This window comes from Parasteatoda tepidariorum, chromosome 6, assembly GCF_982258835.1.
Source record: "Parasteatoda tepidariorum strain Cologne lab strain chromosome 6, Ptep-v5.0, whole genome shotgun sequence".
NCBI classification, from domain to species: Eukaryota; Metazoa; Arthropoda; class Arachnida; order Araneae; family Theridiidae; genus Parasteatoda; species Parasteatoda tepidariorum.
In genome coordinates, this window is record NC_141760.1 from 31,784,768 (window position 1) to 31,928,946 (window position 144,179).

Sequence of the window (144,179 nt, forward strand, 5' to 3'; positions counted from 1 at the left end):
TAGCAGTTCTGGCATTTCTGTGGCCAATGGGACAATCCCCAAGTGCCGGCCATTAAAAAAAAATAGGTAACATGATTAAAAATTAGGGCAAGGTATAAAACTGAAGAGTATAAAAGTCGTCAATAATAATAAGAATGATAAGTTTAATAATATTATATATAAATTGAGCAGTATGATTAATTAAACTATTAATTGGATTCATAAAATAAATAATAGGACTAAGAAACAAAAAAATTTAAATATTAAAAATGTAAAAGCATTAGAAGAAACAAATTTAGTTGATAAAGTTTTGTTGGATTAGGTTCAAAATAACAAGGCTACGGAGTTGAACATTAGTAGTCGTAAACCCGAAATTGGGTCGGGTTTTCAACGACGGTTATACAACAAAATATAGATGTAAATAAAAAATACGTCATTTGGCGGCTACAATCTAGTGTTTGGCTGGTTAGCGTGGCGCTAAGCTGGCGGCGAATATTGCTATATTTTTTTATGTAATTTATTCGTTATGACTCACATAACGATGGATAAGAAAAGTCTTGTAAAAATGAGTCAGAAAAAAAAATCGGGGAAAGAAATTATTTTAAATTGTTATTCATTTTTAGCATAATTCTGTTAAAATAAAAAATGCAGTGAAAATTCCCAAATGTGGCAAAACTTATCAAGATTCTGCTAACCCATTTGTTTACATTCGGTCTATGTTTTCCTTGCACGCACTATGGCATCAAATAATTTCAATAATGTTTTAAATGCTTAAAATATTTGTTTTCTCACTCCCTGAACTAGCACGATAATCTGCACGAAAAATAATTGTCACGCTCTGCTTTATCTACGTTAATCAAACTGTTTTTTTCTTTGTAAAGAAACTTAAATTAAAATAACGTCAAAAACGTTTATGTACCTATTAAGGAACAAATGAATAGAAAAAGTTAATATTGATTATATGTATTATCTAATGTAATGAATCAATCAATTAATGCAGAAAATACATTTCAGTTACGCTGATATTCCCATCTGTCACTTCCCAAATGTTATTGTGCTAATTAAATAGGTTATTGATTTAAAACGGTCTCAGGCAGTCAAAGAAGGTGCAGTTGTATGAAGATTTTTATTGCTGCATGAGAATATGAAGATTATAGTATGAAGATTTTATTGCTGTGTAAAAGTATGAAGATTATAGTATGAAAGTTTTTATAACGTGTACAGTAGCCTATAATGTTTAGCTTTCAAATTTCATATATACTTGAAGCCATGCAGCGTTTCAATGTCAAAGAAAATTTAGTTTTTACTTCCACAAACAACCACGTTAATCGTTCTTGGTCATTGGAAAAGAAAAATATTATGATTACTGTTTTGCCATTAATTGGTTTCGATTGGAACTTTGCCCATAGACGGTCGAATGTTTCAAGTGTTTGGAATTATTTCAAAGAGTTGTTTACGTTTAACAGTATGTGCATACACGTAATATATATCTACACAATGATTTCTCAAATGCCAAATGGTGTAAATACTTTGTCTAGGAAAGTAAATATAGTTGGGCTATTCTGTGCTACGTTATCTATAACAGCTTGGCACTATATGCGAATCACATCCAGGCATTTTTATAAATTCTTAATAAAACTGTCAGAAATAAAACGAATCTTTAAGATAAAGGATAGCTTTATAATCAATATTTTGGTTGTTTTTATTACATTGACACCAGTTTGGTTTACTTTACCTATGAATATCGAAATGGCTCTAACGCCCTCAAAACAAAGAGATTACATTGCCTTCTGGTTTTTGGGGAGGAAAGATATTTTTTTAAATAAATATTTGGAACGTGCTTTAGTATTTATATTCATGACAATGTATTTTACCGGGAGGTATTTCATTCCTGCAATATGCCAGCTGATATTTTCTCTCATTACCTACGATCTAAGCCTGGCATTGAAATATCAAGGTAAAATCATACAAGAATGTCACCTTCATGGTAGCATGTATGAGAACATTCGAAAATACCAATCGATAATTAATTGTTGTGAAGCTTTGAACAACTGCATCAAAATCCCTATCTTCCTGATAATGTTAAATTTTTTTACTGGTCTGTTCACAGCTTTAGTGGTAGTTTTAGACGAAACTAAATTCTTACCTGGAAAAGTGGCAATTATCGAGACTGTTCTTACAGTTTCTATCAATGGAACATTATTAGTTTCTTTAATTGCTTGTGCATCAAGAGTACCCGAGGAAATGAATCACATAAAAGCGAAATTTCATATATATTATCGTGATATTTTGTTAAAAACTGGAACGAATTTGCCTCTGGATTTGCCACGTTGTTCTCTGTTGAAAGCTATGAGTGAAATGGAACCTGTTTGTTTTAGTGCTTGCGGCATGTTACAAATTAAAAGAAGTTTGATTCTCAGCTGTTTTGGGTGCACATTAACTTATTGCATACTTCTTCTGCAATTAACGTAAAAAAATTGGTTTCTTTAACAACTTGAGAATCGGCATATCCTGAAGAAATATCATTCTTATAAAACTTGCGATTTATCGTTGAAAAGATGCGTTAAAATTGAAAAAAAAAAACCTTGATTTTTTATAAAGTCTAATAAAGGCTATGAGGTAAATGTTTATGTTAGTGCTTGCGGCATGTTACAAATTAGAAGAACTTTAATTCTTAGCTGTTTTTAGTGCACATTAACTTATTGCATACTTCTCCTGCAATAAAATTGGAAAAAATTGCTTTCCTTTACAGCTTAAGAATAAAGAAAATCCGAAGAAATAAAGATATTTAAGAAACAAAATTTCAGATTTATTGCCGAAACAATGCGTTAAAAAACGGAAACAAATTTGCCTCTGGATTTATCGTGAGATGCGTTGAAGTCTATGAGAGAAAAAGAACCTATTTATTTTAGTGACGGTGGAAAATTACAGGTTAGAATAAATTTGATTCTTAGCTAGTTTAGCGCACTTTAACTTATTGAATAGTTGTGAAATTTTATCAAAGTTGAAAAAACCAAAGTAATACTTTCTTTAAAAACTTGTACATCGGGAGCATTAGATACAAAACGTAAGAATCAAAAGTTTAAAAACAAAACTATTTTTGAAACGCCTTGCTAAAAATAGAAACAAATTTGCCTCTAGAATTATTATGACTTCTACGCTGAAAGCTGAATGAAACAGAACCTTTTACTTTAGAATCTGTGACATTTTACATATTTAATTAAGTTTGATTCTTAGAGTCTTAAGTTTGATTATGTTTTGGGTGTATTTCAACATATTGAATTTACCGATTTACCTTCTTCAATTACAAAGAAAAAAAATAAAAATGCTTTTTTTAAAAAATAAATTACGCATTTTGAGTACCCTATAGACAGCCTCATACCAAACGAAACGGCGATGCGAAATGCGATTTGGCTTCTTTGTTAAGAATCCTTCATACCGACTTCAAAAGCATCAAATCGCATGTTGCAATGACTTAACGCATGCGCACTTCTTTCTTCCTGCCACTGTTGCAACAACCAGCGATCGCCATCACACTGGTTTGAAGAATTGGTTGGGGTTCAATTTTCGTCGCTGTTGCAGACTCAGAGATTTAATCCGACTCGTATATATTTCTGATCTCAAAGGTAAAATATGATGAAATCACGTATCATTTTAATGTTAACATCATTCAAAGTCATTTTTATTAAAAAAATGTATTTTAAATGTTTTCATTTAAATAAATCTTAGTTGAAATTTTTTAGATACATAATATAAATTTTAAAAAACATTGATTGAAAATTTTTAAAAATATTTATTGATAGTTCTTAATTTAGAGACAGTGTTTCTAACTTCATAAATTTCTTAAGATAAATATTTAAAATTCTATAGTGGGATTAATACCACTTAGGTTTAAGTTATTTTAGTACGTTTCGTTAATTATGAAAAATGCATTGAATAGATACTTTTCTTTATTTAATTCTCTAAAATTATTTTGAATTAATTGCGAAGAAGTAATAGCATTAATCTTTAGTTTATTTTGCACATTTTTAATTGTTCATGCACAAGTGAACAGAATATGTATTTAAATGCGTATCTGTTTACCTATTTTTTTTTTATTTTTTTTTTTTTTTTGCTTTTCATTGCAGACATTCTCAAGTGGTAGTAAAATAACTATTAATAGTCAATTAAACATAGAATCATATATGAATTTTGCTAGAACATAACTTGACATTGAAATAAGTATCAAGCGGTTAAAAATTATTTTTTTTTTGTGCTAGTTAAGATAAATTTAAATTGATTTTATTAAACCATGAATAAAAACTTAAAGCGTTACTCTTGAAATCATTAAAAAATTAAAATACAATGTTCAGAGAAATAAGCAAAGGGTGGCGGCTATTGAACGTTGCTAAAAGATGAGAAAACAGTATTTTTTAATTAATTTTTTGATTAATTAAAGTATTTTTTAATTATTATTTTTTTTGTTTAATTATTTTTAATTATGTATTTTTTCTTGAAAAACAAATTTTATTTTTTATTTGCTATTAAAAAGTAGTTATTATTAAAAATTAGAGCATTTGTTTTATTAGAAAAGATTTTCGTAAAATTATGTTTCATAAAGAAATGTAAAGCTAACGATGAAAAGGAAAAGGCAAATTTTTTCAATTTATTGAGACTGTAGTTATAACAAAAATTATTTTAAATTCTGTACTACTCTTGGCCAATGAAGGAACTATTAATGGTGAATTATTACAAAAATTAAACTTTTGTATTAAAAGTTTTGCGAAATTTCGTATGATATTTTGATCATAGAAAATTTTATAAATACGGCAATGTTGCACAAAACCGGGTCCTTAAATTTTCTTTTCACAATCAACTTCATAAACAGAATTGCTTAAATTTTTATTTGCATGAAATCAGATCGATCTTTAGCTTAAAAAATAAAACATTTTTAAAGAACTTAAAAAGAGCTGTTTTTTTTAAAAGTGTAAATTGGTTATTCTATGGAAGTATGCAAAAACTCGGCATTGCTCATCATGATCGGATGAAATTGGGTGTCTAGAGAAATGATGAAAAAAAAAAACCTTTTTTTTTCTATTTAAATATTTTCATAGAAATAAAAATAATAATTTGATTTCATTGCTCTGAGAAACTTTCGAGAGTTAAAAAAAATCAAGGAAGATTTGGAACATATTTGGAATTTTCCACCAATTAAGTGAATGAACCAGATTCAAGAACGGAAATTACTAATAAAATTTTTATTTTATTTCTCTGTTATGCTATAGGCTTCATGTGTCTATAGTAGAGTTTCCGTAACCAATCTTCCAGAAATTTTTATTTGGAGTGTTATAAAATACAGCTACCAGTGGTTATGTCAGACTGATAGTACCATTCAGCAAGAAAAAGAGGTCTAGCATATTTGAAACGTGATGTAAGAAGTAATCCTTTTTTTTTTTTCAATTTTTTTTTTTTAATAATTTTTGGAAAATGTAATTTTATGCAAAAGTAAAGCATAAATGAAAAAAGAAAAATACCCACATATTCATGTACTTCTCATAAAATAGTATCTCATATGGTCATATTGCAAAGGGTAACTAGAGTGAAATATTAATCTCATAAATTCCTATCAACTTGCGAATGTAAGGAAAAACTACACTGGTTATCATAAATTAAGGAAAAATCACAAAAATAGCGATAACTCTTTCAAAAGTAAGCCAAACCGTGCAAAATTTGCATATGTTGTCCACTAAGAGTAGCTGAGTAAAATTGCAATATGCAAATTAGTGGCGCTGCACTCGGCTTACGTCATCTGCCTGGAGCATAAAAGTCCAAGTTTGAGAGAAAGCACACAAATTTTACTGTGATTGCGACATTGAAAATCTGAGATAGCCAATTCGTAATAATGACCTCTAGGCATCATTTGCCTGAAGAACTACGATGGAGAGCCATCGGGAGACTAGAGGCAGGGCAGAGTCAATCAGAAGTGGCCAGATGGCTAAATGTGAGTCCATCTGTGGTTCATAGACTTTGGAGGCAATTTCAAACCACAGATTCGGCATCTAGGAGGTTCAGTCAAGGACGGCCAACTGTTACGACCAGTGCCGATGACCGATATTTGACATTAAGTGCACGCAGGAATAGAACCGCTACTCCGACACATCTTAGATCCTCTCTTGCTGCAGCCACCGGAAGGTTGGTGTCAACGTCAACTGTGCGCAGAAGGCTCCACGAAGGTGGTCTGTATGCGAGACGACCAGCCATTTGCGTGCCGCTCACATCACGCCATAGGAGAGACCGTTTGCAGTGGGCCCGACAACATGTCCACTGGACGTCAGATCAATGGAGGCCTGTTCTCTTTACGGATGAGTCCAGGTTTAGTCTAGAAAGTGACAGTAGACGTTATTTGATATGGAGAGAACCTGGGACCCGTTATCATCCATCAAACATCCGTGAAAGAGATGCATACGGAAGAGGCAGTGTCTGTGTTTGGGGAGGCATATCCTTAGGAGGGCGCACATACCTCCATGTCTTTCCAAGGGGAACCGTGAATGCTCAGGTTTATCGAGACAACATCCTTGATGCTTATGTGCGCCCATATGCCGGGGCAATTGGTGATTGCTTCCTGTTACAGGACGATAATGCAAGACCACACAGAGCTCGCATTGTTGATGATTATCTTCAACAGGAAACAATTACTCGCATGGAGTGGCCAGCTCGATCCCCGGACTTGAATCCTATCGAGCACGTTTGGGATGCTCTAGGGAGGCGTGTATCTGCCATCAATCCGCCCCCTCAGACCCTTGCCACGCTTGCAACTGCTTTACAAGAGCAATGGCTCTCACTTCCTATTGAACTGATAGACCGCATAATTGAAAGCATCACACATCGCTGTTTGTGCTGTATTGCTTCTAGAGGCAATCATATTCCATATTAAAGGTACTTTTTCTATTGCAAACCGATACTTCCAATTTGTTTATTTTATACATGTGCTAATTTCTATACTACTATTAATGTCTGATAATTTCTTTTTATGTTGTTTAATACCTTACTATGTGTTGTATATTGTGGGTAAGTTTCATAAAATTCCATGTGTAATTTCTTGAGTTATCGCGATTTTTGTGAATTTTCCTTAATTTATGATAACCAGTGTATATTGAGGCATTTATGTATGGAAATGAAATCCTTCTTATTCTAAGTAAAATGTTAAGTTGCAAACTTGATATATTTGTAACATTTAAAATATTGTTCACAACAATGTTTTGAAAAAAATATTTTTCCTAACAGGACTTTTGATAATAAAATAATTTCTGTTTTTCATTTTTCCAAACTTTTTTTTATTGGCATTATTTAATATTCCATTAATTTATTTTTACTTTATTCTTAATATTCCATTAATTTATTTTTACTTTATTCTTAATATTCCATTAATTTAGTTTATTTAACGAAATAAAAATACCTGTTATAACCGGAAACAATTATACAGAAAAAATGCATTTTCTTTCCATAAAAAGATTAGTTAAGACTTAGAAATTAGTGGGCAAAATTATAAGACAAAAGTTTAAAAAATAAATAAATAATTTTGTATAAATTATTGATAAAATATTCGTAAGTATGTGACGCAAAGTTTTTTTTCGGAAATTTATGAGGAATCTTGTATTGAAATCATAAAGTAATATAAAAATAAAAAATAATATAAATGTGAGAAATAAAATAAGAATAAAAATTATATAAATAAAAATAATAATATAAATACAAAAAAATAACGATAAAATGAGCTATGAAACAAAAACAAGATACTGAAAAGTTCGCATATGCTAGCCAGGAAACAGGTTTGTTGTCGCATGGGGTGTGAGGGTACTTCCAATCACTTGCAACAGTTGTTGTTGTTGTTGTAGTTAATTTTCGTCGCACTAGAGCTGCACAATGGGCTATTGGCGAAGGTCTGGGAAACATCCCTGAGGATGATCCGAAAACAAGCCATCACAATTTTGATCCTCTGCGCAGGGGATGGCTCCCCTGCTTCGGTAGCCCAACGACCTGCACTCGAAGTCGAGCACTCTACGGTAGAACAGTTTAACGAGGACCAATACCACACACCCTCGGTTCGGTCCCTACGCAGACTGATCCAAGTGGTTACCCACCCGCACACTGACCGCAGCCAGTGATGCTTGACTTCGGTGATCTGCTGGGAACCGGGTCTTAACGATCAGTCCACTGCGGGACCACTTGCAACAGACATACTGCAACAAAGAAGCGAAATCGTGTTTCGCATCGCTCTTGCGTTCGGTGTGAAGCCACCTTTGGTGGCTTCAGTGAGCACCTTAAGTGGCACCTTCAGTGAAGCCACCTTAAATGGTGGCTTCAGGGCAACAATGAGCCTGTTGCAAGTGATTGAAAGTACCTTCACACTGAAATTGGAAAGAAACATGTTTCTTTTTAGCACGTGTGCCAGAACCGCATCTTGAGATCAGGCGCATTTGAATCCCGCTGGCCGAAGAATCTCCGTGTAGTAAATGATGACCGATCCCATAGCAAATCAATCCGTCTGGGAGTACTGAATTGAAGATTAATCGCTCTCTGGTTCAGGTCAAAATTACGATCTTTGGCTGAATGACTGAATTATGAAAGGGTTCTACATGTATAACGGACTAAGACTAGTGTGGCTGAAGTCTTATTTTCGGCCATAGATGGCGCCACTAAAAACAATAAATGCACCTTCTGCCTTAAATTCGCTTGGGTTAATCAAGCAGACTTGCTGGTAATTGACAAGTGGCATTAGAATCAAAAACAAATTTAATTATTCGAAACTTAAAAAAAAAAAAAATTCATCCATACCTTACATCCATTTGTTAGATAATATAAGATGTAATTAAAGCTGTATAGTATGTATAATATCATATTAATATTTATATCACTGAAAAATGAGAAACCCACCCTTTGCCCTAATACCACTTGAATTCCCACGGCAGGCTTGCTAACAATGGCAAGTGACATTAGTAACAACAACAATAAAATAAGTGTATCTTAACACCAAAAATGGTGTAACTACTTTGAACCTAAGTGGTGTAGAACCGCATAGTTCCTGGCCTAGTGAAACAACAAAAATGTACCTGGCACTATTCTGTGTTAAGTAGCTAGCACTTTTTCTGGTATTCAATAACACAAATCTTTATAATTGTTATAAAAAAAGGTACACATATGAATGAGTGAAGTTATTTAATCTTTATAATTAAATCTTTAATTACAATGATATGAGATACACATAAGGATGCGTAAAGTTATTAAATATTTATAATTAAATCTTTATAGTTACAATAGGACACGACACACATAGGAATGAGTAAAGTTATTAAATCTTTGTAATTACAATAAGATAAGATACACATAAGAATGAGTCAAAAGTAATTTTTACGAGATAATATAAAGTAAGAATCCTTAATTCAGAATGCATATTATACACTAATTCTTGAAATAAAATTAGTTTGGAAATCAAACATACGCTCAGTACACTGAAAATATAGACTAATCCAAACTGTGCTAGAACCAAAGTGAATAGAAATTATATGTTATAAAATTATTTAAAGCAGTTTAAAGAGACTTGGAACTAAAATATAAATATATCCTTATTACTCAACTAGAAAGATGCATGCATATTTTAAAGCAGAGCTTTTCAGTAAATACATGGCAGAGCTGAATATAACAGCAAACCTTAGCCAACTTGTATTCAAATGCAAACAGTCTATAAACGATAACATTAGTTCACCAACTTTGATGTTTTTAGAAGTGAAAATATTTAACAAATATGTGTTAAAAGGCTTGATCATAGTGTAAACCTTTCCCATTTTAAGAGTTTTGTATTAATTTACAAAGGTGTAATCACACAAAAAATGAATAAAGATAGATAATGAAATTTGAATCACTGAATAAATATAATAATAAAAAAATAACTAGAGCCTTGCGAAGTACACAAAAACTGAAAACCGATTGGTCAAATACTTTAGCTTATCCTCTGATTTTAGATTTTTTCCAATCCGTTTATCTATCTTTTTGTTACGCATAAAAAGCAGAATATATTTTGCACATATGGTACGTATAAACAAAAAATCATTTTATAGCGATGTTCTAACGCCGTGACGATCTTAGTTCGAGAAAAATCTATAGAACGACGCATTTTGCTGTAAATGAATTCTCGCGAAATTGTTCTCGCTCTAAGTTTTGGTAGTCCCGCAGTGGACTAATCGTTAAGACACGGCTCCCAGCAGATCACCGAAGTCAAGCATCACTGGCTGCTGTCAGTGTGCGGGTGGGTGACCACTTGAATCAGAGGGCGTAGGGACCGAGGGTGTGCGGTATTGGTCCTCGTTAAACTGTTCTACCGTAAAGTGCTCGACTTCGCGTGCAGGTCGTTGGGCTACCGAAGCAGGGGTGCCATCCCCTCTGCAGAGAATCAAAATTGCGATGGCTTGTCTTCGGATCATCCTCAGGGATGTTTCCCAGACCGTCGCCAATAGCCCATTGTGCAACTCTAGTGCGACGTAAAGTAACTACAACAAAGTTTTGGTAGCAGTGTTATTGTTGTTGTAGTTCATTTACGTTGCACTAGAGCTGCACAATGGGCTATTGGCGACAGTCCGGGAAACATCCCTGAGGATGATCCGAAGACATGCCAATTTCTATCTTCAGCAGAGGGGGTGGCACCCTCGCTTTGGTAGCCCGACGACCTGCACGCGAATTCGAGCACTTTACGGTAGAACAGTTTAAAGAGGATCAATACCGCACACCCTCGGTCCCTACGCAGACAGATTCAAGTTTTCACCCACCCGCACACTGACCGCAGCCAGTGATGCTTGACTTCGGTGATCTGCTGGGAACCGTGCCTTAACGATCAGTCAATTTAGTTCATTTTAATGTTTATTTCTTAATTATTATATTTATCTTTTAATTTATTATTTTCCTTGATTTATTTTTCATACACATATTGGATTGCGTGCTCCCAAGACCGGCTTATAATCCCATGTCAAGTTACCGAAGAACATTATTAAGTTACACTCAGTTCTACCCGCTAATCCTTGTGATATTCTTCGAGCCCATTACTTCTACGCTACATGGCATTTGGCGGAACAGTACTTCATCCCAGTTACGGTAATCCGGCCAGGGTGGACCCACTGTTTAGCATATTTTCACTGATTTTCAATAGTTGATTTCTGTGAAACTCATTATTCTCCAATTACAACTAAATACTTAAGGCACTGTATTGATACAAAGAGGGTCGTATATTCGAGTCCCAATGTCACTAATGAACCTCATATTAGCATTTTAAAGCAAATAACAAATTGGTTATAATTTGAATTTCTTTTTTAGTCCTAGATTGCGACGAACTTCTTGATCTCTTAACTTGTATACTGTGTCAACGAAAAGGCATTCCGCTTTGACAGTATTTAATTGCAAAATTAATCTTTTATTTAATTGTTACAAACACATATACAGGTCTGTGTACTCATTGCAAAGCTCGACTTGTAAGGCCGTGTCAAGTTGAAGAGTAGATAGCATAGGCAAGAGAAAAGCACGACAAAGTACGGCAATATTTGAACCCGCTACCTCTACATTATAGAGCTCAAGTTAGAACAACAAGATCGCACGACCAGGAAGATCCCTTTTTTGACATTTACAAGTCAGATCTTTGATCGAACAAAAGTTTGAATCCATTATTTCCCAATCTCAACTATTTGTGCTACTTAAAAATTTATTAATGCAAAACTTTATTTAATTAATAACTGGTAAGTAGTTTATTTACGTCTCACTAAAGCTGCACAATTAGCTACTGGAAACGGTCTGGGAAACATCCCTGAGGATGATTCGAGGACATGTCATCACAATTTTGATTCTCTGCAGAGGGGATCTCATTTGTGTGGCCATTTCCTTAATTTCGACATAGATTTGGAGGGGAAGGAAATTTTCTCCAGATCCCTGTACCCACGGTACTGCTAAATGACCGATCACCGGAATTTCGATGCCATAGATTTTTATGAGCACGTATATCACATGTACTCGGTGGGTTTCAGCGGAGTCGAGGATCGAACTCTGGACCCTCCGGATCGGAGTCCGATTCACTGAGCTTTTACGGCCCAACTAATAACTAGAGTAGACAAAGGAATAAGATAGAGAACTTTTTTAAAAAAAAATTTTTAACGGCAGGTATTGAACTTTCGTTCTTGACCTAGAAAGATGCCGGAAGTATTACTTATTTAACCCTTTCGTGAAGGGAAGCACAAACGCGCGTATCGTTGAGGCCCGCAGTCTCGCTCGCGAGTGTCTGTCCTGGGCCGGAGGGTTTTTTGCTGTTAAGCCTAAATCCATGAAACTACCGAAATATCAACGCGTTGTTTAATAATATTCTGTAGAGTATTTATATGGCATATGCTTTAAATATATTTCTATAGATACTTTATTTACTTAAGTTATTTCTTGCTTAAATGTATATTTTACACATTTTATTTTCATTGTGTACTTACCATTTAATAACTTTTAACATTATATATCTGAAAACTAAATATGACTTAAAATTCTTTTTTCGTATGAACAATTTGAAAACACTAATATTGCACTAAAAACTGGACCGCAAATCGAAATACCCAATGCTGTAGCGAAAAAAAAACAACCTCCCCTGCTTACTGCAAACAAATACCTCGTGCGAATTTAAAGGGCCGTCATAAAACATTTTTTTTTCTGCTCCATTCCTTCCGCCTAAAAACCACGTGTATGTGAGTCATACTACTCTCATTTTAAGTAGAAGGTCAAATCTGCACGTATCTGAAACCATATGGACATACAATGCCATCTTCTGGCAGAAATTGTATTTTTTAAAACGTTCCAAGACACTGGCACAAATTAGTGACGGCCGGGGATGAACGAGAAAATGCTCTGGCACACCGGTGTGTCTGCCGGGAAGTGAGTGCGTTTTTTGCTCGCACGTTTATGTGACAGTCGGTGCGAAAGGGTTAACGTTACCCAGTGGGCACTTGTGAACCTAAGTCACGGAGGCGAGCAACATTATCCACGCCACAAATACCCGTTTTATAGGGTGGGCCACAATTACACATCACACAATAGAGAACAACACACACAGGGAAACATCCATGCCTAGAGCGGAATTCGAACCCGCAGGCATTGACTTCGTAATCAGGCACGCTAACCACTCGGCCACCTGGCCGGCAAGATAGAGAACTATGGAGAAGAAATCATATTTTTACCCCGATAATCCTGAAAAATCTCAGCATTTACAAGCAAGCCATAAAAACACAAAATTGTCAGAAGACACGCCTAAATATATAAACCCATTAATATTTGAAATCGTGGTCTCTAAAAATTATTCAAAAATAGACAGGGGAAGTAATTTTTTCTTCTCTTTTTTTTTTGAGTCATCCTAAATCGACAACACATTTTTTTTAATATATCATTAAGGTAAAGATAAGCCGTTGAATCACAAGTAGAAAAGATAAGCTCGTTGTGATATGACGACAATTGTTTTCATTCTCCTGTTACACATCGTTCCATTTTGTATAATTTCTTGCGAATCATGAGTACAGGGGAGTGGGAAGAATTTCCAACGTATTTGGAACTATTCACAGCTGTGCAAGAATATCTGAAGAAACGCTTCCAGGAAAATGTCGGCTTTAATTCCAAACCTGTTGCGCAACCTGTTTACAATTTCACTCCAGCGGATATTCTTTTCGTTATTGTTTCTGCTATAGGATGGACTTTTTTGAGGAAGGTAATTACAGAAAGGATTTCGAAGGTATGTAATAGCTTTATATTAATGTTTTTGTTTCTAAAATAACTAAAGGCTAGTTTTGTTGTTTTAAAAATGTTAGTCATGTGATCATTGCATCGTTTATGGAATGAATTGATCACCTCAAATGAATAACAGAAAAAAAAGTTGTCGCCCCGATTATTTATTGTTGGCGGGCTCACTAATTCTAGTGTAAATTAATGATTGCATTTGGCCATGGAATTATGTATTACTAGTATTGTCCTTTTCTTTCATTCAGTTTAAATTATTAAATATTATTTGTTAAAAACCATGTATTCATTTATTCTTATTTGATTATTAAAGAATTTTTTTAAGCATTAAAAATTTATGTTTTGCAAATTAATTATTGCTTTCGAATAAAGCTGATAGGTTAAGTATACATGAGTGGAAAAATTTTACGTCCAATTAAAAAGGTTCTTTCTTTTTTCTTAGAAAAGATAATCACAATAAATACTAATTGTATAAGACAATGTCTCACAAATTACGTAAATTTTAACTTACGCATTCATTTCGGATAGAATAGATTTTTGAACTTGACAATGAAAGAACAATCTATGCTTCACAAATTTTATTTCCTTTGTTAATGTTTTTTATTTGATACGTAATTAATGACATTGATGTGCTTAACGCATCAATTTAAGTTATTAAATATTTGTTATTCATTTATTCTTATTTGATTATGAATTTCTTAAAGTATTATAAAATCCTGTTTTGCAAAAAAATCATCGATGAATAGAGATTATAGATTTTTAAGTCTAAGCGAGTAGAAAAATTTTACGCCTTAAAGGTTCTTCTCACTGTTAAGTTTCCTTTTGTTTAGTCAAAATATTAAGAATATATTACAATAAGTTGTTAATTTTTAAAACCATGCGTTTTTAAATCAAGTTAATAGTTAGCTTACATATTTATTTTAGATCGAAGATTGTTTCTTAAGCTCAAAAGTGAGGGAAAAATCTATGTTTCCAAAATATTATTTCAACAGTCAATTTTTTTTTTTTTTTTTTTTTTTTTTTGGATCTAGACAACTATATGCTACTACTGTCTTTGATGTACTTAGCACATTTTCTATATAGATATAGTATTGACTTAGTTCATTCAATCTTTTACTGTCCTTCCGTTGAAATTAATTCAAATTATTGAAAATTGTTATTCAAAATTCCACTCTGACATAAAAATGACTTAAAACATAATTTTATTTATTTAAAATTATGTATTGAGTTTGAATTTAATTCAATTTCCTCAGTCAGCAAAAGGTTTGAGTCCTTCCTGTGTTAATTTTCTTTTTCATTTAGTCAAGACAATATTAACAGAGCACTATTATTTTGGATTATCAAATTTTCTAATTTGAATTATTGCATTTTGGAACTATTAAATTTACTAATTGAATGAATAAACTCTGAACCAACGATTCAGTTTTTTTTTAAATATTAGGCCTATGAACATTTAAAAAATTACCTTCCATAATGAGTGATTAAATCTTTTAATCATGTTTTTTAAATCACGAATTGAATTTGTATTGGGTTGAATATTTTATAATTCCACTTGAACAGAAAATGCTCTTTCCTCTAGAATGTCCTATGGTTAGTTTTCTTCGTTTTTTTAAAAAAAAAGACATTTTGATACACTATATGTTTATTTTCTTAAATCTAATTGAATATCTGAGACAATAAATAATTGACTTTAATCATTGACTAAATATTTATACTTTGGTTACATTTCAAATTATTTAGCATAATATACAGGGTGTACCGTAAAGATCGTTCTTAATGTGTATTTTCTTGAAACAATATCAAAACTAAAAAGAATTATTAAAAATTCATTGTTCCTTTTCGGTGCTCCTAATAAATTTTGTGTGTGTAAATAAATAATTGAGTTTGATCCACAGTTAAAGAATGCGCTATTTAGATCAATTCATAAAATTATTTAATCACCATTTTAAATTTTCTAATGGATTTCGCTCTTAAAAACTTTTAAATTCAAGCTTTTAAATGGTGAATTAAAATTAGAGTTCTGAGTTTTATGAATCTGTTCAAGTGGAAAAATTCCATGTATATGTTACGCCATTTCCAAACTGTGGGATGAAAAATAAAACAAATCTTTAACAAATTAAAGAATACAATTGTGTGTTTTTATGAAACATTTTCACTAAGGATATATTAATACCGGTTTCCTTCGAAAAAATTGCCCGCCATTTTATTGGAAACTAGCCAATTTTAGATTTCCAATTGTCCTTTTGTTAGAACTGGTAATAATATTGAATCTTTGTACACGATGAATATAATAATAGGAGTTATATTTAAATTTCTAACACCTGTTTTTGTTTCAATTCGTTAGTTAGCAAATTATTTTAATAACATCAATTTGCTCGTTATGAAAAGAATAAAAATGTTTTAATTTGCTAATCTTACTTATGTTTCATTATTTTAACAAGACACAAATCAACTTTTCTAAGAGAAAGAAAATATTTTTTTGTAAATAGTACTTTTTCGTTAATACACATTTAAAAAATAATTAAAGTGCACAAGAATTAAAAATAAGGGTATTTATTTATATCACTTTGTTTTATAAAGTCTATGAATGTTGTTCTATTTCTTTAATTTATAGAATATTTTGATGCAATTATTTTAAATTAGTTGACACTAAAAATATCCCTAAAAAACCTATCCTAAATTTTGATTAATAATACAACCCAAAAGTTTAATTTAAAAAAAGAGAGCGAAATAGAGAAAACGCTCAGAATAACTTTCAATGCAATGATCGGATTCTCACGTGCTTGTATTCAGTTTTAACCGCACGAGTTCATAACTTAATGCTGAGCAATTAAAGCAAATTATAATTTCAGTTACAAAAAGAAAAAAGCAGCCGACTCAATTTTGGGTTTACGACTACTAATGTTCGACTTCACAGCTTTGTAATTTTGAACCCAATCCAGAAGACAAAGGAACTCCTTGATCAAGTATTGGGAGAGATTTGCCTTCGTGCAGGACTTTTTAAGATGGAACTAACCCGTATTTGCGTTACATGGAGAGGTATATCACGAAAACCTCCCACGGTTTGTCTGAAGGCAAGGAGATTCTAACCCATGATTCGTTTACCATTGTGGTCGATGCGAGCCAGGTGCGGAATTTGTATCAACCAAAAATCGCTGGAATTCCAACCCGGTTCACTTTATTTGAAGGCGAACGCTCTATTTCCTGCACCACCAAGGCTCAGGTAGCTGCAATTTTATTTTATAACCGTTGTTCAACAGCCGACCGAACTTTCGGGTTTACGACTACTAATCAAAGCTGAACCCCGTCCCGCCCCCGTTAGGGGGCATCCGGAGAATACTCTAGACTCTAAGTGCACACACGTGACCTCTCTAAAAAAAAAAGAGGATTCAAAAAGGTAGGCTTGGGGGCGATTCATGGCAACACCAGAAGGCCTCAAAAAATTTTGTGAAATCTTAAAATTAACAATAGTAGTTACTCAGAAAATAGAATTTAGGAGTGTTCAAACATAATAGACGTTTACGACTACTAATGTTAAACTCCATAGCCTTGTAGTTTTGAACCCAATCTGGAAGACAAGGAAACTCCTGGATTAAGTATTGAGGGACATTTGCCTTCGTAGAAGCTTAAGTATGACAGCGATTGATAGATTGGACCTCCTTAATGAAATTTTCTATTTTTGCGTATTTCGGCACTTCAAAGAGGTGGTATTTTTAAATTTTTACCTCTCGAGTATTAATCGCCCCATTCATATTTTTTATTTATTTTTTTATTTAAAACTGCGTCGATTAAAATTATGTAATAGTTTGTCCAAATTAAAACTAAATTTTCTTAGTTTAATAATACTATAAAAATAAACGAGCAGTAAATGAGAATCGTAGTTAAAGAATTTTTTATAGAAGCAGACAAAAATATTTAATTTCGTCTCATTAGTTCCTCAAAATAGTGAAATTACGGTCACCATGGAACATCTAAATCCATGGAACAAGTACACTTTATCTATAAAGGACACACACACACATTCATAGATTGTGTAATCAGTATGAATTTATTTCATATTAATTTAAAAAGCCGTTTACAGACATGCTACATTGATTTAAAATATAAAAAAACTCCTGTTCGCTCCCCCCACCACCCCCGTGGTTGCTACTCATTCATCATTGGTTTTTTTCCTTATAAAATGATAAAAAGTTAATTTTATGTAAGCATATTTTGCCAATATGTAAAACGTGATGAAATAAAGAATACCTGGATTTGAAAAGTAAATAGCTGCAATTGAAAAACAACAACTTAGAAATACAGAATGTTCGACTCAATAAGAAGAGTAATAACTTAGAAATTATTTTATTTTGCTTGTTAACCATGTAAACGATAACCTTATATTATATAACAGTTCACATTGGAAATAGCTTTTATCTCTTTTCAGTCTTTATATTTTTAAAAATTTCGTTGTAAACATTTAGATTTACATCGGCGACATCTAATCGATCTATCTCTTTTTTTTTATTCCTTTTTTGTTGTTACTTTTGACATCAGGTCATACACGAGTTCATGAAATGAATATCACGAGAGAGAGGAATTTTTTCTACAACAGGTTATGCACGAATTTATAAAATGAAAATCATAAAAGAGAGAAACTGTTTCTACAACAACGCATGACTAATTATTTGTAGAGAAAAAATGCGAGGAAAAAAAGCATTTAAATTGACTTCTGAAATTTATTAAGACTTCTGAATTTAATTGAACTTCCAATTGATTCTAAATAACGTCTAATTAATTTAATTCGAATTTAATTGAACCTTTCATTGGTTTTCTGAAGAAAAAAAAACTCTCATTGATTTTGTAATTCAAAATTATCCTATTAACTAGTCAAATTGCAACTCTTTAATTGGGTATTTGCACTTCAGAAAGAAGAAGATCACGAATATCCACACATTTGATCTATGACGTCAACTCCAACTGATCGTTTTTTTTCTTCTCTTTAATAACAGTCGTTGAACAGCCGACCCAATTTTTGGGTTTACAACTACTAATGTTCAACTCCGTATCCTTGTAATTTTGAACCCAATCCAGAAGACTCCTGGATCAAGTATTGGGAGAAATTTGATTTTGTGGTGGACTTTTTGATGGAACTAACCCGCATTTGCGCTACATGGAGAGGAAGACCACGAGAACCTACGACGGTTAGCCTGATGGCAAGGGGACTCTAACTCATGATCCGTATACCACTGAGGATATTTCACATCAGCACTGTAGTCGTTGCGATCGGGGTGCGGAATTCATATCGACCTGCCATCGTTGGGATTCGAATCCGTTTCACCTTAATGGAAGGTGGACATTCTATCCCCTTAGCTACCACGGCTCGCCATTTATAATAATTAGAAAACAAAGGAGAGCAATGCCTACAACCGAAATAGATAATCGTATACATTTAGTCTAGGCAACACAGAATTTTTTTACCCGCAACATATTATAATTGTATCATCATTGATTTTAGCGACACATGTGCTATTATATGGAGTGACAAGGATAAAATTAAAAAAAAAAACCGCCCAACTGATCGCTTATAAACAAAATGGCGTGTTAAAGTTGAGCTACGCTTGTCCATATAAATTAGAGTGTTAAATAACTGAAGTTAATTAAATACAGCTCTATATCGGACATCGAATTTATTGAAATATAATTATTTCTCGTCTACGTCTTTTACTTAAATTAGATTTATTATTTGTTAATGTGTTTTAATTTTGTTAGGTACCGTGATATATATATTTGTTTTGTGTACCGTGGCAACTTCGATATATAATTAGCTTGTTCATGCTCTACATGGCTTCATGCCTGTCTTTGTGTTATGTAAGAAATATATAATTCAAGAATTGAAATCTTTGTGAAAGAATCTTTGTGTAAGAATATAGAATGTGTCACTTAAGAGAATTGTAACTTGACGCGCTTGCCTTACTCGCAATAGAATGGAAAGAGCAGCTGCCAACATAAACAAATGCCGCGTATCAACAACCAATCAGGATCGAGATACCCACACTACGCCACTTACAGGTATAGCATTTCAACGCAGGCAGTATGTCGACCAGCTTGGTATTTTTTTTTTACAACAACTTTAATAATTAATAATTCTCGAACTAATAATTGAAACAATTTTCATTACACCAAACATTTTGTCCATTTTTCTACGTGCTGTGGTAAATTCAAGTTTTTAAGGGCTAGTGTTTGTGTGCAAAATAAAATTTAACGTAACGCGAAACAAAAAATTTCAGAAAAAATTCGCTAAAAAGAATTTAAAGTAGCAATACTTTTCAAGAATTTAAAATTTGGAATAAAATTCTGTGTTAAATTCTTATACAAAAAATGCCTTTTCAGCATGCCATATTTTAACTCTGTAATTGCATTTCTACATTTCTTCTGTAGAGCGGTCCGCGTAGTACTCTTTTCCAACAAGTTTAACAGTTAATAATTATCTAACTATTGATTTAATGTTTAAATTTTTTATTTAATCGTAACTCCTGTGTATTTTTCTACACACCTTAGTATTTTCAAGTTTCTAAGTTAATAGATTTTGCGCAGAAGCCCATTTGTTAAAGTTCAATTGTACAACCAAAACAGCGGCAGTGGCCCTTACGATTTTTAATATAAAAAGAATATAGTTTAGATACTATTAGTTTTTTTATTAATTATTACGAATACATTTCATACTATTATTTCGAAAGCCGTGTAGTATTCATGTTACTCTAAAATAAAATAATAGTTTTCGATACTATTAATTTAATAATTATTATGAATACATTTCATAACATAATTTTGAAAGGCGTGTTATTACATTCATGTTACTTCGATTTAAAATAAAATGATAACTCAGTTGATCTTTTTTTTTATTTCAAACATTTATTTTTTAGTAATTGTTTCCCTTTTAAATGAAAAAAAGTATTTCATAGTTAAATATTTACACAGATCTGTAAATGAAAGTTTTTGATTTTAAGAAGAAATGAAAGAAGATTCATTAAAATAGCGGAAAGCAAACAATTCAAAAATAGACATTTAGTACTGAATTCTAGATTTCTGCATAATAATTTATAACTATGTTTTATCGAAGTTTTTGTTCAAATCTATGTTTTATTGAAGTTTTGTTTAAATTCTTTTATTTTAGCCGCTTGGACGACATTATGTTCTTACTCCGTCCAATCAATCAAAAATGCCAGAAAGTGTCTGGAAATTTCTTTATTACTTGACAGCTTGGAGTGTCAACTGCTACATTCTTATATTAAGCGGTGATCATGAATTTTTCCAAAAACCAAGTTCAGTCTGGACTGGTAAGATAAAGCATTTTTTTACAAATTTTATTGAATTTCTACACTATAGTCATAAACTTACTTGAATGCATTTTTAAATATTTAAGTTTTGGACTTATAATTATTATATTTTAAAAAATTTACTTCCCTTTATAGATAGAAATTAAATGCCGTTTATACTAATACTGCCTAAACTGCATTGCTCTCTCCTTTCCTTTCTCTTTTTTTCACACTGCGATCTGAATAATAAAAAAAAAAAAACGCTGGAAAAATTTAAATTAAAGGTTATTAAAGAGAATTTTTCTTGAGTTTAACTGCTCTTTGATGTCCATGACATAATATAACCAGAAAAGAAAAATTGCTTTGATTTCTTTCTACGTTAACACTTTGACGCATAATTTTTATTAAACATATTTTTTTATATTTTTATGTGTATTAATTTAGATCGAAATAAGTAAAAAGCAGTATTTTAATAATTTATGGTTATGAAATTCTATGTTAAAGGTTAAATCTTTCAGACACGGCTTACTTAACAATATTTTTTTCAAATTTACACTCACTTGCAGTTGTTTAAATCTTAAGGAAACCGTTATTCCTCCTTGAAAGTTTTCTAATTTGCAAAAATTTTTAACGTAATAATTTTAAAAAAAATTCAAATTACTTTTTTTGGATTTTATAGTGTCAGGTGGGGTAAAATGGGCATATGTTAAAAAACATCTATTTTCTCGTTTTAAGTTGAGATAAATTATTCAATACATTTTGAGACATTTACTAAGGTTGGGGCAAAAATTTTTATTTTAGTTTTATAAACTGATAAAAAATTTATTTTTTATAAACTATCTGTTTATTATCAACTGATAAATTATATTAGTTTAAGCTGTTAATGAACTTTCTTCTAATATTATTAAGAACTATTAAAAAAACTATTAATTTTAGTTCAAACTGGTAAAGGAACTTCTAAAGAACATATTTTTCTATTGAGATCTGTTCTACAAATTTAAGTACAAATGTCAAAATTCTATTTATTATGAATTGTTTTCTGAGGTGGGTTAAAGTTGATATATGGTTAGGCTTAGCTAAGTGTTGTATGACAGGGATTTCTTTTTTACTTCTGTGTTAGCTTTAATAAGTATCTAATGCTCTATATTTTATAATGAAATAGCTAAAAAATAATTTACTTGTTTGATTACAGTAATTTTAACGCTGAAAAAACAAAATTTATTTAAAATTTTATCTTTTCAAGAGAAGAATGATAGATCGAACAACAATGCTACAGACATATTATACAATGTAAAAAATTACCAAAATAGCATAATGGTACAATTTAGTGAGCATATTTGAAGATATAGATGGCCCAAGTTTTTGCCTTCACTCAAGTTTTTGTCTAAATATGGCAGTTTGATCATAGAAAACAAAACGATTTCCTTAAACTAGTTAAATTTAATAAAATTTCTACTGGTAAGTAGTAAAAACACTCAAATTACTACGATAGATATTACTTTTTACACTCTCATTTATAGTTCAATTAAACCTAAACCTAATACACTTTTCTTGCTTTTTTAATGAAATTGAGTAGGGTTTTGCAATTTACTGCATCTGAAGTGAAAACTAATTATTTTTTAACATTTAGTCAATGAAATATAATCAAGATACAGTTACTTAAAATATTTTTTATTTCTAAAAATATATTTAACATAGGTGATTTTGAAACTATATCCACTTTACTCCACAGTTGGGTAAAGTGAATATATCAAAACAAGTTCTTCTGAATGGCTTACTGTAAATAAACAATTAAACAAAATTGAGAAGTAATGCCTCTTATTTTATCTATATGAATCCAGTGTACATGAAATGCATCAAAATTATCGCTAAAATAAATTTAATGGTATGGTTTTAGAACCTTCTTTGAAAAAAGCTTGATTTATTTATACCCACTTTACCACACCTGACCCTATTTTAGTACAAATATAATTACGATAATCTGACTGATTTTTTTAGCAACAATTAGACGATTATTTTACAATTAAAAAATATTAAAATATATTTTTACTTGCAATTAGAGTGTCAGAAAGAAATATATTTATATAAAGGACCGCTATCCCATCAGCATCAAAGGGTTAAAAACAGACTGATCTTAAACTTTTTTTTACCATCGCAAACTAAGAAGAAAAACAACAACAAAACTAATCTTGTTAAAATATTGTTTTTAGCAAATGTAAATAAATAGGTATAATAAATTGTATTTTTCTTGCACATGTTGACTTTAAGACTATGCATTTCAATTTCTGTTTTTTTAGAAACATTGTGGAATTTAAAAATGTTTGTTATTTATGACTGTTTTAAAGCTGCATTGCAGTTTTAAAATGCTGCTACTACGACCAAATTTCCCAGATTGCGAGAACAGCCAATATCTTTAGAGTTCGGAAATCATAATTAGCCGGAAAAAAAGACCGCCGTTTTTAAGTCTGATTTCATTACTTTAAATATCGTCTACGCTACCTAATCAATATATTTGAAGTCACCTTCTAGAACAGGGGTTTCCAACTGGCGGCCCGGGGGTCCGCATCCGGCCCGCGAAGCCTTTTTTTGTGGCCCGCGAACTAAAATATATTAGTTGTCATTTTTTTGCGGACAATTTTCGTAAAAACTCTATATGGGTTTAAAATACTTTTCTCGTTAATAGAAACCTAATTTCTTCCTTTCTGTTAAATTTAACATACCAATGGTGCAAAAAAAATTTATTTCTCGGATTTTGCATCTAAGAAAATATTTATTCAAATACAAAAATAATCGTGTATGTTGCTCTTTTTTATTTCATTTTTTTGTATTTTGTGAATATAATTCAGCTTGTGTGTATCAGAAATTTTCTCGAAGAAATTCTCCGATTTAACTTTTTGAAACCACTCATTTTGGACGAAAATATTTACACACACATTTGTAAATTTTAAATGCAAATATCTATTCTCTGGTGGTTGCAGCAGACAAACCACAATTTTCTCATTGAACATTTTGTGTGGTACTATGTAAGTTTTAATACCAACCTTTTTAAAGTTTTATATCTTAACAATTAGATATCTGTTGCACATTAATTGCTGAATATGTAGGTGCACATTAAGTTATTGTAGCCCGAATTTTTATTATTTATTTAATATTTTTTAGAAACATTAGCGGTAACAATTAAGTATTTTTAAAAATCCTCTTCTTATTTCAATTTGCGATTCAATACTTTTGTTTTGCCCAACTTGGCAAAAATTTGACAGTAATATTTAATGTTCCTTCAAACATAAAAGAGTCCTACATAAAATTTTGATAAAGTTGCGGCCCGCCATTTGATTTGTGCTGTTAATTGTGGCCCCCGGCCTCATGTAAGTTGATAACCCCTGTTCTAGAACCATTAACATTGAGTCCTAGGACGTGAAAATCCGATCATTACTTCAAAGGTTATTCAGGGTGTTTATATTTTTTTTGCACTCTATATATCTTATGCTGATCGAATGTTTCAATTTATAACTTAATTAAAAAACTATTTCCAGATCAAAAAATTCGAAAGTTTTTAAATCTGCAATCAGAATACTTCTAAACAATCGAAATAATTTTGATTCTCGTTCTATAGTATCCAGCAAAAATCATATTGTGATAGAAATCAGTTTCGGAAAATCATACTTTTTTTCAAGATATTACAGAAATCGGGTCTCCATAGTCAAAGTTACTTAACATTTTTTCCGAAGCTCTTTCGTTAAATAAAACAACAAAAAAAAGTCACTATACCTTACACTTAGAGCCAAATAATGGTTTTAAACTATCTATTTCATCTTGCTGTGAAGAACTATCAGGGCCTTTAACAGTCGTATAACTTAAATATTTTAAAAGTTATAAATCTTTTTTTCTGAATCGCCAATTTGGCAACATTTTTCCCTTTAAAAGAAAATTATTAAAATCACAGCATTATTCTCCTTTTTTGCAAATTTTTATGATCCCAGATAATGCAGCATTAGGGAAAGCTTGTAAATATTAAAAATAATAGGCCACAAACTATTTTTTTTCCGCACGAAAGTGTGGCTTTTCTACACATAGACGTTTGGCGCCATTTTAAGAATAAGCATTGACATCGCTAGTGTTAGATAGGCTAAACTTGTCCCAACAGTCATGACTCATGAATAACTAACTGCAAGTTACTCGCAAAAAAGCATTATTTCATATGACGTCGAAGCCTTCGAAAAACAACCTTGACGGAGAAGAAAGAGAAAGAAAATCAATTTTTAACGAAACGAAAGTACCATTACTTGGTTGTTAGGCATATAATACGCGATAAGTAAATGTTTTTCTGCACGCTATTTTGAAATACATACAGTATTTTCTCTAAAATAATATTTAATTTCTATTCCCAATTGTTTTCACAATTCAAACTTAAGAATGTTAAATTTATTTCAGTAGAAACTCGTTTTTCAATAGCAATAAAAACCCGAAATGAAAACTGAAATTACTTAGATCAGGGGTTGCCAAACTTTTTTGATCATCGACCCCTACATAATTTTTCGAAATCTCCATCGACCCCCTTAAAAGTAATTTTCTGCTAATTAAAATAAAACTCTATTAGATACCGTGTTTGTACATTTATTTTATGATTTTGAACATTTATTAAAGTAATAGTACATAGTGTAACAATAGTTTTATGAAAAATATATTAATGTTGAAATATAAATGCCTTAATATTTATGAAATAATAAATAATTATAAGTAAGTAGAAATAATAAGTAAAGTAACTACGGATTTATTGCTTCTTAATCAATGCCTGGTATTTTTTTTTATTTTTTTATTATTATTTTTTTTTTCTTCTTTTTTGCAAGGTTCGTTATATTGGGTTCAAAATTGATCAATTTTAATTTTAAATCCCCTCGAAACTCCACATTTAATTTATTTCTGTTCTTAGTTAAGATTGGATTTACGTGACTGAAACCGGCTTCAACCATATAGGAACTTGGAAATGCTATCATAAATGGCTGAGCTATTTCGTAAAGTTTTACATATTTTTGCATTATATTTATATTTGTCCAAAATTTGCTTATAGTAAAATTTTTAGAAAGCGTCTTTGCTTCAAATCCCCAAAATAATTCAGCAAGCTCATTTTGCAGGTTGATGTCCACGTTTTCAATTTGAGCAGAAAATGGCACAATAATCCAATCAGGGATGTCAATGTTTTCCAAATCAACAAAACGCAGTTTAAAAACGTCGCTCAATTTTTGAAGATTTCCTGTCTATATTTCCAAGTCTCCTTCTTTTATTTCTAATTGTCACATATCTGAAAAATACTGATAAACCTTCGACCAATTGACCCTTCCGGTTCGGATCGACCCCCTGGCTCAGATCGACCCCCGCTTATGTCAAATAGACCCCTGGGGGTCTATGTAGACCACTTTGGCGACCTCTGACTTAGATACTCATTTATAAATGTATTACGTCCCACAGTGGACTGATCGTTAAGACACGGTTCCCAGTAGAACACCGAAGTCAAGCATCACTGGCTGCTGTCACTGAGCGGGTGGGTGACCTCTTTGATCAGCCTGCGTAGGGACCGAGGGTGCGCGGTATCGGTCCTCGTTAAATTTTTTGACCGTAAAGTGCTCGACTTCGCGCGCAGGTCGTCAGGCTACCGAAGCAGGGGAGCCCTCCCCTCTGCAGAGGATCAGAATTGCGATGGCATGTCTTCGGATCATCCTCAGGGATGTTTTACTGACCGTCGCCAATAGCCCATTATGCAGGTCTAATGTGACGTAAATGGATGGTGTTTTCAGTAGAAATGTAAACAATAACAATCTCGAGCTGTATGTCTGCTCTAGTTCCGGTTAGAAAGTTTGCAGCTGCTTACTACATGTTATTCTGCGAGGCGATATTTGCAAACGGATAATTTTGTTTTCAATAAAAGAAATAAATTAGATAATTTCTGAGCTCAAATCTGCCGTATTTCATAAGATATTAACGTTATTATGTAATTCTGATGAGTTTGAAGTGAAAATTTGTTTTAGTTATTTAGAGATATATTGTTAAAAAAGGTGACATGGTTGCTAGATTTTGAATAACTCGTTTTTTTTTTGGCAGTCTTGATATGGCCTCTTTCCATAAGTTTATTACTGTTTGTTCTTGTTGCAAGTTGTGCATCATGTTACGTTAGTGTAATCAGTTTAGTATTGTAAACACAATTATTGTTAGTATTGTAAACACAAGTAATAAGAAATCAAATACATTGTTTGCAAGAATCTCAAAACACAATGATGTCAAATGGCTTTAAAATACAACGGAAACAGTAACCCGGAAATTTAGGCGGTACCGAGCTTGCAGCGTTCCCTAATGTAGAAAACACCAACCATAAAGTACTTACCTACCATTAATGTATTATAATAAAAGTTTTTAAGACAACATCAATATAATCTTTTTTCGCGGACACATTGGATTAAACCATAATGAATTTTGCAAATCTGACTTCATATTCCGTACTAGAGACCCTCCACAACTCTAAGGCAGGCTACACACTGAAAAGGCACGTGGTAAAAATGAAGCATACAGAGAGGGAATCCTTATACTTTTGCTTTAGGATGCGCAGAGGTGATGTGCGCATGCTTGTGCTAAAGTATGGGAATCTGCCCATCGCATGTCTCTGTACTTATCACTTGCAGTTCTTCTGTGTATGGCCAACCGAAATATGCAGTTCTTGAAAACACTTGGACTTTAAACCAGCTTTTTGTCGACTGAAACTACTATGCGTAGGTATCTGTCTCTGGATCAAAATTTTTTTCTTTCGGCATAGACTATTTTAAAAATCAAATCAGTTTGCACATTAACGAACTTTTATAAAAATAAAATAAAGCAAACCAGTTCCTGTGACAACCACCAAGAGGTGACGGGTACTCACATGTGTAAGTAAAGAATGATGTTTCTTTAAGACTTATAAATATTTAAATTAATTATAATTTAATTTAAAATTAAATATTTCAAGTAACCCTTACGGATATGTCGAATGAAATGAATACATTTTATATGCTAAATTAATTTGTTATATTTATTTTAATTCAATTCTGTTCAATTTCTGATTTATTTATAGTTGGTTGACTTGTTTTTAGGTTGGAGTTTAACTGAATCTCTACCTCCTAAAATGTACCTGTTTTACATGGCTCAGGGTGGATTTTATCTACATTCCATATATGCAACAATTTTTATGGATACGTGGAGAAAAGACTCCATTATAATGATAATCCATCATGCATCTACTCTAATACTTATAGTATTTTCATTTGCACTGAGGCAAGTATTTCTAGTATAACTTAGTAGAAAATGTACTGTAAGCCAAAAAAAGCGGACCACCCTTAATAACGTTTGATCTAATATTCGGATGTTCACATTCTGGAACTGAATCTTAATGGCTTGAGGGGGTGACCTCAAATACGCTTATTAATAAGTGCAGACGATATTTTAAGTTACGAAGTCAGACACAAAACGTTCTTTCTCTGAATAAACATAACTTTTTTTTTCGACGGATTGGAATTTCTGACGTCCAAGGGGGTAGCCGCAATCTGGGAAATATCGTCTCAACCGTTTGGTCAGGTGCGCGCTCCAAAGTTTGGACCCCTTAATGTTAATTTTGTTTTTTGCATAAATCAAAAAATTTTGAGAAAAATCGGACGAATTGTCCTTGTGAAATCGAAGTTTAAACATGACTTTTTTTGAAATTCAATTTCTCAGTAACTATTCATATTTTACCATGTAAAATTATATTCTTTAAAATGATGCAAGAAATTGCATACCTTGCAATTCAATATTTTTTTCGACCATTATTAAATAAAATAATAAAAAATAATATAAATTTATTAAAAGTTATTTTTTGCATGAAATTATCCTTGGATAAACGAACTTTATGAAAAATTTTAATACGCTTAAAAAGTTCTCGAGACATGGCGAATTACGCAAAAAGTAATATTAACATTAAACTGCCCAAACTTTGGAGCCCGATCCAGACCGAACTATTGGGACCATATTTCCCAGACTGCCGCTACCCTCGATATTTTGGGGGTCAGAAATTCGAAGTAGTCGAAAAAAAGATATGTTTATTCTGAGAAAGTATGTTTTTGTGTCTGATTTCGTAACTTCAAATATCGTCTGCACTTTATTAATTAGCATATTTGAGATTATCCCCTTGAGCCATTAAGATTAAGCCCCAGAACGTAAAGAGCCGATCATTAGATCAAAAGTTATTCTGGGTGGTCGTTTATTTCTCCTGTTACTCACTTTACAAAGACAAAATCAATATTTTCGAATCAATTTAAAAACCAACATGCTTTTTTTAATATACGGAACATAGTAAAAACATTCACATAGTAAAACATTTAATTCTTAGTTTTTAATTTAGAACTGCCTTTTCGTTTTCATAAATTTCGTAGTTGTTCCGGGTTGTGAAGAAGACAATATGTATTCGTTGAATGCTTATCCAAGCAAGTAGAAAAGAAGGGAGGGGGGTTACCAGCAAGGAAAAAGCTATCGAATTCCGACAAATCGTAGAACAGGATTTAATTAACATCAAAACAGGTTTAATTGGAAGCTGAAACTTGAAGATATTTCTTTCAACTACTTTCCGTTTCCTCCCGCGAGCAATCCTGTCTTGTTGCTCATTATATACTCCTTCCTACACTGAAAAAAAACAGTATGATCAAAACTGCCAGAATAAGGTAAATTTTACCATGTTTCTGGATTTAAGAGAACATGAAAGAGCTTGATAGTTTTACCGAAGCGCTTTAGTAATTATTTTGATAAAATTAATAATTAAATATGGTTTTGGAAAATGTAATGAACATTTTGGTAAATATGGTAAAAATTGGTAATTTTTATCATGATAACTTAAAGCGTGGCATAAAAAGCATTTATTCGGTGAAATTTACTTTTCAGTTTTGTATATTTTACTAAATGTATGATAATAAGATCTATAATTTCAAAAACGAAATTTTCCGGTAAGCCGTTACGATATGTGCGGAAAAATTAGCAAATGAATGTTTTAAATAGCGTATATTTTGGTTTTATTAACCATTATTAGTTTTTTTCTACCAAAAATGTAAAAACCGTAAAATAAAGTAATTTTGCTAGAGTTTTTTTTATCCGTGTCTGCTGTGATTTATCAGATTTACAGTTTTCGTTCTTTCTTGTTTCAACAGTAATTTTTTAACCCGAATATATATGCTTTTTTCGCTTGCATGTTTCATAAGGATTCTAAAAATACATATTAAGGGTGGTCTTCACCAAACACCCTGTATGTTTAATAATATAACACAATTTACCTAAGGAGAAAACTTTTGATTTATTTGCAAAACAAAATTCTACTTCAAGGATAATAGAAAGTTATTTATTTTCCAATCGTAGAAAAATTTGTTTCGTGTCTTTTATAAAGATGCGATCCCCGTCATTTAACTTAATAAAATTTGAATCCAACTATATTGCCATGTTAAACAATGAATTAACGTATTTTTATAATGAAATTTTAGCAACCGAATAATAATTAAATTCAAGAAAATACTATGAAAAATGTCATCGGTCTGTCTATTGGTGCTATATCGTATGGGTAACTGTATAAAATTAAGTACAGGTGGCACTAGCAGTTAAAATTTGAAACAAGATTTACGGGCTACTACTTTCGGTTTACTTTTATGTCAAAGATTTGAAACGCGCCATACTATAATGATAATCAACTAGGACTGTTTGCAATATAAATAATTTACCATTCAATTTATACATTTATTTAGCTTTAGTTGAAAACATAGCGAAAATGAAGAAAACACTCGAAATTGGCAAACATTACACTTTATTTCTGTCGTGATAATTATTTCCTTAAATCAATTAGTGGCTCACGACATTTTGTATTCATAAAATGTTTAAAAAAATCTGATGTATAGTAAAATTACGTGTAAATTTAAATGCAATTTGAATAATAATATACTTTATAGAACAGGGGTTTCCAACTGGCGGCCCGGGGCCCGCATCCCGCCCGCGAAGCCTTTTTTTTGTGGCCCGCGAACAAAATTATATTAGTTGTCATTTTTTGGCGGTTAATTTTCGTAAAACTATATGGTAAAAACTCCACTTTTCTCGTTAATAAAAACATAACTTCTTCGTTTCTGTGAAATTTAACATACCAACGGTGCAAAAAATTTATTTCTCAGGTTTTGCATCAAAGAAAATATTTATTCAAATACAAAAATAATCGTGTATGTTGCTCGTTTTTATTTTATTTTTTTGTATTTTGTGAATATAATTTAGCATGTGCGTATCAGAAATTTTCTCGAAGAAATTTTCCGATTTAACTTTTTGAAACCACTCATTTTGGACGAAAATATTTACACAAATTTTTAAATTTTTAATTTAAAATGTAAATATCTATTCTCTGGTAGTTGCAGCAGACAAACCTCAATTTTCTCATTGAATATTTTGTGTGCTACTATGTAAATTTTATTACCAACCTTTCTAAAGTTTTATATCTTAACAATTAGATATCTGTTGCACATTACATACATAGGTGCACATTAAAATTATTGTAGCCCGAAATTTTATAATTTATTTAATATTTTTAAAAATATTATTAATAACAATTAAATATTTTTTTTAAAAATCTACATCTTATTTTAATTTGCAATTCAATACTTTTGTTTTGTTCAGCTTGGTAAAAATCTGCCATTAATATTTAATGTTTCTTCAAACATAGAAGAGTCCTACATAAAATTTTGATAAAGTTGCGGCCCGCCATTTGATTTGTGTTTTTAATTGTGGCCCCCGGCCTCATGTAAGTTGGAAACCCCTGTTATAGAATAACCAGAATGTTATAGAATAACCAGTAAACTTAACATAAATCAGAGCGATGCACCGAAATTTTTAATGAATTTTGTTTATTTGAATTGTTGATCATATTTAAGCTAAGTGTATGTTTTTAATACAACTTTCAATCAATTAAAAAAAAATCCCTATTTAGTCGAGAATTTTTAAGATCACGAAATAATATTTCTATTCAACTTGGTCATTCCGATCAACCCAACTATGTATTTATACTGTTTTATAATATTTGTAATTAATATATTTTGCAATCAAATTTACCTTTTTTAAATGTTCTATTTAAATAATTTGAATCTCGCAAACCTTATAATTTTTGTCAATTAATGTTTTTTTCTAATTATTTAATACCCGTTAATTACAAATCAATTTTTAGTTCTTCCTTTTTAAAGTACGTACATTTTCTTCGTGTATTTTCATGAAATCCATTATAGTTTTTGATAATCCATCATGTTTCGAATATAAGCCATGAACTAAACTATATTTTTTTTTGCATCGTCGAAAATTTGTTGATTGATTTTAACTTTAAAAGAAACTAAACTAAAATATTTCTTAGGTCAAAATTGTTTTGAAGAGTTATTTTTATCTTTTTTTTAAAGTATATATATTTAAAGTATATATTTTTAAAGTATATTTCTTTCAAAAAAATATTATCACTTATCAGTTTTTTTCTCGTTTTTTCAGGTGTCATAACATTGGTTGCTTTGTTCTTTTTCTTCATGATATTTGTGATATTTTTCTTGAATTTTCCAAATTGAATGTATATTTCAAAAGTCAAGGTGACAAAATTGTCAAGATGCATGAATGGCTCGCCAATATCGCATTTCTGAGTTTCACTGTAGTATGGTAATGTATTATGTATTCACTGTGATATCTTTACCTTTAATGTTAAATGCAAGAATTGTTAAATTTTGTTCTTTTCAAATTTATTTAAATTAAAAGCCTAGTTTATTTTCAGGTTCAAAAAGAATTAACTCGAATAATTAATAATGCTTACGCATTTTAATTTTTATCTTTTAGTTATTGTGCCAAAGAGGAGGAAGTTGTAGAAATTTTTATTTTAATTAACTGTTTTCAATTTTATTTTTTTAAACATCTAAAAACTGCCATCTTGAAGTGAATTACCTCATAGAAAAAAGAAGAAAAAATACTAATTTAATTTATAAGAGAACAAAAATCAATTTCTTTTAATGATTGTCTGAAAATAATCGTCGTTTTGTAAAAAAAGCAATTGAAATTTTTTTTAAGGAGATAGAAATGTATGATTTACTGCATTCTGTTTGAAAAAGTAGGGATTTATTCGCATCAGGTTTCAAATTTAGTAACAAAGTTCATCAACAGATGACGCTGCAAACTGATATAAACTATCTATAAGTAATTTTTCAAAATGAAAATTTATTGCAACAACGTAGAGCAGTCTGAAAAAAATATTATACATGCCTGTGCAAATATTTTAGTCATAATAATTAATTTCATGAATCGTTGAGAATACATTCTCTTCTTTCCCAAGCAGAACGCAAGAAACCATACATTTCTATCACACTCATGTTTTTTTTAAAGTAGTTATTCAAATCATTAGACATTTTCGGGAAGACCGGTGTTTTTCTGCACTGTTTAAAAATTTAGTAAAGAGCAAAAGATAAGTATAAAGTTTAAAACAGGCATTAACGTTGACCATTTATAAACAGAATTTGATTATTTACATTGAAACAATGTTTTAATTGATTTAAAAATACTTAAAATTAACATAACATATCTGTATATTGCAGGTACATTTCTCGGTTATATTGGTATCCACTCAGAGTTCTTTATACCGGGATATCCGATATTAACGGATTGCAATCAGTATTACCTTGTTCATTGCTTATGAATGGCTTATTGTGGATTTTGCAAATTTTAAATGTTTATTGGTTTTATGTAAGTAGAATTTCAATTACTTATATCTATTAGAAACAAACTGTCTAATTTATTATGATAATTCCTTTTTAAAATAAATCTTTCATTGAGAATTTGTCTATTACAAAAACTGTGTAACAGTTAGCTAATAAAGATACTATAACAAAATGAGCATGAGCGTTCAAAATAAAAGCTCACAAAAAAGATACCTAGTACTCAGGGCTAAAGAGAATAGAAGGGCTAGTTCACTCCGCTCTTACAGCTGAAGCTACGATTTCACTCCTCATGACGTCGCTGTGTCTACAGATCTCGGAGATCGCAAGCAAAGATATGATAACTTTGCATCCTTCTCTTTGTAAAAATAAGTTAGACTTTTTCTGGTTATTAGCCTTCAAACTTTACGTAATTAACACATTATTTCCGTTCATAAACATAGTTCAAAAAAAAACTTTCTTGGTTATTATATTAAAAAAAATACCATTTTAAACTTATTAAAATGTTTTGCTAGTTGGTGAAAATGACACGATAAATACTTTATTTTAAAAAGTTCAGTTTTAACTTTAACTATTAAGAAAAATGAAGGCATATATCGACACTTTTTTTATCTACATATTCTTTTATTACGATAAGTTAAATTTAGAATCCCCGATTTTAAAATATGTCGTTAATAGCAATTGGTTAATAGCAATTGGTTCATACTTAATCATTAGGAAACATCAACCTTAAACGCTAATTACTGAAACAAAATAATAATTTAGGTTCATAATGACATTAGAAATTTTACAATTGCTTATAAACATTTAAATTTACGATGATATAATTTATAGATATTTAAATTGAAGAAAATATAATTTTTTAAAAAAATCATAAATATTTAGAATAACTACATTAAAAAATATGTTATGAAATTAGGAGAATTTCAACTATATACTATATATTTTATTTGTGCTTTTTATTTGCATTTTAATTTTTTCTTTGACTTTATCCATTTTTTTAATTCTTTTCATCTGCCTTTCTTTATGAAGTAACGAGGCGGTTTCTATTTAGATAATGAATTTTTATAAAAGTTCTTTACGACAGAATAAACGTATTGCTGTTTTATATTAACAGTGTCATTTCGGAATCCATTATTAGCATAGTTGTTCATTTACTTTAGGGAACACGCGAAAAATTATACTTTTTCCTTTTGTTTTTGTATCAGAATTTTTGCAAGTTGCAATCGCGCAAACTGGCATTTCGATAATAGTTTTAAATTCTTGTAAATTCACTGCAAAAACTGAGGAAAGTCATTATAGAAAATACCAAATGTCTTAGAATATCTCGCAAAAAGAAATGATCCAATATAAGTTAGAGCTAGTAAGGCCAAACGCTCCGTTCTTGAAGTAAAAGTGCGAGCTTTGCGCCAAAGTGACGTCAGTAGAGTGACGTCGGAGGATCGGCGCGGCGAGAGATAGTTCAAAGGAGTGAACCAGCCCTTCTATTCTCTTTAGCCCTGCCTAGTACTAGTGTTAATTTACATGACTTTAATTTAGCTTATTTTTATTTCTTAAACATTTAAGTTGAAATTTTAATACATATGTTTATTGATTTTTTTAAAAGAGAAGAAAAAAAATTTTTTTTTTTAAATTTATGATTTGTATTTTATTTTAAATTTTGTTTTTAACAAGGCATTTCAAATATGAGGAAGTTGAGATTTTTAAACAAATGTTTTTATCAACTGTTTTCAATTTGAATAATGTAGAATTTAAGTATATTTCATAGTTTGTTTTATTACTTTATTAAAAAATTTTGTTCGAAATTCTACATGTTTTTTATATGCTCAGTAATAAAGAAAATCAATACTTACAGCTTTTACTTCGAATAAAAAAAATCTTAATGTGTCTTCATAAATCTGAACGTACTGTCAAATTAAAATGTGGGTAATTATTTTTAAGCAATTAAGTTAGGTAATTATTTTAAAATTATAATAAGCTCTAATCAATATTTTAAGTATTGATGGAACACAATTTCATTCAACTGGATGCTCCGGATAGTTTGAAAGTAACCCATAATGTGTACTTTCAAGTTAATTTAGTGCAATGAAAATCTAATTTTTCCAAACATTTTTGATGGTTTCTGGATTTCTTTTGAGAATAATTACAACAATATTGAACTTTATAATTTGCATTGTTTGTGGATTACTCGTATTATATTGAGTTTTAATGGAACCTCACAAGAATGTGTAAATGTGTCAAATAATATCAACATCCATTAAAAAAATTGATCATACAATTATTGAATTTAGTTCGAAAACACTCGTTTGGTTGATGGCTGCTGTGATGTTTTAATATGTCTTTCTAATTCTGAGTTAATTTTCAAATGATAAGGTGGATTATTTCAAAAAAATATTTTAAAATAATCTTAAATCAATAGTTTAAGTATTGATGGAACACAACTTCATTCAAATGGTTGTTCTGGTTAACTTGAAAGTTGCCCATAATAGGTACTGTCAAGTTAATTCAGTGCAATGTAAATCTAATTTTTTCGTACGTTTTTGATGGTTTCTAGATTACATTTGTGTATAACTGCAGCAATATTGGGCTTAATGGCATGCAAAATTTGTGGATTACTCGCATCCTATCGATGTTTCATGGAATCTCATAGGAAAAAGCCTAAAGTCGTCAAATCGCATAAAATGTTTCGTTCACCAACCCTTATGATTGCATTGCAACCTAATCAATTTTGTTCTTAGGGTTAAGCCGATTGTCACATCAAAATTATAAAGTATTCAATTGAAGTATCTTAAGATGTTTTATTGTACGTAGAATCTAAGATTCAGTTTCACATATTCAGTTCCCTGATTCTAATGGGATAAAATGTAAACCTAATTATTTTATTCGGTTACCATTGCAACTTAATCTACCGTTCTATTTCTTTGAATTTCTGCTTAATTTTTTTAGTAACAAAAAAAAAAACATTTTTTTTTATCAGTGATTATTTAGTAGCTGTGCATAACTTTAATTAGTAATATTATTTTACAATTTCATGTTCTTCATTTTAGTAGCATCTGTTGATTGGACATTTAAATTTGCTTACATTAGGTATCATTTTAAATATGCATATTAAGGTAATATCTAAGGATTTATCTTATAAATAAACCAGTTTTTTAAGCTTTTAATTTCGAATAATAGTCAAAATGTAAAACGCGATATTATTTAAATCACAATAGAATATCGCTAAGAAAGATAAGTGAATATTGTAAGTAAACAATAATAAACTAGCCGCCCTTGCTAACGAGTGTGTTTATCTTACAAAATCATCTTGTTTGACATATAAACTTTAATGATAACCTAGACGAATGCACACCACCAATATATTTTAATATTCTAATTACTCAAATAATACCCTAATCCCTCCTCCATTCCTTACACCTTAATTAGTTTTAAACTATATATTAACCAAATTTTTTCATTGTCTAGCAGTTTCTTGACAAGGAAGTACTTTGATTTCAATTTTACATATTTTCAAGAGATGTCCGCGATGTTGTCTGGCGTAAAAATTTCCTCAGTGGTAGACGGATCATGGTTTAGTCCCTTTACCGGTAGACTAACCGTGGGAGGTTTTCGTGTTTTTCCTCGCCATGTAACGAATTTACGGGATATTTCAATCAAAAAGCCCTCCACGACGTCAAATCTCACTCAATACTTAATCCAGTAATTCCTTTGTCTTCTAGAAACAAAATTACAGGACTACGGAGTTTAGCCTAAGTAGTCGTAAACTCAAAATTTGGATCGGCTGCTTAGCGACGGTCATAAAATAAAATTAAATATGCATACATTACTTAAATTAACTAAGCATAAAAGGCGTCAATGACGAGTTTTTACGTTTCTCCTCTGTGAATTAATACCACTTTCGAATTAATTTTGCCTTTGAATACCTAACTAATTTTTTTTTCCATTTCAATTACTATTAATTTTAAATAAATTTTTTTGAAACAAGGTTTTAAAAGAATAAATATTAAAAAAACGGGTATCAGATAACTTTAAAAATATAAATTTGTTGACGTTGTCAATGCGTGCTACAACACTCTTTCTCAAATAAAGCTATAAGCTACGAATATCACTGATGTTATCTTTAAAATAAGTGATTTATTGAATCGTCTACATATAAATTTAAAACAATGGCTACGCTTAACCAATCAGAAAATTCCAATTTATTTCTTGTTCATCCCGCTCTAACCGCTTGTCATAGAATGTTTTAATACCGACGGTGACCTTTCTCATGCTTTAAACTATCTGCATTGCCAAATTTCATTTCTTTCAGTTAGATGGTTTAGGAGTCTATAAAAGACACACATACAGATATTCCTTTTTATACACATAGATAAGGCATAAAGAAATGTTTTACATGGTAAAAAATACCTTTATTACTTTAATTAATTTTATGATGAGAACAACCAAAACAGTTTGATCTTCTGTGTTAAGTAAGGAACCATACCGTATGAATTTTTAGCTAAAAAATAGAAACTAGTATAAACCATTATGTTTAGATATTTGCTAAACGTAAAAAAAAGATATGCAATACATATAGATGTATATTAATACAAAAGAAACTGATTGTGCCGAAACAATTACCAATTTACAAAACACCAACGTCAACCACAAAACGTCAGTGTGTGTCATCGTATACTCAGATTATCTTAAAATATATCTTTCCAGTGATAAGCACTTAGCAGCTTAATTTCTCTCTTATCTGTAGTCTTAGTTGTGTTTTACACGATCTTATTTTGCTTTTAAATGATATTGTTTCAATACAATTATTTATTGTGTCAGTGCAGATGCACTTGGTCGTAAATGTTCACGCAAAGATTTAAAATAAATTTATTGATTTTTCTAATCTCATGGTAACGGAAGAGATGCGATTATAGCAAGTGTTTTATATATTATGTAACCAGTAAATTTATTTTCTATAACCACTAATAGTTAACAAAAGATAAAATGTGAAAACACATTTTTGTAAATTGTAAAATTATATTTGTAATTTTACGCAAACATTTGTGCATTTGAAACCCGAATCATTAGAAATCAAACAGTATCTGAATACAATATATACTTTAATACAAAATGCATCATAATATTCTATTGAAAATGTATCTACATTTTTCTAGAAAAATATTTTTTTTAATACAAACATAATCAATATTAGTCCAATTGTATGCAAAAAAAAATAAAACATTTTATTTAAATTTGAAATATTATAAAACGATTACAAAATTGCTTAGTTTATGGAAGTTTTCACATAAATTTTTTTTATTTTTCTCCCTTTTTAATAAAATAAATAGGCCAGGATAGCCTGGTCGGTAGGGTGCTGGGCCTATGTTCGAGAAATCGTGGGATCGAACCCCACCGTCCGAAGACTCCTCGTGTAGTAAATGGTGACTGATGCACGCTAAATCTGCCGAGTCGCAAAGTTCTCTATGCTCCCAAAACAAATTAGTACCTCTGGGGGTACTGGATTGGAGATCGATCGTTCTCTGATTCAGGCCAAAATTAATTACGATCTGTGGATGAATGAATGGATGTATAGCGGGTGTGACGTATGGATGTGGCAGAAGACGAATTCTTGGCCAAAGATGGCGCCACTGGAAAACAAGAACAATCGCATCCCTCTGCCTAAACAGGCATACGGGTCAACAAAAATAAAATAAATCATATCAGGACTGATAAAAATTATGCAAAATTTAAAATTTTTAACATTAATAGTAAAGAAAGTGTAAGAATATAGTATATCTATTTTAAAAACAGATGAAATATTTTAAAAAGTAGCATCTATTTTAAAAACAAATACTTTCTTCAAATAAATAATGTAAATTAAATTTATTAAAATATTGTTCGATGTTTGGACAAGGGGGGTTTAACATATTTTTTTTTTTTTTTTTGACACAGTAAGCTTCTGGGAATTAAGTGATATTGGACTGAAGCAATTTTTTTAAACCAACACGTTCATTCACGGAAACAAATTATTTTTCAAATGTGAATGTTTTCGAAAATATTTGAACAGATAACAATTTTGAATATAACCATTGTGACCATTTGCGACTCTATTGGGATTCACATATTTAATTGTAAGAGATTAGTCTCATAAAAGTAAGTGCTTATAAGACTTGTAAATAATGTAAATGACTGTTCTGTATAGAATGGTATCATAACTTTAGTGAGACGCGTCGCATAAACACGTCACTTTAAAATGAAACAAATTCAATAAAAAATAAATATGAAAACGATATGAGATAAGTCGCAAAAAATACTCCTGGAACTTTAGTAAGATAAGTCATGAAATAGTAAGATAAGTCCATGTGACTTTCAAGGCATCAAAGTGGAAACATAATTCCTAAGTGATTTTAGAAACTTTAACGTGATATCTAAAGACAGAGTAACATCGAAGTCTCATTATGAGTTACTCCTTGAGATAATTCAAAACAGTAACATCTGTGACTGCTATGACCGTATTTTACTTTACTATGACGTCACTGTGTCAATTTGTGTTATCTGGGTAAAGACCCACTAATTGAAAACATAAAACATTAGAGTGCTAAAGGAAACATACCAATCTGGATCAAAGCACATATTGAACATGAAGACTACGAAGAAGCGAATTTTGCACCCAAACATGGGACGTGGATCGACCTTGTAGACTTTATCATTCCTTTCAGCAAAACTCAAATTAAGTCACTATGAATATTTGGAAGGTGAAATGGAGGGTCAATAGAACGATATACAACCGCAGATATTTTTCAAGGGTCCTAATCTTAAGCTCCTGAAGGCCAATTTTTACCTCAACCAATTCCTTACAGGCAATGGAACATACCAACTGAAATTTTTCAGAAAATCTGCTGCTTGAGCTATGCAGAATGTTGGACATGTTCTGAAACATTATATTAAGTTTCAGACACTCCGTGTAATAAAGATGACCAACATCAATGGTTTTGTTCTTTAGCCTTTAAGTGAATTATCATCGAATTTATCACCTTAGATTTCATGAGACCAGACGATTCGGCTCTAGTGATTACTGATAGACTTTTAATCATCAATGTTACTTAAATTTTTTCCATTTTAACCCTCAATTTTTACCTTGAACTCTCAACTCTTACAAGGGAAACTAGGGAAGTGTGACTCGCCAATTTTGAAATAAACTAGTGGGATGTATGCCTTATGAGGAATTATTTTAGGGGGCAACATTCGTTTCGGCCCATAGAGGGTCCTGTGAGAGATCAAAAATAATTCCATATATAGAAAAATCGTTCTTTTATTACTTCAATGCAGACTATTAGTTAATGTAATTATCTCATACTCCAATTAATTTTATGGTACTTCCACTTACTATATAATGCATATTTATTGTCAAAATTATTTCGAAAATTTTATATAGCTGTAGTTTTTCAGAAAAACCTGTAAGGTTAATTTTAAAAAAAAATTTGACATCAAATTTTTTAATTTTTTTTTTCCAAAACATCTTCCAAATTAATTGGAGAACGTAATTGCAAATCAATTAATTAATTAATAATTAATTAATTTGCTAGTTAATTTATTAATTTTCTAATTAATTAATTAACCAATTAATTACAAATTAATTGGAGTATGAGATAATTACAATAACTAGTAGTCTGCATGGAAGTAATAAAATACCGATTTTTCTATATATGGAATTATTTTTTATCTCTCACAGGATGTTCTATGGGCCGAAACGAATGCTGCCCCCTAAAATTATTCCTCATAAGGCATACATCCCACTAGTTTATTTCAAAATAGGCGAGTCACACTTCCCTAGTTTCCCTTGTTAGACTTTTTGAAGCTTTTATCTACGATCTAGATTTGCCTTTTAATTACCTTTGTTATTTTAGTTTTTACTATTGCTTTTGATGCTAATTTTGCATTATTAACTTTTAATTGTTTACATGTTGTCATATTGTATTTAATTAGTTTTACTGCCTCTTTGTGATGCCTCTTGAAATTTTAATTTGCTGTATGATCTTTACACTTGTACTTACATGTAACCATTACTATTCTACTGTTCTGTATTGATATCTGTCTCCATATACCCTATATTAAGGGGGAGATTCAGAGTGTAAAACGTTTATTATTTTAGATGTATTGGGAGGTGAGAAACCCGATGACTGGATATCTGCAAGTGACGTCATCGTAGGTAAATCGTGGCATTTGTCGATTCAGAAACCAATAAGGTTCGACATACATACGTAACGTCGCTTTCAGGTATCCAATGAAATCTAAGTAAAATCAAATATTTTGTCATAAGTACTTCACTTCTTCTCGAGTTGCAAGTATCCAATTCACTTAAAGCTTGGCGACTTCTCTCGTACAAAACCCGTACGTGGAGGAACATTTTGATTTTGATATATAAATCAGGCATCTTTGGTTTACACAGATTTACTCAGTTTCATCTAAAGGATGGAAAACTCGTCCAATTCGTTGTACAGTGTTAACTTCCACTTTTGAAGAGTTATGCTATTAGAAAGATTGGTCTGCTTTAGCCCATATTATCGTTTAAGTAAACTTAATACCGAACTATATTATCCTGTTAAATAACTCTCCTTGAAAATTATTGCACAATAGTATGATTTAACCTGAACTGAAACATATTTTATTCTTAGTAAGATTGAATCTAGCTTGTATCATCATGAGTTTCATCGGAAGTTTCGATTAATTTAGTACTCAATTTGGGCAGTTGCTTTTGATTCTGTTTGCCACACTAATACTTCGCCAAATTTCAAGTCTGTTTTTATTTTTTCCTCAGTTAAATTTTTAATTTGCAACACCTAATATCGATACTCTTTTGACTTTAGTTTTGATACGGTTTCTATAAATGGTCATTAATTACAGTCATAGAACCGTAATTAATAAGCACCTAGCCTTATAGATTCTCCTCTTTTAATTTCTCTTCATTTTATACCGCAAGCTTATACTTATTACGGTTCAATTTATTAGCTGACGTAATTCTTAAGTGTCTTTGTTAATCTTTTGACAAAGAATTTTCATTAAACGATTTTTCGTACTTTTTTTATTATTTAGCTTCCGTTTTGATCAAAAAAGTGAAAAATACAGTAGTTAGAATTTTAATAATTTATGGTTATGAAATAAGGATAGATTGGAGCAGATATGGACAAATATGTCACTTTGCAAATATAGGCTGGCGGCTTACTTCTTAACGTAATTTTTCAAATTTGCACTTATTTTCAGTTATTTGTAACTAAAAAAAAAACATTAATTCCTCTTGAAATTTCTTTAATTTACGAAATCAAATATTTATATATTTTTGAATATGACTGGAAAAAAAGTCAAACTACTTTTTTGTATTTTATATTTTAGTATGCAAATATAATTCCGTTAATCTAAGATTTTTTGATAGTTATTAGACTTTTTATTATTAAAAATTGCCAAAATAAATTTCTATTTGTAATTAGAGAGTTCGAAAAAATATTTAAAAGCAAATACCCGTGTCTCATCTGAGCCAAAAGTTAGATGATTATATGTAAAAACAGCAATTAAAGAAACTCTTGGACATTATTTTTTTATAAACGATGTTTAAGTATTTTTTATTATTTTTTAGATATTGTTTCATTTAAGCTTGCTATTATACTATATATTTTTCTCATCTTTTTCAGCTTATTCTTCAAACACTCTACAGAGTGGTCACTGGTCAATTAGCTGAAGACGCAAGAGAATATGATGTAATGGAAAAGCTAAACCAAAAAGAGGATAAAAAGCTCTCTTAGTTTTTTGAAGTTAATTAGTTAATAAGGTAAGTTAATAAGAAGTTAAATAGCTAAGGGTAGAATAAATTTGAAATATGATAAAAATGAAATTTCATAATAATTTAGTGTTATAATTTTGTCTATTCTAGAATTAATTATTATTAATAAATTTTTTTTAAAGAAATCTTCAACTAATCTTTTTAAATGATGTTCCTTTTCTGTAAATCTTTTTCTTAATTTATTATTCCAATTGAAACGCTCTTTCTCACTCTTTAATATTCAAATGAGATTGAACGAAACGAAACAATAACGAAATTAAAAAATGCCTACTTGAAACAAATATTAATTTCATACAATTTATTACGTTAAAACCTAAATTAATTTGATGCTAAGTTAAAATTTTGAAGCAAATCTGATGCCTTCTTTTGTAGTTATCTTGTCTAATGCATTTAAATGCTTCTAAAAGGAAAATATACGAACATATTGTATCATTTCACGTAACATTACCAATTGATTCCAAAAAAAAAATGAAATTGTGAAATGGTCTCCAAGGCGTGTGAGTGTGTGTGTGTATATATATATATATATATATATATATATATATATATATATATATATATATATATATATATATATATATATATATATATATATATATATATATATATATATATATATATATATATATATATATATATATATATATATATATATATATAACGTCGTTGCCGAGTGGAAGGATTAAAACAGGTCTTAAGTCGGGAAGGAGGGTACAAAATTTATTTATTAATTATTAGACAAGAGCAGTCATGAGAGTGAGTGATAGTGCACATGAAAAGTTGCGCTCCTTGGTTATATGTTAGGGAAAATCTTGCAAAGTAAAATCCGTAAAATGTCTTAATTTAGGGAAAGAGGGAACTCTTAGTAGTTGCTATTGGTTTATGAAATAGATCGAACGTTTCCCACACAGAGCAAAGGGAAAAATGTCCTGCTCTTAATTAAATGCATACTTGAGCCAAAAATAGATTTAAGAACAGGATGTGGCTTTTAAAAGTGTGAGAAAGTATTTCGATTAGAATAATTAGGATGAAGTTTTATAGCAAAGAAACTAACATAAAAAGATTAATTGAAGCTTCTTATGTTACATATATATATATATATATATATATATATATATATATATATATATATATATATATATATATATATATATATATATATATATATATATATATATATATATATATATATATATATATATATATATATATATATATATATATATATATATATATATATATGTCAAATATTTACCATGAAATCAAACTTCAAATTTGCTAACTACCAAATACATTTGGACGAAGGAAGCAACGACAATCCCCGCTATGAGATCCTCCGATTTGTCCACAGATACTATTCCTTTAAGCTGACCCTGAATGAGAAAGTCACACGGATAGAGGTATGAAAAGTTACCGGTGAAAGTAGAGATCATGCCTTGGGTATTCTTTGGCCAAGGATCATGCAATGGGACACTTCAATCCAATCCCTCTCCTTGGGAGCATATCGAGGGCAGGGGCCTTTATTATGCAAGGACCACACGCAGTATGGCATTTTACATTCCAACAGTTGGGAGTAAGAGGTTTCAGCACGGTCGATTCAGTAACAAATGATCCTACAGTCAAAGGGGGGCTAAGAAACTAAGGTATCGCAGAAGTCACAAGGTCAAGCCTCGAAAAAAGTAAAGATCTTCTGCGATTCAAAGGCATCTAAGTATTTTAGTTATATAGTATGCTAACGATCAATTTTGGAAAGATAAAAACCTCAACTGACATCTGACTTTAATTTTCTCAAGATCGGGAGCCTATATATACGTTTTTTGACCTTGTCAACAGGCATTTTGGAATGTTTTCTATTTTTTCTGCATTTTACTTAAAAATTGAAATTACAACGTCATCAATTAAAATTTTAGCTTCTCTTTTCATAATTTTTTTTTCTCCAATTCAAACTATTAAAACAGTAATATATAATAGTAAAATAAATAAAAAAATTAAATATTATCAGAATATTTAAAAAAAATTACTCTTGATAGCATTTTTACCGAAAAATAAAGATTTTGTTTTATTATTTTAGGTATGCTCAGTAAAAGAAAATTATAAAAATTTGGGTAACTGCAACCGCTAGTTCGGGTTCATTCCAGTAATGGCGATGGATGTTTTGTCATATTTTACAGCTTCTTTCTCATAGGCTGTGTTTGTAACTTGATTTTAACAAATGTTTAATGTATGTTTTAAATCCGAACATGCTGTGTAAGTATTGTATAAAACATTTTGTAATTTCTTAAGAAAATTAAATTAAGTTTAATGTGTAATTATTACATTTTTACAATTTGAAATTGTGATTTTCACTTTTTCCCTTTGTGGAGAGTATTTCAAATATTACTGCCTTCTTACATTTAAATGTTTGGGGAACATGATCAAATTTCTTTATATTGAAATACTTTATTTTGTAATTTACCTCTAACTCTGAAGTATTATAAATGTATCTAAATCAAATTTATTATAGAACATTAGTTAAAATCTAGATTCTAAAATTTTGTGTAAGATTTTCAAGTTTAAATGTTCAGAATATCAAATAACTATGGTGGGGATTTTCCTCAATTACGCAATCATTATTATTGTTTTTTTTTGCATCCTTTAAAAAAATTTATCTTTTATTTTTTTTCCACTCTAAAGTAAGCAATAAAACGAAACTATTTAAAGATACTTTAATGCTTAGTTTTGTTGATAAGGAATTACTGTATGTTAAAGAGTAATTTACTGATTATCTTATTTTGATTATAAGTTTCTATTTCAAATGGTTGCTGGATTATATATCAACTGGGAAAACATTTACACATTTTGTGTGTAATTGTTTCATAAATTTTATTAGTTAATTCCGCCATGCATTCTTTTGTTAATTACCTAATTCTATTCAAGCTAAAGTTTCATTTTGAATATAACATTGTTAGTTAAATATTGCTAACTTTTTTCTAACAAAATTTCGCGTTTCAGAATGTGAGAAAGCTTATAAAAACTGCCAATAATAATAGGATTGATAAGTTTAATAATATTATTGATAAATTTCATAGAATATTATTGATTAAACAAACAATTGGATTCATAAAACAAACAATAGGATTAATAAACAAAAAAATAATTATATTAAAAATATAAGAGCATAAGAAGAAACTAAATTTTGTTGATAAACTAAATGAGATTGATGCGTTAAGATTATAATATCTGTTTTTGAAGAATTGAACAAGAATTTCCAAATATCTTTCTATTTTATTATATAGTTTCAACATGCAAGAAAAATATTTTTGCCTCATCAAGTTTTTTTATTCTAATAAATAATTACTGTTATTCCATTTTGTCGCTTGATTTAACTGTTACAGATTACAATAGTAGGTTTTCTACAACAATGCGGGACTCTAACTTTATTTTGTCATACTGGATAATTATTATAGATAAAAAAGGTAAAGTTATTTGAAATTATGTTCCTATTTTCTTTTCTGAAGTCATTCATGTTTTATAATTTGCAGTTACATATGTATATTCTGTTTCATTTTATAACCCTTCGCTGAATAATTGCACAACAATAACCGTAAAAATTATGAGAAAAAAAAATGATTTCAAATTGATAAAGTTCATTTTTTTACCGGTTCTAAATATTTTACTTATTTTAAAGAAAAAGATTTCTTTGCAGCAAATTAAAGTATCAAATTAAATTTGATACGCACGCCTAGAAAATAAATTAAATAGAATTCTGGACTAGTTCGTCTTATGATAGGAACCAGCATAGCCAAGTCAGTATTATAAGAGAGATGCAATATGCTGATTTCAAGAACGTAGACAGTAGTTTAAATAAATTAATAATTGTAATTAAATTCAGTTTCACAACTCATTTCTAAATAGGCTAATATCAACAAAAGAAGTATGAAGTTTTTTTTCTTCTTTGTGAAACATAATTCTAATTTGTGGAATATATTTAAGGGTAGTCAATTAACATTCGTTTTTTGCATATTGAGTTAAAGCAAACTTGATAAATATTTTTTTTACGAAAAATAATACCTAAATAATATTTCTTCAAAATAGTTCATGAAAAATCAGCAGTACAATGTTTTCCTATTTATATAGAGACAAAAATTTAAACAAGAATTATTCTTCACAAACATGCCCTAAAGAAGTTATGAACTGCGTGTTAATATTGTATGGTTTTTACCATGAAATGTATAAATTTATAAAATGCATGTAATGTGAATTTTAGAAGTATTTTTGATATGTTTGTTTACATAAACCCTTGTCTTTAATTTATGCTAATATTTTATGCAAATAACTTGTAAAATAAATAAAGTATGATCATTTGCATAATAAAATATTTATCTGTGATATTTTAATTGATGTCTCATTCCATGTTATTTGATAAAATTTTATAAATAAAATCTGGTTATGTTTTTTTAGAAAATAAATTTTCTTAAATTTTGCACTTCTCTTTAAATACAGATGAACAGAAACATCTCTTTAATCTGAGAAAATTAAAAGATCCTTGATGTCTAATTCTCTTTATTCTTGTGTCTCATGTTAATCTATGGTAATGCATGTGGATTTCTACTAAATTTATTAATTTAGTAGTTATTATTTTGCTTAATCAGCATTTTCTGAATTATAGGATGAAACTACATTTCGAAACCTCTTCCGTTCCACGTAAAAACGCTTTTTTTAATGTTTAATATGTTAATTTCATAATTGTTGCGAGTCTGTCAAATTTATTCATGATGGTAAGGTTCAGTTCTGACTCTCTTTGATCAGCGCCAGCAATGTTGATAATGAAATCGAAGCAAATTGTTAATATTTTTCTTTTTTCCAATGGCGGGAAAAAAGAACAAGGAACAATAAAAAAGAAAACAGTTTTCATTAACGGCTGTCCGTTTAGCGGAAAGATTGATTAAAAAGAAATGCGCCACCAGGCGGCGTCAATCCCATGTTTGGCTTGGCGCTACGCAGGCGGCGAATATTTGTTAGAATTTTTATTGTGATTTGTTCGTTCTGCTGACTCGTACAACGATGGAGAACGAAACAGTCCTGTGAAATTGAGTCAGAAATCACGTTTTAAGAAAGCAGAGAAAGGAATGATTTTAAATTGTTATCCATTTTTAGTATAATTTTAGGGCCGGCATACAGGCCCGGTGCCGGGAGGGATCGTCGGGACAAATCCCCCCCCCCGAAATTCTGGGATTCAAACTTTTTAGTCTTTCTTTGAGCCTCTCAGTAAAAAGAAAAACAAAAACTGTGGAATCAAACTTTTTCCCAGTACACCACCTTCGCTAGTGCATCAACTTCACTTGACCTTGTGCCTCATCTTTCCTTCGGTTAGACTTCTCTCCCGAAATCAATTGTTTTTCAGCATATTAATTTATGCAATTTCTGAATCTACGTAGATTTCATTGACATCGAAAACCTCATGGGAGAAATGGAAGTATGGGCATCAAAGTGGAACCTGCGTGAGCCCCTTAGTAGACCAGATACGGGAACGGCACTTTCAGAAATGGACGAATGTGACAGTATCTTTTTCCCAAACATTTATTACTTGTTATCAATATTGGCTACGTTGCCAATCACCACAGCAACTGCAGAAAGAACTTTTTCTACTCTTAAACGCGTAAAAACAGCAACAAGAAATGCTACTAAAGAAGAAAGGCTAGCAGGGCTAACTTTATTAAGCATATTTCGGGATATTCCGATTTGTCCTAAAAAAGTAATCGAAAAATTTTCTTCAATTCCCCGTCGCATGTCTTTGTAAACTTTGTTTACAAATTGATTATAATTATTATGCAATATTAATTGAAAAATAATTATTATGTAATATTTTTTAACTACTTGTTTAACTTTTTTCAAACAACAGAATAAACAATATTTGTTACAATGTTTTTCTCCTACTTTACATGTCTGAAACTGTCCTTGCTTCTTATCATATCCCCCCCCCCGAAAAAATATCCTGGTTACGGCCTTGCCTGATCGGTAGGGAGCTGGGCCCATGTCCTAGAGTTCGTGGGTTCGAACCCCGCCGACTGAAGACATGCCGTAAACTTTGTGACTGATGCACGTTAAAATTCTGTCGAATCGCAAAGTCCTCCATGTTCCCATAACAAAATGTCCTTTCCTCTGTGTGAATGTGACCCGCCCTATAAAGGGGTTGGTGGTTGTGTGACGTGGGCGACGCTGCTCCACCGTCGTGGCATCGCCACAGGTAACTGGGTAACGAGAAGAGAGTAGCAGTTCTGGCATTTCTGTGGCCAATGGGACAAACCCCAAGTGCCCGCCATTTAAAAAAGATTCTGGAAACCTATTTGTTTACTTTCGGTCTGTGTTTTCCTTGCACGCACTATAGTAGCAAATAATTTTAATATCGTTTTAAATACTTAAAATATTTGTCCGTTTTCTCACTCGCTAAACTAGCAAGATAATCTACATGAAAAATACTCTTAAAGCTCTACGTTTAATTACGGTACTCAAACTGTTTTTTTTCCTACTTGCAAAACCTAAATTAAAAAAAAGCAAGCTCAAAAAAGTTAATGTACCAATTGAAAAACGAAAAAATTTAAGAAAAGAAGTTAATATCGATTATGCGTATTAACTAATGTAATGAATCAATCAAGTAATGCAGGAAATACATTTCAGTTACGCTGATATTCCCATCTGTCACTTCCCAAATGTTATTGTGCTAATTAAATAGGTTATTGATTTAAGACAGTCTCAACTAGCGGACAAAAAATGTGCAATAGTAGGAAGATTTTTATTGCTGTATAAAAATATGAAGATTATAGTATGAAGATTTTTTAAAATGTAAATAGTAGCCTATAGTGGATAGTTTTCAAATTTCATTTATATTTGAAGTCATGCAGCGTTTTAATATCAAAGAAAATTTAATTTTTACTTCCACAAACAACTCAGTGAATAGTGCTTGGTCATTGAAAAAGAAAAATATTATGATTACTGTTTTGCCATTAATTGGATTCAATTGGAACTTTGCCTATAAGCGGTCGAATGTTTTAAGTGCACGGGACTATTTCAAAGAATTGTTTACGTTTAACAGTATGTGCATACACGTAATATATATCTACACAATGATTTCTCAATTGCCAAATGATGCAAGTACTTTGTCTAGGAAAATAAATGTAGTCGGGCTATCCTGTGCTACTTTGTCTATAGCAGCTTGGCATCATATGCGAATCAGATCCAGACATTTTTATAAATTCTTACTAAAACTGTCCGAAATAAAACGAATCCTTAAGATAAAGGATAGCTTCATAATCAATATTTTAGTTGTTTTTATTATATTGACACCAGTTTGGTTTACTTTACCTATGAATATCGAAATGGCTTTGGCGCACTCAAAACGTAGAGATTTCATTGCCTTCTGGTTCTTGGGGAGAAAAGATATTTTTTTAAATAAATATTTGGAGCGTTTTTTAGTGTTTATATTCATGACAGTGTATTTTACCGGGAGGTATTTTATTCCTTCAATATGCCAACTGATATTTTCTCTCATTACCTACGATCTGAGCCGGGCATTGAAATATCAAGGCAAAATCATACAAGAATGTCATCTTCATGGTAGCATGTATGAGAGCATTCGAAAATACCAATCGATAATTGATTGCTGCGAAGCTTTGGACAACTGCATCAAAATCCCTATCTTCCTAATAATGTTAAATTTTTTTACTGGTCTGTTCACAGTTTTAGTGGTAGTTTTAGACGAAACTGAATTCTTACCTGGAAAAGTGGCAATTATCGAAGCTGTTCTAACAGTTTCTATCAATGGAACGTTATTAGTTTCTTTAATAGCTTGTGCATCAAGAGTACCCGAAGAAATGAATCACATAAAAGCAAAATTTCATATTTATTATCTTGATATTTTGTAAAGAAATGGAACGAATTTGCAACGTATTTCTCTGTTGAAAGCTATGAGTGAAATGGAACCTGTTTGTTTTAGTGCTTGCGGCATGTTACAAATTAAAAGAAGTTTGATTCTTAGCTGTTTTGGGTGTACATTAACTTATTGCATACTTCTTCTGCAATTAAAGTAGAGGGAAATAAAATTTCCTTAACGGCTTAGAATTGATATATCCTGAAGAAATAAACTTAAAAAACAAAACTTAGAGGATTTATCGTTGTTATATTTTGTCGAGTTTAAAAAAAAGAATACTTGACCCTTGATTTGCTATAAACTCGATTAAAAGCTATGAGGTAAATGAAACATGTTTATTTCGGTGCTTGCGGAGTGATACAAATTAGAAGAACTTTGATTCTTAGCTGTTTTTAGTGCATATTAACTTATTGCATAATTTTTCTGTAATTAAAGAAGAAAAAAAAATTTTTTTTTTTAACGACTTGAGAATTGAGAGATCCGGAAGAAACAAAACTTAAGATCTATCGTTGCAAAAATGTGTTAAAAATGAAAAAGAAAATCCCTCTTGATTTGTCATAAAGTCTATGAGGTAAATTCAAGTTTAGTTTAGTGCTTGCGGAGTGTTGCAAGAAGAATTTGGTTGTTCTTAGTGCACATTAACTTATTGCATACTTGTCCTGCAATTAAATAGGAAAAAAGGAAATGTTTATTTTTAAAGTTTGAGAATAAAGAGAACCCGAAGAAATGAAGATTCTCAAGAAACAAAATTTCAAATTTATAGCCAAAGCAATGCGTTAAAAAACGAAACAAATTTGTCTCTGGATTTATCGTGAAGTCTGTTGAAGACTATGAGGGAAATAGAACCTATTTATTTTAGTGCCTGACGCAAAATTTCAGGTTCGGATAAATTTGATTCTTAGCTATTTTAGTGCACTTTAACCTACTGAAAAGTTTTGAAATTGCATCAAAGGAGAAAAAACAAAACACATTTTTTAAAGCTCGTACATCGAGAACATTTGATAGAAACTATAAGAATGAAATTTTTAAAAACAAACCTTCGGAACTCTTATTGAAATGCCTTGCTAAAAATGAAAACAAATTTGCCTCTAGAATTATTATGAATGAAGCAGAACCTTTTACTTCAGAATCTGTGACATGTTACATATTTAATAAAGTTTGATTCTTAGCTGATGTTTAGGGTGTATTTTGACTTATTGAATTTACCTATTTCCTTTCTTCAATTACAAAGAATGAAAAGAAAAAAAAATTTTTTTTTGTTAATGCATTTTGAGTACCCCATAGACAGTTTCAAACCGAACGAAACGGTGATGCGACCCAAGACAATATCTTTGTTACACTGTGCCTGTTGCAAGTGATTGAAAGTACCTTCAGACCCGCTTAATGGCAACAAACATATTTCCTTTTAAGCGCGGGGGGCCAAAACAGCATCATTAGATCAGGCGCACTCGAATCCCGCCGGCGAAAGGATCCCTGCCTATTAAATGGTGACTGGTCATATAGCAAATCAATACCTCTGGGGATACTGAATTGAAGATTGATTGTTCTCTGGTTCAGGTCTAAATTACGATCTGTGGATGAATGAATGAGTCCTACGCGTAAAAAGGGCTATGACGAGTGTTGCTAAAGTTGTATTCTCGGCCATAGATAACGCCACTGAAAAACGAGAAACAACCTCTGCCTTAAGACAGCTTGGATTCCCATATCAGGCTTGCGAGCATTGGCAAGTGGCTTTTGTAACAACAAAATAAGTGTATCTTAGCACCAGAAATGGTGGCAACTACTTTGCATCTAAGTGGTGTAGAACCTTGGATAGTTCCTGGCCTAGTGAAACAACAGAAATGTACCTAGCACTATTCTGTGTAAAGTAGCTGATACTATTTTACCACGTTTATATAAACTTGCCTTCGTGTATGTCTGTCCGGGTGGAATTTTGCAATCGATTTTAAACTAACTTCCCGACTAGCCACAAACTTCAAATTTGGCGCATAGTTCAGAATTGGATGACAATGCATGAAAATGAAGAGAAAAAAGACATACAAAGTAAAATAAAATTAAAATTTAAAAAAAAAATCATTTTCGAGATTGTCTTTTGTTGTCGATTCCATTATTTCGAATTAGTATTACATGTCAGGTGAAAAGATTTTTACTGTCGGAGTATTTTTATTGGCTTAAAAATCACGTGGTAGGATCCAGTTTTTCCTCATTCATTTCCAGATCTTTTTGGTTGTCATCAGCATAAAACTAATGAAAGTCGTAAAGGTATTGTTTTTCTATAAAGATTTTCGTATCCCTAATTTAAAATGAAAGTTCTATTATTTTAGTAGTGGTCTTGTAGTAGTCTTGACTACTCTTGACTAAGAAAAATAATCTAAATAAAAATATATATTTTTAAAAACCACGTTTTTTGTAGTGAATAATAATAATTAAAAAGTAATAATTTTTAAAAAATTATATTTTAAAATAAAAAAATTCAAAATAAAAAACAATATTTTTAAAAATCACGTTTTTGTAGTGGAGAATAATAATTAAATAAAAAATTGAAAAACGAAAAACGTGGGGCGAATGAAATACATAACAGAACATATACCCATATATATACACATTTTCTATACACATGCACAGCTACATACATATGCATATACACAAACATATTCCACATCTACATTCAGATACAATTACAATTACAGATATACATACACATATTCTCAAGAGCACACATACACACACTAATATAACATTACTGTTATGTATGCGCCCCACGTTTTTTATTCATGCGCCCCACGTTTTTCGTTTTTAAAATTTTTTTTTAATTATTATTCTCTACTACAAAAACGTGGTTTTTAAAAATATTGTTTTTTATTTTGAATTTTTTATTTGGTATTCAATAACACAAATCTTTATAAATAAAATAAAATACACATAAGAATGAGTAAAGTTAATAAATCTTTATAATTACAGTAAGATACATGTAAGAATGAGTGGAGATATTAAATCTTTATAATTAAAATAAGATAAGATACACATAAGAATGAGTAAAGTTATTTTTAAGAGACTATATAAAGTAAGAATCATTAATTTAGGATACATATATGTACACTAATTCTTGAAATAAAATTAGTTTGTAAATCAAACATATGTGCAGTACACTGAAAATATAGACCAATCCACACTAGGCTAATTAGAACCGAAGCGGATAGAAATTATACGTTATAAAATTATTTAAAACTGTTTAAAGGGACTTAAAACTAAAATATAAATATATCCTTCTTATAACCCAACTAAAAGTATGCATGCATATTTTTTAAGCAGAACTTTTGTTTCAGTAAATGCATAGCAGTGTTGAACAAAACAGCAAACCCTCGCCAACTTGTATTTAAAGGCGAATAATCTTTAAACGATAACATAAGTTCATCAACGCTGGTGTTTTGGGAAAAGAAAATATTTAACGAATGGTGTGAAAAGGCGTGATCATGATGTGCAAATTTTTCATGGTTGTAAAAATTGCCCATAAAGAACACACAAACAGACATTCATCATCATAATTGGCCAGACAGCACAATGTGAGCCAAAGCCTTCCTCTGAAGATTTTTCCATGACGACTTCCGATTTATCTTTGATCTCCAATTCTTTTCATCAATTGCGAGAAAATCAGACTCCACTGAGTCAGCCCATCTCAATTCTTCTAAGGATTTCGTAACAAGAAGTTTTTACAGGGTAGAGGTGTCAACACCATGCCCAACCCCTAACCTGGAGGACCAGTCCCCTGATATAATCCCCAGAGGCAGGGTGCCCGGTTATACCCCCAGACACCGGGTATCCATTTTAGTCGCCTTTTTCGACATGCATAAGCTGCATTGGGTCTATTCCTTCGCACCCGGTCACTACACAGGGGCAAACAGACATTAATTTTTAAATATATATATATAGATTTTGTATTAAATTGTTTTTATTTTGCGTTATATTTTTGACCTCACGTTTTTATTACTTAATTAGCTTATCTTTTTATAGAAAATAAGTTTTGATTTTTAAAAGGATCGCATTTTCCTTATGAGAATAGATATATTGATACAACTTTTGATATCACTTTAGTATGTATCATGTTAATTTGAGTTAAAAATTTATTACACATATTAACGTTAAATTAAGAATTTAATGATTTAAAATATTCTTGATTACATATTGATACCATAACAATAAGTAATACAAAAGGGGGAAAGAAGCTAGGATTACTCACCAGGGCGTCATATCTAAATGTAGTCACCTTCCAACGGCTAGGCAAAACTTCTACTGATTCCTAATTGGGTGCAACCCTTACAGCAAGAGGGAACTTCGCCAAACTCACCCTTTGGCTCACTTTATCGATGTTTTTGGCGCACTTACTATTTTGGGACTACTTGCTCTGCATCAATATAAATGAATCGGATCGACTTTCTGGGTCTGGAATATCGACGAAAATTTAACCACATCCAATTCTTGAAACCAGTGCGACGACAATCGCCGGTTGTTGCTAAAGCTCTGGATTACCTAGTTACGCTACGTATCCAGGGCCTTAATTGTTGAAACATAGTACGAAGGAAAGAAACACCCATGCGTTAAACATCAGCAAGAGACGATTTGTTACAATTGCAGTCGGTATGAAGCAATACATCCTAGAAGAGAGAAGGCCTCAGCACGGAATACCATAAACAAGAAATTTGATCCTTTAGTAGTCCAAACGTAATGACATCTTCCTTATTAACCACCACTGCGCATCTTAGTAGTCCGAACGTAGTGACATCTTTCTTATTTTTCATCCACTGCGCAGTTTATATTCGTTACGTCGGACTACTAAATTAATTCGTGCTGAGGCCTTCTTTCTTCTAGGAGGTGTATAAACGATAGAGATAATATTTGAAGTTAATCGAATTGCTTTGTTGAAAAAGGAATGCAAATGCTCTTTTGGATTTACCAAGAATCTTTCTGTTGATGGTTGTGAGCGAAACAAAGCCTTTTTATTTTCTGCATCGTATTTGGCATAATATGATGCCGTGGTGAAAACTTTTCACGACGGCAAATTCACGTTTTTGGAAAACGTGTTAAAATGCTCTAAAGATATTTTTATTCTTTCCTATGACCAAGGTTTGATGCTGAAATGAGTGGAAATAAATTTCAAACGACGTCTACAGTAATATTGCTTTGCTGTACCTCATTTTTCAATGCCCTTGGTAAAAGAAAACGGTGACGTATTAAAATAAGTAAATGACAAAGTTTACTTTCTAATTATTTTACATAAAATATATTAATGGAATCTTAAACAATTTTAAAATTACAATCTAATCAACTATTTAAGAATTTTGTGAATAAAAACATTAAATAATACCCATTATCTAAAGAAAAGGTTGCCGTTAAAAACACAATAAGGTTTATTTATTTCATAGCACTAATTGAAAAAGATGTAAATTATAATTTTTTAAAATATACTTTTGCTTATTTCTTAATTTATCATGCACACGCAAGAATTGTCTCCGATTAAGTTTCTCGATAACGCATTTTAGTTACATTCTCATGAAAAATACTGTAACAATCAATATTTTATTGAAAGCATGCATTATAATAGTAAACATATTTTATTTATTTAATTTTATAAAGAAGCTCTTATTATCAAAGACAGTTTTGAAAAATTTATTTTAAATTCTTACAACGCTTCTATTATATATTATCGTCATTTTTTGACACTTAGTAGCTTCTTATGTTTTGCATAGTTTGTACATGTCATTCAGCAATTACATATGAAAACCATTTTTTTATTTTATAATCGTTGTTGAACAGCCGAACCAATTTCGGGTTTATGACTACTAATGTTCAACTTCGCAGCCTCGTAATTTTAAACCCAATCGAGAAGACAAGGGAACTGTCTGATCAAGTATTGGGAGAAATTTGCCTTCGTGGAAGACTTTTGGTGGAACTAACCAGCGTATGCGTTGCATGGAGAGAAAAACCACGAAAACCTCCCACGGTTAGACTGCCAGCAAGGGGACTCTAACCCATGATCCGTTTACCATTTGGGATATTTTACGTCAGCATTGCGGTCAATGCTAGCCGGGTGCTGAATTCGTATCGACCTGCCAGTGCTGGGCTTCGAACCCGGTTCATCTCATTGGGAGGTGAAAGCTTTATCCCTTGAGCCACCTCGGCTCTGGGAACCATATTTATTACATGTGGTCCACATAGTTTATCCTGAAAAGCAATCTAAAGTTTGGATTGCTTTTCAATTTTAATGTTTCTTCCTAATGTTAATTTTACTTTTTGCGTAATTCGCCATATCTCGAGAACTTTTTAATCGAATTGAAATTTTTTTTTACCGAAAATATAAAATTTGTTATCTAAAAATAATCCCATGCAAAAAAATTTTAGTAAATATTTATTATTTTTTACTTAATTTCAGCCTAATTTTTTTAATTGTAAGCTATACAATTTTTAAATCATTTTAAAGAATGTAATATTTTACATGCACACTACAAAATTTGAGCGCAATCGGTTAAATTGTTCACGTAAAGCCGAACTTTAAATATACATTATTTTAAAATTTGGTTTTTCAGGAACTATTCGACAGATTTTGCTCGAATTTCGTATTTTTCGTGTAAAATTACATTCTTTAGAATTATGTAAAAAATTTACACATTGTAAAAAGTTCTCAAGACACAGCAAAATTCACAAAAGGTAAAATTAACATTAAGGGGACCAAACTTTGGACCGTTCTCTTGACCAAACTATTGGGACCACATTTCCCAGATACCGAATATTTTTGGGGTCAGAAATCAAAATCCGTCAAAAAGAAGATACGGTTATTAAGAGAAAGTAAAATTTCGCGTAAGATTTTACAACTTAAAACATCTTCTGAAGTGATTAATTAGTATATTTGAGGTCACTCCCTCGAACAGTCGAGATTGAGTTCTTAGAACGTGAAGATCAGATCATTAGATCAAAAGTTACTCAGGGTGTTTCTCTTTTTTTTTGAACACGGTACCTTGTGGGTTTTTTTTTTTAATTTTTTTTTTTTAGTGATTTGCTAAAGAATTTAAGTGATTCTAAGACGATTTTAATGAATGAACCGACAAGCTTTCGTAGCTTATACTTATATTGCTTATTACTGACTCTGTTAGAGTAACGTCGTTTAGAAGAGAGAAAGTGTTATTTGTTTTGTTTCAGATAGTTTGTTTTATTTCGGCAATTTTATAATTAAAAAAGTGTTATTGTAAGTGGTTCTTGAATTGTTGTCTTTTCAGCTGTTCGAATGTTTCTTTGAAATACATTTAGTTAAAAACTAAAAATACGCAAGACAATAGCAAGGAGGGATGGAAAATTTTATTGTTACTTTAATTGATTTATAAAACTAATATTTCAATATTCAAGGTCATATTTATGTTTCGTATGGATGTTAAAATCTTTTAAGATACTGCTCTGAGACTTATCGTATTGTTTGAGTAGAAATAAAATGGAAAAAAAGCACTTTCACAAAAAATGCAAAATTTCTTACTGTTTGAAATTTTGTTAATTACTAAATTAAATTAATTTTTGCTAAATTAAATTTATTTTTACTAAATTAATCAATATTCTAGTTAAGAAGAGTTGTGTAAAAAAATTACGCCAATAGATATTTTGGCAACAAAAAAAAAATGTTTTATAGATGGAACAAAAGTTTCATTATTTATTTCGCCGCTATGGAAACCAAATAATAGCATTTTTTGCACATAAGCCATTATTCTTTATGTGTACATTTAAGAAAAAAGCAAATAGATACATTATAAAAAGAAAATTGTTTAATTTTCAATTTTGTTATTCGTAATTCAACTCTATCAAACAAACGAGAAAATCTTTTTTACGAACATTTACAATGCAATTGATTTCTAAGAAGTGCCTTAAAATTTCAAATAAGTACCATCGATTCATTTACAAGAAATAGTTTGATTTGAATAAAAAATGAATAAGCATAATTATCTTAAATTTTATCATTTTTCCTTTCGAAAATAAACACTCTTTGAAAATTAGTTGTAGAACTATTGTTGTTGAATAAGAGCATTTAATAAGATAAAATAAAATTGCATTGAAATTTGAATATACATAACCTAATACCAGTTTTACGAGAAAACACTTTTGTCTCAACAGAGTTAATTGAAACTCAATTCCATCTTGAAGAAGTTTATTGGCTATTCTCATATCCTGCTGTTATTAATACAATGCAATGAAAACTGTTGTCGATAATAATTACTTTTTTGGGAGCCAAATTAAAGCGCTATAATTTTTTTTCCAAAGTGGCAGTTAACAGATAACATATGGCAAGAATATATACAAGAAAAAATATTCATTCGATAATCTATCTACTTGGAAATGGCAGTCCAATAATGATTGAGGAAAAAAACATGAAATATAGAGCAAGACAGGAGGCAACGTAAAGCATGTCCAGTTCCTTCTGGTTGATACACTTTCAAACCACGAGAGTTATTGGTTGACAGTTTAACTTTTTGAGAGATGTTTATGGACAAAATCGCGGTCAGAGAAAAGCCGTTGCATTGTCACCATTTTATCTCTAGGGCACTCAGGAATCGTATGGCCACACCAGGGCTTATAGCCGCTTCTAATGGCAACACAAGGAAATAAGGAGCATGTTAGAATCCTTTTAATTATCATCTGAATAGAATAACATGCCAACTACTGGTTAAAACAGTAGCTTCTTTTTTGGCAGAAAGTCAGCCATTTCGTCCCTAGCTTACTAGTATTTACGTTACAAATGACTTAAAATGGAACACAAAAGGAAATGTCTTCATAAACCTAAAATTGTTATGCATTCAAGCACAAGAAGATTTGAATCGTCGATGGAGAAACGGTTTGTACAATCTGCCTTGCGTATGATCGGTTACTATCAAAGTCGTCGCAGAAAATCAATGAATTATCTCAGAGTTTTAGATTATACTAAAAGATTTTTTACTCTCAGCAGCATCTTCATTCACATGGCCAGTTTTTATACAATTATAATTCTCATTTTAAATGACAGGAAGCACGGTTTGGCGAAGCTTAACGTTATTGCAATGATTTGTTCAACTCTGTCACTCGTTATCTGGCACTACATGAGTTTTCAATCAGACAAAATTGGAAAATTCTTAAGCAAATTTTCAGTTATAGAAAAAGTTTATAAGATGGAAAATAAAATTTCAACAAAGTTGTTGTTGATTTTCGCTTTTTCTATACCACTTTTATTTTCTGTCCCAATGAGCATCACATTTGCCCATAACAGAAACAAGAATTATAAAGAATTTTGGTTTTTTACGAGCAACAAAATCCAGGTAAACGCATTTGAAGAAGAAATACTGATTTTTATTTGCATGACACTGTACTTCTCGGCGAGATATTTAGTTCCTTCTTTATGCATGGCTGTATTTACTGCTATTAGTCTCAATCTTAGCAAGGCGCTTTATTATCAAGGAAATGCAATAAAAGTCAGTTTTATGACGCCAAACTTCATCGAAGAAATTCGAAAATATAATTCAATAGTTCGCTGTTGTGAAATGTTCGAAGCTTGGGTTAAATTTCCTATGCTTTTAACTTTCTCTGCTTTCTTTGCGGGATTTTATACTGGAGTAGCAACCTATTTTAATCTTAATAGATTCAACATTTCAAGATTTTTGGCTATTATTGAATGTTCCTTATCAATTTTTACAAGCGGATGGTTTTTAATTGTATTGATTGCAGCTGCATCTCAAATACCAAAACAAATGAAAAAATCCAGATCAAAGTTTCAGTTGCTTTATCAAGATTCACTCATGGTTTACAAAGCGGATTTAGTTATGCATTCACATCAATTGATTCTCTTAAAAACGCTGAGTGAAATGGAGCCTTTATACTTAACAATTTATGAAATGCTGCACATCGATAAAAATCTAATCCTGTGTTCGATTGGATGTGCCTTAACCTACTGCATGATTTTAATGCAATTACAGTTGCGCAGCAAAACGGAATAAGCTTAATGCTATGCAATAATATCAATGTATCGTCTCTCAAAACTTTTACTTTGGATCCAGTAGAGCTCAAGAAAACCTCAACAAAAATTCTACAAGAACATGCATAGAGTGACCAGGGTTGACGTACCGTAAGTTTGTCCCAATGGATCATAGAACTTAGGACAACTATTTATCTTTAATCTTGTGACCTAGTGAAGATAACAGCTAGTCGAACTAATATTCAAAACGTAAATATTTAACTTTGTTTTGTTTCATATCTAAAAAAATAGCTGTTTTGAAACGTACTTGAACCCAGGGCTCGAAAAACCACCCGTCCTCCCGTCCTCGGCGGTCAAAAATTCCCTGCGGACAACAAATATCTCGAATCCGACGTCCGCGCGGACAGCCATTTTCCCGTTAATATTCGTGATACATTTTCATTTTTTGTTATCTTACAAGAGTCTAGCGCCTCACTCCCTCTAATCTAGAAATACAGCAACATACTGCGCTTGGTGGAATTGATGTTTTCTCTGTCTGGGAGTACTGCAGAGGTTGAAAAAGACTTTTCAGCAATGAGCTTACAAAAAAACACATTACGTACTGGTTTTAACGAGAAGCGTTAAACACAATTATGAACATCCACCTAAATGGAAAACCCCTTTCAGATTTCTGTGCAGAAACCTCTGTAAATCATTGGCTTGATTGTGGAACTGGCAAACGTCATATTTGTTTCATTTAAAAAACGAAGTACCCTCGGATAAATTTACATTCCAGATAACTCGACCTTTGTCATTTAAATTATTTCATAAAAGAAATACTAGGTTTTACTATTAGTAACCTAGTATTTGTTATCCTAGTAACTACTAATTCATTGTGCAATTTATATAAATGTTTGTAGTAAATAAGAGAAAATTATATTTTTATTTATTTAGAAGCTACGGGTGAGTTTCAAAGGTGGACGGGTACATTGTTGGACAAGCCGTCCTCGGGGACGGGTAAAACTTCTGACTTTCTTCGAGCCCTGCTTGAACCTCCAACATAAATAAACACGAAAAGATCGTTACGTAACAGAAACTGTTGAACCTCTTTTTCTTTTTAATTCGAAGATCAACGAGAATCAAAGCTAATATTTACAAAGAAAATGAAACAGAGGCTCCCTCCATCATACTTCGTCCTGCATACAATCAATTGTGGCAGGAAAAGTATACAGGATAAGTAATACAGGAATTAGTAATACAGGAGCAATATTCGTCATAGAATGTATAATCGGAGCACAAGCAGTGAGAAATTGAAAGGTAGTTTCCCACTGCCACATTTAATGAATTAACACACGAATACTTCAGAAAATATTTAATCCACGGCAATATGATTGATGTACATAGAAATTGCTTAAAAGAAAAAATGCAACTGATGTGCTACAAAGAATTGCTCGAGGAGATGCTTAAAGAAACTTCTCAAATTATCTTCCCAGCAGCTGCAATGCAGGCCTTACAACTGCGGTGTAAGGAGTGACGTATGTTTGTGAAAACAGGAATCAATTTATTTGGACATCTCTTTGACCAATTCTTTATACATTAATAATATTTTTTCCTTTTGAGAAATTTCGTTGTATCCATGAAAAAAAAAAGTTTTTTGAAGCATCTTTTCCCATTCTTGTGTTAATTCTTTAAATATGGCAAATGAAAACTACCTAACTTCTCACTGTTTGTGTTCTGGTCATACATTCTATGAAGAATATTACTCGTGTAGATGCGTTCTATTACCCAGTAAAGTTTTGCCGTCTTGTTCAGAATCACGATGTATTTTGTCATCTAAAAATATTTGACATTCATAAAATATTTATATAATGTTAAAAGAGCTTGCATAGGGCTCAATATGGACTTACTAAGGCCTATAAAATATCGGGTGGAACAGACAATTCTATATAGGGCCTTTCAAGGCAAATTATTTTGTTTTATTTTATAACCATCGTTGAGCAGCCGACAGAATTTTGAGTTTACGACTACTAATGTTCAACTCCATGCATAGCCTTTGAATTTTGAACTAATCCAGAGGACAAGGAAACTCCTGTATCAGTACCCCCAGAGATATGATTTGTTATGGAAACATGGTGGACTTTGTGACTCAACAGATTTCTTCGGCCGACGGGGATCTAACCTACGCCCTCTCGGACTTGAGCCCAGTGCCCTACCAACCAGGCTCTCCCGGCCCTAAGGCAAACTATTGGTTGATACCAGCCTCTAAAGATCCTATTCGACAGAGATTCATGAATATAGACTTTATGACTGCTACATTTCGAGAACTTGCCTTTTGATTTTCAAAAGTCATCTACCGGCTTACCAAAAATGAGAACTCAGACATTTTTTGTGCAATCAATGAGTGTTCTACCTCGTAATATAGAGTGAAATAACATAGGCCCAATTAGAATATACATTAAGAAAATATTGTGTTTTTTGTTTATAAAAAAAAAGTAGAATAGATTGTATCTCTACCAGTAATTTAAGTAATCGAATCAACAAAGAAAATGGAACAGTTTAGAGGCTACACCCATCACACATCGACCAGTACATATCAGAAAAAATAGAGGAAAAGTAATCCAATTCTTTTTATTATGGTTGGTTAATGCATAGGTTCTAACCAAGTTCAACTGAAAATTAAATTAATTATAATAATAAAAAATTGTCTGCTATATGTCCCAAAGCGCATTTTAAGCTAACGGTATTTTAGAATAACTGAAATCTCATAATTTTAACCAAAAGTCATTTCTAAATTTCAAAAATACGCTTTCTGAACGTGAGAAACTCATTTAATAACTAATTTTCCCTCATTTGTATTTTTTTTTTTTTTTATCAATTAAAATCAATGGGAAAGCCTAGAAAAAATACTAAACTTATTATGCAAATACATTTTTTCCATCATGAATGACACAAGTTATGAGAAATAGCCTAGATTCTCTTAAATATTAACAAAAATTTAAATATTAAAAATAAAATTATTGCACAAAACAATACTAAGAGTTTTTAAGAATAATTGCTCTGTTTAAAATGATTTTGTAAATACGGTGCAAACTATATTATAATTGAAAAAAATTCCGTTTGCCACACAAATCAGAAATTGCGCTTTAAGTGAACGGCATTTTAAAAAAACTGAAGTCTCATAATTTTAATCAGTTAATTTTATTATGTAATTTTAAAATTTTAATAAACTGTAATTAAGCTTATAATTTTTTAAAAGTCATCCCTACATTTTAAAATGAGCAATCGGAAAGTAAGAAACTTACTTTTCACCATTTTTAATTGTTATTTTTTTATCAATTAAAATCAATTATTAAGGTAAGAAAAAATAAAAACTCATCACAAACATATTTTTTTCCAAACAAAAATCAATGAACTCATGAGAAATGATCTAGAATCTACATATCAACAAAAAATTTAACATTAAAAGTAAAATTATTGCATAAAACAATCTTAACAATTTTTAAAAAATTATTGATTTGCGTAAAATGATTTTGTAAAAGATGAAGTTTTGAAAATTTCAAGCTTATCACAAATGTAATTTTCCTTTACACGCAAGCAAACACAAGAACTGTCATTTTCTAATGTTTGAAAGAAAATCCAGTTGAATGTTTTTTTTTTCAAAAATTACTTTTTTATTGATTTTTCGGAACATCAAATGGGGTTTGCCAGATTTCTTAAACAATTCATTTTTTTCATAACTTTGTCAAAACTGCTGCTTGTTTATTCTAAACTCATAAACTCAAATAGAATTAGACAGCACTTTAAAGTGTTGTCCTGGTTGAAATTTAACTGAAATGGTCTTTTTATTTAAGGCATTTTTGGTGTTTGAATATCGCTAATTATGTCATATTACAGTTTTAGTAACAAGATATGCTGAACATATTGATGAAAAAATACATTATGTAGACGGTATTTTGACGTAGAATTCAAGGCGATGTCCTTAAAGAATTAAGTCAAATGTACAATGCAACTCTATTATCTCTTGAAAACTCTAACGTAATAAAGAAAGGCTTGGAGCAAGTAGTTTCCATAGAATCTTGTACTTCGATTATTTAAATTCGTGAAAGATAAAAACAATGTAAAATGGATGGTTATTTTTACATGGAATGGTGTCAAGAAATCATTTAAATTGTCATGTCATGCAAGGGTAATGTGAAATACCATCCAACTATTATTGCTTAAAATCACCAGAGTAATAAATGCTAGGATTGTTTCAAGTAGTTTCCGTAATTATGGCTTATTCAAACTAATATAGTATAAATTCGTACTTGGCTTATTCGTACTTGGCATGAATGATAAAAACAATGTAAAGTAGATGGTTATTTTTACGTAGAATGGTGTCAACAAATCATACAAATTGTCATATCATACAAGTATAATGTAAAACATGCCAATTAACTTTATTATATCTTAAAAACACAAGAGCTGTTATTAAAAATTTGGCATAAGAAGATTTCACACATTCTTGTACTCAGCTTATTTACTAATTCCAGAAAAATAAAAGAATATAAAACTGGTGGCGTGGCTATTTCAGAAAAGGGCAATTCTTATAGATTCTTTATGAAGCTAATTCTATTGTACTTGTTGCGGCAAACACTAACTCCAATTAGTTGGCGCCACCAAAAGTATTCAGAATATGTAGGTTACTCTGAGTATGGCAAGAGAAAAAAGAGAGAACTGAAAATATCGTTGAATTGGCTTTTTGAAATATCTTTGGAACGCTGTGTTTTGTTTTGTTTTTTGTTGTTTTTTATTTAAAATAAATGTTTTGTTTTGCCTGTTTTTAAACGTTATCAATCAATAGACAAGATGCCTCTCACAAACACAGTCAATCCGGTTAGGAACGACATTTCTGGCGCCCCCGGGTGGGCGGCCTTGTCTTAAGAATTGTTAAGAAAGGTAGGCGAAGATTTATTAATTTCCATTTTGAAGATTAAATATTTGACAATTTGAATACTTTTGAAGATTTGAAATATATATATATTTATTTGAATATTTGATACCAGAACGGTAATTTATATGTGCTTAGAATCGATAGTTTTAGAAACTAAGAATTTGATATTAAGATAGTAAAAATGGAAATAATAAAAAGAAATAAAACCGCTCAAAGAGCTTCATTTACTAAGGCCTACAAGAAACTAGAAAATTTATTAATTGGCGATAGTGTGACGTATGACGAAATTGAAACGGATCTTTGTTTATTTAAACAAAAGGTAGACATTTTGGAAATAACACATAATAGTTATTTAGATAGTTTGCAAGATGAAAAAGAATTCGAAACTGAATATAATTCCGTTGAAGAATACAGAGAAAAAGCTTTGAGAATTCAATTAAAAGCTAAACGTTCCTTAGATAATTTGAAAAAGAACTCGTGTGAAAACGAAATTGTTACTTCCGAAAACAACGGCGAATTACCGAACACTAAATCTCCGAAAGCTTTATGTCAACGGCTCCCCGAAGTTGAATTATATAAATTCGGCGGAGATTTGAAAGATTGGTTAACGTTTTGGAACCAATTTAAAAATATTCATGAAAATGTTAATTTAACGAAAGCTGATAAATTTCATTATTTAATTCAGTCGACGAAGCTGAAATCGGAAGCTAGGGAAATTGTGGAATCTTTTCCTGTAACAGATGAAAATTATCCTTTAGCTGTTGAAAGTTTAACCGAAAGGTATGGCCGAAAAGATCTATTGATAGATTTTTATGTTAGAGAACTCCTGAAACTCGTATTAAATAATGCGAATAAGAATAAGAATGATTCTTTAAGCTGTTTATACAATAAACTGTCAACTCAATTGAGAGCATTAAACTCACTAGGAGTTACATCTGAGATGTGTGGTGTAATTTTGTATCCCCTTGTTGAAAGTTCATTACCATTAAATGTGTTACGCTCATTTGAACGCCAAAGAAAAAATTTAGAAAGCGAACAAAAACTATCCAGTCTTGATGCGATAATTTATTTTTTGAAAAACGAAGTACAAGCGGAAGAAAAAATAAAATTGAGTAGAACTGAAATATTTCATTCCCCCTTCGAACGAAGGAACTTGACACCACCGGCGAATCTGAATTTGAGAGATCGGAAATCGTCTGCGGCTGAATTAATTAGTTATAATTCAAACGATGATATCCTTTGTTTATTTTGTTTTAAAAACCACGAGACTCGTTTTTGCAAGAAAGCGTTTTATATGCCTTTAGAAGAAAAACAGTCTGTTATTAGAAGGAAGGGTTTATGTAAAATTTGTTTATTGAAGGGGCACCTGGCTTTTTCTTGTAAATCAAACATTAAATGTTCTATTTGCACAAGAAAACATTTAAAATTTATGTGTCCTGACTTAGAATGTAATCGATCGGATGAAAGAAAACAAGATAATAATGAAAGCGAAGAAAAAGAGACTGGCACCTTACATTCGCGCGTGCATGCAACTAAAGAAGTATTTTTACAGACTCTTGTAGTAATTATTAAGGGAAATAAAGCGCAGCGTAAAGCTAGAATTATTTTAGATACGGGTTCTCAAAAGTCTTATATTATGAAATCTACTGCAGAAGAGTTAGGTTTTGATTTTGAAAGGGAAGAAGAATTTTCGACCTCATTATTTGGGGGAAAGAAAACAGAAATTCAACGGCACAAATGTTATAAAATATATCTCGATAGCCTTGATGGTAAATATAGTTGTAATTTAGATGCATTGGATCAGGAAATAATTTGTAATAATGTTTCTAGCATTAGACAAGGGCCGTGGATTCGAGAATTGAGACAAAAAAGGATATTTATAACTGATTGTAGGAATTCAGGACCTATTGAAGTTCTTTTAGGGGCTGATGTTGTTGGTAAACTATTTACGGGTAAACAAGAACAATTAAAATCTGGATTAGTCGCCATCGACACTAAATTAGGATGGACATTAATAGGGAAGGTTCCTCAGTTTGAAAACCATGATAATTTAAATATGACGGTTGTAAATATGCTTTCTCAAGAATTACCTGTTTCATTTTTATGGGATTTAGAATTACTTGGTATTAGAGACCCTGTGGAACAAAACACTAGAGAAGATACACAGAGGGCAGTTATGATTCATTTTCGAGACACAGTTTATCAAAATTCAGATGGAAGATACGAAGTAAGCTTACCATGGAAAAAGGATCATGCTTTATTACCGAATAATTATGGGTTGTCTCTTAAAAGATTAAAATCTACTAACAAGAAATTAGAAAAAACGGGATATGAAAAGAAATACCAGCAAGTTTTTGATGAATGGATAGAAGAAGAAGTGATTGAGAAAGTTCCACAAGAAGAATTGTCAATTAAAGGTACACATTACCTCCCACATCGCCCAATTATTAAGGAAAAGTCAACGACAACTTCTTTGAAAATCAGACCCGTCTTTGACGCTTCAGCCAAGAATCCGAACTTCCCATCACTAAATGATTGTTTAGAGACTGGAATAAATTTTATTGAGACAATACCATCCATTTTGGCTCGATTTCGATTGTATGAAATTGGTGTTATTTCTGACATTAGAAGAGCATTTCTGCAAATCTCTCTAAATGAAAGAGATAGGAATTATTTACGATTTCTTTTGATTGATGAACAAAATGAACTGAAGACTTATAGACATCGCCGAGTTGTTTTCGGTCTAACCAGTAGTCCTTTCTTATTGATGGCTGTCATTCATCATCATCTGTCCAAACAGACATTCAAGATACAATATTCTGAAGAACAGTTGGAAAAACTCCGCAACAGTTTTTATGTAGACAATTGCGTAACGAGTGTACAAGATTTAACTGAATTAGAAACTTTTATAAAGTCAGCTACAGAAATTATGAAAGAAGGTCAATTTGACCTAAGAAGTTGGGAAAGCAACCAATTATTAGATTGCCCGTCTGCAGCTACTGAAGCGCGAGTCTTAGGCTACGTATGGGATAAAAACTTAGACTCGTTAAAAATTGATTCTGACTCACTGAAGCTGGAAGAATTCGAAAAATTAACTAAGAGAAAAATTTTGTCCCTGATAAGCCGAATCTTTGATCCGATTGGATTTCTTGCTCCAGCTTTAATAAGACCTAAGCTTTTACTTCAAGCAACCTGGAAGACTAAAGATCATTGGGATTCGGAAGTTAATGAAGAAATAAAGAAAAAATTCAATTCATGGTTCAAAGACTTACATTACTTAAATGATATTAAGATCCCAAGATGGTTGGGAGTTACTGCCTTATCTAAACTCAGCTTCCATACATTTGTTGATGCAAGCAAAACAGCTTATTCAGCTTGTATATTCCTAAGAAGTGAATCCCCTGATGGCTCTGTAAATGTCCAGCTACTCCAAGCTAAGTCAAGAATAACTCCACTGAAAAAAATAACGATCCCTCGTCTTGAATTGATGGGAGCAACTATTGGAGCTAGACTGTTCAATTCTATGGACTCTGCTTTAAAACTCGAAAAAGGAAACATTGACACCTACTTTTGGACAGATTCGTCGACTGTGTTAACTTGGATTAAGAGGAAAGAACAGTGGTCAGTGTTCGTGAACAATCGAATATCTGAAATAAATAGACTGACATCACCTGAGAATTGGTATCATGTACCAGGAAGCCAGAACCCGGCCGATCTTCTCTCGAGAGGATGTGGAGCTAAACAACTTCTGAAGTCCAAGTGGTGGCTAGGGCTTGCCTGGCTGAAGAATTCTAAGGATGATTGGCCGATGACAGTAGCTAATGTTAATGAAGAGGAAGTTGAAAAGGAAAAACGAAAGACTGTTGTTTCGGCTATCAATGTAGACTCGGAATCCATTGCAACTACTTTAGCATCCAGAATTTCGAAGTTTTCTAAGATAATCAGAGTTGTAGCATGGTTGTTACGCTTCCAACCAAAAGCTAAAGATTTAAGAAATAATGTTGATTTAACGCAAGAAGAAATAAGAAATGCACAAAAGACTCTTCTGCGGTCCGTACAAAAAGAGTGCTTCAATGACGAAGAAGGTAAAAAATCTTTGAAAAACTTTCAAGTGTTTTCAGATCATGAGGAGATACTTCGATTAAAGTCTAGACTTTTGAATGAAGATGAGACTCCTGAATTCATTGCGCCTTTGATTCTTCCGTCAAAGCATCTTGTTGTCACCCGACTTATTGAACAAGAACACCTGTTGAATAAACATGCAGGAACGTCCATTCTTCTAACAATCCTGAGAGAGAGATTTTGGATTATAAAAGGTAGAAGAACTGTTCGCTCCGTTATTGGAGGATGTGTCACCTGCAAGAGACAAATGGTTAAAAATCTTGAAGTACCATTTCCACCTCTGCCTCCTGATCGAACTAGATTATCGGCTGTATTCGAAGTGTCCGGTGTCGATCTGGCCGGACCTTTGATGACCAAGACTAATGAGAAGGTTTGGATCGTCCTTTTCTCCTGTGCTGTATATAGAACTGTTCACTTAGAGCTGATACCTTCTCTTAGCACAAACGCTTTTGTTCAAGCATTACGGCGTTTTATTGCTAGAAGAGGTAAAGTAGCTACACTATACTCAGACAATGGTACCAATTTCACTGGCCTCAACGCCTTCTTAAAGCGCCTTGATTGGAACAAAATCATGAAAGAATTTGAAGTTTCCCAAATCCAATGGAAATTCAATCCACCATCCGCCCCATGGTGGGGAGGATTCTGGGAAAGATTAATCGGAATTCTCAAAGACCTCTTAAGAAAAAACTTGGGACGGTCATCTCTGACTCATGAAGAACTCTCAACTCTTGTTTGTGAATGTGAGTCGATCATGAACAATAGACCTTTGACTTATGTGTCTGAAGAACCAGATTTGAGAGCTTTAACACCATCTTCATTCCTTCAAGACCTCCCTACTAACGACGTAGCCGACTTAGACAAAATTGACAAAACTAATTTAGACAAGAGATACAGATATGTTCAAAGATTGAGAGAAAGACTAAAAGAAAGATTCAGGATCGAATATTTAGGTTTCTTGCGTTCATCTGTTTCCAAGAGACTTGACCAAATAAATATTGGAGACATCGTCCTGATTGGCAGAGAAGACAGAAAACGAATTTTCTGGCCGTTAGGAAAAGTTATTGAGCTGTTCCCTGGAAGAGATGGACGAGTAAGACTAGTCAAATTGAAAACGGACAAAGGGACTTTACTAAGACCTATTCAAAGACTATATCCCTTAGAGGTAACTGAAGATGCCAGTGAACATTAAATAACTATGAACATTTTTGGACGTTAAATACAGATTTGTATGTTTTAAAATTTTTTTAAATTTTATAACATAACAATTGTATGTCTGCCATAATTTTAGTATTTTTTTTGTAATTTATTGTGTTGAGTTTTCTCCTACATAAAACTCAAGTGGGGAGAATGTTGCGGCAAACACTAACTCCAATTAGTTGGCGCCACCAAAAGTATTCAGAATATGTAGGTTACTCTGAGTATGGCAAGAGAAAAAAGAGAGAACTGAAAATATCGTTGAATTGGCTTTTTGAAATATCTTTGGAACGCTGTGTTTTGTTTTGTTTTTTGTTGTTTTTTATTTAAAATAAATGTTTTGTTTTGCCTGTTTTTAAACGTTATCAATCAATAGACAAGATGCCTCTCACAAACACAGTCAATCCGGTTAGGAACGACAGTACTCGTGGTCTTACAAGTAAGCATACATTTCTGAAAAAACTTTACCTTCAGACTTTTTAATGTGTGTGAAACAATATTATATAGTTGTGCAGTTTCCGTAAGACAATGCAGTTTCTGAGCAAGTTAAAAATTTCAACTTATTTAAGTTCTAATTTTTCAAACGAAAAAGATTTTGCACAATCTGTACTGCCCATGATTGGATATTATCGAGAAGATTTTGAAAAAGCAACTAATCTTTCGACAATTATGGTTAACGTAAAAAGGTTTTTCACACTCGGTAGTATATTTATTCATATCACGTGTTTTTATACCATTGTTATTCTTCTCTTAGAAAAGATGAATAGTAGTGTAGAAAAACAAAACGTCATTGGAATTATTTGTGCAACACTATCAATCATCATTTGGCATTATATGACGCATCAATCTAGAAAAATTGGAAATTTTTTAATTAAGTTTTCAACTATAGAAGAAGCACACAACACGAAAACTCCATTTTTCGCAAAAGTCTTACTAATATTCTCTATTTCAATTCCACTTTTGTTTTCTGTATTGATGAACATTACTTTTGCTTATCACTACAATCAAAGCTATTCGTCATTTTGGTTTTTTAAAAACCACATAGTAAAATTCGGAAGAGTTTCGGAATACTTCCTGCTTTTCATTTGCATGGCAATGTATTTCTCAGGAAGAAACACAATTCCTGCTTTATGTATGACCATATGTAGCAGTATTAGTCATAGTCTAAGTAAAGCCTTGAATCATCAGGGTAAAGCAATAGAAAAGAACTTCAGGAAACAAACATTCCAAGAAGAAATTCGAAAATATCATTCCATCGTTGATTGTTGTGAAATGTTCGAAGCTTGGATAAAAATCCCGATGTTCTTGATTTTTTCAACTTTTTTTGCAGGTTTGTATACAGGTTTCGCCATGGTCCTTGATCAAATTGGTACAGTTCCGGGAAAAGTTGCGATTGTTGAAACTGTTCTAACAATTTCAACGAGTGGTTCGCTTTTAATTGGGCTGATTGTATTTGCTTCAAGAATACCTCAAGAAATGAAACATTCAAAGCTAAAATTTCAGCAACTTTATCGGAATTCACTTTTGGTCAGTGATACTTATTTAGCAGTGGATTCACACAGAATGAAGATTTTAAAAGCGCTAAGCGAAATGGAGCCATTTTATTTGACCGCTTATGGCATGCTACAAATTGACAGAAGTCTAATTTTGAGTTCTTTTGGATGCACTTTTACTTATTGCATTCTTTTAATGCAATTAAAGCAAGACGATAAAAGGATAACGTCTTAGAAGTCTATTCTTAGAGGAAAACGTAACAAACTAAACATTTTTAAAAATTAATTTTATTTCTTTCAATCGCATGAAGTTTGTAAAATAGCGTTGAAATGATTTTGACAAACCCTCGAGCGATCATGTAGGGTGGTGCAACACACAAAAATCTTAAAACTTCTATTGAGTGTTTTCCAGGAAACTAGATTTTTTCAACTCAAAAATTGTATCGTAAGTTTTTGAGCAATAATTTTAAGAAATTCAATTTGACAATTCTTTCAGAGAAATTTTCACATTTACACTTTGTGTAACGTGACAATTTAATATTTTACTTTTATCTAATTTTTTTTAATTTTCTTAAACCTTTATTTTTTTTATATAGCAGTTCAAATTTATTTTAACTTTCTGTTTGACCTTCCTCGATGGTCAACGCGGTCATTGCACTTCCTGTGGGGACAGATACCTCTCTATACCCGCCTTTCCCCTTTTTTCATTTATTTTTAAGGGGGGCTAGCTTAACCAATCTGTTTTCTTTGATTTTCAAACTCTCCTCCTCTTTAATTGGCTATCCCTTTTCGGGTTCTACACCACAGTTAATGAATTTTTTAAGACACTTTAACGCAGAAAAAGACACCTGTGTTTCATGTTGTATTTCATAACCATAAATTATTAAAATGCGCATAACCATAAATTATTAAATATATTATTTTTCACTTATTTTGTCCAAAATTAATACAATACAATAAAAAAGTATGTTTAACAAAAATTCTGCGTCAAAGAGCTAATCTTTTTTTCAAAAACCACGTATTAAGGTTAACGTGCATGTATGTCTTGTAATGGGAAAGTTATGTTGTTAATAAGTAAAACGAGGTGTGAAAGGTTTAAAGAACTAGATTATTTATTTAATTTAACTTATTTATTATCATTATGTATTGTAAAAAGTGTTGGTTGAACTCATCGTATTTCAATACTTATACTTTAGTAAATGTTATAAAGTCAATGATATAGTCACCATTAAGAGCTTAAAGTAAAAAAGGTTCATAAAATAGATGTCTTAACACTATCCTACATAGAAATAACATCGCGCTTTTTCGAAGTTTAGTAAATTTGTCTTAACAAACAAAATATTAGACTCATATGCCAATCGATAACATCATTTGATTTCCCCCAACAGGTAGAGCATATCTACCTTTTTCAGATACTGTTTTATTTTTGAACTACAATTATTTTTCCATCTTTGTTTTGATAATCTTAGATATACTATGATAATAAGCTGCATTGTTCAAACATATCTAGATTGATTACAGAGAAATTTTTTGTCAAGACCCTAGCCAATTATTTTTAGTGTTTCAGTTGTTTTTGAAGACACAGTGTGCATTGAGAATGATTTTTGATTTCTGAGTGTTGCGTAAGATAATACTGAGAGATTGTTTGAAATCGAGGAAACTTTGATCGTGCCTATATTTTATTAATTTGATTGATATATTTTTTTCACAACCTATTTACATGTAGTATTAGTTGATAGAGATAATAAAAATACATTAGTAGGAGTTTGCGTACGTCTTGTTTGAAAATGTTTACTGTTCTAAAAAAAAATCGATATATATATATATATATATATATATATATATATATATATACATTTCTATTTTAAATAAATAATCCCAATAAACTAAAGTGGTAAGGTATTAATTGATTAAAAACTTCATTCGCTTCAAAAAAATTGGAAATTATAAATTTCTAATCTGTATATATTTAAAGCAAATAAAGTTTTTAATCAACTAATATATTTCTAGTAATAAAATATTAAACACACTGTATAATATGAAAAAAAAAAACATATTTACATGACTAGATATTTGGTCTCTAAATTATTTTTCCTGTCAGGAAGGGGAAAAAAAGGAAATTTCACAATCCATTTGTTTCGCTTTGGAGTAATAAACCATTGCAAAAATAAATGTGATCAAATTGCAAATCCATACTATTGGTTCTCCCTTCCGAAAAAAAAAATGCACTTAAACAAAAATTTCAGATTAAAACTGTTAATTAGCTATTTTTTTAAAAAAAAAAACCTCTCAAAATAATACTACATTTTCTCATCCATAGCAATTATTATTTTTTTAAACAATATTTGTTTGTAAGTTACTGCAGTTTTAAGCGCTCTCTTGCAAAGCTATTCCCTTTATTTATTACTATTATTTATTATTAGTTCTGGTGAATTCAAATCTTTTTAATACCAATAACAGATTTTTATTTTATCGGGCTGTCTGAAAAATTCGAAAGCAGCATATTTAAATTTTGATATGCATTTGACATTCTTAAACTTTATTTCTCCGTCTTTGAGGTAAACTGGAAAATTCCGCCTCCGACATCTCAGTTTTACAGACATAGCACTCGGCTACATAAACTTTAAATTTCTTTAAAGAATTACAATTTTAATTCCATGATATAGCAGTGATCGCCAAACTGCCGATTGCGAACTACTGGTTTACTTATTTATTTTTCATTAAAAGGTTGGTAAAAAACGATATTGTGCCTAAAAGCTTCCCAAGTTATGCCATAACGATCACTGCCATAAAAGGAATTTCGTAATAACTAATTCTAATGATGATATATTGAATTTAGTGGATGGGGTGACATCTTAAACGGGTTGAAGTAACTTTTAAGTAGTTATTTACACATTAATGTTTAGATCTATCCCTACGTTAACGCGATGAAAATCGGTACATACTTTAATACGTAGGAGGTTTCGCCCTCTGCTCACTCAACTAACCAACCCCCGAGGTTGCCTGTCATTCATAATTGTTTTTTCTTTCTTAAAAGCCAATTAAAAGTGATAATTTTTTTTACAAAATATATAACTTTATGAAACACATTTTATTAGTCTGTTAATTGTAAAAAGATAAAAGAATACCAGGATTCAAAAATAATCAGGTGTGCTTAAATATATATATATATAAAGTTAGGAATACAAAAAGTGCAATACAGTAAATATGTTAACAGTTTTTATCTCATTCGTCTTTACATTTTCAAGAATTTCAATATAAATGTTAAGACTTATGTCTGGCAACATCTGATCTTTCTCTTATTTTCTAACTCATTCATTTTTTGTTACTTATATGACATCAAGTCAAGCGCGAGCTTATTAAATGTTACGAGGTTAAATAATTATTAAAAAAAATGCAATAAAGCTTTTAAAATTGCAAAAAATTTGGAACAAATTGGAATTTAAAATAAAACTCGCGCTAAATTTATAATTCAAAACAGTCCTACCATATTCATATTTCAACTCTGAAACTGCATTACAGCGGACAGATCATCCAACATGATGATCTTTCAGGAGCGAGATCGAATAGTTCCAGTGACAAAATTCGTTGTAAATAAAATTTTGCTACACGGAGGTAGGACATTTTTGCAGTTATTTAGGTAGTTGTTAGAACATTTTTAGTCAGTTTGATAAGCTTATAAACATACGATAGCTTTTAGTTAAAAATAAAGTCAATACATATTATAAATGTATTGAAATTGTTAATTTTACATTATTAAATACTTAATAAGTGAATACAATCCATCAATGTAGAGAAAAATATGTATTTACGGTTATTTGATGAATTTTTGTAAAAATTTTCCAAACTTGAGAGAGAGCAAAAAATAGAGTCAAGTAGATTTTCTGCTATTGCAATCCCCTTTTAATGGCTTTGAATTTAATTTTGGATTTGGCTGTGTCACGATTACATTTCCTGCCATTATCGTAGTCCATTACACTGTTTAAAATTTTGTCATCTGTTGAATATAAAGTCATATAAATTGTTTTTTTTTTTTTTCCCGACGATTTTGAAAAAGTCGGAGAGAAAAGTCTGTTATTCTTCCTTTCATTTCTAATGTTACACGTTTTATTCTAAAATGATGAAGTAGTCTGAAAACTACCCAAAATGATGTAAATTAAAATAATAATAAATCTCTGAAATATTTGTTATAGGGTAATAACCACTTTCTTAGATGGAAAATATTTTTAATGTTATTTAAAAATTTCGTGATCAGGAGAAATTGTAGAGAGACAATGGATGGTGTTTTCAACAGAAATGTAAACAATAACAATCTCGAGCTCGGCACCTACTCTAGTTCTGGTTAAGAAGTTTGCAGCTGCTTACTACATGTTATTCTGATAGGCGATGTTTTCAAATGGATAATTTTGTTTTCAATAAAAGAAAAAAATTAGATAATTTCTGAGCTCAAATCTGCCATATTTCATAAGATATTAATGTTAATATGTAATTCTGGTGAGTTTGAAGTGAAAAATTTGTTTTAGTTTTGTAGAGATATATTGTTAAAAAAGGTGACATGGTTGCTAGAATTTGAATAACTCGCTTTTTTGGCAGTCTTGATATGGCCTCTTTCCATAAGTTTATTGCTGTTTGTTCTGGCTGCAAGCTGTGTCCCATCTTACGTTAGTGTTAACACTTTTAGCATTGTAAACACAAGTAATCAAATACATTGTTTGCAAGAATCTCAAAACACAATGCTGCCAAATGGCTTTAAAATACAACGGAAACAGTAACCTGGAAATTTAGGCGGTACCGAGCTTGCAGCGTTCCTTGGAGTAGAAAACACCATCCATACTGTAATTAATACACCTCATCCTGAGCTCTTGAATCAAGATGACACTTTGACGTGAAAATCTGATCCTTAACCAATACAGCTTTGTAAACAGACCTGGACTGGGTACAAAAAGCGCTAACACCAGACTGGTAGCGTTACGAAGTCGGCATAAACAGTCTGGGAAAATAGGCGGGATTCGAACCCAAAACCTTTCTGATGTAAGGCCAGTTCTCTGACCCCTACACAGGCAGGTCGGCTCCGAAAAAAAGAAGACAAAAAAGAGTGCAACTCTGTGTGTGTGAATATGTTAAGACAAAATTTAAAAGTCTACTAAGTTTTTCTTCATAAATTTTTTTCCTCAAAGTTATTTTTTATTTTCTGCTTTTACAGTTAGAAGAAGTGAAAAGAATATTTGTTGGTGGGGGAACATTAAATTAAATTTCACGATCAATAAAACATCAAACAGTCACTGACCATTTTTTTATTACTTTTATACATGAATAGGCAAACATAAAGTAATTTCTCAAAATTTATTAGAGCTTTAATAAGTGCTGCACTTTATGCAATTCTTCCAACCGTAGAAATGATTTATAAATGCAATTTATTTTATCATTGGTCCGATTATCACCTTTCACTTCAATAACCACACACTTCACATAAAATAAAAGCAAACTTCAAATTCGAAATACACACAAGAAAAAGTAAAAAATATAATGTATAATCACTGGAAAAAATAATGTACAAGCAAAAAAATATCACTTCACTCAAATAATACTTAGACACAGATTTTCAACAACACAAATAAATGATCGCTTTTCACAAGGAACCAAAATATAATTTTTTCAAGTACAGTGCACAAGATAATAAAATAGAATACCTTTATAATTTTTGGGCTGAGAATCATATTATCACTTACTAAGATGCAGTTTAATGGTTCAGGGAGTTAACCTTAAATAAGCTAATTAATTAGATTTAAAAGTGTGTAAAAATTCTTTAGATTATCTCAAGCAATTTTAAAGATATGGCGAATATGCAAAAATGGATATTAACAGTAAGGGGTACAAACTTTTTCCAGATTGTGGTTTTCCCTCATATTTTAAGGGTTAAAAATCCAATCACTTCAAAAAAAAAAAAAAAAAAAAAAGTCTATGTCTGATTTAGTTAGCATAAGAAAACTGGCATATTTTAGATTGACTCCTTGAATCATTATGATGAATCTTAGTGCAAATCGATTTGCTCACAAGTTCCATTTTTTACTTTGCGTACTGTACATTTGTAAACATAAAATGATTCATTTTAAAGAACCATTTCAAAAAGTATAGATTGCAATGTAATTGAAATAAAACTTTTAATTATACATAGTTTTTAAAGTGATAGTTAAAATTATAATTTAATAAGATGTTTAATTCTATACAATATAAAAATGTTTAACAAAGTTCTTTAAAAAAAAAAAGTTGTTCCTTGAAATAGTTTCAGAAGTTATAAAAGATAGTCATAAAATAATAATTTTTTTGCTCAAAAAATAAAATTAAAAAAAAAAAATTCTAATAAGATTCAGTTTTATGGAAGAAGTAAAATATATTTGGCTTATGAAGCAGGTTTGACTGTCAAATGAGCATTAGTCAAAACTTCAGTCATTTATTACATATCAATTTTATAATGTTAACACTAACATTTTCTCACTCATTCTACATCATTTCTGTAAAAAAAAATTTTTTTTACATGGATTAATAGATGTTAAGTACTAGTACTAATAAACTACGCAAACTCATACTTTTATGATTCGAAAGCAGCAATTAGAAGTTGCAAAATATAGTGTTAGGAAGAATTTGCAAGGCTCAAGCAAAGTTGAAATTTGGTAAACAAAGGAATTCTAATAGGTGAAAAATAAAAAACATGCACTTTGCAATATCTTCATCATTTAATACATTGAAAACCCTTCATAGTAAAAGATAGCATTTACACTACAATAATCACATTACGTTATCCTTTTAAACATATTTAAAAAATGATTGTGCTGCTTTAAATACATTTTTAATTCATTTTTGTAGTAATTTACTTAGAAAGCTAAAATATTAAATTCAGAAAATTAAATTCTTGATGTATAAAAAATAATTTTTACTTGAAATAGAATTATAATCAAGAAAATTCTGTTTTGAATAAGATTAATCTATTTTTTGTAAAATACTTTCAGCTAATTGAGCAGTTATGCAAAGCACTTACGGAACAAGATATACTTTGACAAAAATGAAATCAGCAGTTAATATTAATTATATTTTATAATTAGTATCTTTATAGTGACACCATCCGTTGAAATGTTTGTATATTAATAAAGTTTTAATGCTATAAAATTGTAAAAGAATTATTAAAATTAAAATAAATTTAACTAAAGTGTAATTTTAAAACTAAACTTCGTAACTATGCAAATGTCTTTTCTTAAGAGCAAAAATATTAACCTATAAGTGCTCTATTTGTAACTTTAATAGAACTGGTTTATTGAACCATTTACTTGCAAGGTTTCATTCAGGGGATTAAAAATCAACCCTAGTGCTCAATTATAATAATCCTTAGTCAGTAAGCACTACACTGAACCAGTTATATTCTAAGTCTTATTAATGGGATTTCCTCTAATGCTCACTTTTGCTTACTGGTTAACTTTTAGCCAGTAAGCAGCACATTGAACCAGTTTGCTTAGCTTTTTTTCCTTTTAACTTTTCAGGAAATTTAAAACTTATCCTTTAGTGCTCAATTTAATGCACTTAGTCAGAAAGCATTACATTGAACCAGTTGTTTGCTAGATCCTATTCAGAAAGCCTAAAAATCAACTCCCTAGTGCTCAATTTGTTATCCTTAGAAAGAAAGTACTACATTAAACCAGTTTTTTTGCTAGGTCTTTTAAGTAGATTAAAAATTGAACCTCTAGAGCTTGAAGTGTTATCCCTAGTCAGTAAGCACTATGTGCTGAACCAGTGTTTTGCTGGGTCTCATATTCATAGGATTAAAAACTAACCATCTAGACCTCAATTTGTTATCCTTACAACTGTTTCGAATACAACATTGAACACATTATTTGCTAGATCTTATTTGGGAGATTTAAAATTAACACTCTAGAGCTCAATTTGATGTCATTTGTCAGTAGGCACCATATTGAACCAATGTTTTGCTATGTCTTATTCATAGGATTAAAAATAACACTAATGTTCAATTTACAGCTGGTTCAAGTACTACAGTGAACATATTGTTAGCTAGATCTTCTTCAAGAGATTTTAAAGTTACAGTCTAGGGCTTAATTTGTCATCCATAGTCAGTAAGCACTACATTTAAACATTTGTTTACTTAATACTCATTTTTTGATCTTTAACTTTTTGCTATTGGACCTGCTTGCTTTCCTGCATAATAGACAAGATTTTCAACATTATATAATGGAAAATAAATACAGAAAGGGAAAATTCCATTTAAAATTCCCTATATTAAAGAGGCGTAGGAATCGGGACTAAAATTTCAGATAAAAATTGAACTGGAGCTTATAATACCATCTTAAGCATCAAAAAGTCTTTTGTGCCTTAAAGGAGTAAATCCTGTGGGGGTTCCTTTCAATAAAATGAAATCAGTCAATTGTAATATCTAAGCTATATTACAATGCACCAGGCGGTTCATATAAATATGAGAAACATACAACTTCATGCAACAATAAGCTCATGCACTCCACTAGTATAAGAAGCAACATTGAGTTAAAAAATTTCATTAACAACACTCTTATAGATTCCATTCCAGCAAATTTCAGCTTTAAACAAAATTAAATTTTACTTTAAATAAATATTCTCAGAATAACTATTAAAAATATTACCCACTTAGAGTGTTGCTTGTTTCAAATATTATCTGTGCATATATAATTCTTTATTTACACTTGAAAATGGATGCCAATAATTTTAACAATTATATTTTACCTTTGGCACTGTTTATTACATTAAAGATAATTTACTAATAAGGAATTTAAACAGCACAAAATTAATTGTTTTAGAAGATTAGAGAAACTATAAGCACATAATGTTATAACATATTTAACTTGAGTGTGGATTATTACACCAAAGCTATTATACAGCTAGTTTACAGATGCTATTTATAGCTTAATATGTCTGTAATATAAATTCAATCCAAAACAAAAAAACTTTTTTTAATATTTACATTAAATAAATTGTCAAATAAAATACTTCCTTTATCCCTAAATAATTATCTTCATTTATTTCAAAAGCAACTTTATTTAATTAAGTTGCATAGTTAATTTAAAAATATGCAAATTATATATATCATCTGTAATAGTTTCTTAGTTTATAAATATTCATTAAAGAATCTTATTGTCATAAAATATTTAGATACGCAGGAGCGTGCTGGCAAAAAATTTGATATCTAACTTCTCTAAGATTCAATATCTTGCATTAAAATACTTTTTAAAATATATTTCATTTACAAAAAGAAAATATATCTAGAATTGAACATAAAAAACAGAAATATATAATTATAAATTAGCAATTACTGATTAATAATATTCAAAGTACTTTCTTGGGGTTCAGTCAAAAGCTTAATAATGTACACATTGGAGTAGCAGTCAAGCTTTCAGTAAAGTCCGAAGCCAGACAATTGAATTCACAGTTCAGGGCAAACCATATGAATTTTTAATCTACAAGTTTTCCTGAATTTTATTAAAGAATAACTATAATACAGAAGATTAATTAACACAATCCTTATATCAAAAAATCAAATGAATTTATTGCAAAATGTATCTGACAATTACTGAAGGACAAAGGTAGTATCACATTAAATACAGGTGTTTTGAAATATTTACAGTAAATAAAAATATTTAACTAAAAATAAATCAATAGAATCTAATATAACTAAAAATATATCAATAGAATCTAATAAATAAAGAAAAAAAATCACAGAAATTCATTTTTTTAGTTACAGCTAGGCCACATCTTCTGTAAAGCTCACACTATTGACAGCAAAATTTAAGTACAGAGTGCGAAGAAGAGATTTATGCAGCCTAAATACCTCTCCTTCAATGAGAGTTTCATAGTTTGCAAAATTGAATCTAAAAACGTGCAAATATCATTACAAAAAGCAGTTAAGCAGGCCTTATTCTGCCACAGAATTTATTAATTTTTTAATCCAACACCATTTTCAATATATCACTTATTTACATTATTTTTCTAATAACTGAAAAATTGTTTAAACGCTTCTTCATTTTCATAAATATAATAAAAAAATATTATTTTTTTTTCAAATGGATGTTTTTGTTAAAACTAATTACGTGTAGGCTACAAAACCAGACAAGATCAGTTCACTTCCTAAAAACTAACTTTGCACAGTTCTTTGTTTTAGTATCTCATCATAATTAACTTGTTCCCAATCTCAAAAATCTTAAATTTTACTTTACATTTTATACATTACTTTGGAACCGAAAAATACCTAAAATATTAGGAAAATAAAATAAAAATTCCTGCCCAAACTGATATTAATGAATGTCATTAATTTTTAGTAAATATTAACACATTCACACAGTTGCTTTGATGAATGTCTGGAATGTTTGTTACATGATTATTTATTTGTGTAAACTGAGCAATGACCCTTAATCTTATAAAAACATCAGTGTAGGGAATATCAAGTAATGTAATAATGGAAAATTTTCATAAAATTAATCAAAAGATATGGTTATTATAAATAATAATCAAATTAACCAGCTAAAGTGTGTGGGCCATTGTCCCTTATTTCTTACAATGATGTTTTTATAAAGTTAAGAGCCATAGCCCAGTATGAACTTACACAGTATACCTCATATTGATGATTTTGTATGATCTTTTGCAATTGGATATCAATATAAAATAAATTAATATGTATCATATGTAACAAACATCGTATGTAACAAATATTTTGGACATTCACAAATGTGACTATGTGAATTTTAACACTGCCGGTGAATGAACATCACAATTTAGACTTCCAGCAACATAAATGTATGTATATAAGTATGTATACATAAAGAAAATAAATAAAAACATTTTTCATTGTTCATTTTCTTAAATGAATGTAGCTTTTTTTTTAAAAAAAAAAGACAGAAAACATTTTTTTATTTAAATTAGAATAAAAATGCACGGTTCGAGTTAAAATCTGCCCATTTTAAATTTTCAAAAGAACTAAAAAATATTTTTTTTTTAAATAATGAAAACTAATATAAGAACTATGAAACACAATAATGATAGATGTATTTTGTTGTTCCTGCAAAATTGCGAGAAAACTGATCGAGCTAGCGGGGCCAAACAACTTAAATAAAAACAGACATATGTGGAAAAAATAATGGAAATCCTGTGCCGAATAGGACCAGCATATCACAAAGAAAAACTGAATAAACTGCTTCCTATTCAGTCTGAATTCGGAACTACGGAAATTATCAGTTTCACTTTGATAAGGAGATTGTTTTAGTGCACCTATATTTATCATGTATGTGTATATTTATGTATTATCATACATATATGTTTTCATATATATATATATATACATATAAATGTCTCAGAAAATATTAAATGAAAAATTATAAAATAAATAAATAAAAGAGAAATATTAAAAAAATACTCAATTCTTACTACTTCAGTTTTTATACCTTAAGAAATAAATGCAAGAAAATGTATTAATTTACAATAAATGCTAAGTTTACATAATGTAATAAAGGGATTAAATACAAATCACGCATAAATAAGAAAAGAATATATTCAAAACTCATATAAGTAAGAAATGGATAAATCTGAATTGCGCAGAAATAAGAAACAAATAAAGTCAAATTGTATATAAATTAAATGCAATAAAATTAGCATTGCATAAAAAAAACACAATTGCACATATATAAGAACTCAATAAAATCAAATACCATATAAATATAGAAAAAAAAATTCTTCAAGTAACACATAAAATAGATAAAAACTATAATTATACATAATAATGAACTTTTTTTCATTAGGTTTTTTAATCACAACCCAGCTTTGTTCTCATGCACTTTGTATATACACATACAAGATTAGGTAGAGGACTTTTGGTGGAACACTTCAATTTCTTTTCCTATTTTATTCAGTGTGCATACAAAAAACCCTCTTCACTGTAAAGTAATTTTGTGACGAGCAATAAACTTATCAATTCGATTAGTAGAGCTAAATGAGGTAAAGCTAAAGTACCCACAGCACCACATTCGGAACTGTTCTCCTGTAAAATAAACATACAGAACGTAAATTGATGTAACAATCCAACAAACACATATCGACAATTAAAGTCATTATTACAAAATTACACAGGATGGCGGCAAGAAGTAAAAATTTTTAACTATTCACATTAATATTCGGAAAATAAATACGTAAAATAGTCTCAAAAGAAGCATTTAGTGTAAACAAGTTCAACCCTCAGTCTCACCTTTGGTGGGAGAGGTTGAGGGCAAAATTTTTTTTTTGAATAGATACCCCCTTTATTTTTTATTGAACTTTATGTTCACTTCATGCTTATTAATTTTTTACTGAACTTATAATTTTTTTATAGAACTTTTTTTTTCAAGAAAATAGCAGGGGTGCAAAAAAATCTCCAAGCATTAATTTTCCTCAGGACACTTTTTTTTTAAAAAATTTTCCTTAAAATTATAGCACTTTTTAATTACAATAATTATTTCAAAATATTTTTAAAAAGCAAAATTTGTATATTTTTAAAATTTTTTGATAATTTTTTCTTTAACAAGGAAGAAAAAAATTGATTTTACACAATTGTTGAATAAACTAGCAAGCGTGGTAAAAATAATATAAAACTATTTTGACTTAGTAATAATTTATAAAACTAAATTTAAGGTCTCATTTATAAACTTACAGAATTCAAACTAATTAATAAGCACATTTGCATGTATTACATTTAATGTAACAGAAAGTATTCTTTTTTTTTTATATAGTAAGTTGATATTGCAGAAGGAATTAAAATGAACTTTAAAAATTCATATTTTATAATTTAAATGATATGAATGTTTATTGTATTAGATGAATTAAAATGTATATTTTAATATTTAAATGATGATTTACTTTTCTATACTTCTTATGCTTTATTTGTGTAAATACTGCATTTTAATTTAGCAACAAGATTTAAAAATCTTCCACAAAATCAAATAGTCTTTTTAATAAAAAAGAAAACACAAACATTCTGAAATTGTTTAAAATAAATGCTTATGCATCATCAATAAATTAATAAATGCTTATGCATCAATAAATTATCTTTCTTTCTACTGGAACATTTTTTGACAGGGAAGAAATTTGTAAAACGTGAAATTTTTATTTACAGTAAAATATTAATTAATAATAAATATTAATAACAAAATAATATTTTTTATTTGCCTAAATTTCTCCTAAACCTCAATTACACAATCAATATATTCTGCTCTATTGGTAAAAAGTATTCCAATTTGACTTAATGTTACATTTTGGTTTACAGATGAAGTTTAAGAAACAAACTAAGTATGCTGGATAATTATAAAATCTATCTAATAACATAAAACTTAATCCCAATATAAGCGTAACTGCTAATACTCCAAGATTACTAAAAGTTAAAATTGTAAATTAAAATTATTGTGAATTTCCTAGAAAATATTTGGTTCCTCAATCGCATTTTTTAAATTACTATTCAGACTTTCCAGCAGTTTCAAGAATGAATATCTAAAAATCATAAATTGGGCACCCTGTTTAAACTCTTAGATTTTTTCTCCTTTTTGTGAAGTAGCTTACTTCTTTAAGAAGAAATTTTCTTTAAACACTTTAGAGTGCTTTAATATAAGTTATATATAATTTTAAAAAAGAGCAGTATTTGATTTACATGGTGAATGCAAAAGAAATTTGGTTAACTAATATTGACTAACGCAAAGGAGTACTATTAAGCAGTTATATTAAACAGTCTATTAATTTATCAACAATTCTATTCTTCAGTTTGATACACAGCTTTAAATTTTAAAACAATTTAACCCTCTGTTTATGATACTTAGCATGTTGAAAACCTGTTATCTGGTCCATCAGTTACCTGAACATCAAAATGAAATTCTTGGAACAACTTTCATCAAGAAATAACAATTACTTTATGTATATCATCATAGACATTGATGATACTTTTCTTCATACTATAAACAGGAATGAGAGTAGTCAGAAAGTCTAACAGAGGGAATGCAAGGATAAATATACATATATGTATAAGTAGAAGCTATGGACATCCAAACATTTGACAAAAAAAGTGTGATTTTTAAACCATGTGATTATAAATCCCAATGATTAACTTTAAAACTGTATGAATATGAATCACATGCATGATTTTAAAATCGTGTGAATAAGTATTGCAATATTTGATTTTAAATTGAGAGAATATGAATCCCAATATGTGGCTTTTAAATCACGTGAATATAAAACTCTATATCGAATACAAAAAATGCGAAAATACAAATCATGATGAGTAATTTTTAGATCGCGTAAATACGAATCCAGATGCATAATTTTTAAATCATGTGAATACAAATCCCAATGTCAAATTTTTAAATCATGAATAAATACGAAAATCGAGGTTTGATATTACAATCGCATAAACCAATCATGACATTGGATTATAAACTCGCATGAATACGAATGGCTCTATAGGGTTTAAAAAACGCGTAAATACAAATCGCGATATTGGATTTGTAAACTTTGTAAATAAGAATCGCAATGTACGATATTTAAATCGCGTGAATAACAATCCAATGTGCATCTTTGTCAGTGTTTGATACTAAAATCGCTTGAATAAGAATCGAGATATTAGCAGATTCTGGGCTTGGGATTTCTAAAAGGCTTGTTTGTATTGTTTTTTTTTTTTTAGATATAATAAATAAAAATTTACAAGATTAATTGAATGAGCAAATAAATATTTTCACCGCAAATCCACCACCATTTTTTTAAAATTTCGTTTGCTTTTGCACCAGCAAACAGGGTGCAGGGACCTCTGAATTACGAAAATATTAGCTATCTAGTGGACGGGTAAAAATACAGAAAATCTTATTTTCTGCGGGTAAAAGTGGAGAAAATAGCAAAAATAAGTAAAAATGCAGAAGGGTTAGCTGTTATGACGTAGTTGGAATTTTTTGTTTACCTTTGAAAATCGGAATATTTAATTTCAGCGAATGAATATTTATATATATATAAAAATAAAACTTTTAGAGAATTGGAGTTTTTGATACAAAGGCTGAAATTCGAGAGATAAAAGGTATAACCTGCTAAAAAGCGGAAAAATCTCACCCCTTCATAAACTTTATGTTTCATGGTAAAATAAGGTTGGAAAGATTGCAAATACTTACATCTTGACTGAAGGAAAAACATCTGTCTATTCTCCTTCGATACCTCAAAGGACGATCACAAGAACTATTTTCAGTATTAAGCACTAAAAACAAATAAAACGCTAGTTAGCAAAAAAATTTTAATATAAATACATAACAACAGTAACATTTCTAAGCATATTTTAAGCATATTATATATAATATATATATATTAAAACATATTTTGTGTGATACCTTAAGTTTAATATAACCATAATTTTGCTGAGATACAATGTGGTGTTTATAATTTAAAACATTAAACTTTGGTATGTGCAACATATCTAATGGGGTGGCCTGTTCAGAGATTGTTTTTTTTTACTACTTGAGCTTAAAAATTTATTTTGTTGAATTGATTCGCCAAAAATGCCATTTGTCATTCAGAATAATAACTAAAGAATAATGAATAATTATTGAAAATCTTCCTGAATAATGAATAGAGATTTATTTATTAGTTAGAAATATTTTGAATAAAGAATAAATCATTCATTATTTTCAATCATCATTCTTTATTCATCAGTCAAGAATAAGTGAATAATTTCAATGCTCAACAGAAATAATGGGCACAGAATACTCTAATTGACTGATTGATATGCATACGTAGGTACATGTACAAATATTGTATGAGTTTAAAATATATCCATGTATGAGCAATTGTTGGTATGCTACGTATACATATATACGTCTACATACATACAAACTTACATGCTTTGCGTGCATATTTTAACATGTACTCAAAATGATTTGCAATTCCGACCAATAGCATGTAATCTTATTCGTATATTTATATGCATATTTTCGTAAGTTATTTCTGTGGTTAAAAGTTCTCATTTAATAAACCAAACAATAGTAAACTAAACAATTGATTTACAAATACAATTTATGCATTGTTTTAAAGGTATACAATTACCTACAATCCCTAATTCAATGTAATCAAGTCTATTTGAAATTATGATTAAATCTAATCGTGTTGTAATTATATATATCACAATAACAATTTAAGATTACCTGTAATTGTTAGATTATGATAACATGTAGTTATGATTTCTTGCAATCTTACTTTATGATTACATTAAGTCACGATTACTTACAATGCCAGGGCTTGACTATTTGTAAATCTGATTATCTGTAATCACTTTTTATTGTGATTATAAATAATCATAACCGCTTGCAATGAGAAATAACAATTATTTGTCACTGTGATTACTGTAATGGATGCACAACTTGCAATGAAAATGACATAATGCTTGCATTTTTCACTGATTATGCAAGATTTTAGAAAAATTAGCCATGACAAATGAATTTATTCATCAATCATTATTCAAATTTGCATAATGAATGATGAATAATAACTAAATTTGCATATGAATAATCATTCAGAATAAATTTACTCTGACTAAATTTAGCTATGAATAAAATTTCCATGAATGATGCCCATCACTGGTAACAATAACTACACTGATGTAAAAGTGTGCACGTGAACATTAATTATATTCTTATTACATATTTAGTATTCCATGTTTTGGCAACAGCAGTTCTTGTGTACGAAATAGATTTTGAGTTTTTAGAATAACGGTGTGCGTAAATTTTAATAAAAGTATTGTTTTGTTTTTCTTTTAAAAGTTGTTTCTTACATTATCAGAAGTGGGATAAACAGGCAACTGTAATTAATTTTGAGTTTTGAGTTTGAAATGGCATTTTTATCGCGACTTCGTAAAGATCAGTTACGTTACATAGCTAATGAGTTATCTGAAGATGCTTCGTCTACCACTTTGAAAATCCCTGACTTGAGAAAGTTAATATTGAATAGCGAGAATTACGATGAAGAAATGGTTCGAGGAATGGTAGAAAATTTAGTTGAAGACGCCGAGCGCCTTCGTCAAGAAGAGAAAGAAAAAGCCGAGCGCCAAGAAGAGAAAGAAAAAGCCGAGCGCCTCCGTCAAGAAGAGAAAGAAAATGCCGAGCGCCTTCGTCAAGAAGAGAAAGAAAAAGCCGATCGGGAACATGAATTGGAACTCAAGAAGTTAGATATTGCTGCTAAAACTTCAGAAGTAGTCGAAACTGAAGTAATAACATCGTCGCCAAAAGTTGATTGGCAGTCACAACTGAGAAAGTTTTCGACGAGTAATGAGGATATCAGCCTTTATTTAGTACATTTCGAGAGAGTAATGAAAAGAGTACAAATGCCAAGTACATTGTGGATGGCATGTTTAATTAACCAGTTACCAAGTGAAATTGTCCAAATGATAATGAGAGAACCAGAAGAACAGTCAGAAAATTATGACTATGTTAAATCTCTTCTGCTTAAGTGCTACAGACTAAGTCCTGAAAAATTTAGACAACTTTTTTATTCTCATGAGAATACTGATGGAAAGTCATGGAAAGAATATTACCACGAGCTTGAAACGTATTTTAATGGGTGGACTGCAGGACTTAAAATAAGTAGTTTTGAGAGTTTAAAAGACCTGATCATCACAGATCGAATGAAAGCTCGGGTGCCGCCAGATATACGAGAACGTTACTTGGATCAGTGGACCAATATAATTTCACCCTATACATTAGCTGAAAAGGTAGATGAATTTATTGAACTCAAAGATGTTTTTAAGAATCATATTCAGTATAATAATAAATATAGTAACAATAAGTTTTTGAAAGAAGAAAATATCGCCAAGGGCAAACAAACAGAACCAAGTCGAAGTACAACTAATAATCAAACTGTTTGCTACAATTGTTATGATACCGGCCATTTTGCCCGTGATTGTGTAAAGCCAAAACGTCCAAAGTTTTGTACTGCCTGCAAAACAGAAGGACATGGTACAAAGGAATGTCTAAAGAGAGCGTCTTTCCAATTAGTCAATGCAGTTTCGTTTTTACCCAGTTCCAGTAATAGTACAACGAAGAATATTATCATAGAAGAAGTAAATACTAGTGCTCTTATGGATGCCGCTGCTGATATATCTATGTTAAAATATAGTTTTGCACAGACGCTTAATAAAAATATTCATAAAAATATAGTTACACGAATTCGAGGTATTGGAGGTGTAAGGGAGTCACTAGGAATTATCATACTTAATGTGACTATAGACAGGGTAAAGCTGAAGGAAGTTCTGTTTTATGTAGTAACTGATGATACATTTGAAGGCCTGGATGTTCTCATCGGAAACGACATCATTGACTCACCCGAGATAATAATGGTTAGAAATCAAGGCAGGTCCAAGTTAGTTCACGTGGAAGAGCTGGATTTTTTGCATGATTTCCAGATTAATGAAATGCCTGATAGGGTTGTGTTGAAGACCCTCGAAAAGTGCGCGATTGAACCACGTACAGTTCAATTGGTAACTGTCTTCAGTGCATGCAAGTCTCAAAACGGATTTATTTCCTGCAGTGATCGAGATGGTCTAAGCAAGGATGTTACGTTTGCTATCCACGATGGTAAATCCCAAGTGCCCGTCGTGAATCCTAGTAGCGTAAAATTACAATTAAAGAAAAATCGTGTTATCTTGCGAGGAAATTTGGTATCTGAAAATAGTTACAATTCAATGGTTAAAGAAGATGCGGATTCAACCCCAGCCGTTTTATTAGCAAAAGAAATTGTGCGAAATCCTATCGATAGAGAATGTGTTAAAATTGGACCATCAATAAATAAGGAACAGCAGCAAATTTTATGCGATTTGTTAAATGAATTTAGGCTGTGTTTTGCTTTAAAACAAGATGAACTAGGATGCATTAATAATACTATAATGCGTATCATTGAGACACCAGGTAGTAAACCTGTTTCTCGTTCACCCTACCGAGCTTCGAACTACGAGAGACAAGTTTTAAGAGAAATCGTTCAAGAATTAAAAGATCAGGGTGTTATTCGTGACAGTTCTTCTGAATACAGTAGCCCTGTTTTGCTTGTATCTAAGAAAACTGGTGATCATCGTATGGTAATTGATTACAGACATTTAAATTCACAAACTATTAAGGATAAATTTCCATTACCCTGCATCGATGATTTGCTTGAAAGACTGTCTGGTTTTAGTTTATTCTGCATCCTTGATGCATGTCAAGGATTTAATCAGATAGCAATGGATGAAGAATCCTCACGAAAGGCAGCTTTTACAACCCCTGATGGACATTATGAGCCTACATGTTTGTTTTTTGGCTTATCGAATGGACCACCTGTTTTTCAGCGAGCGATGTCATTAGCTTTGAGTGATTTGCTTTGGAACGGTGTATCATGTTATATTGACGATATATTCTTCGGTTCAATTGGCTTTGATGATATGATAGTGAAGCTTCGACAAGTACTGAGAAAAGTTGCTAAAAGCTGGTGTAACACTGAAGCTATCTAAATGTGAATTCGGAATGTCAGATATTGAGTATTTGGGATTTGTAATTGATAAAAATGGAATACGACCAGGTCCAAGAAAACTTGCTGCCATTGCTGAATACCCCGCTCCAAAGACTAAAGATGAATTGCGTCGTTTTCTTGGCTTAACAAGTTTCTTTCGCCGATTTATAACACGATATGCTTCAATTGCTGAACCCCTCACAAGGATGCTAAAGAAAAATTCATCGTTCACATGGACTGATGATCAAAATGTTGCTTTTGAAAACTTACGTTCTAAATTAGTATCGAGACCAGTGTTGAAACTATTTGATCCACGCGATGAAACTGAATTACACACTAATGCAAGTTCTGTTGGATTAGCTGGAATGCTCTTGCAGCGAAATAAGTCTAGTGCTTTTCAGTTAGTTTATTCCGTAAGTCGCCGAACAACTCCTGAAGAAGAAAAGTATCATTCAAGTCGTTTAGAACTGATAGCTGCGGTATGGTCAATGACTAGACTTCGTCCTTTGTTGTTGGGTTTGCAATTTACATTAGTCACCGATTGTTCAGCAATAACATACTTGAACACGCAAAAGAACATTAAACCCCAGGTAGCGAGATGGACTGAACTGTTGAGCGAATTTAATTATAATGTTAAACACCGAGATGGTACTAAAATGGCTCATGTAGATGCCCTTAGTCGTTCACCAGTCGAAGAAAGAATTTGCACACCATTACATGAAATAGACATTACGAGTCCTGTAGAACTAACAAGAGAGCCTACGGTATTTTACATCTCTACTGAAGAAGACAGGGTAGCCCTCATACAAGCTCAAGATCAAGATTTGCAAAAAATTGTATTTTCCTTAAGAAAAATAAAGACAAATAGATCACAAGAAGAAAAACAACTAGCCGATAATTTCGAGTTGATTAACGGAATACTTTATCGCCTCCATTATGAATCAGGTGATAGAAACAAGACACGAAAGTTGTTTGTAATGCCAAAATCAATGAGAAAGTATCTTGCTGTTCGTTTCCACGACTTTTCTGGTCATTTTGGAGTTGAGAAAGTAATTCAAATGATATGTCAACAGTTTTGGTTTCCTCGTATGGCAAGTTATATCAAGCAGCATATACGACAGTGCGTCGTATGTGCATTTACAAAAGTACCAGGTGGGAAAGCTCAAGGTAAACTTAATGCCATTCCACCTGGTAGTCGCCCATTTGAAGTTGTGCATATGGATTTCCTTGGCCCATTTGTAACAAGTTCAGCTCGCAACAAGGAGCTTTTGGTTTTTGTCGACAATATGACTAAGTTTGTGCGCCTTCGTCCATGTCCTAGTTGCTCAACTAAAAGCGTTTTGAAGTACCTCGATGAATTTACTGATGATTTTGGTTCTCCGAGGCGAATCATTACTGACAGAGGGAGCTGCTTCACGTCCTCGGCGTTTGAAGGCTATTGTAAGCAATTAGGAATCAAGCATACATTAAATTCCAGTCAAAGACCACAAGCTAATGGACAAGTTGAACGCATCAATCATATACTTATTCCAATGATATCTTCCAATGTCCAAACGGAATCTCACAAGGATTGGGATAAAATATTACCAGAAGTACAACGGTGTATTAACTGGTCTCCGAGTAAGTCGACTGGAAAACCCCCTTTTGAACTCTTGTATGGATACACGCCAGTAAAGCCTGGATATTTTCCTCAAGATCTACTACCAACATCAAAAAAGTGTGCACGTGAACATTAATTATATTCTTATTACATATTTAGTATTCCATGTTTTTGCAACAGCAGTTCTTGTGTACGAAATAGATTTTGAGTTTTTAGAATAACGGTGTGTGTAAATTTTAATAAAAGTATTGTTTTGTTTTTCTTTTAAAAGTTGTTTCTTACACTGATTTAAATGTAAATTAACAATTCATTTACTAAAGAAAAATTTTATTTAAAAAATACCACTTAAAGGAATATAAGTTTGCCTGAATGAAATTAAACTGCATTTAAATTATAAATATGAGATATGAATTTGTTACCTTCTTCCTTGGCTTGTAGTAATGGCGGGACATAATCACAGTAGAGAGGAGCACAAGGCTTTGTTGACACAATAAGTACAGCATTCATCTGTCCAACTTTAGCCAGAGAATAATGTCTAAAGGCGAGAAACATTGTCATAAATATGTCTGTCATAAATATGTATACTTAAAATTAAAGTAACAGGTTTTAAAGACTGATAGAATAACAGGTTGGCCACTCAAATCAGATTTCAAATTTCCCTGATTTTTCCAGGTTTTCCAGATAAAAATTTTAAAATTTCCAGGTTTTTGTTTCTTTTTTCTTATAAAGTGTAGGATGTGTACTAGAAAAGTGTCTAGATTATAAAATATTTTATTCAAAATGTTATTTTTTTATATATCATCTTGAAAAAAATAATTTATTTTGACAATTTGGCAAGATTTTTTACTTATTTTTTAATGTTTTGGTACAAAATTTTGAATCAAAAATCATATATAGACCAACAAAAGAGTAAAATTAAATATTAATATATAGTTAGTTCTTAAAAAAACCTTTTTTAAAAAAAAATTAAAATATGTTATAAAAGGTTAAAATGAAATAGAAAAAATTAGTATTAATGCAACAATTGTAACAATTTGTCGACAAACATTGCTGTTAGCGATTGTAAAAAAATGTGTGATTGGTTGGTTTGCTGAGAAAAAATAATTTACAATTTTCTTTGAATGGGAGTACAAAAGCTTTCAGAAAAAGAGCGCAATATAAAATCTATTATTAAATTAAAACCAACTAATTTTTGGAAAATTTAATGAAGTTAAAAATACAATAACATTTTGTCAAAATAAAAAAAAATTACCACCAAAAGGTCGGAACAAACTTTAGCCATAATTGGTTTCAATCCAAGGACAGAATTTAAAAACAGAAGCTAATATCCTAATCCCTTCTTCCACCTCCACCAGAGTCTGTCCTAAATTATACAGTCCCATAGCGGTCAAACGTTTCTACATTCGTTTAGCAACCGTGGAAAAATTTTATGTGGCATTCTAGTTTGACAGAGCTGTAATGAAGCAAATTTTGATGCAAACAAAGTATCGCTTAGTTGATGATATTTCAACTGTTTGGCGATACATTTCTGTCTAAAAAAAGTGGGTATAATGGATGAAGTAATTTAAATTGAGAAAATTAGTAAATAATTTAAAATAGTGAAATTAAAAAAAATTATCAGAGCAAAAATTTCCAGCTTTTCTTTAAAATTCCCTGATTTTTCCAGGTTTTTATTCAGTATAAAAAAATTCCCTGATAATTCCAGGTTTTCCAGGTGGGTGGCCACCCTGAATAATATTTTTTTTGTAACATAGTACCTAGACAGAACCTTCCCAATTGCAGAAAAGTAATTAAACAAAAAAATCCACCTTTGAAATGATTTTATTTTAAGATTATGAATTGATTTTCGTAGATCATTCATAAAGTAAATGAAACATTTACCTTTTAGTTACCAAACTATTAAAAAAATAATCAAAAATGTGAAAAACTATTTGCTTCCATTAAAAATGTCTATTTTACATATTTTTATTAACATGTAATATTTCTTTTAACATTTTTCATAAAGTTTTTAATTTGTGACTTACACTACATTATAAAATTTTAACTAAAGCTAAGCATCAAATACTTTGTCTTATAACTAGTTGAAAATGTTAATGAATCAATAAAAAATTATAAAGGACATGCTTGCAAAATTAATAGAGATAGAAAGCTGCGAATTGAGTAATGAAATTGAGGAATCATAAAATTGTGTCCACAAATGAAATATCAACAACTACATAGTTCAATAGATGATGATAAATTTTAAAAAAATTTAGTGTTATCAACTGTTGTTGTCGTCGGCCATTAAGGAAAAAGGAGAGCGATTGTTTTTGTTTTTCAGTGGCGCCATCCAGTGACCGACACATTTAACATGCATAAGTCACCATTTACTGCACGGGAAGCTTTTGGTCAGCTGGATTTGAACTTCTGTTCTCAAGAACAAGTGTCCAGCGTCCTGCCAACCACACTATCCTGGCCTGTGCTCTCAACTAATAATGATAAATAGAAAAGTGATATTACAGGGTATGGGATATTGTGTTCTGTTATGGGAATAACATAAGTGGAACTTATAAGTCCTGCCAGTACACAAAGGTTTAATAAGGCCATTTTACCTTAAGATAATGGGAAATGACTGGCACAATATTTCCAATTGTCTCATAAAAGTTGTAAGATTGTAACATAAAAGAAATTATAATAGGGTAATTCCATCATTAACAAACATCATATTTGCAGGATTGAAATGCATACGATAATCGGTTAAACAGAAATCAAGCGGCTCAGATAATTCTTAACAAAATAACTTTTGGTGTCATTTACAATTAATCCAATTTACAAAAATCCAATTTTAAGAAATTTAAAATTATTTTCCAACAATTAAAAAAATTGCTGATACAGACATATCACTACAGTTGTAACATCAGATTTTAATTTTTAAAAATGTTTTAAACGTTCTGAGAAATAGAGAAAACGTAAATAATATTAAGAATTATTTAAAAAAAACTATCTGAACTGCTTGACTTTTTTATTGAGTCACATGCTTTTAAAGTCTACAATTATGAAAATCATAATTGTAGACAGTAAGTATTACATGCTTATGCAAATTATAGTAAGCATTACAATAATTTGTGATGTATATAATAAATATATTTGCAGAACGTCACCTTGTGCAGTTATTGCAGAAGATGTCACCACTGTTGCTTCTACCCCATCTACCCCAGTAGTATTGAGCTTCATGTGTATTACAAGTTGTCTCGTTCGCAAGCTCATAAAACTCAGGCAAAGCTTCAGATCTTGGAAGTTTCCAAAACGAAAATAAACTAAAGAGAATTTCAAACCGATAAATAGATTTTTAATTATAATTGGACAGTAAAAAAAGTGTAACAATATAAAAACCACATACCTAAGAAACCAATACTTTAAATATGACCTGTAGAAAAGTAAAAAACGTTACATATTTTTCAATTAAAAAAAAAAAAAAAAAAAAAAAAAAAAAATATTTAAAGCTTTATGAGAGGTAAAGAAAAAAAAATATCTGATTTCATACCTAAATTTAAAAATTAATTTTCACAAAATGTAATTTTCTCAAAATTGGAAAAAACAAGCAGAGAATTATTTCGGGAGAAAGCTAATAAACTATAAAGAATTTTAAGATTTATATCATGGTTTCATCACAAAATGTAATCTGAGATTAATATTTGTTCATTAAATTTTGGTAAATGATAACTTATGCCTGTAAAAGTTGAATAACAAATCTAATATAATTTAATGAAATAAATAATGATAATTAATTTATTGCTGATAATGATTATTACAAAAGATAATATTGATGTAAAAGTAGAAATGGTTAAAAACTTACCAGGCAGCATAATCAAAAACCCAAGCAAAATCTAAAGCAGCAAATGTAGAATGGAAGGGCTGTAAAAAAAAAATACTAAAAGTTAGAATAAAGTACATCTTAAAGTAAAAAAAATTTTTAGAAAAAAAAAAGACTTACAATGGGAGATATTCTAAATCCAGCACTAACTTTAACTTCTTTTTTACAACGATCTTCATAGTTAAAATCTTCATTCCTAGAATTGCGTAATATTGATTTTTAAGAAAAATATGTAATTAACTTTTCTTAAGAAGTCAACAAATTAATTAATGGCAGATGATATAAAATGTCAGATGTTTAGATAATAAAAACTTGATTATACTACATTAAATGTACGCATAAGTAAATAAAATTAAATTAAATAATAAAATTACTGACAAATAAAGCATTTGAGAGATCCATTAAGTCAAATTAGACAAGAATTCTTAAACTCCTTTAAATCAAATAATGTTTTAAATTTTGATCAAAAACTTAGGAACTTACTTATCCAACAAAGCTTAGAAACTAATTTAATGAAAATTCAACTAATAGGTCAGTCAATATATATATATATTATATATATAAATATATATAATATATATATAAATATATATAATATATATATAAATATATATAATATATATATAAATATATATATAATATATATAAATATATATAATATATAAATAAATATATATAATATATATATATAAATATATATAATATATATATATAATATATATATATACATATAATATATATATATATACATATACATACATATATATACACACATATATATATATATATATATATATATATATATATATATATATATATATATATATATATATATATATATAAATAATATTTAATTAAAAACAAAATAATATGTGATTTTTAGTAAACATTTAATTTACTTAGCAGATTTAAAATTAATAAACATGTTTAACTAAAAATGTTATACTTTATATTCAAAAATATTTAGTATACCTTTCATAAATCTTCTTTTCATACAGTTCTAACATGATTTCTGCATCAATAGTACCGAGAAACTTTCCCATCTATCAAAAATTTACATACACTTAAAATTGTTTACAATAATACAGAAAGCAAATTATTTTTCATAAATAAATTTATTAATCTACTTATGAGTATATTACATTTAAAAGAGTTTTCATTTCAATTTAGCAAAATATATTAAAAATGTTACTAAACTTTAAAGGTTATTTAATTCAAAATATATATTCAGGACTGGGTATTTAATGTATGGCACATATACATGTAAACAATGTTCTTACAAAAAACAAAAATTTTTTTTTCAATGTGTGATTAATGAAATAACGTCATATTCTTCTCTTAAATTATTTCTGTCAGCACTTAATGCTTCTCCATTAAATGTTTTTATTTTATTTGTAAAATCAGAGATGACTTAAAAAAAAAATCTGAAAATAGAAATTCAAAAATGTTATGTGCAAAACACACTTAAAATAATTGACAAAAATATCTGAAATTTGAGCTAGGAAAGTTTATAAATGAAGCATATATCCATAAAATATTAAATCATGCACCAATATTTCTTATTATAAAGGTTATAATAAAAAATACCAATGCATGATTTTTAAATTACATAAATAAGAACCACAATGTGAGGTATTTAAATTGTGTTCATGCAAATCTTGGTGCGTAATTTAAAAATCATGTAAATATGAATTGCCATGTGTAGTTTGAAATCACGTGAATATGAATTTTGGCTATGCAGTATAAATGTTTTTTCTAATTGACCTAAATAGAAAGTGAAACGATTATAGGATATCATTAAATTTAAAGGGAAATTATTGTTGAATAATTTGTAGAATTTTTAGTTGATTTTATATTTGTTCTGTTGAAATAGTTTTGGATATAGAAGTATATGGTATCAGAACTAATAATTTTACAATATAAAATTCCAAAATAAGGTCAGATATCGTGTTGGTATTGATAAACCAGTATAAAGAACAAATAAAGAAATCAAAGTATAAAATTTTATACATAAGATTAAAACAAAAAAGTTAATAATAACAAGAGAAAATATTATTTTGGGTACACAGTTATAGACAAACAATTTTAACAAAAGTATAATTTATTAATTCCATTTATATTAAAAAGTAGAAAATTAAATACAGATTTTTTTTATTCATTGTGCAAACAAATGTCTATAATATGAATTTATAATTAAAATCATGAATCTCTGAATCTTATGCATCCTGATTGCCACAAACCAAAATTATCATAGATGATACTTAATATATTTCTTGTTAAACCTGGAAATTTTTAAACTTTTAACTTTTTTTGCAGAATCAATGTATGTATTAGCTTGACTGTGTACATAATTGTAAAATGATTGCTTTATTTATTTTTAGATAAGGTTTTTACTCACAAAAATTAATTCTGGCTCATCGAAGTTCTGTAGATCCATTATTTAAACAAGTAGTAATTTGCTACGACAAATACCATTAGAATGAATTTCTGTATTAACAATTCCCTCCAAATTTATTTTACTAAGAAAATCAGAAATATATGATTGCTAAAAAAAATACCCGAGTTATTTTTGTTATTTCGAGAAATGACTCAAACTTGCCAAACTCAGAAATTGAAAAAGCCTGATTTCTGTTTTATAATCATTAATTAGAGTAATATGCAAAGCAAACAAAGATTTAAAAAAATAATTAAACTATTCTTTAAATGAAATTTACCTAACTTATTTCTGTATCGTTAAAAATTAGATAATAATAAATAAATAATATTAATTAAAAGATTTCTAATTAATCTTTCAAAAATTTTTGTCCTATCTTTCTGTTGTTTACTTTTTTATTTTTAAGAGTGTAACCTCCACCTACAATGCCATCTATCATCAGTTTCCTGAACTCAGCAGTTGAGACTAATATTTCATTACTTATGCCACCACCTTCCCTTTCTTATTTTGTTAATCGCAAACAAAATTTGTGCTGTGGGTATTTATTTTTAAATAAAATAATTTCTTTACCCTAGCTTGGACCCTTTATTCAGCCAGCCCCGCACCACAAGACAACATTTTTAATGTATAATTCCTATTAATCAAATACAACTTATAATGTAATATTTACCACGTTCAAAATATCAGGTTGATTTGTTGTGATGATAAAAGCTCCATCATCAATAATATAACATACAATATTGTCCTAGAAAAATAAAAAATAATTGATTCAGAGGTTATTATTATTTTTTAAATAAGTCATACAATTTATTAACAAAGCAGGGTGAAAAGCTTTCTGCAAAGTTTTTTATGTTTAAAAAAAAGTCTAAGTAACTCTTGCATTTTTTGGCGTCTAAGTTGACTTTTGGAACAAGGAATGTAACGAATAGCGATATGGCCAAATACTGGATATTCGGCGGTCAAATAGCAACATTTTTTTAAAAAAAATAATTATTAATGAATTTTCATATAGATAAAAAGAAGTATAAATAGTTATATATTTAAATAAGTTTAGCCATTATTAAAAATATTTAAAACTTAGCTATGTTATTTGTATGAGGTAAAGGGGATAAAAAAACTATAATAGAAACATTTAGGATAATAAAAGCAATTAGACGTTAATATAATTAGAAATATTTTACATAAATAAAAAACTGAGTAGCTGCTATTATAAAAATTTAAAGTTGTAAAGTAGAAAAAAAGAAAAGAGAAATAGAAGAAAATATCCTCTTAATTATCAAAACAAAATTTTAATGATAAAAATATTTCCCGGAAAAAAATTAGCTATGGAACAATAATAGAGATTTAGTCTATCAGAAACTCTTTTAAAAATGCAGCGCTATCATTGAAATGCCCACAAAAAATATTAATATATAAAAAGCAAAAAAAAAAAAAAAAAAAAAATGATAATAATAATTCAAAAAATAAAAATTAATCTAAATTCTTGAAAGAAAATTTTAAAGCTAAACATCTCAAAAAAACAAATGATAATAATAATTCAAAAAATAAAAATTAATCTAAATTCTTGAAAGAAAATTTTAAAGCTAAACATCTCAGTTTTCTAATGACTGTATTTTCAAGAAAAAATGAAGAGTAAAGTATAATAGAAACCTTCTTAATTGTCGCGTCATAATAAAAACATTTATAAAATTGTTCTTTATGTTTAAATAAAAAATTTAGATGTTAAAAATCTCAATTTAACTTTTTCACATTGTCGTAGTTTTAGAAAAAAGTGATCATAAATCAATAAAGTTCATTAGAAAGGCTCTTTAAAAAATGCTGCGTCATAATAAAAATACAGATAAAAAAAGTTGATAAAAACAGACAAAAAAATTGTTCTTATCTCTAAAATGTAACTTAACACTTTTCTAGGTTACCTGTCTTACTGCACAGGAAAAAAGTGACAATAAAAGAATAAAGTCTATAAGAAACGCTTAAAATGGTGCCCTATAACTGAAACAGAAAAAAGCAAAAAGAACAAAAAAAAAGTTCTCAAAGTTCTTCATAAAAAAAAGAGTGTTGAAAAAATGATGGACTTGCCTGAACATAATTTAGAAAAAATCAACAGTACAAAACTTATGGTTCAGTATAAAGTAATATTGTTTCAATTCAAGTTTCACTTTTCCATTTGTCTTCTAGAACACAACAAGTTTCGGAACTAAACAAATATGTGTAAAAACTATTTCTAATATTGTATAGTAAAAAAAAAACAATCTTAGATTATTCTTAATTAAATCTATTCAAATTACTCCCCAAAAAATTTTTTGGCAAAAAAATACTTTGCTGAATATTAGGACGAAAAATTCGTTACATCCCAATTTTGAACTCCTAAATTGCAATGAAAGCTTGAAGCTAGATTTTAAACACTAAAAATAAATTTAGGCAGGAAGATAATTTTTTCTGTATCAATCAAAATATTGATAAAACAAAAGATTTTTTACACCATACCACACAACTTTCAAGTAGGGATCTGCGTTAGTTAAAGACACTTCATTAATAGTATGATCGCAAATATTTAAACTATGCTTCTTTTTAAAAAAAAAAAAAATGAAAAAGGCAGTAGTAAAAATAGAAATTGTTTGTATAATTAATTATTATTAAAAATTATTTTTCCATATTTCATATACAAAAATTATTTTTGCATATTAAACAAATTTTTCCCCCCACCAAATGTGAATACAGGAGTACAAGCAATAAATGTAAAATAGGGACTGAACTAATACATCATATCAACTTATAGATAGGAAAGTACCGTTACAGAGTTATAATGAATGAAGAACATAGAAACTAGTCAAACTTACTATATCATCACAACTATATGGTATACCAGCACCAGAAGATAGGAGATAGGGTTGAAGCCACAAGGGATCCACCATGACACCAACAACTATACAATATCAATTAATACATTTTTAGACTTAATAAAAAAAAGTTTTCAAATTGACATTTAAGTTAACACATTTTCAGATATGCTAGAAAAAGATCTATGCTCTCGTAGAGAAGGAGAAAAAAAACAAGCTTTACTGATTATTGCTTCTAAAATTAGATAAATACAAATACTAGTTTAAATTAAAAGTAAACTGTTCAAAGTAACAGCTAAATAACAAAAGATAAAAATAAAATTACCAGCAGGTTTATAGGTAATGCCACTGCGGGCAAAGGAAATAGTTTTCACAATAGTAACAACAGCATCAGTCTGATTAGCAGACACATCATCTATATCAGAAAATATAATACACAGAAAAATATGTTTAACACACAGAATATATATTATTTAAATAAAGACAAACATATAAATAAAATAATTACATAAAATCGTTTTATGTGCCATGAAAAGCTCAATGGTCTCATAGTTTTGAATTTAAAAATAAAATTGTTGAGGTGCATTTTTGAATATAATTGTATTTTTAAACATGTTTCATAATCACAAGTTAAAAAAATCAATAAAACTCATCATTGACTTGGTGGTATCTTTGATACTTATTTTAGGTAAATAAAAAAAAAGAAGAGAATTGTCTTTTTTACTGTAACGCCTGGTGTTGGGGCACTAACAAATACATAAACTTAATTGTAATCTATTTGCAGTTTTGATTATTTTGGCAGACATAAAATTTTTTGATGTGCTTGTTAATGTTCAATGTTGAAAAATATGTTTCAGCAAATAAATGGTTACAATATTTAAATACAAACATGACAAAAAGGTGTTAACAGTTAATAATCTGACCAATAATGAATTATCAAATACTTACATTCAGGTTCTGGAGGCAGGAGAACATAATCATCACCATAAAATGCTCTTTGAAATACCAAAGATCTGGATGGATTGAATTGGTCCCTCAAGTAATCACTGGCACTAAAAATAAAATATATATGAGGGGATTTTAATATTTGTAGTGGTAGTTATGCCACATATACACACAACAATTAATATCCATCCACTCATTGTACACATAGTAATTCAGTAAACTTTGAATGAATGGCAACGTTCCAATTTTTCAAGCTGTAAGTGTAATAGTAAGTTGAGTAGAGAACTTTTTTATACAAAAATAAGTCAGAAAGTTGCATTTAAAAAGAAAAGAAAATTCATCATAAAAAATTAAATTATATTAAATACTTAATTTGAATTATGGTTAGAATTAATCATTCAATCTAATCTATTTTCATTAAAATAATTAAGATCTCAATAACAAAGTCAAAGTTTAGTGAAACGATTTTTAAAATAAAATTTACACGGACAGAAGAAATAGCTTCTAATTGATAGTTATTTTCATCATGTCTCATTAATGGAATAAGTGTTTCATAAGTAGTAAATTCGTTTATAGTTTTATTTTCAAATTTAATTGTTGAAATAATTAATTTTTACAATCTCAACAATGAGAAGCAAATTTTGCCAAAGATTAAGCTGGAATGTTCTTTAAAGATCAGTATAATATAAGGCATATATTCCAGAAGGAAAACAATTAGTCTTACAAAATTTTCTTAATTAGTAAAAAAATGTAGTCATTATTTTCTATTCAATGTTAATGAAATAAAAAATTTCATCCAGATTTTTAAAATATGTAAACAATTTTTAAAAATTCTGAATGATATTTGGTAGAATTGGGTGATGAAAGAAAAACATTAGCTACTAGAATTTCTTAGATTATCTTCTAAATAACCATAAAAGGACCAACATCTGAAAAAAAATTGAGGGTTTTTATAATAGTTGAGGCTTAATTTTTAATAGCTTTCATTAAGTGTTTGCAGCTTTCCAGGGTACTTAAAAACTAGATGAAATATTTTACCCACCTGGGAGGGTAAATTCTTGTGAGACCTCCTTCTGTTTGGACAAAAGTACCTCTCACTTTATTTCTGAAATAAAAAAAAAAAAATCCAGTTACAGTAAACCGAAAAAAACTAACCATAAATAAATAAAAATTAAAAAAAAAATACAGACTGCGTTAAATGAAATTTTTGGTACAGCTTCCAATGTTTCGACTTCCAACGTTTGGTTGAATGACTAAAAATATTTTTGAATAAAAATTTTAGAATTAAACTAGTTACATACGTTTTAGAAACACTTATTTATTTACAGTATGCAGATAAATTCTTTACTCCCTCACTAATTTTTGCAAAAATAAACTGTTACAATTACCCCAAACAAAACTTAGTTTTATTCTACTTTTACAAAAACTTAATTTGCTTCAATAAACTCAAAACTTTTGGAGTTTTATTAACTTTTAAATTTGAATTAACATTTGACACTTAAAAAAAAATCCTTCACCCCCTAAAATAATTTTAAAGAAAAATTTCTATTTATAGAATTACGAGAAAATTACAATAGTGATATGCTCTTACTTACCCACCCTATGTAAAATTTTGACACATGAAAGTTATGTAAACACATCACTTAATTCATTTTAAAAGGCTTTTTAAAGAAACAGTCTAGTCACACCAATGTGAAGATCTGTCAAAAGCAAGAATGATAAAATTTGGCTGAGCAGGAAAAGATTAACGTTACAGGCCATACGTCCCAATAAACATGGTTCTACAGATTCTTGATTTGCTCTATGTTAGATTATGGTAAATTTATTCTTGTGCTATATAAAACACATACATAAAATGCAAGCAGTATGGCATGCAGCACTGTCCAGAAAGTAGGTGCAATTGAGCTGAAGAAAGAAAATTTGTGTATAGGGAGACACACTGTGCTTTCCAGAATATAGTGCTTTTCTTTAGATATTTTACACCATACACACCAATGTTGCATAATATGTCGGATGATACATATTATACGATTAGTTGGGAAAGCCATTTGGGGACATTGAGGACTGTTAATTGTAATACTAGCGTGCATAATCTAGACTGAGTTGCTGATGAGCAGCTGTCAGCAGGGATAAGAATTCAGATTATATTTTATTGAAAATTTAAAAAAAAAGAAGAAAGTAAAAGTGAAATAACACTGGTCTTCAAAATTAAATGAATACATTTTGTTGAATTACCTGAAAACAACTGAACGAAATGTAAAATAATTGTTTTGTTATAAAGATGTAGATCTTGCGTGTTGAATATGTAAGCGTATACTTAAGGATGTGCGAGTTGGAACTAAAGTAGAAATAGTATAAATACGCATGATAACATTCGCAGTCCTTCATGGCGATTGGCCACTGGTCAGAGGGATGAATGATTATTATAATACCGCAATTTCTGGTCAGTATAGGTACTTTACTATTTATTTGTTGTAACAACCCATGTCCAGCAACATTCACTGAACCGTCATTAAAGAGACTTGAAGTATTAAATGTTTCATTGTTCAAAGATAATTTTACTTTTTGTTATTAAATTAGAATAGTTTTATGTGTACTGATAGTTTTAAAACTAAAGCAACTTAAGAAGCATAAATAAATAAAAAACTTATAACTTAGCAGGGGTCTGTTCAGACATTTTGTGAAAGTTTCGTTTTTGTAAAATTGTGAAAAAATTACTCGTAATTTGTGAATATAAAATAAACGGTAAGTCACATTCTTTCATTAAGGGTCCTGATTTTGTGAATTTTTGCAAATAGGGTTCGTTATTGCAAAAAAACTTTTTTAAAGAGTTTTTAAATTGTACAAGCATACAAGATTATGCTCAACACTGTAAAATTATAATTAAAAAAATTAAATTTTAAATTATAAACAGCAATTGCTGTTCCTAAATTAGAGATGCAACATACAGATATTTGGTATTTAGCCTATACTGCTGAACGCAGAATATTCATATCGGGCGAATAAAGGGAGAAGCGTCTGCCGAAGACAAAATTTAGTTCGTTTACATTACAGCTGTCTTTCTCTCCCCCCTTCCTGGGAAGGGTTTATTCTATTGACAAAACAATAATGAAGATAAACAAATTTGTGAAGGGTCCGATTAAAAGATAAATTATTTTATGGAGGGTCCATTTTTAAGTTAAAATATTTTGTGAAGGATCCGTTTTTATGAAAATATATTTTGTGAAGGGTCTGTTAACAGACCAAATTTCTTCTAAACAGACCCCTGCTTAGCAATCAAATTTTATGAATATTCAGTAATTTTCATTATTATTATATTAAAATTTATGCTTTCTATTTAATTCTTGGATATATAAATTTAATTTAAAATAATTCTGATCATCACAAGTAAATAAATAAACTAGACAAAAATGGAGGATAAGTACCACTTAGAAAAAAATTCCCCCATGAAAAAGTAAAAGTTGAAAGGTACACAAATATCAATCCCCTTAGTGAAGTGAGTCAGAAAATAGAACATGTGAAAAGAATTATAACAGGTCATTTGATTGAATATATTCCCTTACTAAGAGATTTGTTACAGCCAGTTCCCTTTTTCATCCTGTTCTCAAGTAACAATTTATTTTTATTACTATATAACAGTTGTACATACTTAGAAACGTTGTTCTTCATGTATTGCTTTCAATTCTTATAGTGTCTAATAGCTTTTGGGAAACAAGAAAATTCTAAACAAGCAAATCTTTAAAAAAAGTAAATTAAGCAATTTAAAGTAGGCCCAAAATTTTTAAAAATTAAATAGAAAATAGTTCAAATCAGTCCTCTTATTGTGGGGGTGAACAATTTTTTGATGTCTACTTAGAAAATAATCCAACAAAACTAAATATTCTTTCAGTTCCTGCAATTAAACACCTTATCTGCTAAGTAATATATTTTGGCAAAAGTTTTTTTTTTTTTGGTTGCGATTTATGGATTTATGTAAAAATTTAGCATTCTTTAAAAAAAAAAAAAAAAAAACAAATGTAAGGGAGGGAAGAATTTTTGTGCATACTGTAAAAATTTTTGACAGATAAAGGATTTTACAAAATTTATAAAAAAAAAAAAATTTAATTGAGGAATTAAAACACTTTTAAAATAGGGAAATATAAAAAAAAAAACACACTAAAAACTTAAGCTGACCTTACGGAAAAACTTAAGAGGATTTGGCAGCTGTTTAAGAAACTAATCAAAAGAGAGAAAAAAAGCCTAAAAATCACCGTTTTTTATCTTTTTGCTCTGTTCTCCAGTAATGCATAATGTCGTCTGTTCGAAAAATATCCCACACAAGCCGATTAATTAATTGCATTTTACCTGTAAATAACAGACATTTTTAGCAAAAATTAAAGCAGCAAAATCTTATCAGATTGTTCATAAAAAAACTGATATACAAAACAAGAAATAAAAAAATATTGTTTTAAACTAACATAAATACACACAAACTCCTTATTACGTTTCTTTTTTGCAATTTTTTGCCATGTAATAGAAAATTATGTGTGTTAATTTAAAAATTTCATACAATCATTAAAACCAATAGTTAAAATATAACATACCAGAAACATTAGACCATAACATTTAATTAAAATTTGTTTGAAGAATTAGATCAAATGTAAATCAGAGTAACTAGTTTTATTTTTTACTGACTAATCTAGAATGAAGATTGCCAGAAAAAACAATGAATTAATTTATAATATAACAATTGGCAGCTTTAAGTACCTTATAATAGTAAAATATCCAAATATTATCTAAAACTTTGCTACAAAATTTTCATATTTGCAAACAATTTACAAAATGTAATTAGTTGATAGAGCAAAAATTTACAAAGAATTTTCTTTCTCCCTAAATAGTCAAAACTTAACAAAGAAAATAGCTTTAGCTTTTTAACGCTCATAAAAAATAAGCTTGCTTGTTGGAGGAAATGTACATGCTTGTTAAGTGAAACTTATTTTGCTTGATTATAAAGAAATATGAAATAAAATGAATTAACTGATATCTCTCAAAGAATAAATAATTGAAAGTTATTCAAAGAGCATACTAACTAAAACAAAGAACAACATTATTACACTTGAGAACATAAAATACAGACATTATTTGAGAAAAACAAATACATGCTCAAATTTCAAAACTTTAGCTTACACAATTCTGGCTTATTTCTGGCTGTCTTGGATAAGTTTCTAATAATTTCTCCAGTGCTAATTTTCAGTACATAATTATTGCAATATTTCCTGTAAAATATTATTCATTCAATTTTCATATTTATCAGCCTTAATATAATAGATCTTAAAAACATATCTTAATGCTTATTCTAAGTTAAATAACATCTCAGAAAGATATGTTTGTTCTTTTATTTTATTTAATTGTATACAATTTCAATAGGTAGGTTTTTGTTTAAAAGTCCTGAATATAAAAAAATTATTGAAAACGTTTGAAAGTCATAAAAAAAATTAAATAATTTACTCTTATTTAAAAAAGTATCTTTAAAAGAGAAAACAAACGAACACAAAAAACTGCAATTCTTTTTAAAACAAACATAGAAGAAATATAATGATGACATAGGAGGACCACGGGGAAGAACGGTTCGTATTCATAAAAGCTGATTCGGAGAAAATAATATTTTGTAACCATTTTCAATGCCTAATAGTTAAGAAGAACTGATTTTTACTTTACTAATTTGTGAAAACTTATTCACGGTGTGAAAATAAACACATTTTTAAATTGAATTGATGCAGAATAATTGAATTTTCCTTTCTGCTACTAATGTGTTAATATTAAAATTACATAATTACAAACAATATTTAACAAAAATATGTAAAACAAATTGTTCTCTTAAGTAATGTAATAAAAAATAAGAACTCTAAACCTTTCAACACTTAATGTCAATTTAATGATTCATAAAAATGGAGAAAAAAAATATTTTAACAAAAAAAAACAGACCTTTTGTTTTATTTCAGAGAGTTTTCTTTTACCCCTTGATTTAAATTTACGTTTCCTATTTTTAGTGGACTTCATCAAAAATAAAATTATTTAATCACAATCAACATGGTCTAACACAGCAGCATTTAAAAATTTAAAGTACAATAAAAAATATTTAAATCAATATCCAAAATATCAGAACCACTAACACATGGTTTATCAGTAAAAACAAAAACTGGAAACAATTCAAAATAAATGTTTAAAAGTAATACTAAGAATCTTCTGGTCTCTCATATCAAATAAAGATCTTTTAAAAAAAATGGCATACCACCTATTACTGGAAAAACCATAAAACAAAAATGAAGAAGGCTTGGTCACATATTGAGAGCAAATAAATCTAACCATGCTGTTATTATCAGTATGTGGACATTTGAATGACAGAAAAAAGAAAAAGTCGGAGAACAAGACTAAAATAGCAAAGGTGCGTGAAGAAATTTTTTAACAAAGCAGAGAGTAAGGATGTTTCTAGTCAAAGGCAGAAGGAATTTCAGTAAAAGCCTTGAGGTTTCACAGACCAGTTCAGCACAAAGAGGATAAGCAGGTAGGTATCAAACATCAGACATTGAATCAAATTAGATAACGTCTGATACAGTTATTACAAAGTTGTTAAGTTTCATAAAAATAACCAAATCATTAGTTCAAAACAATTTAAACATGTAAAATATAATGCAGCTGTATAATACAAAAAAGAAAATACTACATAAAAATCAATTTTTATCTAAATAACCAGCATTTAGAAAAAGTTTTAAAGGCTTAATTAAAAAAAAAAAAATTTGATTCATTATGCCACACACTATTTAATTTTAGTTAAGTATAACAAAAAAAAAAAAAAAACCTTAATCCAAAATAGATATTCTGAGATACTTATATCTAATTTTTTTTCTTACTAAGGACTAACCTTAAGTATTAAGACTAAGTCTTAAAATGGACGATATCTGAACACTAATAAACTCTTTACTAAAGAATACAGTATGCATTTGACTTTAAATTAGAATTTTTACGCAGCTTAATTATCAAAAACAGAAACACAATATTAGTCAGTTATAACTAACAAAAATTATCTTTGTCTAATGCAGCTATAGCAAAGACAAACTTTATAAAGCTTAAAAAAAAAGAAGCAGTTACTTTACCAAGGAGCAAGATGCATTCCAAGAAGTTCCTTCTCTTTTAGGTTGAAACCTAATAATTTAAGAATACATTAGAATTCTCTCATAATCCAACGCAAAAGCTAAGAAGAGCAATTTAATATTAAGTTACAGCTATCTTACAAGAAAATTGTTCAAATTACTGATGATGTTACAAGGAAATTGTAAAGATAGTTCCATTTGGTTTTTATGAACTGGTGTTATTACGGTATTCAGTACACAAAAATGAGTGAAATTTTAGTTTTTTAATACAATCAAATCTTAATATGAAACAAAACACAAAATTTAAATTCAAAATAAAATTAAATCAAAATTTCTAGTCATCAAAAATTTTTTTATCAGCTGTAGAAAAAAGTAAAACACATTTTTTTTAGATAGCAATTGAAAAAAAGTTATTCACTTTTTAAAATATAATTAAAAAAAAGTAACATTTCAATTTTTACTTTCTTTTGAAATAATGAAGTTAATTTAAGCATAGTAGTACTAGACATTGTCTTTAAAAATTTGAGAATCTACCAAGTGCAACATTTGAAAATTTTTTTTTCACTACAAGTCTTGCAAATAAATTAACTTTTTTTTCTTAAATTGCGTTGCAGATCAGTACATGAGAATTTGTTACACGGATAGGTTTTGCTATGGAAAATCTGGCAGATTACTCATTCTTTCAAATTCCGATTTTACCTAACTTGCACATTAATAACACAATTAATTTGGTTTAAAATTATACATGCTATGTAAAAATTACTTCTTGTCAATAAAAATGCAAGTATCTAGTTTAAACTAATTTGTACTGTAAAGCAGACAGAAAAACTCCAAGGAACAAACAAATGAAAGAGAAATATATATAAATGCACGATTATATAAATTTAAAAACAGCAAGGCATACCTTCTTCTAGATCTTGATCTTCTATATGCAAATAATGTGTCCTATCAGTTGGCATGACAATTGCAATTCTAAATACAAATACCATAATTTTAATTAAAATAGTTATTTAAACGAGTTCTTAAAATTGCTTTGAACTTCACTTAATAAGCTCACAGAACATGCCAGCTAAACAATATATTGTAAATTTAACCTAATTTCTAACAGACAAATTTAGTCAATAGATCAATTATGAAAACATTGTTTTCAATTTATGAAAAACTTTTAACAATATATTTTTATAAAATATATGTAACATACTGATTTAAATAATTAAGACCACTTACTATTCTTAAAAATTGAACTTAAAAAAGATTACAGATAAAATTTTATGTACAAGTTTTGGAACTGGTTCTAGTTTTTGAAAAAAAAAAAAAAAAAACGCTTTAGTATCTAAAACTAGGAATAAATATTAAAAAATTTATAAACTGTTCAATAGTTTCATGCTAGTGGTTTCAGTGTATTATTAAACAAGAGAGTGGAGAGTTTAGCACATATTTTAAGTAAACAAGAGGTTGTGTTTGTACTTGCAGATAAAATAAATAAATAAATATAAGGTATACACACAAAAAAAATGTATTAAGAATCTTAAAATATTCTACAACAGAAAAATTAACTGGTTGGAAAAATAAATAAAGAAAAATCAAGTAAGAAAATATTAACAAAATTTAAACACATTTTATAAAGTTAAAAGCAAATGTTAAATTTTATTTATTGCATTTGAAAGTTATTATATTTTGAGCAAATAAAATAAAATGGTAAGAGATAAATTGAATTATTTAACTTACGAAAATGTTGTTTCATTTAACGGTGTGTAAAAATATTCCATGTGGTGCCTTACTATGTGTTTCTAGAAATAGAAGAAAATAATTTAGTTTACGCTTGTTCATTATCGTACAGGAAAATTATAGAGATATAGCACATCAGCAATTATATACATATATTAATTCAGCAGATATAGAAAAATAAAATTAGCATACACACCCCATCAGGCATTCTCAGTAGACTTGATAAAGAACGCTTTGAAGATTTTAAATCAATCATAGCATTACGTAACTACAAAAAAAGCAAAATTAGAATATAAAACTATTTTTTCAGGTGAATATAAATTAGCATTTAGAACTTTTGAACTATGGATAAAATTTAAAATAATTGGATTTATGACACAGCTATATAATTGGTAGTTAAAACGTTTGACTCAAACTCGAATTATAAACTTTTTTGAGAGCTCAACTCCGACTTATATAATGAATTAAAATTTCCATCAAATCCCATAAACTAATAATAATATTAATGAGTAAATGTTAACTTTAAATAAAAAATGGTTAATTTTTATGTACAATTGGAGCAAAAGGTACTATATTTAAATTACATTTCATAATATAATAACATTATAGTTAAAGAATTAAATTGCAACAAGATACCTGCACCAAATATTGAAATTGTGGAAGACTATTGTACGAAAAAAGCTAGATATCAAAGCTTTACATGCACGCTCGCACATGTATAAACGTTTAATGACAAAGAAATTTACGTGTAATAATAGCTTATTGCTAGAAAACGAATAAAAATTATAAATTCAACCAGATATTTCTTTTTTAATAACTTAGCTAAATAATTTCGGATTTGGCTTTTATTAACAACTTAGTAATAATTCACTTAAAAATATTGATTTTTCAATAGTTTAAATAATTTCATGCGTTTTTTTTTAATAGTTCAGTCAAATATAGTAACATCAAAGATGCTAAAGTACAATTTTAGCCAAGATAAGTAATAATTTAAATACTTGACATAATATTCATTTGAGTAATATTTTTATTGATAATTTTTTTTAATAGTTTTACTGATTTTCTTCAAATTAAAAACTTTTATAATTTTTTTATATATATTTTAGCCTAAATGGCTTGATTTTAAACCAGAATTGGAGTCGAAAATTTTTTCAGACTTTTTGAAATTTAAACTCTAACTTATACGATAAAAAAACATTAGTCTTTTGGTTCAAATTTTTTAATTTTGAAAATTTTTTTTTTGATTAAATCTAAATAATTTATTCATTCAGATTTATTAGATAATTGATTATTCATTCTATGTAGCAAAAAAGTTTACTATGTTTCCAAAACACAACGAATATTATATTGATAATTTGAGGTTTATCAAAAGGATAAAAAAAAAATTATAATATTACTTTTTATAATAATAATACATTACATCAATTACATTTAATATAATAAATTACACACACAATAAAATATAAATACTAAATGACAAAAAATTAAAAAGTATTCAGTGGCTATACACCTTATAAAACTATGACTTATTATTATTGAAGTCGATTCGAGAAAAATAGGGGTTAAAACTTTGAAGAACTTAATTATTTTAAGTAAAAGTGAGTTCTAATAAAAAAAAATCATACCAATTAGTCAATTTGTTTTTTGAGGATTTTAATACCGCTGTTCTAATTGGTAAGCATTATAAATAATTAATAATATATTTTTTATTTTTTGGAAGCTACTAATAAGGCTATCTGTTTCACTGAATATTTTAGAATTTAAAAAAAATAAATAAAAATACAATATAATGGTCTTTATGACAGAATACCTTGTAAAGTGGTACACTTTCTTCTTAAAACAATAATTATAAATAATTGAATAATTATAAATAATTGTACAATAAAGATAATGCTAATTGAAAATGGTTAGACCAAACAAACAAAAAAAAATTATTATTAACAATAAATAAAACGAAGATAGGCAAAAAAAAAAATCCCGTAAAGTGTATGAACACATTGTTTTAGATTTGAAAAAAAGATAGATTTAGTTTAAATTCAAATATTAAAAAATTTGAAAACTAATTAAATGAAGATTTCGAAACTAATTAAAAAAAACTGTTTTTATTCAAAACAAACACTGTTAAATATTATAAACCTACCTCTTCCTTGGCAGGGTTTTTTATTTCAACATCTAGAAAATCTAAATTGGCCGGATCTTCAATATATTCAAACTGAAATAAAATTTTTGAACTATATTAGTGGAGTATACAGCATGAATTTTTAATTTATTTTATTCATATTATTTCTGTAATGTAAAAAAAAAAAAAAAAAATTAAGAGGAAAATAACTCAAGAAAGCTTATAACTGCAAGCAAACGTGGCTTTATTCACTTCAATATTTAAAAACTTGCAGAGATTAAAAATGAAAGTCATTCATATTTTAAAATTTTTACTTGCATGTAAAAGTCTAATTACTTCCAAGACATGCATTTTTCAAATGTCTGTATCAAGCAAGTTTAAAAAAATGAAATAAACATAAATAAATAGGAGAAAAAAAAGTAACAAATATTTCAGCAAAAATTAAATGTCAAGTATTCCTGTTGCTACGGACATTATTCCTTCTATCAATAAACATTTTACTACTTTTCATTAAACAATATTCAAACCATGAAAGAAAACTTGGAGTACCGGAAGAGTATTGGGGTTTTGATAGCATAAAATAGTTCAGAACTGTGCAGATTTAAATTTCTAATGAAAAAATTGAAACAAAAAGGAATATTTATTAATCACAATATTAATAACTTTCTTCACCAACTATATATATATAAAAAAAAAAAAATGGAACTCCTCAAATTTCACATAAAACTTTTTTTTTCTCCATTTCAACTTGATGATATTTAAAAGCAAAATTTTCAGACAAACAAATTATGACCAAATTAAAATAAAAAAAGAGAACTATAAGATAGCATAATTATCAAAGCCATGATATATACATGGGGTGTAACGTAGCAAGCCTCCTCGTTGGTGCACCCTGGGTAATGCTAAATTTGCTACATCAACTGCTGCTCTCCTATATATATATATATATATATATATATATATATCCGGTTGTTCGGAAAGTAATTTCGTTTTTCCGACAGAGGATTTAATTGTATTTTTTCGAAACCATCTTCACACTTAAACTGCATTATCATTATATGTCTTGAGAGTTGATATAGCAAGGCTTGTGTGTGAAAAAGTTCAATTAATTCTAAGCAGTAGTTTTTGGTTGGTGCCCTTTTAAATATGGAGAGCAATAAACAGCATTTTTGTCATATTTTAGTTTTTACTACAGAAAAGGTAAAAATGCTGTTCGTGCCAGAAAGAAATTTACCGATGTGTATGAATAAGATGTGTTGACAGTACGTCAGTGCCAGAATTTGTTTGTAAAATTTCGATCCGGCAATTTTGATGTCGAAGATGCACCAAGCTCTGGAAGGGCCGCAGAAGGTGATAAGGACACGATAAATTCATTAGTTGATACAAATCGGCGAATAACAGCACGGAGATTGGCGAGAGGTTAAATTTATCGAATTCAACTGTTTATGACCACTTGAAAGGCCTGGGTTTAACCTCGAAGCTAGATACATGGGTTCCCCATGTTCTCACAGAGAGAAATTTGTGTCGTCGCGTTGACACGTGATTCACAATACAAACGTCACGAAAATGATCCATTTTTGAAGTGCATCATTACTGGGGACGAAAAATGGGTCATCTATAACAATGTCAAACGCAAGAGATCATGGAGCAAAAAAGATGAACTGGCTCAAAGCATTTGGAAAGCCAATATCCATCAAAAAAAGGTAATGCTGTCTGTTTGGTAGGATTTTAAGGGAATATATTTTTTTTCTGATCTTTTACCGGATAACACAACACTTAATTAGGAAGTCTACTGTCGTCAGCTGGACAAACTGAATGATGCTCTTCAACAGAAAAGGTTAGAATTAATCAACAGAAAAGGTATAGTGTTCCACCAAGATAATGTGAGACCTCATACAAGTTTGGCCACTTGCCAAAAGCTTTTACAGCTTGAATGGGATACACTGCCACACCCACCATATTTTCGAGATCTGGCGCGTTCGGATTATTATTTGTTTCGGTCACTACAAAATTTTTTGGACTGTAAAACCTTTACTTCAAATGATAAGTTCAAAAATCACCTGGATCAGTTTTCTGCCAGCAAAGACCAAAAATTTTATGAGCGTGGAATCACGCTACTACCAGAAATATGGCAAAAGGAGTTGGACCGGAATGGCCAATAAATAATTTAATAAAATATTTATTCATTATACGAAAATTGTCTTTCATTTCCTTTAAAAAAAAACTAAATTACTTTCCGAACAACCCAATATATATATAAACTAACATGAGCTCTTAAAATTTTTGAGAAGTAAATTATTGCCAGGACAGTTTTCCTTAAAAAATGTAGTTAAAAGTTAAGGTTTTAATATGTGTATATATTTTCAGAATGTTAAACGGGGCAAATGGTGATAACTCAATGTTACACAAGAACACTTACAAGAATGTTAAGGAATTTTACAGCAAAAACATAAAAAAAAAAAAAAAAAGATTGAATGTTGGGTATTGGATAACTGACAATATAGCTAATATAAAAATTGATACAGCATTGAATATAATGAAACAAGTATAGGAAAAATGAACAATATTTCCTTTAAGATATTAAAATAAGAAAAATCACATAAGAATAGCGTAAGATAATCATAGAGAAAAAAACAAAAATCATGACAAAAGCTATTCAGCAAATAGTATAAGGAAAAAAATACATTACAAAAATAGCTGCCGTTCAAAAGCTTCATCACAGCCAGAATAAATGCAATAAACAAAATCTTAGATTGCTATTTCTTATAACTTACATCTGTTTTCAAATCGGGATGAAATACTACTTGGCCATTGTGATTTATCCCAAATGAATAACCAGCAGGGCCAATCTAAAAACAACATCACAAAACATTTAAACAGACATAGTAAACATTTTGTTACTTACATCTGTTTTGAGATCAGGATGAAATACTACATGGCCATTGTTATTAATTCCAAATGAATAGCCAGCAGGTCCAATCTAAAATAAGTCATAAGCACATTTATGTTAAGATAAACATAATCACTGATACTAGCCAAGGTACTAACATTCATCCAGGGTGTAGCTAGATAGTAAAACTTTCAAAAATATCCACGAATAAAAATTTGAGAAATGAACAAAATGACAATGTTTAACAAGTGGACTACCATATATCCCAGTGTATAAGTTGATTTTTCAAACTTTCAAAGTTTTAAGGAAATCTGGGGATCAACTTCTACACGGATAATAAAGTCACACAGTCTTTTATTATAAAGTATTGATGCTTTATAAACAATGAGATAGATATGTATAACTCCATATAAATTTAAACTTTTCAAAAATTATTTTTATATACAATTAATTTCAGATCTTCACTCATCATTATTTTTTTTTTCTATTTCTAAGCGTAATGAAAATTGTTGTCTGAACAGCTCAATGTTAAGCGTTATTGCCACAAAAAAATTAAGCACCTCTGTTTCAAAAGGAAACTACTAAAATCCTATTGTTTGAATAAAAATCTGTAACCTTGTGCCTTAAAAAAATCAACATCAGCAGCATAAAACAATTTTTCATCAGTTTTCTAAAATAGTAATTTATAAAATAGTAAATAGTTTTTAGAGTAAATAGCATTAGTCAGGAAAATTTTTATAGTTTTGTAACTTAATTAGAGCAGTTAAAGACTACCAAAAGGATCTTGATAGTTAATTAAAAATGCTTATTTTATATAATAAAAAGTATTTTTCTTCAAATGCATTATTTTTTTTTCTGTTCATAAATCCCAAAATATATGAAACACTAAATTAATTAATGATTAATAAACAAAAAAAGGGTTTAAAAAAATCTTCAAAAATGTCATTTCATATATTTATTTAAGTAAATATATGAAAACAAGTTCAAGTATTTATTTTCATAATATAAAAATAAAAGCACTTTAACATTTTATCATATTTGATTATTTAAAAAGCCACTTAACCAAATTTTATAATTTAAAATTTGAAAGAAAAATATGATTATCTGTGCATTTAGAATTTATAGTAAATTGCAAATACAGTATGTTGACACATTACACTTTTAGTTAAGTGCTAACAAAACTCAAATAAGTCATTTAATTTTGGTTTAATTCTTTAACATCTTCTAATTTTTAATCTCGGAAAGATCAAACCTTTGAATAGATGGAATAATTTTCAGTTTGGCAATTTTGTTAACTTATTAATTTAACTATGACCAAGTATAACGTAGAAAATCTTCCTATAACCTAGAGTGAGTTTTTTTCAAGAATAATTTGATAGATGAATGCATCATTATTTAAAATTAAAAAAAAAAAAAAATTACCAATACTTTTTTTAATTTAAAATTGAAGACCTTTATATTTAAATGCACTTTGATGGTGTGCTAGCTTGGGAGAACACACTTTGTTATAGCAAGTGGGTTGACCACGCACATAGACCTTTAGCAAGTGGACCTGGGTTTTTTCTTTTTGTAACTTTGAAGTATAAATAGAGTTTACACTCATAAAAAATATGATAAAGGAGCCTATATACATAAGTTAAATAATCTACATCATATAACCCTGCCTTCATGGAAAATAAAATGGAATAAATAAAAGAAATCTTTGAAGTTTCTCCTTATTTTTGGATCCTAAAATTTTATTTTAGAACATGAAAATGCATTTATGGAGTTCACATGACACAACACACTCTTACATCTCTCCATGCATGAGAAATGCATGGTAACTGTTCAAAGTCTTAACTATGTCCTCTTTTATTGTTCCATCTTTATAGTCTTGAATTTAATTCATTTTAGATACCCCACAAACAATAAATAAAGTTTCTCTTTGCATTAGATAACGGAAAAAGCTAATAAATCAAATAATAATACTTCTGCTAAGTCTTTGGAACAGCCAGGCTAAGTTTGCAATATTTTTAAAGAAATAAAAAGTATAAAATATAATTAATGCATGAACTTAAATGGTGGTTAATATCCCCATCAAAGAAATTTTAATATTACATTTGAGAGGGAAAAAAATATGCTCTGTAAAAAGGTAATACAGAGTTGTCTGCACCTAAACTGAAAATTTAAACAATTTTCATTAAACCTGTCACTATTAGAAAAGTATAGAAAATTTCAAGATTGTAAAGGAATCTTACTTCATAGGATGGTTCAAAGTCTATCCATCGATTTAAAGCTATATCAACACCCATAACACCAGCTAAGGTCTGATTCTGAAATTTTTAAAAATTTTAACTGCATATAATCTTTAAAAAAAGTTGAAAAAGAAATTTGAAAAATATAATTTAAGCAATTAGGCTAATAATATGCAATGATAAAAACTTTATTCGCAATATCATAGAAAAGTAATATAAGAGTAAACTGGAGGCTAAGACAAGCATACTAGCCACCTTCATACCAAGTCAATCAGCCGTACTTATGGCAATATAGAAATACCTACCATTTATATTCATAAACAACTTAAACAAAACTATAAAATTTTTCTTTTCTTCTTTATTACTTCGATCAAGTCATATTAATATTTCCATAAAGAAAATATTAATATCCTTAAGTAACTGTTAATATTGAATTGTGTAGTTCCATTTTTTTATGTGATTAAAGTAAAAAGCACTTCATTCTAAATTACATTTTGAATCATTATATAACAGTTGAAGTAAAAAATTTAGAAAACGTATTTGAACAAATATTTGAATTGGGCAAAATCAATACAAAAAAAGAATTACATATCAACGTCTCACATGCACATATATAAATGTGTCATGATAAAAAAAAATTGTTCAGTGAATATTCATGAACGAGGGAACTATTAAAAATAATGTATTAAATTCATTTACACATTTTTTAATTCACTAAGTAATTTTGTTAAACAAGAAATTTGGTTCAGGAATTTATACATAAAAAGCAGGGTTGGCAAGTTTTTGACACATGACGGTTTTTACCGGTTATTACCATGGTTTTTACCGTCATGTCAAAAACCCATAGTTTTGGTAAAACTGTAATTTTATTTGAGTTTAACTGCTTATAATTTAAAATTAATTAATTTTTGGGCAATAAAATTAGAAAAAAAGTTGTTAAAAGATATTTAAGAACAGATTCTTGCATTTTCCCAATATGTTTATATCAAAACATACTATTTGAAGTAAAAAATTAGGATACTAAACAAAATTTTCAACATTTTCAAGCATCACTTTGTTTGGCATATTACATTACTGAAGAATGTCAAGACTGATTACTTTCATTCATAAAATCTTGCTTTGAGAAACACATGTATACATAAAAAAAAGCCTCATAAAATAAACTTTTCTTATAATTTTTGTTTTCAATATTTTACACAGAAATGAGACATGAAAAAGCCTGGGAAATCCTTTTAGAGTTTCCTTGCAACATTGTAATAACCTTTTGTTATCATTATCCTCAATGACAGGCTTCCATTGACAGAATCTTCTCGAATTTTGGACTCATCCATATTAAACTCAGAAATTGACTGGGCAATGAAAAATGTGCAAAATTAGTCACTTGTTATCGTATGATTCGGCAGTGACCCTGACTTATGAACATGTAATTTTGTTTGTAATTAAGTTTTGCTTAATATGCTTTTTCAACAGAATAAAAGCTTTTAACTTGACAAAATAGCAGTAATTCTTGAATTAGTGTTTGTTAGTACTTACAAGTTTTGAAAGTTTATTTTAGCTTATTTCTAATATTTAAGAAATGCCAAATTTTAAATTCTTCTTTTTAGTTCTTGAATTTATTAATAGTTACAAGCTTTTTCGTTTGTTTGTTTATTTCTAACAATTAAGAAGTGCAAAATTTTTAATCATTTGCAAATCAAGCTATAATGATAAAAGTATCACTATTTTCAATAAGTATATTACAATATTACTGTATGAATGTATATCCTTCTATAAGGATGCATGTATATAGTTGCAAAATCAATAGCAATAATTTACAACATTCATTTATAAAGGCAATTATGTGAAAATAATATATTGTCCGCTATATGCCATAAATTTAAGGAAACAGTAGGTTTTTACCACTGTCATCTCAAAAACCAGTTTTTGATGGCAAAAACCCAACCCTGATAAAAAGACAACACATTACATTCATATTTATTCAACACATTATATTCCTTTATTATTCTTAATTTTTAGATGGTTTTAAGGATTTTCAGCTTTCATTTTCCAATAGTTTGCTTAAACGTTTTGCCATCAAAAACCCAACCCTGATAAAAAGACAACACATTACATTCATATTTATTCAACACATTATATTCCTTTATTATTCTTAATTTTTAGATGGTTTTAATGATTTTCAGCTTTCATTTTCCAATAGTTTGCTTAAACGTAGGCTCGAAAATGCTATAATGTGTCTAACTTTGTTGTAACTAATAATTTAAATAAAGTAATATTTATGTCTACGCTACCATAAATATTTGTCAAATAACTTTCATAAGAAAAATATATGATTATTGCGATGCCATAATAGGCATTACATATTTCCCAGCTTTTAAAATTACTTTAATTTCTTAAATTTAATTTTTTTAATATTACACTTAATCCAATTTTAATTAAATTGAACCAATTATTCAATTTTAATTACATTTCATAAAAAGCAAGTATAAATATTTTATTCGCTTCTTAACAATCAATGTAATGGCCAACTTTTCAATTTAATACAAATGAAAAACTCATTAATTCCCTGTTGTGACTAAATAGAACATCAAAATCTACTTTTAACTTTTTCTTCCTTAAGTTACTTTATTTCTCTTACCACAAAGCTACAGGGTTATATTAGTGCTTCCGGTCTTTTTGGCGATTAAACTAGAGCCAAATTACTTCAAATTTAATGTTAATTATGCAGAGATTGCTTTTTTATTGGCTATTTTATCTTTCGACAAATCGTCTTTCGCCTTCGACAATCGATCTCTTTGCATGATCCTAACTGTCTGTTGGGAACAACCCTTTCTTTTAATTTTGAACTCTTGGTATTCGGTTTGGCAGTTTCATCCCTTGGTTCGACGGTTAATTAAACTTTACGAAGATCTTCATAATAAAAAAGTGCATTTCTACACCCCTTTAAAGGAGTATCTTTTTATTTTATGTTTTTTGATATCTTAAAGGCCATAATGTATCGTATAATATTTATAAAAAATAAAGCAACAAATCTTTTTTGAAATAATTTTGTTCAATTTTCTGGAAAAAATCCCAATGTCCTCAGAAAAACAATGTACAAAAAATCATTAGTACTAAGGCCAAATCTTCACAAAAACTGCAATGAATTTACCTCAATCATATAAACGTGAACAATTTCTAAAAAAATCACTAAACGGATCAACTTCCATCACATATATATAAAAAAAAATTTTTATCTACAGAATGTATCTCTTCATTAACTAGAGTTCGAGTTAGCAAATTTTTCATACTCCAACTCTAAACTCCTGGATGAAAGGATTCAAATAAAAGCAAACAAGAGCACATGAGATGTAAAAAAAACTAATAATCAGGATAATGTAATAGCTTTATTTCAAACGAAAAACTATTTTAAATTCACTTTGCTTCTATCAAAAAAAAAAAAAAAAAAATATCTTAAAGTAAAAACATGTAACCAATTGACACTTAACATATGTGGGAATCATCAATTTGCTGTGACATCTATTGTACAGCCAAATAACAACAGGAAGAAATAAAATCTTATTCACTTTTCTATAGAAAGTCACTGAGTGGGTTTAGGGTTCTAAGAAGCAACAAATTCAGCCTAACTTGTAGTTTTCGACTTTAAATTCTTAATTTAAAATTTTACAATGAATTCAAGTAACTACTACAGAAATTTCATAGGAGGTGGAGGGTATGCGTCTTGATATTTGAAAAAAAAATTTAACTAGTTACATTTGTTCAAGAAATTTTTGCAAAGTAAAGTGAAATTTCAATAGCTTGAAAAGAACACTTATTTGAATTTTTGTACTTTTATATTTAAAACTGAAAAATGGAAGTCATAACTTACTCCATCATCTGTCCTATTGTATATTGGTAGTGTCACAGTTGTCATCATACCCAAATTCTGAAAAAGATTAGAAATATTTATACTGATGAGGTAAATGATTTGTAAACAAAAAATTTTTAAACTCTAGCAATCTACTTACCAAAGGATCAATATATAGGTTTGTCCATTCATAGTTTTTGCTTGAATTTAAAACCAAGGGACGGCCAAGAACTTTAACATAATCCTAAAACACACACAAAAGAAAAGAATACCAATTAAAAAAAATACCTTTATAAATTAAAATATTTATTTCTTTGAATATTTCATTGATAATTTGATTAACTTTAAAAGTTACAACAAATTTAACAAGTAAAACAAACGTAATATACACCAAAAAATGTCAAATAGTTCAAAAGAATTGCCCGAACCGGAACCAGTAAGTGTTTGCACAATTTTCAAAAGTTGCTATTCTCTAATTAGTTTTTATTATCAAGTACATTCAAAATTGAGCACTTAATAAGGACAAAAAAGTATCTTTCACAAAAATTAAGACATGCAATCAGATTTATGTGCAAGGCATTTTTAATTACGGGTACCACAATAACCTGTAGCTCAGAGGCAGAATATAGCATTGTTCCATATGTAGATTAAGGGGGGAGGGACAATCCTTTTACTTCTTTAAAACTTATTTCAACAAATTATTAGAAATCATCACAATTGTATTATTAAACTAACAGCTAAAAAAGCTCAAAGATTTGAACAAACTGCCCTATTTTTCCTAAAATTGAAAAAAAAAGGAACAAAAAAGATTCAAAGAAAGATTTATTTAGAAACAAAAAGAATTAAGTAAATTATTAGAAAATTATACATATGTTTCTAAATGAAGATAAGCTAGAAATTTGCCAGAATTTTATTTTATTGCAAAAGAAAATAACCAACAATTGCAAAAGTAATAAAATAAAAAATGAACAGTTTTAATATATGAAACCCTTTATACTGTCTAATTTCCTAGATACATTACAACTGTTTTTAATTACAGTAAATAATAAATGAACAGATAATAATGTAGCCTCCAAAAACACAACTTTCCTGTTAGTGACCCTAATCTACAAAAAGTTTTGGTATCTTTATTTTAGACACTCTAGCATTAAGACTTTTACAGTTTCAGGAAAAAAGACTTATTTAAACTGTCATGGCAATTAAGAAAATTTCAAACAATTGTAAAAATCTTATAAATGAAAATAGAATAAGAAACCACATTTAAGAAGTAAATTTGAGGTTCAAAAAGATATATCTCAGATAAAGATTTTATTTTAGTCTCATTCATTAAACCGTATAAAATTAATTAATTTTGTCATATTTTAACATTTCGCTGATTTTAGTAAAAGTACTAAGTCACAATCTTTGAGGGATATCAAGATGAAAAATTGTTTAAAATGCATCTGGCAACCAAATGTGGGGATAATATGACCCAACAGTTAAATGAGTGCTGATGATGAATGATTTTTTGCTGATATTTATTAAACATATTTATTAAATGGAACACATTATTTTTAAAAAAAATATGCATGCAGTTCATGTGTATTTTTTAAAAAATAAAAGGCCAACACAAGTACTGCTTACAAGATTTAGCCTAAGTACTGAGTAAAATATTAACTAAAATGCAATTTATATGTTTAAAAGTGAGAAACTGAATAATTTTTTCTGTTAACTGTCTTTATTTAGAAACGATGTATTATTTTACAGAGATATAATTTAGGAACATAAAGGAAAAAGTATCTTTTTCACTCTGTGGTAGGGGAAACTGATCTGTACAAATTTTATTCTTACAGAATAAAATAAAAACTTAAAAAGGAAAAAATATATATTATTTTGAGAAAAACAATTATAGTAAATAAGGAATTTCCCAAAATAATTTGGTTTCGATGAAGGAAAGATCTTTCATTTAGGCAGAAAATTTCACATTTTATTAAAAAAAAAAAAAAAATATTTTTACCTACATTTTGATGTGTTGTAACAGTTTCTAAGGACTATTTCATTAATGTAGATAAAAAAAAAAAAAAAAAACACAAGTTAACAATATTTATCGAAAATGGAGCATTGCTGTTAATTGTATATTAATTACCTATTACCCCAAATTTGATTGAGCCATCTTCTTTGTTGGAAGCCCTTAGTAATATACATATATTTTGATATTAATTGTTTAGGTATCATTGTAATTCTTCATAACACTTCACACTCAATATAATATTCCTTCACTGAGGAGGAATTAAAGAGTATATAAATTATTTGAACCTCAGAAATATTACAATCTACATACAAGAAATGAAAAACTCACCCATCACCTTACCCTGAGGGATTTATTTTGTACATCACAAAAAAGCAACAAAAAAAATAATAATAATCAAATAAACACTTTAAACTGAAATTTAAAAGGTTAATACAAGAAAATCTTAAAAAAAAAAAAAAAAAAAAAAAAAGACTCAGCTCTATTAATAATTTTCCTAAGACTGTTAGCCAAATTCAACATAAGACACTGATTGCAAGGAAAATTATACAAATTTGGAAGGTCTCCATAAGTCTATGGAGTTAAGGACTAAAAAACATTGCAAAATTAAAATCATATAAACAAAATGAAATAGTTTCACCATACTATAAAACAATTCTGCTGAACATTTGACAAAAATAAATTAACAAATCATAAGGCACATAAAAAAGCAAAACTACTTACTCTACTGCTAGATAATCTAGCAAGATACATGCAACAACAGTAGACATGCAGGAAACATTATAAGCACTCACAGACAGAAACCTAAAATTTTTTTCAGCAGATAATAAATAATCAACAAGCTGTAAACTCATGCAATATCAACATTGTTTTCAGAAAGAAAAAAAGAAAACACTTTACTTGAATCTTGGTTCTGACAGCTCCCATTGCTTGAATCGACGTGAAGTAACCTTAAAGAGGAAAGAAGTTTCAGTTTAAATAAATTGTGAATTGATTGTTATTCACACAAAGATGGATAGAAAGTCTTTGTGTTGATGGAGAAAAAAAAAAAAAAACAATATATAAAGCATAAATTGAAAGATTTATAGAAGGCAGCTATACTACTGAAATAGATAGGTAGCAACATCAGTTAGAAACATGGAGAATAGGTGAAAAATAATTATTGTTATATAAAACAGAATAAAAAGATTCAGAAAACAATCAAATACTAGAAACATTGTATAACTTATGCCTACATCCTTTTTTTTTATTAAAATTATGGTTATGGTAATTTGCATAATTCTTTTTACCAAAAGATAAGTTGTTAACAAATGGATGAATTTCTGGATTGCACCTCAAATTTTGGATTAAATTATGTTTTAGCACTGATATGATGCCAGTTTTGCAATATAAGTTTCAAAGCAATAATATATATATATATATATAGACATAAAATATATATATATATGACATTTATTTTAAGAGCCAAAAAGATTTCCTAGCATGCTACATTTCTTTATGGAGATTTATTTTCTAAAAATAAATACTATTTAATTAAATCCATAGACACTCTTTTAATCTATGTCAATGAAACTAATATTTAATTTTAAGTAATGATTCAGAATTTCTGTAAAAGCTTTGTTTCTAATTATCAGAATTTCTGTAAACAAATCCCGAATCATTTAATATCTACCTACTATAAGAGACCTTTCAGGAAAAATTTAGAGGTCTAAAAGGATAACTTCATTTCATTGTCAAAAATATGACATGATACACAAATGTAAAAAAAAAAAAAAAATTAAGCTACACAAGTATAAAAGATTTTTTAAAGTGTATATCAATTATTGTACACTTTTATGCAAAGAACGCCACATTATTTCAATTTTAAAATGTTCTAATAGCTCAAAATTCCAATTATAAAATACTCTTAGCATGAGGTTTTTAAAATCTAGATTTTTAACAACTGTATATTGATTCTTGACATTGGAGCATTTTTTAACATTCTCGAATTCACATGGTTTATGAATTGTTTTCATAGCAATTTTTTGAAATGTGGTTTTTAAAATGCTGATACTTTCTCTGTGGTATTATTTGGACACGCTTAATTTGCAACATTCCTATTCTAGATTCTTGTGGTCTTGTCGATTAATTTTTTAACAGATTTTAATTTCACAGCTAAAATTTTTTAAATGGTTTTCAAAATGCTGATTTTTTGTAACAATATTATAAACAGACAACATGAATAATTTAATTGTCAAATTTTCATAAACTGATTTTTCGCATAAATTAATTTTTCACATGAATTGATTTTTTTATCTGCATATCTAACAGAATATCTACACCTTCTCAAAAGTTTGCTTAAAGTTGGATTTGATTTTTCAGAGTATCAATGTAAAATATACTGTAAATAAATGATTTATTAAAATAGCCTTTTAATTGAAATTACCTTTTTAATTGATTTAATTTTTAATCAAAGAAAATAAACTCTGTTTACAGAATAATTTTTTGATATGAATAATAATGAAATGATAAGGAAATGATAATGAAATTTTAAAATGATAAGGGGATTTTTACCTCTAAAATATAACTTAAAAAATACAAGCAGAATATTAATCACATCAAATTCATTATTCAATCTTTAAAATAAACAGTTTATGTAAAATGATAAAATTCATACAGAAATACAGCATAAATATTTTCACAATCCCCTAAGCTAATCTAATAAGAGTTGATGGTCAAGATATAAAATGTGCATTCAGCTATTATAAAAATTTATCTGCTTAGTAACTGTAACTGGTAGTTTTTTTATTGATGATAAATAAATAAAGGTGTATGTAAAGATAGTCCCAAAATAATCTCTTTTTTATTTATCCATTTATATTTAGAAATACAAAAATTTTTATTTTCTATAATATGACATTTTGGTATACTTCTCTACGTAATTACATTTTTGTAGATACTGCGACAGTTTATGGATACTCTTGTTATACAAGCTCTCCACCATGCCTTTGCATTAAAATTGATCTTTCCCTCCATTATTAGAGCTGAATCACATTTCCACCAGAAATCTTTTAAATTAGGGTACTGGTGAGAGTCCTTGAGTGCCATACCTGAATGTGTTATGTGTGTGAAGATATTACATCAAAGTTAATGCAAACGAGTGGAAGTTTAACAATTGATGAAGTTAAAAATGAATCTCAACGCTTTCTCAAAGTCATTGTAAAGAGCTGGTATGACATAGACATACAAAAACGGGAACAGTAATCAGTATTTACAAAATTACATTGATCAATAAGCATATTATGTAGGGAAAATAGACACACATTGCTTTTTGTAGATTACTTTCTAAATCAAATTTTATATTGATTGAACCAACAAATGAGAACACAAAGAAATTGTTAAGGATTATAGTATAAAAAAGCATTCATTTACCTCTATTAGTACAGGCTATTTCTTTTAAAGTGGCATAAGGTACAGGATGAGGACCAATAGCATAAGCAAATACTCTTATCTAAATAAAATATTACAAATTATTTAATCGAAGCAATGAAGAATGTAAAATAACGGACACACAGAATCAAAAGAAATTTAAGATGAATTAGGTCGTTCATGCAATGACTCAAAAGCTAGATGGGAATATATGGTGCCAGAATGAAAGCTGAAAGTTAAAAATAAAAAGCGAAATTAAATGGTACTATAAACTATGTTTGATGGAAAAGCAAAATGTTGAAGAAAAGAAAGAATATAAAAGTAACAGTTACAGGAGCAGATAGATCTATATTTACTTAAAAAAATTAAACATCTTAAGGGAGAGAATAACAGAAGTTTTTATAAAAAATAATACTTAATAACAATCCTAATACTTAAGGAACATGAAATTTAAATAAATATGCAAAAATATTAAGATTTATATAAAGGGGGACAAGTGTTTAATTAAATAAGTATTTAATATAGTCTAGAAAATATTAATATAAAATGTATAAATATTATTAGGAGTATAATTATATTCTATTCTGCATGTGGAAAGATAATTCCTTTGGAAAGAGTTTTAGAGCTCTTCTTCAGTTCAATTTAAGGATGGACAATAAAACAATGTGATTAATTTAATACTTCAATACTCAACTAATTTAAGTTATGAAACAGAAACTATGAATAAGAAACTACAGATAGTAATTTCAATAACTAACAGATGTTGTTATGCAAACTATGTAATAGTTTACAATACTAGTTTCTGTTGTTCATGTATTTTGTGAATGTTCTAAATGTGAATGTTTCTATGTAAAGCCCAGAATCAAATAGTGATAAAGAATAAACAATTAAATCCAAGGTTAATTTATGATTTCAACAGGATTCATTATTTATCTGACCATGCGTTTTGCAATTAGGCAAGTTTGTAGTAAAATATAATTTAATTTAAAAAGAATTATATGAATATGAAAGAATAGAAGATTTTTTATACACAACTTGTATCTAAAAAATGGTAAACAGTAAAAACTTACACTTTTATCAGAATTGTATTTGTCTAAAACTTCCCATGCTTCTTCGGTCCCACCATCGCTGAACAGCATGATTACTTGATTGCAATCTGACCCAGCCCACATTTCAGTACGATTCTCACGAAACTGTAAACATACACATATGTATAAAATAGAAATATACAAAATTGAATACACAACAAGATATACACACTCATTTAAAAAAATTACAGATAATCAAGACTAATGAAACACTAGGAGGAAGCAAAAGGTCAGGGATGCCCGTCCTCTGAAAAAAGTAAACCTAGAATGGATGTGTAAGACTGAGTAAATTTGCAGTACGATTTTAACTTGGTGTACATTTTTTGAACTAAAAGTTTATTTTTAGATCATAATAGAATACGATTAAATCTGTTTTATTCATAATGTAAATATTTTGGAAATATTAAAAATCGTTATTACGCATTTGATTTATGGATAAATCAGCAATGCTCCTCCTGAAAGACTAGCCTTATTTCTGTTAAGGCACTGATCGCTGTGGCACATAATCTTAACAATCCTTCTAAAAATTCCAGATGGTTATAATATGACTTTTACGAAAATATGAGTGCTTGCCGAGCATGTGGTTTGAGATAGAGAAATAAAAGTTAGCATTAAAGTATGTGCTTAAAGGTAGCAAATTATTACTTAGCTCAAAATTATCACATAGCTGTCACAGTTATGGCTACTATGACAAAATTTTGAAAATCATCAAATGGCAATACATTAATAAAGTTATTAAACTAAAACAATTTCTTTTAGAATTACATTTCTGGAGAGAATAAGTGAAAATTGTTATTTTTGTCAATAAATATTATGCAGGTGTCTGTCCAGACATTTTGTGAAAGGTCCATTTTCGTAAAATTGTGAAAAAATTACTCGCAATTTGTGAATATAAAATAAACGTTAAGTCACATTCCTTAAACCAGGGTCCTGCTTTTGTGAATTTGTGCAAATAGGGTCCTGTTATAGCTAAAACTCTTTTCAATGAGTTTTTAAATTGTAAAGAGATACAAGATTATGCTCAACGATGTAAAATTATAATTTAAAAAAATTAAATTTTAAAAAATATACAGCAATTGGTGCTACTAAATTAGAGATGCAACATACTAACATTTGGTATTTACCCTATACTACTGAATGCAGAATATTCATATCGAACGAATAATGGAAGAAGCGTCTGTCGAAGACAAAGCTTAGCTCATTTACATCTGTCTTTCTTTCCCCCCACCCCCCTGGGAAGAATTTATTCGATTAACAAAACAATAATGAAGATAAAAAAAATTGTGAAAGGTCTGATTAAAAGATAAATTATTTTGTGAAGGGTCCGTTAATGGACCCAAATTTCTTCTAAACAAACCCCTGTTACGTGCGTATAATATATATGCTGAAACAAAATTTCAAAAACACTCTAATTACTGCAAATATATTAAGTTTACCTGTTCGAAAGCTCTGAACGCAAATTCAAGACCAACATCTAGCTTAGCCATGTTGCCATCTTCAACAGTGTCAATGCTTTTAGAAAGTATCTAAATAAGATGTTAGAAAAGATTTTAATATTTTATTGAATTTTCTTCACTACTCCAAAACACTTTAATTATATTCATTTTAACAATGATGCCAATAGTCATTTAAGTAGATGTAAGTTAATTCTCATGACAATTGTGAAAGTTATTTGTAAGCATGTTAAATATCAATATTCATTAAAAGTACAAAATTTGGCACAAAAGAAAACAAAAAAGAAAGAAAAAGGAAAGAAACAGTAAGTAGGTAACCTTCGGGATTTGGTACCCATATTTATTCAAACAACATAAATCCCTTTAATAAGCATAAAATTAATCAAGGTACACACTTACAGATTTTCTCATATAAATTAGAAAAGCAAAAAAAGGGCAAAACAAAATTTATTTTTCGGTCTTAAAGCTGAATTATAAGTTAAATAATTAAAACTCACGAGTTAAATAATTAAAACTCACGAGTTAAATAATTAAAACTATTTTAACTATAATATGAAAGGTGTTTACTACACTAGGGAGCATTGCAAGCTCTTTACTGCCTCTATTTTAGGGTTATTGTATCCGGTGTATTTTCAGGTTATTTGGCTCAACATGACTTTGTTCTAAATGATAATGTGCAACATAAACCTAGCCTTGCTACTTTAACTAAATACTAACACTTATGTGCACACAGTGCATTGCTTGTAACAAGAACAAATAATAATAAACAAATCAAAGGAAGCGAAATCAGGACTGCCAAAAAGACTAGTTCTTTCTACGTATAGTAACCATGTTGCTTTTTTAAACAAAATATTTAAAAATAATTGAAAGAAATTTTAACTTCAAATTCAGCAGAACAATAATATCTTATGAAATGCAGCAGATTTGAGCCCAGGAATCATATTATTTATGTTGTTTACTAAAAAAATTATCTGTTTGAAAATATTGCCTCACATAATAAGCTGTAGTAAGCTTTTTAACTGGTAGTTGTTAAGGCAAAGATCTCAAGATTTGTTTTTGTTTATATTTGTATTGAAAACACCACCCAGAGTAAGGTAAAATTACAAAAATGGAGTATCAAAATGTTCGTTATGAGATAAATAAATAAGAAATCATTTAGTATAATAAATAAAATATGCACAGCTAAATTTTGTGTAGTGTCATTATTAGTGCTATTGTTTTTCTATTATAGTAAAAATATTATTAGGAGAAAAAAATATTAAAAAAATGCATCAAAAAATAAATACTTGTTTATTTCTTCTGTTAGCTTGAACTAAAGTATCAAAACAAGATATCCATTTGGCAGTAGTATTAAACTAGAAGAGAAAAAATAAATTATCATGAAGGTTTACTTTACAGAACACACTAAGAGTAAAATAGCATAAAAAGTAAATACATACAGATATTATGTTCACAAAGTCATTTTCACCTAGAGTGGTTAGCAACGTTTTGACAGCAATTTTCATAATTTCTAATGTTTGCCCATGCATACTTCCGCTCCTACACAATAATTAATGACATTTATGAGTCTGAATGCAATACAAGCAAAAAATAGAAAAAGATAAATGAAAGACATAGTTGCCAACCTTAGGAGTCAAAAATTAGGAACACTACATGCGAAAAAATTATACGCACCAATTACGAGAGTAAAACAAAAATTTAACTATTAAATAATAACATTAATAGACATATATTTAAATATCTTATATAAATTAATAAAAAAAAATTTATTATAAAAACTATCTTTTGTGGGAAATTTATAATATTAATATTTTATAATTAGGAATACCAGTATAATAGTTTAAAAACAACAATTACCTATTAATATATAATTATTCTTCTCCAAATTATAAAACACAGGTAAATATTAAACTACACCATAAACAAATATTTCTGATGCAAGTGTTTAAATTCAACAATAAATTTTTTAAAACATAATAATAGTTGTTTAAGATTCAATTTAGTGAAATGATCAGCAACTGCTATTGAAATAGTATTTTCCAATGAAAAGCTACTAATAATTACTTCAGCACAATCACACGAAGCGCGAGTGCGGCGATCAGAACAAGGGATTGGTTTAAAAGCAAAAATACAGCAATTTTACAAAAATTCGAGTTTTTTATAAAAATATCGGATTTTCAATTTTGATTTAAAAATTAGGAACAAATCTGAAAGATTCTGGACAGTTGGCAGCTATGGAAAGATCTAATTGAGGAAAATGAATAAATAAAATATAAATGAAAAACATTGGTTTAAAACAATTGTACTGAAAACCACAATCAAATTCTTATACTGAATTTTAGCATGTACAGAAAAGATAAGAAATTTAAGCATCTGAGCAGTTAAATAAACTAAAAAATAAAAGGGAGTAAAAGAAGCAATATTTATGCCTACAGTCTGAAAATTTGGATGGAAAGAAACAGTTTATAACAAATCCCTCAAAGGGGTAGCTAAGACAAAAGCAAGAAAGTCTTACCAGAAACATGAAACTTAATATCAGACAAAGGCCGAGGAGTAAGCACAATTTTTTTTTAATACATTGACTGTGTAAAGGACTAAACATTAACAAAATCTTTTTCCAAGAGAAGTGAATTTTTAAGATCAATATAATATTCAGAGTTTTATATTTAGGTTTAAAAAATCCATTAAAATTATTAAAATAAAGAAAAAAATTCAGATTTACTGTGATAATAATGATTATTACTTTTATATTGTTCATTAAGTGAATCGAAAATTATTTCCATAAATATACTTCCCATAAAGACATTAATTATATGATAGAATAATTTAAATAGACAGTTGAAATGAAAATGGTCATTGTTAAGCAATCATTGTTAGTTTTCACTAGATTTTGCTATAGCCTGATCTGAAATGACACATATTGCTATTAATATCAAATTATTCAGTTGATTCCTGTGCTATAATAACACTCAGACATCATAAATAAGAAATTTAAAAAAAAAAACATTTAAGAACGAGGTAAAAATTAAAATGAATTTTAAAATAAAATTAGAATGTAAATTTGTTTTAATGAATCGCAACATTTACAACAATTTTGAGACAAGAAAACAAAAACTAAAACTTTTAAATCCAAACTTCATGTAGAATTTAATTTAAAAACTTACATTTCAGGTCAAAAATTAATAAGATCCAATTAAATAAGAATTAATAAGAATTAAATAAGAATCATTGATACTTACAAGTCCATTAATATTAACATGTCTTTAGGAGAGCTTGTAGCATGGACATACCTAAAATAAAATTAGAAATACCCTTAAAACTGAATATAAATGAAAATAATTAACATTTTATTATATTTGCACATTAAAAAGACCTTACCATGGTCTTAGCCGAACATCATATAAGTCTGGAAATTCTGGTTTCCTGGGTAAGGTGATCCACCAACTAGCTGCAAATAACAAAATTTAATCTACCATGAAATATAATTTTTTACAAAACTCAAGCACCAGTGAGCAAAAATTTCAAATCATAAATTAAATTTTTTTATTATAGTTCCAAGCATCGAATTAATATTATTATTTGCAGGCTAAAGAAAAATAATTACAAACCAAAGGAATGATAATTTAAAAAATGACATAAAAAATAAAATGATAGTAACAAATATATATTACTAATTTAAAGTAATAGAAGTGCTTCAAGTTTATATATAAAAAAAGGTTTACAAGTATAAAATAAAAATGTATGTAACTTTTTTCATCTTTCTCTGGCGGATTTTTCTTTCGAATTTCCAATCCAAAAAAAGTATTTTTTTTAAAATTGCTGAAAATTAATATATGTTCTATCCTAAATTCAAAAATGCAAAATATTTTTGACAGCAAGCAATTTTTAGTTTCTGATTTCACATGTCAAAATAATATCAAATGAGAAATACCGGAATTTTAAGACCCATCAGGAAATCTGGAGCAATAACTGGCAAAAATACGAAGGAATCATCACATTGAAAGCAAATAATCAAATATGCGATTTAAATTTTGCATGCAAAAAAAATTGTAGTAAAAACATAGGGGTTCTTTAAAAAGTAAAAAAATCACAGCAATAACTGTCGAAAAAATTATTGACACTGCATGGATTTACAATGATATTAGCACACACTATGATTGTCAAAGAGTGATTACTTAAAAGTGGATGACTTCGTGTGGTGTAATGATATTGGTATTTTTTTAAAAAAATATCATGAGAATATCAATAGTAATTACTGAGCAATGAAAAATAACAAAATTTCAAAAAAATGAAATAAAAATTCTTAGCAATGATAACCAAAAAGGATCAGAAGGGAGTTGTAAACGATAAAGTGAATGCTCAAATGCACGATTTCAAACTTCATGTGCATAATAGCTTATCAATTTTATTTCAATCAAATAAAAAAAGGGGGTTACAAAAAAAGACACCACAATGATTTATTAATTATTTTGCTACAAATCTGAAATTGTATCAAAATCCTCCTCCAGATTATCTTTTGACAATCTGGAAGATAATCCATTTATCAAAATTTTCTTCCCAGAGAAAATTAATAATGACAAACATTTCTTCCCCCTCTGTTATGCAAGAAAGGCATCTTGAAATTAATTCAACTGAGAAAAAAAAACTTGTTTTAAAAATTCTGTAGAAAATAAAATAATTTTTTTTTTGCTTTCCAAAGGAAACATCTTTTTGCAGAACTTAATAATTTTCCGCGACTATGCCGCTAGGATTCTACCACAGAGCATTCATGATATTTAAATAAAATGATCTGAAATAATACTACCAAAATTTTGTAATTAAATTACATAAAAAAAAAACAAAATAAACATACCAGGATAAACACGCATAAAGCCAGACTGGCTTCCAAATGACTGCCACATTATGTCTGGATCTAGTTCAGCATTTTTCTTAAAAACAGTGTCTAGTTTAGAAGACCATTTTAAGCCATTGCGAATATCCAGAGCTAAAAAAGAATAAAATCAAAGCATTCCACTTTAGTTAAAAAAATTTAAACTACACGTTTGCAGAGCAGAATAAAAAATTTTCCAATGCAAAATCATAAAAGTATAGAGAGATTTGATCATTATTTAGAACAAATAAATGTGTTGCTTGCTTAACCCTAGATTCATAAACATTCATCACACACACACATACAGACTGAGCAAAATATGCTAACTGTTGTAATCTCTAAAATTAAAGGAGATAATAAAAATCAAGCAATTCTAATAATTTTTTTAAAATACTCTTAGTGACTAATTTTTTATTATTTATATAAATTTAAAATTTTTCAAAAAATAAAAAACTGGTGTAACATGCAAACTTAATATATTGATTTACATTTGTAACTTTCAGTTTTTAATTTTTAAACTTAAGGGAATTACTGAAGAATTTAGTGTAAATGTCACCAAGAGTTATTTAAACAAAACCTACTAGAACTGTTTGATTATTTTCAACTAAGATTAAGAGTAAAAATATGATATTCGCAAATGGTGGAATAGCTCGAAAGTACTAAAAGCTAATAAAACAAGTAGAAAATTTTTTCATTAGCAAGTAAAATTTTTTCATTAAGTTTAATTACAATTCACATTGAACTTGAGTTAGAAAAAAAAATATTTCAAAAAAGATTTTGCATTTAGGTACAATTTGTAATTTCACAACTAAATAATAAAATTCATATATGAGGTACTTAAAACGTTTAAAAATCTTTTTATCAATGTTGGATAGCAAAAAGTTGCATTAAATATGTGTATATAGTAATATATGCATGTTTTGCCACTTCTGCAGAACATTTGCTTTATCATAACTACAACTGCAAAACATTAAGACATTTTGCACATGAGACTATTTCTTCTTTTTACTAATAGTATAAAAATGTATTGTCATTTACACTAGCATTTGAATTTGATTCTCGCAAAGTTTCAAATATTATTTAAAAATTTAAATTATTTCGAAATAAATAAAACCACTATTTTTAGAAGTAAATAAAATTTATTTAGGCTTTTATTTAGGCAAAGAAAAAACTTTGCCTGAATAAAAAATTACTGAGGTGTAATAAGCCATACTCACATTTTTCATAAATTTCTACAGGTATGTGAACTCCAGAATATTGGGTATTCACTGCTTTGTTAAATTTTTCATTATACTGCAACTTAGAATCATTTTGCCTAAGATCTTTCAACTTAAGGAATTCTTCTTCACTCAGCTGAAATAGAAATCATAATCTCATATTTCCATTTTTTTATTATTTTTAAATTTGCTAATCATGTTAAAATAATGATGAGATTTATTTAAACAACATTCACACTCTTTTTTCATTAAACAACAATCATGAAATGTTAAAGAGATTCAAGAAAACATTCTACAATATAATAAGTGTCACTAATCACAACATCACTAATTTACACTAAAAATTTTCGCACATATATAAGAAAATTACTTCCAAGACATCAAGTACCTTTCAAGTTTTTTTTTTTTTTAGACAACTTTATAAAAAATCTGCCTAAAAACTTTCCGAAATAAGCTATGATTCCTAAGGCTTCTGCACTCGTTTTGATAAAAAAAAATTTTTTTTTTTAGCAACATCAAGTAAGAGAAGGAAAGGTTTTAACTTAAAAATAAAAGAACATTATAAGCATTAAGCTTCAGTGCAATCGTATAGTATAAATTTAAATTTGTCCAGATTCACTACATAGATGTTTTTTTAAGGAGTTGCCTGGTTGTTCTGATTATCATCGGATTCTGATATTAACTTTAAAACAAAGGGCTAAGTCGTTAACCATGTTCACTTAAAGTATAAGTTCGATTACTAGTTATAAATGTTCCCAGAAATTCACTACACTGATGCTTTTTTTTTAGGATGAAAGAATTGCGTGGATGCTTACTTTCGATCAATTTACACTGCCCAGAAAAATTAATAATGTACATTATATCTGGGTGTAAGACTAATTTTAATTAGAGGCCTTTTGTTTTGAATAGAGCCACAAATGTTTGTTGCATGTGAAAAGATTTAATATAAGTGTGGAGTAAATTTTGTTAGCAAAGAAAAAAAAAATTGCCAAGCATCAAATGCAGTTGTACAACAAATCAGTTCTCTTCTCCTAAATATGCTACAACAAATTAAAATCACCCATGACTTTTTTAATTCCTCAGAAAGTGGTCCTACATATAATCCATAAATAGAAGGAACCATTTTAAAATTGAAAAGGATAAATATTTAGATTAGTCATATCTAGACATTTAAGAAAATTACATTCATCTTTCCAAAATCAAATTCATTTTTCCATTTTAAGATCTTTTTCGTACTTTATCAAACAATATGTAATTATGTGCACATTATACAAATCAATTATCTTTAATCATCATTTTTTTGTGTGACCTGAATACCCTTAATCAAATAAAATCATTGAACCACTTAATTTTCTTTCTTCAAAAAAAAAAAAAAAAAAAAAAAAGTGATATGACATTCAAATAGAAGTATTAAAATATGAAAATGTAATAATTTTTTAAGAAGTAACTACTTTCTGTGTGACTATAGTGTAAAAGGCTTGGCATGAAAAATATTCACAGTTAAGATTAAAAACACATTTAAATTTTAAAAATTGATGTAATAACTTTATTTGCAAAATTATCTTTAGGTAAATGAGTATAAAGTAGTTTAAAAAATATTTTAAAGCTTATCTATAATGGTGGTAGAACTAAAATTAAAAACACTATTAAAAAGTTTAAATTTTGTACAACTATAGTTCGTTCACCAGGAGTTGGTTCTTCGTCGGAAGAAAAGTTTGAGGAGAGGAGAAATGTAGAAAGTCGGAGTAAGAGGAGAAACGTCCCCACGCTTGAAATTGAGACAACCCTTAATGTGCGCCAAATGCAAACAGTGAATTCTTTTTCAGTCACTTTCTTCTTCTTCTTTCAAATCCCCATTTCCAGCCTAGCTAGACAAGGTCCATGAGATTATTCCCCTTCAAAAAGTCCAAAACAATTAAGGGTCTTTCAATTAGGTCTTGTTTTAAAAGACCGAGGCAGTCCAGCAGATGTTCAGGGGGTGCCTGGGCCGAAGAGCACTTGGTACAGAGGGCAAAGCACTTTTCTCCTCCAGAGTACCTCAGTGATTTCAGGTGTCCACAGCAGAGACGTGTGATGGCGGTTTGAGACTGACTTCAGTCACTTACTTCGCTTTATCATCTGCAATTATATCTTTCATCACTCTAGCTAATTAAATAAATTGTAAATTTAGAAAGGGTTGTTTTCCCAGCAAAATGTCTCAAAAAGGACAAACTATACTCTTAAAAGAGAGAAATATCATCAAATTTATGAAATATTTATTGTTAAACAAACACACATAAAGATTGCAAAATAAATATTTTTGTCATATGGTCGCCAAATAGCAACCTTGTTCAGGATTGTTCACATATTTCTCCCAAAAATAGCGAAATAGTATCCTCAGATAGGACCATGTGATGAAGGCGGAGCCAAGTGCCAATTCCTGGTGAACGAACAATACCTTATGTGCAGAATGGAAATATTTTAATTTAAGAAAAGGCACTGTTTCATTTAGGGCTGGCAGCTGATCCCTATTTCTCTCTGTGCAAGAACCAAGCTGTTTTTATTGGCGGCCACATCCTGTGCTGCAGGGCCATCCGCGGGTCGTCATCTACCGAGCAATATTGGGAAACAAGAGCGCTCCTGAGGAAATGACTTTTTACTTTCTTGTTTTGTTCCTGTGTTTTTTTTGCTTTTTAACAAGTCAATTCACCTCTGCCACTTGAAATAAATAAATAAAGAAAAGGTACAAGTTCATTCAGAAAAAGCTGCTTAACTTTCTAACTCAAAACTAAGAATTGATTGTTCCTAAACGTGTCATTCAAATATTAAAGATTGCTTCTGAATATGTAAATAATGCATGATGTACAATAAAAAATTATACAAAATTGTGTCATTTTTACAGCTATTTCCTTAATGGTTTTATAAATCAAACAAAAAAAATTAAACTACGTACATGAGAACATGAAAAATTTGAATAAGAAGAAAATTTAAAGTCTAAAATAAATTTTTCTTTTAAAGTTTCATTTTACTAAGAGCTGTGTTTAAAAACTTAAAAGCTACTTTTATAAATGTATCAATAGGATCCTTAAACAACAAAGGAAAATCAGATAATTATGCTTATAATAAATATGTCTCAATTTGAATTCAGTTGCAGGTATATATTACAATGCTACTGGCATATCATAATTTTTTTACCACTCTTTGCAATAAAAATTGCCAATAAAAATTGCTTAATAAAATAGTACTTTTAAGCAATTTTTTGATATGAAGAACAATATGAATACAATATTTATATACTTAATAATATATTGGAAATATACTTGCCTGTACTGCAGGATCAAAAGCATAATTTTTTATGACTTCTTCTGCAGCAGCAACCAATCTCTAAATTGTTGAACAAAATAATAAAGATCATATAGGTATTATGAATTCTAAATGAATTTATACTAAATGAACTTTGATTTTCATACTAATTATGCACTTCATATTCAACTCATTTTATGCAAAATTTAACAAATTTTAACTTTTGCATTTACACAGTAAAGGAATTTTGATACAGATTATTGAAAATACTTTAAAGATATAATTAGGAATCAACAAATAATTAAGTTGTAAAATAAAAAAAAATAAAATAATAAAAGTACTTTTATCCACAAATGAGCACTCCGCAACTTTTTTGAAAATTGAAACATCTTTTGGAAATGAAACTTTTGGCAGATTTTGACAGTCTAAAACTTTTTCATTAAGAACAGATAAAATTTTAAATGTTGGATTTTTAACAATTTTTGAAGATATTAAACTCATTTGTTTTATCATTTCTATCTTTTAATGCATACTGAGATTCATAACAAAATCTAACATTATATTACTAGGAAATTATTATATACTACGTACCTATTAGTTATTATAGTTACATACATTGCTTTATAATAAAAGTAAGAAAATCATAATAGCTATCTTCAGAGAAACTGGTTTATATACAAAAATTTTATTTGACAACACTAAATGAATATATATATCAAAGATAAACAAATATAAATATAAAATTATAGACAGATAGAATAAAAAAAAAAAGATCTAAAAAAATTGGCTTACATCTAATGCTTGAGTCTTTACAAACAGATTTGCTGAGAGATCTTGGGCCATTCTATCAACCAAGCTGTGACCATCCACTTTAGTTGGCTTGGCTTTTCGTAAATCATCGAATTTCTTAAATATTTAAAAAAAATATGTACCTTAACAATAATTCATAAATTAAACTTAAAAAATGACACAAGAGAAAATTGCTTAGATTAATCAGGGTGCGTAACCAAATTATTCAACAAAAAATAAGCACCTTTTAGGCACTTTTCAAGCACTCAAAAATATTTTTAAGCACTTTAAAAAAATATCCTATCTAGGCAGGGTTGGAAAGTTTTTGATAATTGACAGTTTTATTTTGTTTTAACTGTCATGTCAAAAAAAAAAAAAAAAAAAAAAACCTTTTGGCACTGTTTTTGACAATTGTCAAAAATCATGAAATTTTAAATCATGTAAAACAAATGGCGTTTTCATACGCCACGGACTGACAATATGCTGAAATAGATTGGGATTGAATTAATTGTGAAAACGATGAATAGAACAATGTGAACTACGAAAATCAACATGGTAAAGGAAAAATCTAATTCTGAAAAATGGAAAATTAAGCACTTTTTAGAAACACCCAAAGAAAAAAGCACCTTTAACGGCTTTTAAAAAAACAAAAATCGAAAATAAGCACCTTTAAGCACTTTTTTTAACACTACGCATCCTGTTAATGTGCATAATATATTAAGATGCTAATAAATGACAATAGCAACATTTAAAGTTATAGATAACTTAATTTCATTAACCTAATTATGACTATTCATATAAAAAATGCCTTCTGTAGAGGATCAAAATTGTGATTGCACGTCTTCGGATCATCTTCAATGATGCTCCCCAGACTGTGACCAATAGACCATTGAGATATTAGTTAATGGATTTTTATAAATATTTGAAATCACTAGTCACACGTAAACAATTCATAATATATTAAGATGATAATAAATAACAATAGCAACATTTAAAGTAATAGACAACTTAATTTCATTAACCTAATTATGGCTATTCATATAAAAAAAAGTCCCTTCTTTAGAGGATCAATTGATGGCATGTCTCCGGATCATCCTCTATGATGCTTCCCAGACTGTGACCAATAGCCCATTGAGATATTAATTAATGGATTTTTATTAATATTTGAAATCACTAATCACACATAAACAATTCACTTATAAATAAATTAAAGCATATAAAATAAAAAACAGAGAATTATTTAATATAAAAAATACTAAAGAAACTAATAAACAGTTAATATTCTACGGAAATTTGACAACTTTAATCAAATATAACCATTGCCTTTCATTTTAGTTTAGCTTTTTGTAAATCTTGGAATTTCTCAAATAAATACATAGATAAAAAATATTAATTACAATACAAATTTATCATATAAAATACAAATAAGAGAAAATTACTTACAAAATGTTAAAATCATTATCAAGATTAAAGGATCATGTAAATCTCTAAGATTATATTTTTTGCTAATTCTGAAATTCCTTAAATAAGAATATTGATAAACAATTTAAATTTATAACATAAATTAAGAAAATGAATCATAATTACAATAGTAATTAATCATATAAAATACAAATAAGAGAAAACTACCTACAAAATGTTAAAATCATTATCAAGATTAAAAGATCATGTAAATCTCTAAG

General features: G+C 29.2%; 3 protein-coding genes across 3 annotated transcripts in view; 2 read left to right on the forward strand and 1 right to left on the reverse strand.

The window, feature by feature from the left end:
• Window positions 1–13,064: 13,064 nt before the first annotated feature.
• On the forward strand, window positions 13,065–47,984 carry LOC107453123 (ceramide synthase 1). The gene is made up of 7 exons (XM_071178850.2): window positions 13,065–13,753; window positions 20,915–21,077; window positions 28,172–28,352; window positions 32,598–32,759; window positions 33,683–33,830; window positions 43,468–43,604; window positions 45,688–47,984. Exons 1-6 carry the CDS (start codon window positions 13,535–13,537, stop codon window positions 43,576–43,578), a joined length of 984 nt encoding a protein of 327 aa, XP_071034951.2. The 5' UTR covers window positions 13,065–13,534; the 3' UTR covers window positions 43,579–43,604; window positions 45,688–47,984.
• An 18,607-nt stretch (window positions 47,985–66,591) lies between these two features.
• On the forward strand, window positions 66,592–71,721 carry LOC147807760 (uncharacterized). The gene is made up of 3 exons (XM_087166802.1): window positions 66,592–66,975; window positions 67,096–67,190; window positions 67,824–71,721. Exons 1-3 carry the CDS (start codon window positions 66,592–66,594, stop codon window positions 71,719–71,721), a joined length of 4,377 nt encoding a protein of 1,458 aa, XP_087022928.1.
• Window positions 71,722–85,142: 13,421 nt separating this feature from the next.
• LOC107453108 (voltage-dependent calcium channel subunit alpha-2/delta-1) overlaps window positions 85,143–144,179 on the reverse strand; it is a 60,009-nt gene continuing 972 nt past the window's right edge. Inside the window, exons 3-39 of the mRNA XM_043044668.3 lie at window positions 142,501–142,614; window positions 141,730–141,789; window positions 138,427–138,562; window positions 137,192–137,323; window positions 135,718–135,787; window positions 135,579–135,629; window positions 133,779–133,878; window positions 133,626–133,694; window positions 132,322–132,411; window positions 130,868–130,990; window positions 129,801–129,879; window positions 127,290–127,339; window positions 124,542–124,625; window positions 124,403–124,459; window positions 120,541–120,615; window positions 118,319–118,393; window positions 115,435–115,506; window positions 113,491–113,562; window positions 113,295–113,356; window positions 112,471–112,538; window positions 111,570–111,618; window positions 109,603–109,691; window positions 108,687–108,780; window positions 105,627–105,689; window positions 105,479–105,541; window positions 104,440–104,543; window positions 103,817–103,906; window positions 103,492–103,577; window positions 101,322–101,396; window positions 99,190–99,260; window positions 98,338–98,413; window positions 98,200–98,258; window positions 97,744–97,770; window positions 97,505–97,660; window positions 94,784–94,899; window positions 88,414–88,496; window positions 85,143–85,280 (exon numbers count right to left, since the gene is read on the reverse strand). Of these exons, the coding sequence (XP_042900602.1) occupies window positions 85,149–85,280; window positions 88,414–88,496; window positions 94,784–94,899; window positions 97,505–97,660; window positions 97,744–97,770; window positions 98,200–98,258; window positions 98,338–98,413; window positions 99,190–99,260; window positions 101,322–101,396; window positions 103,492–103,577; window positions 103,817–103,906; window positions 104,440–104,543; window positions 105,479–105,541; window positions 105,627–105,689; window positions 108,687–108,780; window positions 109,603–109,691; window positions 111,570–111,618; window positions 112,471–112,538; window positions 113,295–113,356; window positions 113,491–113,562; window positions 115,435–115,506; window positions 118,319–118,393; window positions 120,541–120,615; window positions 124,403–124,459; window positions 124,542–124,625; window positions 127,290–127,339; window positions 129,801–129,879; window positions 130,868–130,990; window positions 132,322–132,411; window positions 133,626–133,694; window positions 133,779–133,878; window positions 135,579–135,629; window positions 135,718–135,787; window positions 137,192–137,323; window positions 138,427–138,562; window positions 141,730–141,789; window positions 142,501–142,614 (3,072 nt within the window). The 3' untranslated portion in view covers window positions 85,143–85,148. The remainder of the gene's footprint in view (window positions 85,281–88,413; window positions 88,497–94,783; window positions 94,900–97,504; window positions 97,661–97,743; window positions 97,771–98,199; window positions 98,259–98,337; window positions 98,414–99,189; window positions 99,261–101,321; window positions 101,397–103,491; window positions 103,578–103,816; window positions 103,907–104,439; window positions 104,544–105,478; window positions 105,542–105,626; window positions 105,690–108,686; window positions 108,781–109,602; window positions 109,692–111,569; window positions 111,619–112,470; window positions 112,539–113,294; window positions 113,357–113,490; window positions 113,563–115,434; window positions 115,507–118,318; window positions 118,394–120,540; window positions 120,616–124,402; window positions 124,460–124,541; window positions 124,626–127,289; window positions 127,340–129,800; window positions 129,880–130,867; window positions 130,991–132,321; window positions 132,412–133,625; window positions 133,695–133,778; window positions 133,879–135,578; window positions 135,630–135,717; window positions 135,788–137,191; window positions 137,324–138,426; window positions 138,563–141,729; window positions 141,790–142,500; window positions 142,615–144,179) is intronic.

Bases quoted from the DNA above. Each gene is read 5' to 3' on its own strand.
- LOC107453123 (XM_071178850.2), top strand. From the start codon at position 13,535: ATGAGTACAGGGGAGTGGGAAGAATTTCCAACGTATTTGGAACTATTC. The intron at 13,754-20,914 runs GTATGTAATAGC...CTTTTATTTTAG, and splicing joins TTACAGAAAGGATTTCGAAG to CCGCTTGGACGACATTATGT. The intron at 28,353-32,597 runs GCAAGTATTTCT...TCGTTTTTTCAG, and splicing joins GTATTTTCATTTGCACTGAG to GTGTCATAACATTGGTTGCT.
- LOC147807760 (XM_087166802.1), top strand. From the start codon at position 66,592: ATGGAAATAATAAAAAGAAATAAAACCGCTCAAAGAGCTTCATTTACT. The intron at 66,976-67,095 runs GTTGAATTATAT...TATTTAATTCAG, and splicing joins TATGTCAACGGCTCCCCGAA to TCGACGAAGCTGAAATCGGA. The intron at 67,191-67,823 runs GTATGGCCGAAA...TATTTGCACAAG, and splicing joins GTTGAAAGTTTAACCGAAAG to AAAACATTTAAAATTTATGT.